Source organism: Camelus ferus, chromosome 15 (assembly GCF_009834535.1).
Source record: "Camelus ferus isolate YT-003-E chromosome 15, BCGSAC_Cfer_1.0, whole genome shotgun sequence".
Taxonomy (NCBI): Eukaryota; Metazoa; Chordata; class Mammalia; order Artiodactyla; family Camelidae; genus Camelus; species Camelus ferus.
In genome coordinates, this window is record NC_045710.1 from 29,220,117 (window position 1) to 29,364,295 (window position 144,179).

Consider the following 144,179-nt stretch of genomic DNA (forward strand, 5'->3'; position numbering starts at 1 on the left):
TTATAAATAAGCTCATTTGTCTTTTTTTTTTTTTTTTTTTGGTTCCACATTTGAATGATATCATATGGTATTTTTCTTTCTCTTTCTGGCTTACTTCACTTAGAATGGCATTCTCTAGGGCCATTCATGTTGCTGCAAATGGCATTGTTTTATTCTTTTTTATGGCTGAGTGGTATTCCATTGTGTACATATAGCACAACTTCTTTATCCAGTCCTCTGTTGATGGACATTTAGGTTGTTTCCATGTCTTGGCTATTGTAAATAGTGCTGCTGTGAACACTGGGGTGCTGGTGTCTTTTTGAATTAAGGTTCCCTCTGAATATATGCCCAGGAGTGAGATTGCTGGGTCATATGGTAAGTCTATTTTCAGTCTTTTGAAGAATCTCCATACTGTTTTCCACAATAGCTACACCAAACTGCATTCCCCCCAACAGTGTAGAAGGGTTCCCTTTTCTCCACACCCTCTCCAGCGTTTGTCATTTGTGGACTTTTAAATGATGGCCATTCTGACTGGTGTGAGGTGATACCTCATAGTAGTTTTGATTTGCATTTCTCTCATAATTAGTTATATTGAGCATTTTTTTCATGTGCCTATTGGCCATTTGTATGTCTTCATTGGAAAATTGCTTGTTTTGGTCTTCTGCCCATTTTTGGATTGGGTTGTTTGGTTTTTTTTTTTTCTTATTAAGTCATATCAGCTGTTCATATATTCTGGAACTCGAGCCCTTATCAGTCTCATCTTTTGCAAATATTTTCTCCCATTCTGTAGGTTGTCGTTTTGTTTTGCTTATGGTTTCCTTTGCTGTGCAAAAGCTTGTAAGTTTAATTAGGTCCCATTTGTTTATTTTTCTTTTATTTATATTGCTTGGGTAGACTGCCCTAGGAGAACATTGCTGAGATATATGTCAGATAATGTTCTGCCTATGTTTTCTTCTAGGAAATTTATTGTGCCTTGTTTTATGTTTAAGTCATTAAGCCATTTTGAGTTTATTTTTGTGTATGGTGTGAGGGAGTATTCTAACTTCATTGATTTACATGCAGCTGTCTACCAGTGATGTGTTAAAGCCAAAATATACCAAAACATGAGAGCCGACTGTTAAATGTTCATGAATTTTGACAGCTGACTGTTAGCCATTATTTAAAATTAAATTATATAAACAAAATTAAATAAACTATACTAAATATAAAGAAAATGAATACTTAAAACATCACTTAAGTATTTTACTACATTTTACTTTTATCTACTTTGAGAACATTTACATCAATTGTATCTGTGTTATATGTGAATAGTATCTTCATACTATCCTACATGTTTAATGTTTCGAAATCAACTATGATGAAGTATTTATACCCTGAATATAGGCAAGCTCTACAAATTTGGGCTTTCTCTCCCAGAATTTAGCTATTAAGCATCTATCAGCTTGCCACTGGTGAGGACTCTGTAAATTACATTTTTCTTTTGTCAATTAATCATCTTCATAGGCTCTGTCAATAGATGGCACCAGCAGAGGGAGACTGAAAGGCAGGAGGAGGAAAGAAGGAATTTCCTTCTGTTTGATCAGTATTTTGTTGTTGGCATAGTAGTAACAAAAGCTCTTGACCCTGGCAGCAGCATTTGGCTCCAGTGTTCAGTTTCTTTCATCATCCCCAGTACAGCTCTGGATTCCAAAGACTATAGTTTGAACTCTTAAGAGGTGGGATGAGAAAATATGCCCAACTCTCAATCAGTTTTTCACCTTTGATCCAACCATTCAAGAAGAGACCTAACCTACTTTTGACAGGTCTTACCTTAATTGGATTCTCTTTAATCATTGTAATATGATGTTTTATATATGCTACTGATGAAAGTTACATGCTAAATATACTCAAGCCATAAATTTCCCAATTCTTGGTCCTCTCATTCCCCTATCTTCTCTCCCTAAGACTACTTCCAAAACACACAGAATTATCCTTTCTGGAACTAATCACAAATAGTGTTCTCTCTTGACCTGTTTATTACTGTCCTCATATTTCAAATAGAGCCAAGGACACCTTCATTTACTTGAAACAATATTTAAAAAAGTAATTATAGCAGTTTCTCAACAGCAAGCGACTTAGGTAAATGTTTTAATAATTTTTTCCATTAGTGAATATTTTAAATTACTGATAATTGGATCATACACCCACACAGTGACATAATCACATCATTTTAATTGTGAAGTACAATACTGAAAGTTGAGCCAGGTAGTTCTGTTTTGTTTTCTTTTTAGCTAAAAATTATACCTAGTTAGGAAAGACTTTTATGAGACCTACACTATGACCTCATTTAGTTGTTGAACAACAATACAAAATTAAACAACATTCCATTTTTTGCCAAATGTAATGCCTTGGTCATAAAATACTGATTCAGAATTTTTCCTACTGTCATTTCATAATGTTATTCAGTAAAAATGTGTTTGGGTGCACACAGCCATTAAGTGTAGGTAGATTTTTTTCATACTGCTAACATTTATTACATTTATGATTAGCGATTCAGTTGGAAACACTAGTCATTCTTGCTAAATGTCCATATTTTAAAAAGGACTAATGTAAAAAAAAGATTAATTGTTAAATGTAATATAAATAAGAATTTCATGTTTTTCAAAAGACTACTGTTAAATATAATATAAATATTCTTTACAAATATAAAAAAATGCCAGCTTTCAGCAACACCTCGGACTTGTAAACACACAACATAATTCACTCTTGTTTTCCTCATACCCTATTTTGAAATTTTTTTTCACCTTCTTAAACATAGAACTTTGTTAATATAATTGAAGACTCATTAATATAAGGATAATTTAGCACCTCTTCCTCTGCTTCAAAAAGTATCTGAAACAAAATCACTCCATATCCTCAAAACACTAATGTAGCAAGGCACTGAGATTCTCTCAAATTAAAAATGGCTTGTTACCTGTTTGTGTAGATCAGGATAGAGCTGGTTGAGTGCCTATAACTGATTTAAGAGGAGACTAGATCAACAAGTTTTAATAATGTCTTCTCATGTATTATGTTAAGTGTTATGAGGAGTAGCTGGGAAATAGAATTAAACTGAACTAATTAAATAATCTCCTGACCCAGTCTATTTGTATTTAGTCAAGAAATCCAGAAACTCCCCAAGCATATCAAGTTAACCTAGTCATGCTTAATATTCATCAGTGAAATAATTTATTCCTAGGAGTTTTTTCTTAAATCTCAATGGAAAATCTAGGATACTGTGAAGTTACAGGTCTTTGTGGTTTTTCCTTAATGTTTTTAATATGAAAAACTATCCTAGAATTCATAAAGTAGTTTGATATATTATTATTGGCATTTAATCACTGACACTTTTTTTTACATGTTACATGAATTTTTAAAGGAAAATTATATTTTTAAGGTAAAGTATATCCTTTAAGATAAATTATATATTCTACACTATGAAAATTACTATTCAGCAAAATTCACCTCTTTTGGTGTACAGTTCTGAACTTTCAACAAACGTGTGGTTGGGTAACGTCACATTCAGGATGTCATGCTTCGTCATCCCCTAAATATGCCCTCGGGATTCTGCAAAGACAGTCTCTGACACACACACACACACACACACACACACACACACACACACACACACACACACACACACCTGCCCCTCACTGCCCAGTTGCAGGCAATGTTTAGTCGTCTGTCACCACAGTTTTTATTAGTTCAGAATGTCACATAAATGGGATAATGTGTTATGCAAGCATTTGAATCTGCCTTCTTTGACTTAATGTATTTACGACTGATTCATATTGTTGTATGCATCAGTATTTCATTTTCTTAAATTTATGAACAACAGTCTACCAGGCGGACAGACTTTAGTTTATCTACTCACTCACCAGCAGAAAGAAATGTGGATTCTTTCCAGTTTTTGACGAGGATGCATGAAGTATCTCTGAATATCTGTGCACAGAATTTCTTGTGTATACTTAAGCATTCATTTCAGTTGGGATAATATTTAGAAGTAGAATTGCTGGTTGTATGTTAACTATGTTTAAATTATAAGAAATTGTAAAGTACCTGTGGAATATTATGCAATCATTGAAATACTGACATATGTTGACATGAAAAAATTATCACAGAATGTTTACAATGAAACTTCGAGATAATTGTAGATCCATATGAAGTAATAATAGATCTCATAGAGAGAGCTCATGTACTCTTTATCTAATTTCTGTTAATGGTAACATCCTGCAAAACTGTAGTCCTATACATTATCCAGAATATTTACACTGACACAGTCAAGATACAGAATAGTTCCATCACCACAAGGATCCCTGATGTTGCCTTTTTATGGCCACAGCAGCCTCCTCCTCCCAATCCCAACTTCTGGCAACCACTAATTCATACTTTATTTCTATAATTTTGCCATTTCAAGAGTACTGTATAAAAGAAATCATACAGTACATAACATTTGGGTTTTTTTTTTACTCAGCATAATTCTTTGGGCATTCATCCAAGATGGTATGTATATTAATAGTAATTTTTTTAGTAAACTATCAGGTTACAGAATGATATGCATAAGTTAACCCCATTCTATAAAGTGTAGATTTTTCTACCCAAAAATATGTATTATAGAGTGAAATGATAATAGTTCATAGGAGTAAAGACAGCAAATAGGAGTGTCTGTATCTTTGTTATTATACTTCTCATATTTATGATTATGTGAATGACATTCAATATAAAAAGGCAGGCAAAGGGAGTTTCAAGAGAGATATTTAGCTCCATGTGGTTACTGAATGGTTAACACAGTGGGCTTCATGGTTTTCATTTTCAGATGAAAAGAAAATATATTAGTTCTTTTGAAGTGGAAAACATCACTACATTCTAAAAGGAGTGTGTCATAAGAATTCTTATTAAAGGGAAATTAAGCTATCAGTGCACAATGTGTTTAACAGAGATTTAGCAAAAGATGCAAAATGTTCCTGACATGCTCCTTTTTCAACTCTGATATCCAAGGAACTAATATTAAATTATAAATTGATGCAGTCTTACCTAGATTCTTACATTTATCCTCTCCCAACTACTGCTTGTCTTTTGGACATTTTCCTACTCTGACCCTTTATTTATAGGAAAGGACAAGAAAAAGTGAGTAGCCTAGTCCAAATCTGAAAAACAGGTCAACAGACCTGATCAAAGAGTCTGCAAAGTAGACTGATCAGCAGTATCAAATGCAAAGCAGATCTTTGACTTCTCCTCCTCCTAATTTGACTTGATACTTGAATTAAAATTTGTTTAATACTATTTTTCTATTTCTTAAATACAATATTAGAAAACAGTACTGTGACCGTACCCTACAGTAGACATCGTGACTGTGCTAGCTACGTTGTCAGCAGGCAGGAGAGCTCCCGTGCCCCTCGTGGCATCTGGGGATGGAGGTCTCAGCTCTCAGACAATTACTAAGGAATGAAGCAATGCTAGGGCTGGGTTCATAAAGACTGAATATCCTAAGTAGTTGCTATGATAATAACAGAAAGCTGTCTACTTACTAAGTTTTCAGATTAGCATTCCTAATAAGAGATTATATGGCAATGTTAGGGGAAAATGTTATATTTGAAAACATTATCAAAGAGAATTAAAAACATTTTCAGCAAATAACTGCTAAGTAGAGTTGGAGCTATGCGGGCTCAGGAGCACAGTATAATTAGCTAGCTTCATAAATCCAAAAGAATACATTGGCTACCAACACAACAGAATGCAAAGTTAGTGAATGCATCACATGGACAATTATAAAACTGGTTTTTACAAATGCCACACGTAGATGTAAAATTATTATTCCCCAACAAGTGCTTACACGGGATTATATGTCCTGCTCATTCCTAAACTCTGTGTTTAGAACAGCACTGCTACCCTATAGAAATCAGGAACCAGTGACTATGCCCAATGTAGAAGAACATTTTCTCAGATTTAAAACCACATCTATCCCAGATACAACATAAACTACTACCAACCAAAAATTATAAAGCAAATCAGGAGTTCTAAAAGAGAAATTTTAGTCACGGTAACTTTCATGCCCAATATAAAGATATTTCAAGCGTAACTCTTACTACACTGAGTTTGTACCCAACCCTCTACAGCAGGACATTTGCACACGCCTCCTCCTTTCATTTACTGAGGAAGCTGGACCTGTCTTATTCTAGTTCTAAGGTTTATTCACAAAGCACCTTTGAATTGTCTGCTGTGGGTGGTTCAACCTTCACCTAGACTTCCTCTCCCCATTCCAAGATCAGCAAAATAAAAAGGAAAAGGGAGAGAGAAGATATAGTAGTTTGAACAGTGTCCCCACAAAATACACGTCCATCCAGGGCTTTGGAATGTGCCTAAGAATGTGACTTTATTGGAAATAGGGTTTTTGCAAATGCAATTAGTTAAATTAAGATGAGGTTAAGTTAAGATGGATTAGGGTGAGTCCTAATCTAATGACTGGTGTACTTTTAAGAGGCGGAGAGGACACACAGGGAAGACGATGGGGGCAGGGATTAGAGGGACGCAGCTACGAGCTGGGGAGCACCAAGAACTGCCGGCAGCCGCAGGAAGCAAGGAGAAGAGCACGACACAGTTTCTCCCTCAGTGTCCCCAGAAGAAAGCAACCTTGCCCATATCTGGATTTTGGACTTTGGGCCTTCTGAACTGTGAGAGAATGACAGTTGTTTTAAACTACCCAGATTGTGGTAATGTGTTATGCCAGTGCTAGGAAATAATTCAGGAAGTAAAAGAATTGATTTGAGAACAAAACTGAGTTTGTTAAATAATGTCGTAACTTTCTTTGTTCACCGACCTCTCTTCTTCTGACACAGCCTAGCTCTACTTAAGGACCTCATCCTGTCCTCCTGTCTTTTATTTGTTCAAAGTTCCCCTCTACATCTCAGTGCACACTTTCCTTTTCCCTCAGTATATGAAAATTTCTATTCCTTCAGCACAGAACATGCATCTTCTCTTTAAATTATATTTATATTTTATCTACAACAAAAGAAAAATAGCATAACTTCCAGGGGATACACACACACCACTTTTTTTCTCTATAAAAAATTTGAATACTACATATGTAGTTTTATATTCTAGTTTTAAATTAAACCATATAAAATGAACATGAAAATGTCATTGGATAAATACTGAAAATATGGTTTGTAATGGCCAAATGACATTCATCCCATAGATGCACCAGAGTCTAACTATTCAGTTATTACGGGAATACTAGGTACATTTCTTTTTTTGCCCAACATAAATGATGATGTAATGCCCAACTTCACACATCAATCTTTGACCCCATATCTCATGTTTTCCTCCATATACAATCCTAAATGTTGCATTTCTGACACAAAGAATATGAACAATTTGAGGGCACTTGAGTTGTGCTGCCAAATTTTATGTGAGAAGGATTGCACCAAGTAGACTCCCCACCAACAGTTATCCGTGCTCAACAGCTTGAATGCAATTTAATAATATACATTAATATACGAATGATATTTTCCTGCTGTTGATGATTCAGTTTTTTTCTCTTTTCTTGATCCATCTGGCTAGAAGTTTGTCAATTTTAATAATCTTTTTAAGAACCAGCTTTGACTTTGTTGATATTCTTTTTCTTTTCCATTTTCTCTACCATGGGCTTCTAGTCTAATTTGTATTATTTCTTTTATCTCCTTACTTGGCTTTAACATGCTCTTCTTTTTTTATTTCTTAAGGTAAAAGTTTCTGTCACTGAAGTATAAAAATCATCCCTAAGATATGCATTTAAAGGTACATATTTTCCTCTAAGCGTTGTTTTAACCACATCCCACAAAATTTGGTATATATTATTTTCATATAATTGAGATTAAAATATTTTCTAAATCCTCTTGTAATTTCTTTTTGACCCAGGGATTATTTAGAAGTGTGCTGTCTAATTTCTAAAACATCTGAGGATTTTCTAGGCATCTCATTTTTATTTAGTCTAATTTAATTCTGCTGTGGCTAGAGAATAAACTTGTCATGATTCTGATCGTTTGAAACTTCTTGAGACGTATTTTGCTGCCCAGCATATATTCTATCTTGATAAATGTTCTGTATGCAATGATCTCCATTCTCCAAGGCTATGATAATAAGAAAGAAACCATTTATTTTTTGTAACTAGCATAGAACCTTCTGGTTCCCATCCTTAGTTTTGCTTAATTTGCAATTTACAACCAAACTCTGAAAATCTATCCAGTGATCTGCTATAAAGTCTTAACAGATTCAAAATATTTTCTGTATTCTAAATAGCATTTTGCATTGCATGAGAAGACTGAACAAAATATGATTGATGTTTAAAGTAGGAGTTTTTGTTTTTATTCTTGTTTTTCAAAAACAAATCTAGTTTGGCTAGTACACCTCATGGTAAGACCTTGTATCTTTGAGTTTTTTCCAAGATACATCTGAATCTTTCTTGGCTGAGTAGCATGCCATGCTATCTGCGACCACATGGATGGACTGGAGGATATTATTCTAGGTGAAATAATTCCAACAAAGAAAGACAAATACTATCTGATTTCACCCATATGTGAAACATAAAAACAAACAAACAAAATTAAATACACAAACAAACCAAACAAAGACAAACGCTAGATACTAACAAAGTAATGGTTACCAGCGGAAAAGGGGTAGGAGGTGGTGGGCAGAAAGGCAAAATGGGTAAAGGGGATCAACTGTTTGGTGTGGGATGGAAACTAAACTTTAGTGAGCAGTGCATACAGAAGTAAAAATATAATGTACACATGAAACTTACATACCGTTATAAGCCAATGTTACCTCAATAAAAATAATTTTTTAAAGTACATGCATATGAATTTTTTATTGCAAGTTTCTAATTGGCTTACTGCCCAAAGTAAAGTAGCTCAGAGTGATTTGGGATAATAAATATGAGACAGTTCTTTATGTTTAGATCAGGAAAAAGTGCTTGAGAATTACTTCCATACTAGCTCAATTTTTTTTGTTACTGTTACTATTTGGTATTTGGAACTGATACATTTTTACTGAAATTGATGGATGTCAAATTTGCCTTTTTTTTTCCTTTTACACATTCTGCCAATATGTAAAATACTTCTGTGGTAGGCTGCCTTTGCATAATCAGTCTTTTCTAAGAAGAAATACATATAATCTATGTATTCTTCCTCCTCCCTCTTCTCTCTCTCTCCATATATATATATATCTTCTATATATTCTCTATATATTAAATGCATATATATATATATATATTTGAGATAAAAAACTAGTTAATGGTAATAACAAACTATTCTTAGAATATCAAATTTTATAGATGGGTTGGTGAATAAGGCACCTAACTGCATCTTGAATGGCAGACAGACTGGATAGAAGTCTTTACAGCATATTTCCCAGATGATGACATACCTGAACAAAAAAGATTACCTGTGTCAATTTTACAGACTCTATCCTGTCTAGTAAAAAGAATTAAGAAATATAGTTCTACCAGGGGATTCTGGTTATGTGAATACTATGTCTATAAGCCACCAAACAAAACTCCAAGACAGCAACAAGTATAAATTATTCACACCATACAGAAGCGTTTCCTGCATACAATTTAAGGAAACAGCACCATTCTATTTTTTCCCACAAATCCTCCTTGTAGGGAATATACTTTGTTCTTAATTTCAAATTCATTTCTCCTAATGACCCATGAAGGAAATCAATGCCACTATTTTATTTTTATAGATGGTGGGGAAAAGAATCGACCAGATTAACTGACTCTAAAGAGTCGAACGATAGTTCCAATGAGGATGCTGAAGGAGAGGAAAAAGGAGCTGGCGTCCAGGGTACCAGCCTTTGGAAGTGCTAAATGGTCAGCATGAGGGAGGAGGAGAGCAAGAACCATGCAAAGGTTTTCAGTTCAGTCCCTGCAGAAGTTCATTTGCTTTGTTCCCTTCTATGCCACAGTCTGTACCTTAACTTCAGCTAGTGATTCCCATATCCATTTGGGAAGTCAAAGATGATTGAACAAAAAAATCCAGAAAAGTGACTCAGTGTATGTTCAGTACTTTGCCAGTAGCATATCTTCATGTAGAAGAGAGAGAAAGATAAAGAAGTTACTGAACTTTGAGATCAACTATTCTTCCAGCGACTCAAATCTTAGTTCTACTTATAGGTGGGTATTATAAACAGTATTTATTTTATCTGTATATCTAAAACATTACCTACTTCAAAGACTTTGTACAAAAAAATAATTTAAGTAAATCTTCTCACACATTTCATGGACAAGGATAAATATCAATAATCATTTATATTATTTTGGCTCTTAGAGCTGCCAGTCATCCCCTCATACACATAGGATGCCTCTTTTGTGTGTGTGTATTTATATATATTTTTATTGACATATAGTCAGCTCACAATGCTGTGTCAATTTCTGGTGTACAGCACAATGCTTCAGTCATATATGAATATACATACATTTGTTTTCATATTCTTTTTCACTGTAAGCTATTACAAGATATTGAATATAGTTCCCTGTGCTATACAGTGTGAACTTCTTGTTTATCTATTTTATATGTATTAGTACCTGCAAATCTCAAACTCCCAATTTGTCCCTTCTCACCCCCTTCACCCCTAGTAACCATAAGTTTGTTTTTTAAGTCTGTGAGTCTGTTTCTGATTTGTAAATAAGTTCATTTGTCTATTTTTTTAGATTCCATGTATAAGTGATATAGTATTTTTCTTTCTCTTTCTGGCTTACTTCACTTAGTATGACAATCTCCAAGTCCATCCATGTTGCTACAAATGGCATTATTTTATTCTTTTTATGGCTGAGTACTATTCCATTGTCTAAATATACTGCAACTTCCTTATCCAGTCCTTTGTTGATGGACATTTAGGTTGTTTCCATGTCATGGCTATTGTAAATAGTGCCGCTATGAATATTGGGGTGCACGTATCTTTCTAAATTAAGGTTCCCTCTGGATATTTGCCCAGGAGTGTGATTGCTGGATCATATGGTAAGTCTATTTTTAGTCTGTTGAAGAATCTCCATACTGTTTTCCATAATGGCTGTACCAAACTACATTCCCACCAACAGTGTAGGAGGGTTCCCTTTTCTCCACACCCTCTCCAGCATTTATTATTTGTGGACTTTTAAGTGATGGCCATTTTGACTGGTGTGAGGTGATACCTCATTGTAGTTTTGATTTGCATTTCTCTGATAATTAGCAATATTGAGCATTTTTTCCAACAACACACAAAAAAGATTCTACACCATGATCAATTTGGGTTCATCCCAGGGACAGAAGGATGGTTCAACATACACAAATTAATCAACATGCTACACCACATCAACAAGAGAATGGACAAAAATCATATGATCATCTCAAATAGATGCAGAAAAAGCATTTGATAAAATTCAACACCCATTTATGATAAAAAAAAAAAAAGACTCTAACCAAAGTGGGTATAGAGGGACATATCTCAACATAACAGAAGCTATTTATGACAAACCTACCAGCATAACACTCAAAGGTGAAAAGTTGAAAGCCTTCCTGCTCAGATCTGGAACAAGACAAGGATGCCCACTCTCACCATTTCTATTCAATATCATATTAGAAGTCCTACCATAGAAATTAGACAAGAAAAAGAAATAAAAGAGATCCAAATTGTAAGAGAAGAGATAAAACTGTCATTATATGTAGATGACATAATACTATATATAGAAAACTCTAAAGGCTCCACACAAAAACTACCAGAGCTGATAAAAGAATTTGGAACAGTAGCAGGATACAAGATTAACGTACAAAAATCAGCTGCATTTCTTTACACTAACAATGAAATATCAGAAAAGGGATAGTAAAGAAACTATCCCTTTTAAAATTGTATCCAAAAAAATAAAATACTTAGGAATAAATCTGACCTGAGGAAGTGAAAGACTTATATGCGGGGAACTATAAAACATTGACTAAGGAAATTAAAGATGACTTAAAGAAATGGAAAGATATCCCATGTTCTTGGATTGGAAGAATTAATATTGTTAAAATGGTCATACTACCCAAAGCAATACAGATTTAATGTGATCCCTATCAAATTACCGAGGTCATTTTTCACAGAACTAGAACAAATAATCCTAAAATTTACATAGAATCACAAAATACCCAGAATTGTCAAAGCAAAACTGAAGAAAAAGAACGAATCTGGAAGAATAACCCTCTCAGACTTCAAATGATACTACAGAGCTCCAGTAATCAAAACAGCGTGGTACTGGCATAAAAACAGACATATGGATCAATGGAACACAACAGAGAGCCCAGAAATAAACCCAAGAACTTTTGGTCAATTAATGTTCGACAAAGGCGGCAAGAATATACAATGGAGAAAAGACAGTCTCTTCAGCGAGTGGTATTGAGGAAACTAGATAGCAGCATGTAAATCAATGAAGCTAGAACAGTCCCTCACTCCATCCACAAAATAAATTCAAAATAGCTTAAATACTTAAACATAAGACAAGACACTGTAAACCTCTTAGAAGAAAACAGGCAAAACATTCTCTGACATACATCTCAGCAATGTTCTCCTAGGGTAGTCTACTCAGGCGATAGAAATAAAAGCAAAAATAAACAAATGGGATTAATTAAACTTATAAGCTTTTGCACAGCAAAGGAAACCATAAGCAAAACAAAAAGACAACCTACGGAATGGGAGAAAACCTTTGCAAAAGATGAGACTGACAAGGGCTTAATTTCCAGAATATATAAACAGCTCATACAACTTAATAAGAAAAAAAAATCCAAAAATGGACAGAAGACCTAAACAAGCAATTCTCCAATGAAGACATAAAAATGGCCAATAGGCACACGAAAAAATGCTCAATAGGATGCCTCTAACCTGAAACACTTACCTCCTGCTGTCGTCATCAGTGCACCAAACAGGGGGAAATGCAAGCTTCTGCATACCACTCTACTTTTCAATACTGTAACTTCTCCCAGGCCTTCAATGGTAACAGGAGTGATACTCAAGGAAAACAATCTGGCCCATTCAACTCTGCTCCCAACCATCCAGAAGCCTGTCTGAGCCTGGCTGTATGCTTTGGATCCCCTGTGACTTACAGAAAAGAGTAACCACAATATATGACTATCACTTTGCATGCAGTAATTCTGATAATTCATTCTCTGGGTGATGTCCCTTGTGTTCTTTGCATTTCTATAGCTGTTGTGTCCAACTCCACAGTGTTTCTAGTTAGTGGAGAATAGCAGCTCTAACTCAATCAAATTTGTACCCAAATACACCCGAAAGATTCAGTTTGTCAGTGGTGCTCTCAAAAATACATATAATTGCCACAGTATAAGGTTAGGATTTTCTTATTTGAGGAACATCTATGACAGTTTGGGCTTTTGATTCTTTCCCACACGCTGATTTCACTGTGAACGTTTGTGATGAATGACAAGAATGAAAAAGTGCCTATTTAGTGTCCTCATAATTGCCTCTCACATGCAGAACTGAATTACTAAATAATCAGTGACATCCTTTGACACACTGGGTTTTGTTTCATTCCATACACAGAATGAGAAACAGATGACATAAAATTTTTTTAAACCAAGATATGGGAACAGATGTCAGAAAATGGTCTTCAATACTGTGAAGTCTAAACCAGTCTCTCATTCAAATTTTACCTTCATTATAGACTTCACCATCTAGGAAAATGACCTGCAAGTGCCCGACTCAGCACGTTTCTCTCAGGAGAATCTCATTTACATCCTTTTAATTGGCTCTTGGGTACATTTTGGTAGTTCTGACAGTTTATTTCCTTGTTTTAATTATTTTTTATTAGACCACTGTGATGTAATGTGCTTTGGGATGTTTCTATGTTGCAAGATGTTCATTTGCAACATAATTGAGCTCATATTTTTCTCTGTCCCCTGAGCAAAGGTTAGACTTTGAAATTTTGAAAATTATAGCACTTCTATTGCATGTCTCACAAAGTGAATACATATGCAGTTGTGTATAATTCAAAATATGGCAATAAAAATTGTATAAATATTTCATGGGACACATTGTGAAGTGAAATCTGTACTTTCCTCCTCAACACACTCATATTGGATATCTACTGTGGTGAACCTCTCCCATTTCTAATGGAAGAGAACAGAAAAAAATCAAAAGGAATTAATTGGAAAGATGGGCCATGAAAAGCTAAGAATAAGTTCTTACTGTACAATTTACTAGCTTGGTTTGGGGCAAGTTCTTACTCTTTTAAGCCTAAATTACTTCAAATGTGTAATAAAAATGATAACACAGGATCATTTTGAGAATCAAAATAGTTTATGTATATGAAATTCTTTCATATTTTAAAACATCATTCACTTGTCATCATTTATTGGACGTCTTCCAAGACTATACCCAAATGTGAGATGTCAAGAAAGAAGATACAAAAATCTTTTGGTAGCTTTTGCCTGATGTTAAATTCCATTTGAAAATGTCCTCTATAGAAATACATCTCAAAATTTTATGCACATGCAGATCATCTCCATATTCTGTATCAGTGAATTGAGGATGGGTCCCATGATCCAATCAGGAGAACTGAAAAGTATGAGCCAGGATCTGTGCCTGTCTTTGGACCACTGTTCCCAGTCCATAGTAATGAGATAAGAAGCTTGTACCTGACTGTGAATCAACATAGTGGCTCCTTAGTAAAGAAAGTCTAGTTACGAAAAGATATCAGCTGTACAAGACAGAGTACTTGGTGATGCAGATAATTTCCATCTGGCCGAAACTCCTTATCCCAGTGGGAACTGGGAAACAAATCAGTTCCATCCGGCATTCTGAATAGCACTGTTTGAGACTGATATTAGGAAAAGCATTTAAAATGTCACTTTATTTTTCATTTGTTGTAAAATCAGTGTCAATCTGAAGTCTCTAAAGCAATGGTGTTTTGGGGAAAAATGCTATTATCTAATGATCAAGTAGCAAAATATTGGACTCTCATAGATCTGAGTCAAAATTCCTGTTCTGCCACTTACTAGCAGTGTGATTTTTAGGCAAATTTTTAAACTTCTCTAAACCTCAGTTTTCTCAACTGCAAATTAGAATACGTATTCTCATAGATATCTTTCTCATTAATTTACTCGTTCAACATACACGCATTCCATTCTAAATAATGGGATAGTAGACGTGAGCAAGACAAAGTTCCCAGTATAAGTAGAAACATGGTCATGGTCAAATGAGATAGTACACAAGAAATTGTCGGTAACTTTTCCTTTCCTATCTCCATTTTTCTCTTTCTCTAAACATACATCCAAACTCCCAATTAAATATGGACCTGGCAATATGCTTCATCTTTAATACTATTATGAAAACAAAATCTGAGATAATGAAACAACATCTGAGAGGCAGCATTATATTAAAGGCATATTCTTTGAGGGCAAGCTGAACAAAGTCTAAAGCCCAGGTTTAAAAGCCTCTAAACTGTGAAATACTGGGTAAGTTATTTAACCTCCCTAAGCTTTAATTTCCTTCTCTAAACACAAGGAAGGTAAGTTCTATTTCATAGTGCTGTTCAGAAAATTAACTGATATGTAAAGACCTTGGTATATGGAAAGCATGCAAAAAAAAAAAAAAAAAATGTAGCTCTTTCATTACTAAGGGCCCAATTCTAGATTAGACCATTTAGAGACAGTAGCATGGATGGTTCTAACCCTGACATTTTGCTCCTCAAAGAAAAGGACTGCACATGATTTCCAGTATATTTCTAAGGCACATTTTACATCATGACATGACAAGTTATTCAACAGTTGTTGAAAGAAAAGAGGAGAGGGATCAGAGAAGATGGAAAGAATGGGGAAAAAAGAAAAACAGGGTGACAGAGGCCTCAATTCATGGATGTCATCACAAAGTATCATGATGGGATCAGGCTGACATCAGGTCACTGTACTCAAGTTACCATAGTCAACAAAGTATGTACCTCTCTGTTCACTAGCCTAGCCTGACATGGGGAATGACTGACAGATCGGTAGTACATGTGTTTCTAGGTATACAGGTGGCTCTGACATTAGTATCATTTTTCTGTCATTCATCCTATAGGCAAATGAGGATTGAAGTTAAGATCACTTTAAGTCTCTGACCCACATACTGCCTAAATGATTAATGCCAGCACTTAACAGTGATTTCCTAAATACATAGCCTTCATATACATCCAAAAGAGAAATTCATTCTCCTAAGGTTATGACTTTGTTCTTCCTTGTAAAATTAGACATCTGAAAAAGAAATTTTAAAATTGTCCAGTGCTATCCTCTGTGCTAAGGAATTGTAAAGACATTAAACAATCCAGAGAATATTTTACGATTTCTTTCTCAAAGGCACATGAATGTAAAAAATCAGAACTTCTTCCATTGTCCCATTTTGATGCGCACTCACACAGAGAAGAGTTTTTCTTATGTCTAACCAACACAGCCGTGCCTTCAAGTAAGATAAGCCCATTTCCTATTATCTGGTCTGGTCTTCCGAAGACACAGAAAGCAAGTGAGCTTTCCCTTTATTAGGGCCAGTCAGAGCTGAACTGTAAAGCGTGATTAGAATGTCCTCCATGTCACTTCTACTTATGGGTCTATTGCTCATAGGACCTCTCAGGGTCCCCCTGGTGGTGGTGGTATCTTCCTACCTCAAGCTGTTTAAACATGGACACATTTTACACCTGCTCCTTCCTTCCCATGAAGAAGTGCCAAATAGGCTAGGATAACTTCTCCTTTAAATCCCATCTCCCCTTGCTTCACCTCTCAAAATAACAATAAATAAATCAGAAAGTGCCAAAGCTCTATGATATAAGACACTTATATTTTAAGCAAATTATTTTGAAATCTTCCAGAATCTTAAGAGATATGAGCTACTTTACTATGATGATCATTACTGGCAAATATACAATGAGCCCTAATTTCTAGTTGGTTTCAAAATTATACTAAAAGAGGGAATATGGTAAATTCCATAAAAGCAACCTAAACATAATGCTATAGAAGTTAAACAGGGAGAGGAAAAGGTGATTCCTGGCTATAAAACACCAGGGAAGAATTCTTAGAAGAGTTAGTATGTCCATAGGACATTAAAGAGTAATTAGGATTCCTGTAGATTGATACACAATCAAGAGGTTATTGTTTCACACACGTATGGTTAATTAATCTATGTCAAAGGAGGCAAGAATAAACAATGGAGAAGTGACAGTCTCTTCAATAAGTGGTGCTGGGAAAACTGAACAGTTACACGTGAAAGAATGAGATTTGACCATTTCCTCATGTCACATACAAAAATAAACTCAGACCTAAATATAAGAACTGAAACCATAAAACTACTAGAAGAGAACACAGGCAGAACACTCTTTCACACAAATTGTAGCAATATTGTATCAGTCACCCAAGGCAAAAGAAATAAAAGCAAAAATTTTTAAATGGGACCCAATTAAGCTTAAAAGCATTTGCACAGGAAGTCATCAACAAAATGAAAAGACAACTAATGGAATGGGGGAAAATATTTGCAAATGATATGACCAACATGGAGTTGGTATCAAAACATACAACAGCTCATATAACTCAATATCAAAAAACAACCCAATCAAAAAATGGGCAGAAGACATGAATAGTCTTTTCTCCAAAGAAGACATACAGATGGACAACAGGCACATGAAAAGATGCTCAACATCACTAATGATGAGAGAAATGTAAATCAAAACAACAAGATATCACCTCACACTTGTCAGAATGGCTATCATCAAAAAGTCTATGAATAACAAATGTATGCAAGGATGTGGAGAAAAAGGAACCCTCCTACACTGTTGGTAGGAATACAAACTGGTGCAGGCACTATGGAAAACAGTATGGAGGTTCCTGAAAAAACTAAAAACAGAATTACCATATGATCCAGCAATTCCACTGATCTGTATATATCTGGGAAAAATGAAAATTATTTTGAAAAGATACTTGTACCCCAATATTCATAACAGCATCATTTATAATAGCCAAGATATGGAAGCAACCCAAGTGTCCATTAACAGACAAATGGATAAAGAAGATGCGAGATATGTATATATATGTATCAATATATGAAATATTACTCAGCCATTAAAAGAACAAAATTCTGCTATTTGCAGCAATGTAGATAGACTTAGAGAATATATTATGCTTGGTGAAGTAAGTCAGAGAAAGACAAGCACTATATGGTATCATTTATATGTGGAGTCTAAAAATATAATTACAAATGACTGTATATAGCAAAACAGAAACAGATTCATATATAGAGAAAACAAACTAGTGATTACCAGATGGGAGAGGGAACGGGGAGGGGCAAGGTAGCAGTATGGGATTAAGGGATGCAAACTGCTATGTATAAGACAGATAACAACAGGGGTCTACTGTATAACACAGGGAATTACGGCCATTATCTTGTAATAACATTTAATAGAGTATAACCTGTAATAATCCTGAATCACTATGCTCTACACCTGAAACTAATATTATAAATCAACTATACTTTAATAAAAGGAGGTCACTGTTACATCGTTTTTATCAGTATAATGCAGTTTGCATTTAAGGTTTGTGCAGTTTGACTTTTGATGATTCAGAACCCATATAATCATATTTTGCCCCCAAAGAGCTCCTCAAAGTAGAAAGCGCAATATATTTTGTAAGTTCATTAGGAAAACAATCGAAATAAAATCTAGGCCTCTTAAGAAACTCAAGTTATTATACATACTAATCTCAGACAAGGGGAAAGGAAAAAAGCAGTGAGGAGGAAGATTAAAAATTACTCAAATCACTGAACACCAATGAAAAATTTGAGAAAGCATAGTTTAGCACATTCCTTATTTATAAAACCCTAGGATATATTTAGGAGAGGATGGGGGAGACACTGGATACGCTACTGCCGTGAGCACTGTGTCTGTCTCCTACCCACTGCAGGCAAAATTACAGCTCTTGGAAACCTGATTGTCCTCTGCTAAACACTGTAATTTCTAATATAATTGGCCAATAAATAACAACATAAATTAATTGTTGTATTTAAATACTAAAGCGATTCGTTTCTACTGAGCTTTGGCATATTTCACATAGGCATTAGTGTGCCTCAAATTAAGGAAATAAACTAAACCACAGCAACCTTATGGACATTTTTAGCTTGTAAAGAGCACATCTTTGTGGTGATATTTAAATAAGACTACTTTATATGGAAATTTGGGTGTGTTCAAACGACTGAGTATATTTTTCTTCAGTAAGGTTTTTTTTTTTTCAAATCGTTTGGTTGCTCATTAAGCTGTGATTAATGTCATGCTTATTTCTACATGCAGGTAGAAAACCAACATTTACGTAGAATAAGAAAAAGGAAAGCAGCAGTAAAGGAGATTTTATAAAGCTAACGTTGAAGTCGTCAGTACAGAATCACTTTAAGCTCCTCTATCAGGGAGGGGGACAGAAATTATTCAACAATCACATTTCTGACTGAGAAGGTAAAAACAGTCCTGCTAATCCCAAATATAGTCATTCTGATAAATCTTGGGGTTTGCATACAGAATGTGAGTATAATCTGGCTATGTTATGCTTACTTCTATTATAATTTTTGCAGACTCTTTCTTTAAAAAAAATCAGAAAATGAGAGACTCATCACCACATGGAATTTGATTCATAGCTCTATTTAAATAAGAACTGTCAGAAGACTACAGCCTACAAAATTTTCATACTTCTTTTTCAAAAGTAAGCCAAGGAGAGCACCTGGGATACAATAAGGTGGATTCAATTACAGTATAAGAAATCTTACTTTGGTCTAATAATGGACTTCCATGCCTTTTACTTCCCATTCAGCTATAATTGTGTTATAACCCAATTTTTATTATTATTAAGCATTTATATACTTGTTTTAGTTACAAAATGTTTGCAGGTATTTCCATTGACTGCAAATACAACAGTGCAACCAGAAGCCAAAAATGTATGTTTTCAAAGTAAACACTAAGTTAGGAGCTGGTAAGGTAAGATAAAATTTACTTTTATCTAAGTAACCTCCTGTAATATATTCACTGAGTTATTAGAAAGGCATTTATGATAATAGCCATGAAAGGCTCGAATCTTATATCTGAAGGAAATGTTGGTGTTCTCTAGTATTCCAAACTCTTCCATTATACAGTCCCTTTCTTTAGAAAAGCTGATAAATTTGAGTCAGACTTGACTTGAACACTCCCAACGAAAGGAAACTCAGCAAATTCATCAATCGCCAGAGAGCAAATTTCTACCTATTAATCCTTATTTTCCTTTAAGGGTAAAATCAATCAAACAAAAAGGAAAAGCATATTACTTCTAGATATTAAGTCTTCAATTATGTAAAGACCCCTTGCTAAGACCTTAAAAGAATGATATTTACAGATTCAACCTAACATTTGTTGACTTTATATATTCAGGTCTTATTAAAGTGTTTATTAAGATTGGCAATGAAAAAGGATGTTGTTAATGAGGTTGCTTCCAGGCCTTCTCACAATCAATCTATTTAATAAATGCTAGCCGTGTATCAAGTATTGCTTAAGACATGAGTGCCCAGAGAAAATGAGATGTGCTCTTTGCCCTCATGAAGCTTTTGGCAGGAAAAGCAGATCTTTAACAAATACTTAATTATGCATTAGATACGTACGCTCAAAAAATATTTTTGTCACCAGCTTTCTCAATGACTACAATAAAACCCAAACTCCTTCCCATGAGCAGCCTCATCTCATATCTTTCTTCACATTATAGCAGCAATGACCTTGTTTTATTGCTTGAGCATGCAAAACACTTTCCAATTTCTACTTGAGGAATTTTCTACAAGGTGCTTCTCCTTCTTAGAATGTGCTGTCCCATGATATTCATACAGCTCAGTCTTGCTCATGGTGCCAGTGTCAGCTTAAAAGAGGTTCTCTCCAACCATCTCTAAAAGTAGGCCACTTCTTCAGTTACTTTCTTATGGGGCATCCTCATTTCCTTCATAGACCTGCCTGGAATCTTTTAAAAATTTTATTAATTCTTATTTATTTACCCCAAACCAGGATTTATTACTTCATTCAAACATATTTATAAAGAGTCTACACAGTAGACAATAACTATACAATCAGGCATTGTTCTGTTCAGGCCTTGGGATATACAGTCATGGACAAAACAGACTTAAGTTTCCAGGACTCTTGGTATTTATATTTTAGAAGGGGAAGGTATCAAACAAATGGGAAAAATCAACCTATGATATGTTGAGAAAGTAGAGAAAAAGAAGTACACAGAAGTGGAATTCTATTCAGACAGGGTGGCCAGGGAAGAACTCTTTGGTGTAATGACATTTGTATCCGTGAAGTGATGAGGTTAGGAACTCTGTGTACTACAACCATTGCTGCCTGGCACAATGTCTAGTCTATAGAAGGTACTTAATACATATTTGATAACTGAGTGAATGAGTAAATTAATTTTTAAAAAATTATGTACTCCAGCACATAGTGGACTATATCCTTACATGAATCTCCCACCAGAGATAACTGGAGGAGACAAGACTGGAGACTTGACAAGACCAGAGGGAAATCCAAAAAGCAGCTGTTGCAGAACTACAGACAAGAAACGATTATACCGTATAATAGAATGGCAGTATGGTTGGGAGGTAAAAATGACAGAACACAATGAAAGAATAAATGCTGAGAGAGTGAGACAAAGGAGGAAAAATGATACCAGACTTATAACTTAAAACTTCCTGGATTGTAACACTTATTTGGGAAAGACAGAAGGAGTATATCTTGAGAAAGATGGTGACTTTGTTTTTAGACATGTTAACATTGGAATATCTGGAATTTCCAAGTAAACATATTTATTTGAGTAGGGTCCAAAGTTCAGATAAGAAATTCATACTTTTAAATCATCAGCATATAAAGGACAATGTAGTTATAAGAGCTGTATGAGATCACCAATCCAGCGAGAGAAGGATCAATAAAATAATTTTAAAGAATGCCAACATGTAAGTGCTGACGAGAGGAAGAACTAGCTGTCATGGCCTAAGAAAAGAGCTGTCAGAAGTAACAAGAGATTTGGAAGATTATCATATCAAGAAATGCAAAAGAAAAAACTTATTTCAAGGGAAGAGTGAATTACAATGTTCAATTTTGCTGAGAGGTTAGTTAAAATAAAGATTGTAAAGACTAAAATATTGAGAGTAGTCCAGTGTAGTGACATGCAAATGTTTGGTGCTCTGTTCAACAAAGTTTCAGTGTAGTGGTGAGGTCACAAATTAGCTTGTAACAGAAGAGTGAGAGGTAAGTAAGTGGAAACGACAACTATAATTGTATTTCAAGAAGTTTCACTGTGATGGAGAGGGAAAAAAGAGAGGGGTAGCTTTGAAACCATAGTAGGGGTTGGGGATGGGGAGAGTGATGGACAATTAAATTTTAAATACTAAAAAAAGTAGGTAAATGTAGCTTCAAAGACTTTCTCTAAACAGTAACTGATATATAAAATCAGTAGAACCTTTTAATTCCTTTAGGAATTTCCTTCCTTCCAATCCCATAATAATAAAAATTTCCTCCTAGACCTGCAGCTTCAATTCTAGGATATAGTGAGCTGGAAGGGGAGTCACTATACTTTAAAATGACAAAGAGAGAATATTTTTAAATTCATGATTTTTTTTCTAATTAACCATTTTATTTTGAGATCATTACAGATTAACATGTAGTTGAAGAGAGAGCCTATATATCATGTATATAGTTTTGCCCAATGATCACATCTTCCAAATACTGCCTACTGTACTTTTTTCTTCCCTCATGTGCCAAGTTTTGTTTTTTTTATCATTTATTTCCTGTTTAGAAAGCATCCTTTAGTCTTTTTCTTTAGGTTAAGTCTGCTGGAAATAAATTCTCTTAATTTTATCCCACCTAATAATGCCTTGACTTCCCCTTTTCACCTAACGATATTTTCACTGGGTATAGGATTCTGGGTTGGCAATTCCTTTACTTCATCACTGAACAAATTGTGTCAGTCCTTCTGACCTCCATGGTTTCTGATGAGAGATCCTCTGTCACTTGAATGATTTCCCCACTGTATGTAAGGTGTCCTTTTTATCTGAGTGCTTTCAAGATTTTTATTGTCTGCTTAATTCAAAAGTTAATTATGTTGTGTTTGCATGTGTATTTCTTTGGGTTTATCCTGTTTTAGGTTCACTCAGCTTCTTGAATATATAGATACATTGCTTATCAAATTTGTGGGGTAATCCTAGCCATTCTTAATTCCAGTATTTTCCATCTCTGCCCTTCTTCTCCTCTCTTTCAGCGGTCTGATGACATGCATGCTAGATATTCTATAACATCTCACGGACCCTAAAGCTCTACTTATATATTTCAACATATTCTCTATAATTATTCAGATTAGGTAAAAAAGCAGCAATACTAAAGTAAATTAAAAAGGATAAATATTAGTCATAAAAATACTCAACCCAAAACTAAGGAAAGAGGGGGAAAATGTACAAGGAGCAAATGAAAAACAGCCAACAAGGTGGCAGATCTGATTGAATCATATAAATATTTATATTAAATTTGAATTGACCAAACAGACCAATTAAAAGAGATTATTGGATTATGGATAAAAGCAAGATCAAACTATATACTGTTACAAGAATCCAGTTTTATATGTAAAAACACAAGTAAAATAATGGATAATAATATACCATGCAAATATTAATGTAAAGACAACTGGAGCAGCTGTATTAATAACAGACTTAGTAAATCTAAGAAGAAGATGTGTTATTAAGAGATCAGCAACTTAAAACAGTCCAATATATGCAGCTATATAAAATCCTCATGGTAACCACAAACCAAAACTATATAATAGATACACAAAAAAAGAAAAAAGAATCCAAACATAACACTAAAGACAGTCATGAAATCACAAGAGAAAAGAACAAAAGAAGAAAGGAATGAAAAAGACCTACAAAGACAACTCTAAAACAACAAAATGGCAATAAGAACATACATATCAATAATTATTTTAAATGTAAATGGATTAAATGCTCCAATCAAAAGACATATAGTGGCTGAATGGATACAAAAACAAAACCCATATATATGTTGCTTCCAAGAGACTGACTTCAGATCTAAAGATATACACAGACTGAAAGAGTCTGGAAAAAGGTATTCCATGCCAATGGAAATGAAGAGAAAGACAGAGTAGCAATATTTATATCAGACAAAATAGACCTTAAAGACTGCTATAAGAGACAAAAAAGGACATTCCCTAATGATCAAGGGATCAATTCAAGACGATTAACAACTGTGAATATATACACACCAAACATAGGAGCACCTAAATACATAAAGCAGATATTAACAGACATAAAGGGAGAAATCAACAGTAAGACAATAATAGTAAGGGACTTTATCACACCACTTACATCAACAGACAGATCACCCAGATGAAAAATCAAAAACAAAAACACTGGCCTTAAATGACACTTTAGACCAGATGGAATTAATAGATATATCTAGAACATTCCATCCAAAAGCAGCAGAATACGCATTCTATTCAAGTGCCTGTGGAATATTCTCTAGAATAGATCACATGCTAGGCCACAAAGCAAGCCTCAGTAAATTTAAGAAAATTAAAATCACATTAAGAATCTTTTGTGACCACAACACTATGAGACTAGAAATCAACTACAAGAAAGAAAAAAAAACCTACAAAAAGCACAAACATGGAAAGGCTAAACAATGTGCTAATAGACAACTAATGGATCACTAAAGAAATCAAAGAAGAAATTAAGAAAAAAAATACCTAGAGAGAAATGAAAACAAAAACATAATGATCCAAAAATCTATGTGATGCTGCAAAGGCAGTTCTAAGAGGGAAGTTTATAGCAACACAAGCTTACCGTCAGGAAACAAGAAACATCTCAAATAAACAACCTAACATTACACCGAAAGGAACTAGAAAAATAAGAACAAAGAAAACCCATATTTAGTGGGAGAAGAGAAATCATAAAAATCTGAGAAATAAATGACATAGAGTCTAAAAAACAGTGGGGTGGGAGAAGGTAATAGCTCAGTGGTAGAGCATGTGCATAGCATGCATGAGGTCCTGGGTTCAATCCCCAGTACCTCTATTTAAAAAAAAAAAAAAGAAAAAGAAAGATGCAAAGATATGGTGCGGTCTGTCATCTTTCATCTTCCCTTGTTTAATCTAGAGCATCTATTCATACTTTCAGTGCATTTCCTCCCAAAAACTAAGGAATGGTAAAAACAAAAGAAAAAACAGAAAAAAAGAAAACACTGAGACTAAAAGCTGGTTTTTTGAAGAGATAAACAAAATTGGCATACCTTTAGTAAGATTCATCAATTAAAAAAGAGAGAAAGTCTGAATCAATAAAATAATAAAATGAAAAAGGAGATTTTACAAACAATACCTGAGAAATTCAAATGATCATAAGAGACTACTATAAACAACTATATAAATTCTTAGAAATCTCCCAAGACTGAACCAGAAAAAAAATAGAACATATGAGCAGATCAGTTACCAGTAATGAAACTGAATCAGTAATTTTAAAGCTCCCAAGGTAGAAAAGTCCTGGACCACATGGCCTCCACCAAACATTTAGAGAAAAGTTACCCCCTATCCTTCTCAAATTATTCCAAAAACTCACAGAGTAAGAAACACTTCCAAACTCATCCTATGAGGCCAGCATCACCCTGATACCAAAACCAAAAATATCACAAAAAAAGAAAATTACAGGCCAGTATCACTGATGAACATAAGTGTAAAAATCCTCAACAAAATATTGGCAAACTGAATCCAACTAGACATATAAAGGATTATGCACATAATCAAGTGGGATTTATCCCAGGGATACAAGGATTTTTCAATATCCTCAAATCAATCAGTGTGACACACCACATTGACAAACTGAAGAATGAAAACCATATGATTATCTCAGTAGATCCAGAAAAATCTTTTTAGAAAATTCAGCATCCAGTTATGATAAAAACTCTCCAGAAAGTGAACATAAAGGGAATATACCTCAGCATAATAAAGGCCATGTGTGACAAACCCACAGCTAACATCATCATACTCAATGTTGAAAAGCACTTCCTGTAAGGTCAGGAGCAAGGCAAGGAGGCCCACTCATGCCACTTTTATTCAACATATTTTTGGAAGTCCTAGCCTCAGTAATGGGACAAGAAAAGAAAGAAAAGGAATCAAAATTAGAAAGGAAGAAGTAAAACTGCCACTATCTGCAGATGACATGATACTATACATGGAAAATCATAAAGCTGCCACCAGGAAACTCCAAAAGCTCATCAATAAATTTGGTAAAATGGCAGGGTACAAAATTATGATACAGAAATCTGTTACATTTCTATACATAAACAACAAACTATCAGAAAGAGAAAATAAGGAAAATATCATTTATCATCACATCAAAACTAATAAAATACTACGAAAAAACCTACATAAGGAGGTAAAAGACTTGTATTTGGAAAATTATAAGACGCTGATGAAAGAAATTGAAGACAACACAAACAGATGGAAAAATATACTGTGTTTTTGGATGGGAAAAAAATCAGTATTGTTAAAATGACCATAATACCCAAGGCTATCTACAGATTCAGTGCAATTCCTACCAAAATACCAAGGGCATTTTTCACAGAACAAGGACAAATAATTTTAAAGTTTGTGAGGACACACAAAAGATTCTGAACAGCCAAAACAATCTTGAGAAAGAAGAAAAGGGCTGTAGGTATCACATTCCTTGACTTCAGGCTATACTACAAAGCTATGTTAATCAAAACAGTATGACACTGGCATAAAAACAGACACATAGGTCAATGGAACAGAATAGAGAGCCCAGAAATAAATCCACACACTTATGGTCAATCAATCAACAACAAAAAAGGCAAGACTATATAATGGGAAAAAAGGCAGTCTCCTCAATAAGTGGTACTGGGAAAACTGGATAGATGCATGTGAAAGAATTATATTAGATCATTCTCTAACAATATATACAAAAATGAACTCAAAATGGATGAAAGACCTAAATGTAAGACAGGAAACTATAAAACTCCTAGAAGAAAACATGGGTGGAACACTCTTTGACATAAATTGCAGCAATATTTTTTGGATCTGTCTCCTAAAGGAAATAAAAGGAAAAATAAACAAACGGACCTAATTACACTTAAAAGCTTTTGCACTGAGAAAAAATAACAAAACAACCTGACGAATGGAAGGAAATATTTGCAAATGATATGACTGATAAGGAGTTAATATCCAACATATATAAACAGCTCATACACATCAATATCAAAAGAACAAAGAACCCAGTTTAAAAATGGGCAGAAGACTTGAACAGACATTTTTCCAGACAAGACATACAGATGGCCAACAGGCATTTGAAAAGATGCTCAATGGGTATACCTCAATTTAAAAAATAAATTTTAAAGAATACAGAGGACCTGAACATTACCAACAAATTAGACCTACTTGATATTTATAGAGCATTTTACCCAACAGCAGAATATTTTGTGCAGACCCCATAGCTATTAAAGACATAAGAAGGAAATAGTACAAACAACATTATGCCCAAATATTTCACAACTTGGAATAAAACAATTTTGACAAACACAAACCACCAAATGTCTACCAATGACTTAGAAATAGATAACTTGAATAGTCCTGTGTCTATCTACTAAAGAAATTAAATTCAAAGTTAAAAACTTTCCAAATAAACACACACACACATGCACACACAAAACTCCAGGTCAACATGATTTTACTACTAAATTCTCTCAAATATTTAAGAAAGAATGATCATTTCTACACAATTTATTCCATATAGTAGGAAGGTAGAAAATACTGTCTAACAATTTACAAAGACACATTTATCCTAAAATTAAAATCAGAAAAACATAGAAAAATTACAGACGAATATATTTCATGAATATAGACTCAAAAAACCCTCAACAATATATTGCTAAATTAGATCTAACAATATATACAAATGTTAATACTTCACTATCAACTAGGATTTATTCCAGGAATGCAAAGTTGGTTTAACATTTTTAAATCAGTTGATATAATTTATTACACTGACAGAATAAAGGAGAAAATACACATGACCATCTTGAAAGAAACAAACTAAAAAAATTGACAATGTTCAGCATCCATCCATGATAAAAAAAAAAAAAAAGTTCTTAAAACTAAAATCAAAAAGGAATTTCGTCAACCTTTAAAGGGTTTCTACGAAAATCCCAGAGCTAGAATCATATGTAATGGTGAAAGACTGAATGCTTTACTATTAATTTTAGACACAAGGCAAAGAAGCCTCTGTCATCACTTCTAATCAACTTCATATCATTACAACTTCATCACTGGCACAACAAAGCAAGAAAAAGTAATAGGAGGCATGCAGATTGAAATGAAGACATAAAACTGTCTCTGTTTGTAGACAACACGGTCGTCTATGTAGATAATTCCAAATAATTTAAAATATAGCTCTTGGCGCTGATAAATGAGTTTATTAATGAGCACAACTAACACTCTGATCTTGTATTGCCAAGTATTATAGGAGGGGTAGGAAAAGGGAGGGGAGAGGAGAGCCTTGAAGAAGAGAGAGAGAAGGTAGGGTTGAACAGAGTGCTAGCATGAAGCAACTCCTAATGGCCAAGGAATAAAATGAGTACCTATCGGGTTAATGGATGTAAATAAATAACCGAATGAATAAATTAATGTGGGGAAAGGGATCATTGTTTCTTACGGAAAAATGTCTAAATAAATAAATAAATACTGCCCTGAAGTTGTTTTTCTCCCTCCCTAGCAGAAAGTACCTAAACTCTCCTCTTCAATTCCTATACTTAAAGATTCTGTTGGTTGTGATGACACAATTATAATTTCATAATCTTATAAATGAAAACTTGACAATGCATTCTAAGTATTTTCAAAAGAAAGTGAAAATTGCCTCCCTCGCTTATAAAATTTTTATTTCTCACATTGTTCACATACCTGCTACCTCACAAAATCCCTTGAGAAGGGAAAAAGAATTCTTAATTTTTGGCTCTAGAAATCTGACAATGGAGCAAAGCAACTGAACTTCAAGATAACATAATCATCTCTCAATTTCTATTTGCTTGTCTGCTCTCATTACTCTCTCTGCAATTTCAGTGCCTACCCTAGAGTAGAATGATGGGAAGATCATTCAATAGGTATCATCTAAATGTATGTGTTCTCTCAAAGCACTTGAATTTGGTTAATTCTTCAACTGGTTTCTGAAATCACACAATTTTCCCTTTAAGGGACTATTTCTTATAAGCACTACTGTGTTAATATTGCTGTCTATAAAGTACATTATTAAGGCTATCTTTGGTTCAAGTAGACTTTTAACTTGTAGTAGTAATAATTAAACATCATATATAAACAAATGACAAAATGGTTCCAAAATCACTCATATGTCATATAGTCTGTTCCTGACTGAAGAAGAATGATAAAAGGGGCCCACGATCTTTCTGCTTATAGCTTGTAGTTCCATTCCATTGCATGGTGTTATCATTACTTCTGAACATACAACTTTAGGATGAGAATAAAACATCCTATGCTTGTAATCATTCAAAATCTTCACCATGTGTGTTCAATTGTCAATGAAATGGCACGATACTTTTATTTTGCCTTCTATAAATATTTTTTCAGGTAAATTCACTTTATCACTAGCTGTTTGAGACCAAGAACTCTCAGCAAGCCAGTCAAGTAGAAGCAAGATTTAATTTATCATTACCCACAGAGCTGTCAGATTTAAAGATGATTTCTTATTGTTCTGATCTGCTCAACTGCACAATGTACAAGAAGCACTTGTAATACCACTAATCTTCAGGTGTACAGCAGAATATAATTCAGAAAGATGTTTTTCAGTAATAAGATTCTAGATGGAACGCTGTATGTAGAATTGATACTGTGAGCAGATCTCAAAAATAGTTTGTTTATTAAAATTGGTAGGTATAAAAATTATTTCAACATGTCTTATTTAAATTTTAGTCACTATACATGTAATACTATAAGGAATTATCTTCAAAAGCATTCCTGTAAAATCAATTGTCTTGAAGTTTGACGAGAACAAAATTGTTTTTTTCAATACTTCATTTTCCTCCAATAACTATTTTTATTCACTCTTTAAATTATTTATTATTCTCAATCAAGATGACTAACCATAAAGTTTTTCATTACATGTTATTTTGGAGGGTTTTTTTTTCTTATGAAATTTTGAGCTAGATTATACTGCTTCGAAATTCATCTTTACATGATAAGATAATTCTAAAAGAATATTTTTCTTTTCCGAACACCAATGGTATAACTGGAAAAAGAATAAAAATTAAGTATAGAGTTTATACAGATTATTTTTAATATTATTAGTCATAAAACTGAAACCAAGACCCTTATAACTGAGTCCCCCCGCCAAGTTTATGATTAACTTCTCCATCTAAAACCTCATTTCCTTTCTTGTTCATACTTGTTTCCCCTCATATCAAAGAAAAAGAGGGACTATAAGCAAGCAGGATGCTACGGGGTCTTCCTCAGATAGACCCCACCATGTCTTCTGCCTGCCTCTTGTTTGTAGAAAAGCTTTAGTCTACCAGGCCTTCCAAGTCTCAAAAGGCTGGCTCAAGAGTTAATGATTAGGGAATATGAAGCTGTAGAAACAAAGAATAGCCATTGGGCTGGGAAATTGGTAACAATTTAGACTATTAACTAGCCACATAGCAGATCACCAAACTCCCAGTCCCCTGAAAGATACAGATAAAGGTCTGACACACATTCCTAAGTTGTTTTTACAGGAAGCAGACCCCCACCAGATGAAAGCTGCTGACAGCAAGTAGGTAGACCCCAGACTAGTTGCAACCAGAAGACCAGTGATGCTTGAAATTTCACCTTGAAGCCAGTCAATCCAAGAATTGTGCGTGAGCTGATCACATAGTCCACAGCACTCACCCTCATCACTGCCTTTAAAACCTCTTAACCGGCAACTTGGAGATGATCTTAGGCCATTAGTCCACCATCTTCCCAGGTTGCTGGCCTCCTGAATAAAGCAATTTTTCCTTTTACACCAACACTTGTGTCTTGACTACTGGCCATTCAAGTAGCGAGCAGCTGAACTTGGGTTCAGTATCTGCCTCATCCAGTAACAAAACACCAGACAATTCTGTCAGATTAGAATTCGGATATAATGTCTCTAGGATTCTGCTTTGGATTTTATATTATTATCAACATTTTTTGTTTGAAAGCTATGTATGCTCTGAAATATTATCAAGCTAGCAATCTTTTACTGATTGATCGTGTAAGATCCCTAATAACTGTTTTTTTACACAATGGTTATAACACACGTGGAAGTATTTTTAATGCATAATACAAGTTACCTATGAATATTATTTAGGATTGAGGTTTCCTGTGATTACTCTGTTTAGTTCTTATTTTATTATCGTCATATTATTCTTAACTTGCAAATTTAGTGTATTTTCTTTATCTACAATCTTTATGAATCATGTTTCACAGCATGATCTTTGAAAGGCTACTTATAATAAAAATGTGCTATGCCATTTCATGATTTTTATGTACTTCGGAGAAATAAGGATTTAGTTAAAAGTTTAAAATCTTACGCTCTTGTGAAGTTATTTTCAACAAGAAAAACGAAGCTGCTGACTTGAAAGAGCAGATCTTGAAGAGTTTTAGTTCACAAGATGGCCTAATCTGGCCTTCTGATCACTAACTGCTGACAACCTAAGGAAGCTCCCCAAAGACAGTAAATCACGGGAATCTTGTAAATCACTTGCTTGGGCAAGTTTCGTATACCTCCTGACAGGCCTCAGGTAAATAACTGTGCATAAGGACGCTCACCAACCAAGGCTGCATCTTTAATTTAATTTGGCCAGCTCCCAAACAGAAAGGGCAAAAGTCTTTGAAGAAATAAAGATAATGGATTGAAGGAGAAAAGGATAGGGGGAGAAAAAGACCAGAGAAATCCAGTTTCTTAGTTAATGTGTATGTGGTTACATCTATACATTTACTAGTTTAACCTCTTTTAGAACTGCATTTTTGTAAAGGCAGGCAGCATGTCTGCCTGTAATAAGCATGGCTTTATTGGTCTTTGCAAAATAATAATTGGTAAGAGAAAGGGAGGCTTATTACAACTTTTTAGCAAAATACACTTTTCTGTAAACAATACTGATTTCAGTGTAATGGTCCATTATGAGTTGCCTTCAAGGAAACTCATTTTATATAGTGATTAAAAGATATACAAAGCCCCCTCTTCCTGTGGCTTTAATAACTTATACCAGTTGTTGGTAATTTAAGTGGATGCTTTGGTATTCAGCTGTGCTGAAACAGTTACATTGACAGCTAATGAATGAATGGACCATCCCTACAGAGTTGATGGGCGAGGTGCCTCTCCCTTTGCTGAATGAATGAATTTTACTGTTCCAGGTCTCCTGTGCCTACTCACTATCACCCCCCCAAAGCACTTTTTAAAGCAATTATGCTTCCATATAAAGCCAATACTGAAACAAATTTTGATGATAAAAATAATAATTTTCTTCAGTTCAGTATCCTGAGTTGTTTTAATGTTTAGCAAACAACTCTCCAGAGCAACTTTCTCTATAATTTGTTCTGTTTCATTCTTATTGGAAAGCACAGGACAAAGGCATGTTGAATGTTTGTTCTGAAGCTTCTGAGTCAAATCTTCTTTTGATAGGAGTGGTTTGGAAACCACTCCAACTCACTCGGGAGGCCTTTACTGCATTCACTTGGAACTGTTTCTAATATGACCTTAAAAATAATTCGCTAAATTTTCTACAGGAGGCAAACAAATATAACTTCCCCAATACCATTTTTTCCCATTTTTGGTAGAGAAAAACTGGCTTTCTATTCAACTCCTCCTTCTTGTTAGTTTTTATATTGTCAACAAAACCATAATTGCTATGTAAGTCTAATTTTCAAAGAAAATTAAAAAATCCACTTTGTATTGAAAGCTTCCAAAGAGGGAGGAAATGTTTCAAATTTGGAAAATAGCTAGCAGGATGTAGGTAAAATTTGAGAAAACACTTTAGGAAGATCTATTTTTTCAGAAAGTGTTATACTTGAAACATTGGAATCATAGCGCCTAATTAATGTTTAATGCTGGCAGACAAATACAAAGGGGAAAGCAGCCAAGTTTCAATGGCCACTTCCCTAAAAAGAAATAGAAACTTTCTAATCAATCAACAAGCAGCATGTCTATCATTAGTCTGTGTGTTGCAGGGAATACAAAAGGATGAGAAACCAGAACTTTGCCTCACAGTAAGACAACATCCAATCAGACAGCTAGCTTAAAAAATCCAGTGTCTACCGACCTCAAGTTGCTCTGAACCCAAGGTTTTATTAAGAGGTACATCAATGAAAGATAGAATTTAAGCTGACCCTTGTAGGATGACTAGGGTCTGAAGAGATGAGTGGGGACGTTAGGAGAGCATTCAAGGAGGGGAGAACCAGAAGCTGACTTGTAGGGCCATCATTTCAGCCTGAGCAGAGTTCTGCATGCCTATCATAGCATCATGGCAGGTTAGGCTGTGTCTGCTAGGCTGAATTCAGAAAACGTGTAGAAATGTTGGGCTAAGATTCAGAGAGTCACTAAGTTTTTTGAACAAGGAAGTGGAGCAATAAAATTGGCATTTATAACAATTGCAAGAAAGATGTATGTCAACAGAGAACAACTGAAACAGCCGTGTAACTGCCCAGGCACGAGGGGATGTGAGCCTAACTAGGGCTCAGGCTTCAAGAGCACAGAGAAACGGATAGACATGGATGGTGTTTTGAAGGAGATAACACTTGACCTACTGGACATGGGAGGTTAAATAAAAGAATTACTCCAAAGTGACTTATAGAATCCAGCTCAGATAACAGAGGAAAGGGGAGTTCTTTTGGCAGAATCAGAAAGGTCTAGATGAAAAGTTGTTTTAACAGAGGTGCGTACGTGTGTGCGCACGCACACTCGCACATGTGAGAAAGGGGGAGAGAGAGGGAAGGAAGGAGGGAGGGAGAGCGAAACGTAGCTGAGGTGGTAGGAGGGAGAGAATGGACAATACATTGGGTTTTCATTTTTAACACTGATTGTGGAATGATGGCAGGACATTCAAAGGGTGATTTCTAAGTGATGGCTGGAAAAGATACAGGATAAGAGCAAAAAAAAACCAATGGAATGCTCTAGGAAGCCTGAAGCCGGTCAGCTACCATTCAGTGGATCTTCTTCCTAAGAAGGAACAATATCCCTTCCCTGTCACCCACTTGATGTTTTGTTAATTATTCTTACTTCTATGATTTCTCCCATGCCTACCACATAGGGTTGGCAACTGGGTCATAATATAAATAAATTTACTTCGTAAGTTGTAAAGGGCTATGCAAATCTATATGCCACCATTACATCCTATCTTACCTTTATATTGCTTTTTAAAAGCCACTATATCCATATTTCTTAAGTGTCAGCTACACAGAAGTGACTTCCTTCCAAAGAATGCAGTTTTGTAAAGGAGAAGAGAGGTGTAACTCTTTAGCAGAGAAAGCTGACTGCAACTACCTTGGCCAAGTGAGCGACTTTAACATGAATATCATGTCACATGGACATTATGAAACCTTGATAGGATGTAATGAATATGGCACTTTACCTCTGTTGTCTTCCTCCAAAATCCCATAACCTCAGTCTAACGACAAGAAAAAAATATCAGGCAAATCCCAGTTGAGGAACATTCTGCAAAATACTTGAGCAGTATTCCTCAACAGTGTCAAGGTCATCAAAAATGAGAAAAGTGAGAAATTTTCACAGTTAAAAAAAAAAAATCCTAAGGGGCCATGAATGCTGAACTCCCTGTGATATCTTAGATAAAATCCAGGAATATTAAAGAAGGGGGACATTAAGTTAAAAGAAAGTAAATCTGACTACTAAAGTATGGAGTTTAGTTAAAAACAATGTTTCAAGATCAATTCATTACTTGCGACAAGTATGCCATACTAAGATATTAATAATAAGGGAAATTGGGAGTGGAGTGTATGGGAACTCCCTACTATTTTTGCAAGTTTTCTTAAATCGAAAGGTATTCTAAACTAAAAAGTTTAGCTAAAAAAAAGTTTCGGACATAAGGAAACAGCATAGGCAGGCAAAAGAAGTAGTAGAAGGAAAGAGGGTCTCACTAAGTCATGAAAGTTAACATTTTAAAAAACCTTCAATATAAATTTCCTGAGTCAAAAAAATCTATTCAAAAGTAAACCTCTTGGGCATAACTAAACGTTAAGATTCAAAGCCAAACAAGGTAGATATTCTGGAAATACACTCTGGAAAAATGAAACATAGTTTCTTAAATTAAATGATCTCAAGTAGTTGTTCCAGTGCAACATCTGCTCTAGAATTTGGTTGTTTGACTTTCTACATCTCTATTAAAATATGGTTTACACTTGAAATGCCATTATGAAATTATTCTCCTATAATGTTTATGAAATGGCATAGAAAAGGCATTTTTCAAACCTAATACTAAATACATAACTAAAGTTTTACTATTTTCCACCTTCCTATTGGATTCAAGAGAATCTACTTTGCTTAATGTTATTCAGAATAGCTATGATTTTTAGTTATTAAAAATCTAAAAACAATCTCTAGGATTTACCCCCAAATAGTTAAATCGTTCCCCTAGAACTTACTCTTCCTCCCCCAATTACTATTTTATTCTTTTGCTTCAACTTAGAATATATAAGACTCATCAACGCTAACTAATCTTTCACTTGAAATTTCCAGTCTGAATTTTAGAAACTGAAGTCTCAAGGTCTGGCTAAGAAAATGGAAATAACTGCAAATCTTGGGTGGGCAATATTTTTAGCCCGTTGAAGTCTGCAGCTAGGGCTGGGTGCCTGCAAATGAGGTGCCTGCGACTCCAAACCCAAACCACACTAAGTAGGAGGTTTCATTAAGTTTGAAATGAAAATTAAGCCATATGCAAAGTCTTCATAACAAACAGCACAGAGCTATGACTGTTTGTTGAATAAGAAGGTATCGACCATGGTAAATGAGACATCATTAGAGGAAAGCCCTCTACCCCACTTCTTCAGCAACACTGGATTTCCAAGTCCCATTTGGAAACCTCTCAAACTCTTCACATCTTAGATGAATAAAACTATAAAGATGTTCATGATTATTTATTCTGTTTTCTTAACTTTACAGATGATAAATTTGAAACATAAAGGGCACACAGAGGTAGAAAGAGTATTTTCTTTCAATACGGTTTCTACAATTGTGTTTGGAAGATGGTATCCCATGACAGACCGAACCAGAGATTCAGAATGCATGTTAGCATATAAAGATTTGGAAAAGTCTTTTAGTTAAAACAGTAACTGAGTTTAAAATGGAATTTTCCAAGATTATTGACATCAATGGAACATCTGTTTTTGAAGTGTTACCTTGTACCACTTTGAAGAACACCATTGGGGAAAATAATCTGTCCACTGTTAAAATCATGGGAAGGACCCAGCTAATGAATTTTGTTGCTACTATGACAGAAACACCCTATCTTGCCCTCTTTGGAAACATCTCTCATGCCTCTGACTTTCGATGGCTACAACATTTCAAATTGGCTAAGAGTTTTAATTTTTAAACATGAATGAATACCTGAAAAGGCACTGAGAGGGAAAGGGTATCAAACACTGTATTAGCGGGGAAAAAAAATCCATAGAAAATCTATGGTGTATAACATTTTTTACACTTTTTGCTTTTTGTTTGTACTTCCTTAAGTGAAGATCACTATGATTGAAACTTAATAATTAAGTCAGCAACTTATCCTGGAAGAAATTTCAGGAATGCCACATTTTTATGCAATTCAATAATCTAACATGTTTAATAAAACATAGAAGCCATAACCCATTAATGGGTAGCAACAAACATTATTTAAAAAATAATTTTAAAAAATGCTGAGGCAAATCCTACCCCATGGACTAAGAAAGGGAATTTGAAGACTAACATATATTGTGCCATTTTCCATCTGGCTAGGTTGTCCATTCTTTATATCACATATGACAAAAACAGGAACTGCAGGGATAGTAAGTAGAGCATGCTCAATAACGTGCAAAAGAAAGTAACAACCCAGAGAATGAGCCGGCAGTAGGGAGTATGTTGAACACCAAAATCTGCAGCTGGGGCTAGGGATAGCTAGAAGGAATATCTTAATGAAAACAGAAGTCAGACTAAAGCAGCGAATTCAGAAAGTGTCAGAAGAGGATCTTGTTTTCATTGTTTGGACAAGTTCAAGCACAAAAATCGGACTAATGACTAAGATCTGAACTTGAGAAATTCTGTGGGGACAGAGCTCTGAAGTAACAAGAAACAAAGAGAATCATGCACCATTGTCAATGTGATTCCAAATGTGAATAGATATTAGGGGAAGCCAAAATTGTAGGAACAATAGGAGGAGCTTTTAAAGGGAACTCAAACCAAAGCATGCAATTCAAGTGAATTAAACAACATACAAGGCTGGTGTCATTGAGCAACTAGAAGGCATGGGTCCAGAGGAAGTTAGGAAAAAAGTTATATCTGAAAGTAAACAGGGACAGCAGTAGCATTCATTCATCCCTTAATTCCATTCATATATTCATGTGTTCATTTGTTAATATACTGATTAAATCACCAACTTAAAAATATTTATTCAATCTCTAATGTGTGTCAGGCATAAATTCAAGATTCATAACATTTCTTACAGCAGGCATTATAAAATCAGTGTAGGTTTTAGGACACATTCTAGCACCATTGCGTACCAGATTAATAGCAAAAAAGAATGATATACTCCTTGATACAGGCACACTGACATCAAAGAAAGGATACACCAACAGCTTGAAGTCGAGGTAGAAAACAAAAGATGTAAGGAATAGATAAATAACTAAAATTAGGATAACACTTGGGGGGGGTCATTTACAGTAGAACCAAATAGTCCTGTACACCTCAACATGGCTCAGTTAAAAAAATGATATTCATAAAGATAACTCTAACTCATTAAATACATGTAGTATTACAAGAACAACTAGCAACTGTCAACCATGCATCATGCATCTTATATGCATTATCTTTAGTTCTTACTGTAAACTTACTATTTCCAATTTAAATTGTATCATCTCTTGTTTACAAAAAATAAAGTGACATTTAGAGATGTTAAGTAACTTACCCATGACGACATTATTGAATACGGGGAGTTGGTATTTGAACATAAGTTTGACCAAAGTTTGGTTGCTTAAATGCTTTTCTTATTTTAACATAATCAATGTTTAAGGCACAAAAGTTACATACTTTAGAAATATACATGGTACCTGCCCTCAGGGGGCTTTATAGTCCATCAAGAGGTTTGAATATACAAAACAGAAAATAGTCTTACAGTAATTAAAATTCAAGATTAGTGTTGCCACAGAAATGAAAGGGGGTAACCACTGGAAGCTGAAAAAATTGGAAGAAAAATACGGAAAATTTAGGACTTGAATCAGGTTTTGAGGGCATGTTTGAATGAATTGAGAGGAAGGAGAACACATTCAGATTGAGGGGAACGTGGAGGTTACGTGGAATCCTGTGGAGGGAAGAGCATGAAGAAGCAGCCTATCCAGTGTGAATAGATACTACCTGGGAAAGTGAGCCAGAAATTGGAAGAAGTGAAGAGGGTCAGATTATAGACCCCATGAAACTAGATCAAGAAGTTCAGACATCAGTTTACAGATAATGGGGGACTAATAAAATCTTAGAAAACGTCTTCATGCTTTTAAATAAACTATTTCTGAGCCTTCTCAAGTCTCCAAATTCAAACAATATGTTATTATTTCTCCTTGCTGTTATTAAGGGATATTAAATTTCACTTCTCATAGTTAAAAATAATCCCCTGGATAAAATGACACAAATGCAAATAAAATATACTCTCAGTTTTTCACAGAATCTGTTGTCAAGCAGTCTGATGGGCAATGCAGAAGTCATCCAGATCCAAAGTCTTTTTCCCTTTCCTAATGCAACTTCCCAGCAAAGTGAATTTTGGAATCCCATGAAAATTTTAGACCTGCTGATCTGAATTCATAACAGCTACTCAGTTTCCATGTATTTCCTTCAGTCCTAATCCAGCATTCTGATACAACTGATATGTTCTACTTTAATAGATAAAAGTTTTATGTAAACATTGATACCTCAGATATCTGAAATAATCTGTCAGCCTCTGAGGTCAACAATTATTAGCTAAACTGTTCAAAGATAATTTTAAGAGAGTTTAATGTCAGGATGGGCTGTAATTCTGCTATGGTTTCATTAAAAGAATATTCAGATTGGGAGTATTCCCTCTCTTTGAGGACCATTTACCCAGAGACAGTTGCTGGAATTAAAAGAAGAAAAAACCTAGTAACATTCACTTGTATTTTTATAATCTAATAATATTTTGTAGCAAACATTGATATAAGTGTAGGGGAAATTTCATTTATATCTGTGACCAAAGAAACAGCATTATATATCTCTTAATCAAGAGCTCTGTACTGGTATCACTATTCTTAAGTCAAAAGCTTAAGTATTTCATTTAATATTATTATCCCTGAAGTTGACAATGTAACTACATAGAGAGATCATTCATTCATTCACTTTATAAAAAATATTTAGAAGGCACCTATTATAAGCCTGACACTATGCTAGACCCTGGGGATACAATTATGATCCAAGAACAGACACAGAGAAAGATATTTATCAAACAATCTAACAAATATATGTCACTTCAAAAGTGTGTCAAATTAAATTTGATTTCTTTAAAAAGAGAAGAAACTTGATAAATTCCTGGCTGCATACTAAACAAAAATCAAGAAAAAAGACAAAACATAAATTACCACTATCAAGAATGAAAGGTATTAAAAATTTATAATGAAATATAATGAACAATTTTATGGCAATATATTCAACGATTTAGATGAAATGGACAAATTCTTTAAAAATACACCTAATCAGCTACCACACAATGAAATACAAAATATGAACAACCTTAGATCAGTTAAAGAAATTGTATTTGTGGAAGAATTGTCCCACAAACAACGATCTACTCTCATAAGATTTTGCTGGTGAATTCTATCACATCTTTAAGAAATAAATAACATTAAACTTGCTCAAACTTACTTACAGAAAATAGAAGAAAAGGAACACTTTGCAACATGACCCTTATACCAAAGCTAATAAAATAATTACAAAAATAAAACTATAGACCAATATATTTCATGAACATAGACATAAAAACCATTTTAAAATATAAACTTGACTCCAGTAATTTATAAGAAGGATAATACATCATAAATCAGTGGTCTTTTTTCCCCAGAAATTCAAGTTTTATTTAACATTCAAAAATCATTACAATTCATCATATTAGTAGATTAAAGGGGGAAAGCATGTAATCACCTCAATAGGTTCAGAAAATGCAGCTGATGAAACTTAACACCTGTTCATCAGTAATGCTCTATGTAAACTGGGAAAATCAATTTGATAAAGGGTACCTATGAAAAACTACAGCTATATCACATTTGATGTGAAATAAATACCAAAACACTCTCCCGCACTGGGAACAAGGAAAAGATGTTCAACCTTGCTCTGTTCATAATTATCCTGGAGGTCACAGTCATTGAAATAAGATAGGAAAAAGAAATTAAAAACAGATTTTTTAAATGAAAAACTATTTCTACTTGCAGAGGATATGAATGTTTATCTAGACAATACCAAGGAATCTACCAAAACACTACTAGAACTGTGGTAAACTGCGTTTCCAAAAATAGTCACTGCAAAACTTCTAGAACTATAGCCTCTTACAGAATCTTGTTACTCCCACAAAGTCTTTTCCCCTTTCCTTGAAACTAGGCAATTTTGTGACTAACTTGAAAAATAAAATGCAGAGGAAGTGATACTGTGTGACTTCCAAGACTGAGTCATAATAAGTAATGCATCTCCCACCTGGTGCGGTCTCTCTCTCTTCCTCTCCCCTGCCTTATTCTCTTTGGAGTTTCACCCTTAGAACCTCACTATGACGTGAGGAAGTCAGACAGCAATACGAAAAGGCCGTGTATAAATCCAAGTACCATCAGGCTTTTTTGTAGGAATTGATAATTGGATTCCAAAATTTATACAGAAATACAAATGACACAGAATAACAAAATCCATCTTTAAAAACAGAACCAAGTTGGAGGACTTACACTAACTAGTAACAAGACTTACTATAAAACTATAGTAATCAAGACCAGAGATTGATTCATGTGGTCACTTATTTTGACAACAGTGCTAACGCAATCCAGTGGGGAAGAAAGAGACTTTTTAACAAGTGATGTTGAACAACTGAATATCCATGTGGAAAAAAAATTAAAAAGTACCCCCAACCCCTGCCTCACAAGATACCAAAATATTAATTTGAGGTGGAATGGAGACCTAAACTAAACAACTTGTAGAAGAATAGTTATAAAGGAATAGATTCACTGGTTGGAGGAAGGCAAATGTTTCCTAGGCACAGCACAGAAAGCAACACCCAAAAGGGGAAAATATGATTAACTGGACGTCATCAAAATTAAAACTTCTCAAAACCCAGAAAGCACATGTCCACAAAAAAAAAAAAAAGCACTGTAAAAGAATGTTCATAGCTGTTGTATTCATAATATTCCCAGATAAAAACAGCCCAAGAGTCTGTCATCAGAAAATGGCTGAAGAAACTGCTATTCATTCACACAATGATCATTACTTAGCAGTTAAAGGGAACAAGCTACTCATATACATACCATGAATAAATCTCAAAATCAATTTGGTAAGTGAAAAAGGCTTACATGAAAGAGTTTATACTATATGAGTCAATTTATATACAGTTCTAAAATAGGTAAAATTAATCTATCCTGGAAAGAAATGAGAGCCATGTTTGCATTGGGAGTGTCGGAGACAGGGATAGCCTAGGAAGGGGTTTGGGGATACTTCTGTGGATAATTGTAATATATCATGATAGGAGTTTGGGTTTCATAGGTATATGCAGTTTTAAAGATTTACTAAATAGTGTAACTGTTTTTCATATTTTGTGTATGTGTATACTAGAAATATACAAATATTGATTTGTTTTTATATACCATACACATACACACTCGGACACATGCAAGTGTCAAATTCTAGTTAATGATGTACATGCTGAAATTGTTTAGGTTAGTGTACTGCTGTCTGCAACAATTTTGAATTGCTTAAAAACATAGATTGATGAATAAATAGAGGGATGGATAGATGAACTGTTATGTGAAAAAGCAAGTATCACAAAATGTTGATGGTAGACTCTTGTCTTTGAGCATATGTGTATTCACTGTGTAATCCTTTCAACTTTTCTGTATGTTTAAAATTTTTCATAATAAAATTTTGGATAAGATTACAATTAAGTAAAGACTTTAAAGGGAAGATACAATGAGCTACGAAGGCTTTTATAATGAGATTTGATGGAGTCAGGGAGTGAAGTTTCCCCTTTTTAAGCACATAGGACAGAAAAAAAACTATTTGCACTCTCTGTACCATAGTCACAGCATGGGGTTGAGAAAGACAATTGCAGGATGTCTTCCTTGGGAAACTCAAGAACAGAAATGCCTTGCAAAAAGGTGAGACAGTTGTTGCAAAACCAAATAAATTCTCTGCTGCAATAATCACAAGGAAAGATTGATGTTGGAAGCAGACATATGGCTCACAGGGGAGGAGTAATGAGATAAAGGCGCATGCTGCTGAAGCAGGTGATCTGCTAATTAGATTTCAGTGATGTGCTTCATATGATATTGAGATGGAAATTATCTTAAAATATACAAAAGAAACAAAACAGAGAAGCGGGGGAAATGATTTAAAGCCATGGTCATAATGAAATCAGAATGATGGCGCTGAAATAAGGGTTTTAATAAGATTTTTGTTGGCAAATAAAAGCAATTTGTCATATACTATCAGAATCTTAATAGGAAGAAGTGTGTAGAGCAATTAAAGAGCTGGAAATACAGATGATATGATTGTCGCTTCGCGTTTTCATATACTTCCATAAAGGTAGAATAATCATTCATACATATATATGATCTACTTTATTCTTCACCATAATTAACTGAGATAACTGTATCCTAGGAAATAGGGTTCAGACAGGCTAAATGACTTGCTCAAGGAAACAAATCTACAACTGAGGTTCAAAGTTAGGGTGTCTAATTATAAAGAAGTGTCCATCATGCCATGCAATGTGCTTCATCTTGCTCCATATGCAAAGTCATAGATACGCAACTTAGAACGTGCTTTATAAGGAAATGAAATCAATGCATCTAAGTGTGCTATAAAATGTGCGTACTTCTCCACGTCACACAGACCTTTTGGTGACGGTCTGGGCCATCAAAATGCACTTGTTCTGGGCTAGTTACTTGGGATGAGACCTCATACTGCACTTTGAGTTTTAAAAATATTACACTTAAGGAGCCTTGTCTCCTCTTAGCCATTTTTTGATGTCCTCATGATGGAATGCTATATAATCACTATAGTTTTTATAAATTTAAATTGAACCACTGATACTGGCTTTTGTAGCACTGAGATACAATTGGAATGTTTGAGGTTTGAAAAAGGAAATGGTAAAACTATCCAATTATTTCTGGGTAACCCTTCAAACTTTTAAATGTCAAAGCGTTTGGGAAGCATATGGACAAACATCATTTCTAGGGAATTGCTTTAGAATAATGTGGGTGGCTGAAATACATTTATAACTAACTGAAATACTTCACTCAGTTTCTGTCTGTTGTGATATAAATAAAAGGCTACAATCAAGTGTTCTGAATTACACTGACTATTTCATGTGTTCTGGCTGGCCAATGGATCTGAAATTTTACTTCCACCTAAGAGTAAGCATTTATTATGCAAAGTAAAATTAATAAATTTTTAGCAATACATTTTTAAAAAGCACTTCTTCGATTTAAGAATTAATTTCTACAACATCAAGGATTAGTGAAAGAAAAGCATTTCATTGGCAGTTTGTTTACATATGTAACTTTGACCAAAGGGTTTTGATAAAAGTCATTAACTTTAAGTGTGGTAGCAACACTCCTAACTCAAAAACACGTGGCAAAGTGAAGAGTAGCTTTGCCTGCTAACCTGCTAGCTCCTAAACAGGACAAACATTTGTGATGCTAATAGTTTATTACTAGCTAATAATAGTACCAACTATGTGCCAAAAGCAATCTCACCTTTCACGTGGCATTTCATTTCAAAAATTAAAGAGACACTACAGTTGGATCCAGGATGAATTAAATGGGAAAAGGTCTCTGAAGGCAGAAGGATGCCTAACAGAGAGTTCAATCTTCAAGCCATCTGTCTGAGCAGCTAGAGGAAGCCTGGGGGTGGAGAAAATGGAGAAAGAACTCCCGGAGGGTAGGCTCCAGTACAGTTGAGGGAAAGAGCTCTGGTCCCTGTTGGGCAGGGAAGTCATGAAGTCAAGTACTTCTTGTTACAAGGTGAACTTGAGACCCAAGGGTAACGAACACACTAAAAATCAGGTTTGTTTAGAAACAAGTTCTCTACTCAGGTCAATATTGAGAAGAGCTTGTTGGTTGACTTGAAAGATGCTTTAAACAAACTTGAATTTTGTAAGAATCGATGAACTCAAGTGACATCAAGGTGGAACAATAATTAATGAATGGAAACAACCCAGAAAACGTTATCTGGGCTTTAAATGTGTGATGGGGTTGATCTTTCCTTTCCTAGGGATCTGGAAATTTATTTCTACCCTTATTCTAATTTCAAAAGGAATTTACCATCTCCACAAATCCTATGGGCCCAACACTTAAAAATCACTTTCCCTTTTGACTGAATTAAAACAAACACCCCTAGCCTTTGAGCTCTGAGAGTGTCTTCCTTCTTTTCTGGATCCCATTATGAACAATATTTACCTTGCTAACCATATTCATCTAATAAGAATTTCTTAAAGACCTACAGGCACCATACGAGAGGCTGGGAAAATAAGTTTGCTTGACAGTCAGTTTCTAAATAAGGTTATTCCAGCTCTTTTCCTATTTTCTGTGACATTAAATATTGGTCCACATCAGTAAAAGCAATCCTAAATGGAAAAGATAAATCCTTTTTAAAAGCCCCAAACATGTAGGCATTTAGTAAGCTAAATGCCTTTTACATGAGACTGCTTCAAATCAAGGTCAAACCATTTGTCCTTGAGCTAAGGAATGCAGTTGCCCAAATTGGCACTTTGACTTTGAGAAAATGTGTTTCCATTCACATATTTATTTTTTGGCAACCATTTATAGAGAAGCTACTATGTTCAAGGCACCAAGGAAAAGTGCTGAGATTAGAGGTGAAGATACAGATAGGATACGGACCCTCTCTCAAGGATACAGGATACAACTGTCAATGATTATGATACACGTAGAAAGTGGAAAGTGTCTTGAGAGACAAGAATTTGCAGGATGAACCTGATGTATATACACAAAATTTCAGTGTACCTTTTTCTATGTGAGTATGCTTCCTCTTTTGTTTGTAACTATGTTAAGTCAGCATTCCTCTGTAAATTAGTGTTCTCATTTCAGTAATGAGTTGTAATTCAATCTGACACCTAGAAGGTGATGTGGAGACAGTAGAAGGTAAATGTATATGCTGAGTAGGCACAGATGGAATATGATGAGGGATTTTGGCATGGTTTGAGATGAAGCTGCTGATGGGAGACAGAGAAGAGACACTTTGGTTCAGTGAACAGAGCATCCTTCAGGAGAACTGAGGTCTGACTGAGTGGTCTTACTATGGAGGCAATCTGCCATTCAAAATCTCTGCTGTAAATCAGGGTAGGATGGTTTTGACTATAAGATATCTAAGCTCCTACTCAGTTCTAGGCTCTCAAATTGCACTGGAGAACTGGACATTATACACCATGAGGCTTAGTCACCACTGTGCACCACTGGCACAAGGCTTAGGCTCATAGCAGATGCTCAGTGAATCATGCTTGATTCAGTACGTGAATAAGTAATTCCTTGTGGGTGGAATTCTAATAATGTCCACCACCTTCTCTCCCTTCTTCTCACTTCTTCCTCTAGGGTGACCAACCATCCTGATTTGCCTACGCCTTCCCCAGTTTCAGCCTTCAAGCCCCACTTCCTGTGAAAACCTTCAGTCTCAGGCAAACCAGGATGGTTGGTCAAATTTCCTTCTCCCTGCTTTACCTGTTTATGCTTCAGACATGTCCATGGCATCTGTGAACCTTACTTAAACCCACTGGAGATACTTAGGACTAAAGACAATGCTTTAAAGGGCACCTAAAAGTTTAGGAATTTGTTCCTTTGTCTTATTTATTTCTTCCTGGAATACATGAGCCAGTGTTAAAATAGACTTTTTTAAATGTCGTCCTCTATTCATATGGCAAATGAGTGGATGATCTGCAAATAAAAAAGGCCTTCTATTTGCCAAAAGCCATCATCTGCCTGAGTACATCATGAAGTGATAAAAACACAGAGCATTAGGATTAAGTAATTCTTGGAATATATCTCTTGGATACCAAGCCAAACAGGTGTGATACACAAAATCTAAATTGACAGTGAAGTGGGACCATCTGGTCACTGCCAGAGCAAAGATACCAGGACAGCAGAGAAAGCTGACCTGGCAATAGACGAACAAAGCCACAAGAGAAATCCAAACATTCACAGAAATCTGAGGACCGTTCTTTTTTTTTTTTTTTTTTTTTTTTTTAATTCTCACATGTATCCTGAGCTTTAGCTGAACTGGGAATTATTCGAGCAGTGCCTTTCCCCAGTGACCACACAATAAATGTGGTGCCACTGCCACCCTTCCAACTCTGCAAGATCCAAGATGGCGCTGCCATCAACTCCCAGACTTAGAGCTGCAGATGTTCGGGTGGAACAGGAAGTGGTGCTCTAGATGGAAAGTTAGACTTTAAGATAGCCTAGATTCATGCCTAGGCTAGCAAGGATCTTCAGTCTGTTTCACTCTCTTAGAGGCAGAGGAATTTCACCTCTTGGTATTGATGTCTGGCTGGGTTAGGAGGGAGCATTTCTCCTTATAATACTAGCGGCGCATTGCATTTATTTGTGTTCAACTAGAGTTCTTTGATTATTGTGATTCCAGCTTTAAAAGATGAACATTTTCAGTACAGTATGGTAACTACACTTTTAGCAAAGCAAGTCCAATGAAAGAAATATACAGCTGTTTTGGTGCTTGAGGGAAAAATACTTGTTGGATTCAATAAGAGACAATATGTCTCTCTGCATATGTACTGTACTTTAAAAGATTTTCTACCTTAATTTCCCATGAAATGCAGCTCCACCATATTTTACTTTTCTGTCTGTTTGAGGCATTTACCTACTTATTCATTCAAAAATACACACTGGGAGCCAAGCACTTAGACACCAGGAGAATAGGACAAGAAACCAAAACAGATAAAATCCCTGTTGTCATGTAATTTACATACTGGAGTCAGGAGAGAGACAATAAGCAAATAAGATAAATAAGTGGCCAGTCAGAAAGTCATAAATGCTTTGGAAAAAAAATTAAACAGGCAAGTATGGATAGGGAAGCAGTGGGGAGTTTCCTAGGGCTGGTTTTGAGCCACGCTTGAAAGGAAGCCTTTCATCTTTCAGAAGCTCCATACTTCTACTCCTTTATAAGCTACAGAAGACTTCAAGTGACTAGGTTTTGGGTTTATTTAGATATGGCACAAAGCCAAGAGATACTATCAGAAGGATTTTAAACCAAGAGAAGCAAGGTTAATTACCAAAGCAGTAGATATGCTTTCAAAATCCCAACCAGGGAGGGAGTTCATTGTCCAGCCACAGCGTAGCAGAAAGGGTATGGAATTTGGAATCAAGCTAATGGGTCTTGAATTTTGATTCAGCTGCATTAGTTCTATGTGACCTTAGGAGCATTATTTTAATTACCTTCAGCTTTACTTTCTTTCTCTGTGCTATGGATATAACAGTTTATTGCACATTTAAAGGGCCTGTTACTGTGAAGATTGAACGTGATAATTAATGAAAAGCTTCTGGCACTCCACGGATGCTCGTCATGCTACAGTCACTGTAATGCATCGACCTCCCCTTCCATCTTCTGAAATGGATTGACCAAGACTGAGATGTGAAAAGGACTAATTACCGAGGTTAATAATTGGCTCAACTAATAGTAATAGAAGAACTGAAGGTCTCAGAAAATTGGGATGCCTCCACATATTTCTGGATATAGGACAGAATCAGAGGTGACAGCCTAGAACCGTGTCCTCTATGCATTCCTGCAGAGTAAAGGGAACACAAGTGAGTTTTGGTGCTACTGAGGCTAAGCCCTTCATAGCTTATCTCATACTCTGTAGTCTGCGTGGTACTGAGAAACCCCAACCGCGAAGTAAACGGCCATTAATAACCCAGATCTGCCGTGGGCCCTGACAGGATCTGTTGCAACCTTAAAGATATGAAGAGACACTGCCAGTAAGTCGTTATTTCTAAAGCAGAAGCATACAAGAAACAAGAAAATTGAGTTTCAGTGACTATAAAAAGAAGAATTTTGATCATTTTAACAAAAAAAACTAATATGTTTCTTATTATCTTTTTAGGCAACATTATTTTTCAATTGGTTAGTTAAATGCATGCAAATATACAAACAGTGTAGGGACTCCAGGCCAGAGCTGTGATGAAAAGAATCATGGCTTCAGTTAAATTACTAAACTAAGGGGCATGAGGCCAAGTGCTCACAAGGGTCCTGCCTCCTTCTTCCAAAAGGTAAGTGGTGGGAAGGGGCAGTATATTTGCAAAAGAGAAAATGCAAATGCTTTTGGAAACACAGAAAACATGCAAGCCCTACTTAGAAACGGAGTGCCTGTTGACAAGCAGGATGACTAATGGTCCAGGTTTGCCCAGGACTGAGAGATCTCCTGGGATGTAGGACTTTCTCAGGCAAACCGCGGTGACTGGGCACACTATGACTGGCTTCGCTGACCACGTTTGGAGGATGGGGACATGACAGTGCCGGAGCAGCAGAACAAGCAGATACTGAAAAAGAGACAGGCCTTTGTTTGGGTTTCATTGGGTGGGAATCTTTTGCATGTTTTCTTGGCTGTAGTGTTTTTGTTTTTATTGAGATATAATTGACATACCATAAAATTCACAATTTAAAGCACACAACTGAGTGCTTTTCAGTAACTCACAGATTATTCAACCACTGCCACTGTCTAATTCTGAAAATTTTTCATCACTCCCCAAAATGAACTCTGTAGCCATTATCAATCACCTCCCATTCCCCTTCCCCTTATCCCCTAGCATTTTAGAAAAAGGTGATTTGAATTTTCTCATTTAGGAGGAAAGAGTAAGTGATAAGACACATGGAGAACCCAGAGTATACTGGGGCTTAAGTAGCCTTTTAGTGTGTCTGACGTGGCCACAGAGTGAAAACGAGAAAATGAACCCAAATAGTTTAAGGAGCAATTTCTTTACCCTCAGATTCCCAAAACCCACTGCTGGCTAGGAAGTAACCTAATGCTGACGTTCTGAAAATCTTGGGAAAACTAAACTCCAGGATTATGTAATCAATTTTATTAAGTCTTCTTTAGAAGATCTCAATATTTTCCACGAGTTTACCATCATTCTCTATCTCTTCCCATTTCCTTAGAAATAACTTGAAATTAGAAATTAGAATGATTAGGCTGGGAAGAGCCTTATTTTATGTGGCCTCTTTTTTAATTAATTCAGGAGTATGCATTTTATTCACCTTTCTCATCACAAGTGATTGCTCATTATTTTCAAAAATAAATGAAAATGTTTTACTCTAAAGAAATGCTATCAGGAAGCTTTCCAGTTGATTGTGTTTCCCCCCTTCCCCACGTTCATGTCTGGAATCATATTTGTTCATGGCTTGGAAAAGCAGAAGTTTACATTTGAATCTGCCTTAACTAGATTTTGCAAAATATTACCAAACTCATACCACTGGCCATGTCTGCTTGCTGTTCCACAGTGACACATGGAAAGTTCCTAAACTTCTAGACTCTGGTAGTCATATAGAAACATCAACAGTAGAAATTTATCAAGGAACATTGGAAAATTTAACTTTTATCATCAACTGTTGGCTTCAAAAGCAAGACACCATGGTCCAGACCTTAAGTTTGTTACCTTGAATACAAGATGGTACCATCAACCATCATTGGCAGGGATTTCAATTGTTAATTACGGCCAGGGGAATAAATTTTCAGTCATTCTTATGTTCTCACTAGATACTGCTTGTAACTCACAGCATACATGTGAAAGATATTTGACCTGTGCTGGTTGGAAAAGCTAAGGCATTTGGACTATTCATGGGTTGAATATGTGATCTCATGCATAATGGAACCGAGTTCTAAAAAAATGAGCTAACCATGCACAGATCAAACTGGCAAGAAATAAAAGGTGTGCTTTGGTCTGGGAGAGGAATTTTCACTCAAGGATTCACAAACACCTCAATGATTTTGGTCTACTGACAGGCTTCAGGAGATCTGTGAACATTCTGAAGTGGTATACAAAACACTGTACTGTTTTTTTTGGTTTTTTGGGGGTTTTTTTGAGAAAGGAGCCACAGCTTCTTATCAGATTCCCAAAATGGTCTGTTACCCAAAATGGGTTAATACATGATTACTCTTGAAGAATATAACTAACATATTTGATTCTATTTTCTACTAAATGATCTGCCTCCATAAACAAGGCTTTATATTTTGCCTGCTCAAAATTATGTCATCTGATTCAGTGATAAGTACATTTCTGTGTTTATATATTTGCATATTAGTGTATACATCCATCTTATTGGACATAAACTGTATCAGCCAGAATTTGGTCAGAGACGCAGAAAACCTGTGAGTGAACTGTAGTTGGAGATTCACCATGGGGATTAGATTTTTATGTAATTGTGTAAACAGAGGGGAAGTCTATGTAAAGCTATTGCTTTTGTCTCTGGTGTTGAGTCCAAAATTGCCTAGATTGCAGATGTGGAGAAAATCTAAATGTAAAAGGATAACAGAGCTATAAGCAACTGGAACCCCCATCTGTCTCAAGTTGCCTTCACGCTTGATAATACAGCAGGTGACGCTGGCATCCTTCACTTCACAATTATTCACAGATGACATATAATTTGAAGGAGGAAATTAATCAGTAGATCCAGCATTTTGGAGAAGATGAAGAATATTCTGTGGGAGCTGGAGGACTTGGAGGCACAAATATTGCTCCAAATCAACAAAGTGAGCCAACAGATCAGCCACAATCATCCAACCCATGGCAGTTTCTGGCACTCACCCTATACTGATGTCTAGAACGTAGAAATAACTGCTGTTTCACATCCACCTGCCAAACCTCATGAATTTTTTTTTCCTATGGACAATCCTAATCCAAAGAGAAGGAAATTCTGGAAAAGCTAGTTCCAACTTGGTTTACTTAACACAATCCAAAGCCACCAGGCACACAGTACTTGACAGCCACAGAATGAAGGTGATAGTTTATTCATAAATTTTATTCATAATCTATTCCCTTCAGATACTGTAACCCATATTGGGTTGCTCGAATTGGTGGATGTATTTATTTGAAATTTTAAAAACTGTTACCCATGTCCCATGAGGCAAAGGCCACTGTGGAACACCCAAGTGCAGCACATGAATAGGGAAGAATGAGGCAGAGGCAGTATCTAAGATTAATAAGTGATTAATATCTATGCGAAACAAAGCTATCCAGGAAATCAACAAAAGAGAGCATTAAAAACAAGAGACAAACAAGTAGAAAATGTTACATGGCAATTCACAGAAAGAAAAAGCATAATGGTTAATATCTGAGTTTGATAATCAGAGGAATGCAAATTAAAACAGTAAGATACTACTTTAATCTTACGGATTAGCAACATTAGAATGCCATAAGTGATAAGGACATCAGGCAGGAGCTCGCACGTACTACTGGTAGGGGGCAGACAGGTGCAGAAGTACTGAATAGCTCCCTAGTGCTTACTTGAGTCAAGACTGGTATCTAGCAATGTTACTCTGGAGTTCAGTAAGGAAGAAACTCTTGGAAAAATCCATGATCACTAGATTATCAAGGGTATTCACTGTTGTGTTTACTCAAGTAGACAGTTGAAGGCAATATACCTGTACCTAGGTAAACAAATCAGAAAAGTACAGTGGGCACACACTGTAGACTACTACCTGGTATTCGGAAGCAAAACACAAGATGTATTGTCTGTAATATGGGTAGATATTAAAAAGCTAGTGATAAATGGAAAAGAAAAGTAAAAATACAGTATTTTCATGTATGTAATTTTATAAGCAAAAACATAATAAAATACAATGATAAATTTTAAAAGGACACATAAAAAGTCAAAAGTACAAATCAAGCAAATTAGAGTCAAATTAGGCCGTAGGGGGAGGAAAATGGGAGTGAGGAATGAAAATAAAAGGAATCAATCCATAAATCAGGGATGGGCTTTACAGAGAAAGGTAATAATACTGTGTTGTGGAATAACGTAACACTATCCCTTCATGGATTGTGAAATAAAGAAACAAATACTCTCATAAGAAACAAAATTTGGCATAAGCACTTTTTAGAGTAGCTAGGAATATAGAGAATTTTTTCTGCTACAGCGATTTCTCTGAGCTCCCGGAAGTCCATTACCACACCAAGGAGCTCATGAGGTTTTCTGGTTTGGTGCTTACTCGGCCTCAAAGACAAACTGAGTCTTCAGGTAACAGGGAGACTCTGGTTCAATTCCAAAATAGGCATGCTGGAAAATGAAGCATCTATTTTCAATTTTAAAAACAAAAGACAAGATGGAGAAGGTAGCACTGGAATAGAAAATACTAATGATTTATAATCATAATTTTAATATATTGTGGTTTATCATTTTTAAATTATGATATAAAACTACAGGTAAGAAATCCCTAGGAAAGAGAAAATAGGGCAGACGGCAAAGGGGAAAACATCCTTGGGGGAACACCCTTGGCACAATTCCTTTAAAACAGAAAGAGCTCTTAGGTTGAATGGACTGAATATGATGACATTTTTTTCATTTCCCTACAAGATAACTCCATTCTGAGGTACCTGAGTTCCTTCACAGAGTGGAGTTACCACTCTCCCCAACTCCCTCACTCCTACCTCCCATTCCCTTGCCAAAGATGTCCACATCCCAAAACCTGGACTCCATCAATTTTACCTCACCTGGCAAAGAGACATTGCAGATGTAATTAAGGCTTTTTAAAAGAGGAAATTATCCTGGATTATCTAGGGGGTTCCAATGTAGTAACAGGGCACTTATAAAGGGAGAATGAGGCAGAATAGTCAAAGTCAGAGAAAGAAATGTGAACAAATGCAGAGGTCAATGTGATAGGAAAATCTGAAGATGCTACTTGACTTTGAAGTTTCAGGAAGGGACCATGAGCAAAGAGTTTAGGCAGCCTGTAAGAATCTGGAAAATCCAACGAATGACTTCTCCCCTCAAGCCTCCAAAAGCAATGCCACAGAGCTAATACCTTGATTTTTAGCCAATGAGATCCATTTCTGAATTCTCACCTCCAAAATTCTAAGATAATAAATGCCTTTTTGTTTTAAGCCATTAAATCTTTGGCAATTTGTTATAGTAGTGACAAGACATTAATGCCACTCTTCAACTGGAGAAATTTTGACCTATTGAGAGAAATTAGCAAGTAAACACTCAGAATGCCCAGTATGAAGTTCACTGGTAGTTACACATCAGATACTATAAAACTATTTACCTCTAAGTGGACATTTTTAGAAAGCGCCTCTAAGAAGACACACAGGCTGAGAAGTGAAGCAGAGTTAGCATTGGCTGATTGAAAGAAAAGAAGAAAAGAAGAGAGGGAGGGGGTCAGGACTAGTGCATTCAAGTCAGCAGCCCAACAAAAATATGACACTTCTGCAACAGTAAAAATCTAGAGATGTTGGACCCTTCACGATTCTATCTTCCATCATAACTCTTCCCTCTCCCTCCAAGGAGTGCAGTTACTTTTTTTCCCGGATGTGAGCAGTGCTGATAACCCTGACCATTCTGGAATAGGAACAGTGACAGACAGTCACCATCAAATTAGTAAGGAAGAGGCATTCCTTCATTGAAGGTGACACAAAGTATCATACATGTTACTGTGAAGTCTCAAACAGGAGATAACTTAAATAGGTGGAAGATTTTGCTGACCTGCAATTTTAAATATATTTTGAAATGCAGTGTTACTTTTTATTATGGTTCATCTAAAAACCATGTAATCTGCCTTTTGTCATAGCTCTGTCACTTTTGAGTGAACCTATGCAGAAATATGACTGAATAATTTCTTGCTGCCCTCATGCCTGCTGGGAACAAAGGCAGCCCCATCATATAGATTCCTAAAGGGAAAAACTCTGTCAATTAAAACTATATTGTATGAGCTTTCTCCCCAGAGAATGGTGAAATTAGGTTAAAGAGCCTATTTTGATAGGATTTCAAAGGAAAATCACACTGTACTTTGTAGCAATCAAACGCATAGTTTAAAAAATTCATTTAAAGGGTTTCTTACTATTCAACACAGTACAGACAGTGTCTTTGGGATGATTAAGAGCTTTATCACTACATCTTTGGAACTATCACAATATTTCCCACTATTTCAGAATTCAGCAGTGAATTTTCTTCTAATGACATTCTAAACATAGCTTATGTATGTCTCCAGAGTTTAACATCCCCCTCTCCTGACCAGGGTATTGAATCACAGGTAATTGTACCAGCCCTTAAGTGGATATATTATTCGAAGATCAATGACAAAGTTTATTGAAATTAAAATACCCTGTTCCTAATATATTCTATAATACCCTAAATTGTCCTGGACCATACTAAATCCATAATGATGAACAGATTTGTAATTATCTCAGTTGTCTCAAAGATAACTTTGAAAGTATTAAAGTAAAATACTGAATGATATAATATAATAATAATAAAATATTGCATGGTAACGTAAGCTTATCCAACAATAGGCTTAATTAGGTAAACTTCACTTCATACTGTTTGTGTATTTATTCTATTCTTCTAGCTTAAATGAAGCAAATCATTTTCTTTTTAAGAATTCTAGTATTTCTGGTATATTTCCCATCTACTTAAAAAAGACACAACCACAATTAACTTGTAATAATATCCCCTCACACCATACACAAAAATAAACTTAAAATGTCTTAAAGACTTAAATATAAGACAAGACACAATAAATCTCCTAGAAGAAAACACAGGTAAAACATTATCTGACATACATCTCAGCAGTGTTCTCCTCTGGCAGTCTACCAAAGCAGCAGAAGTAAGAGCAAAAACACACAAATGTGACCTAATTAAACTTATAAACTTTTGTACAGCAAAGGAAACCATAAGCAAAACAAAAAGACAACCTATGGAATGGCAGAAAATATTTGCAGCTGATGCAACTGACAAAGGCTTAGTTTCCAAAATATATAAACAGCTTATACAACTTAGTAAGAAAAATAACCCAATCCAAAAATGGGCAGAAGAATCAAACAAGCAGTTCTCTAATGAAGACATCCAAATGGCCAATAGGCACATGAAAAATGCTCAATATTGCTAACTATAAGAAAAATGCAAATCAGAACTACTATGAGGTATCATATCACACCAGTCAGAATGGCCATCATTCAAAAGTCCACAAACAATAAATGCTAGAGAGGCTGTGGAGAAAAGGGAACCCTCATACACTGTTGGTGGGAATGTAGTTTGATACAGCCATTATGGGAAACAGTATGGAGTTTCCTCAAAAGACTAAAAATAGATTTACCATATGATCCAGCAATCCAACTCCTGGGGATATTTCCAGAGGGAATTCCAATGAGAAAAGATACATGCACCCCAATGTTCACAGCAGCATTATCTACAATAGCCAATACATGGAAGCAACCTAAATGTCCATCAACAGATGACTGGATAAAGAAGCGATGTTATATCTATACAATGGAATACTACTCAGCCATAAAAAAGAACAAAACAATGCCATTTGCGGCGACATGGATGGATCCAGCGATCATAATTCTAAGTGAAGTAAGCCAGAAAGAGAAAGAAAAATATATGATAACACTCATATGTGGAATCAAAAAAAAAAAAAAAAAGGACAGTATGAACTCATCTACAAAACAGAAACAGATTCACAGACATAGTAAACAATCCTATGGTTACCAGGGGAAAGATGATGGGAAAGGATAAATTCAGAAGTTTGAGATTTGCAAATGTTAGCCACTATGTATAAAAATAGATTTTTAAAACAGTTCCTTCTGTATAGCACAGAGAACTATATTCAATATCTTATAATAACCTTTAATGGAAAAGAATATGAAGATATATGTGTATGTACATATATATATGCATGACTGGGACATTGTGCTATACACCAGAAATTGAGAGATTATAACTGACGGTACTTCAATAATTACAAAAAAAAATAATATCACTTAGTTGTAATACATTGACTGTTTGGTAATCAAATGTTCATTAAATACAATATGATCCTTTAAAGATTCCCAAAGGACTAAAAACACAAAGCAAAAAAAAATTTTTTTTCAGTTAAAAAAAAATATTTCCCTTTTATCTTATAGTTCTCCAAGAAAGCTTTTTCAGTTGAAAATTGAATGATATAATAACAGAATATTAGAAAGAACATTGCCACAGTGGGCTATTGATATCTGTTGAAAGGCTTCTTAAGATGTCTTCCCAGAAAAACTTGTCTTGCACATCTGTATAATTTCAGTCCCCTGTATATCCTTTCACTAGGGACAGTAATGGCCCTTATGGTTTTATTGATACTCTGGTGATTATTTTCCCTTGAAGATTTTTATTCACCTGAGTATTAAGAGGATTAAAGATTTGGACAGCAGTTCAGAGGACCAGTTTTGTTTCAGGTTTTTTTTTAAGTTTTGCATTGATTGGAATTATTTGCATTAGTTAGAATTTCCAATTTTAATGTAGAGGAATATCTTTATGCTGCTGTACTTGGATGTCTTTAATTTTCAAAGTCAACAGATAAAGCATCTCTCTCCTGGCCTGAAAATTAAGTACCAGTAACATCAGACATAAAGATGCCCTTTGTGTGCAGCTAGCTGGCATCACTTACTAACAAGAAAGAGTAGAGTATTACACTGTAGATGACTTTGGGGAGAGATGTTTTACTGTAAAGGTTAACATTCATATAAATGAGACAAAATAAGGAGAAATATTTTACATAAATCTTAAAAGTAAACTTTTAGAACAACTGAAACCACTCAGTCTTAACCTCTGCTCCATATGATGATCCTCAAAGACATCTGATGCTTTATAAATAATAAATACTGCAGTTATCAAATAACATCCAGGAGTTTCTGAAGTTGAATAAATTTCCCACTTGTCACACCCCATCAGTTAAGGTCTTTGAACTCTCATGTGTTCATGCATTCATTGCATTCCACTGTGTTAATGTTTTTTACAGTAATTTTATAGCTATGTTGTATTTGGCTTAGAAGTTTCCAGGATTTTACAGGAATAATAAACACTTCAAAATTCAAAAATCAGCTTCTATATTTCTAAAAGATTTTAAATCTTGACATACAGTATCTATTTCTCATCTCAAAATCTTGCTTATAACATTCCAGATTAACACAGGGTATTCCTTCATAGAAATCCCTTAGTGGATTACCTAATGTCAATGTCACTTAAATGAACACCATTCTTCAGGTAGTTTTCTCATTATTGATTTTCCCTCAATGTCAGTGTTAATATTAACGTCTCCCCTTTAGAATTTCCAAAAGTTTAAAGCTTAAAAAGTAGGCATGAATCCAACATGGAGAAAGAAGTGACAGGACATCTCTACCATGACACTAGTTCTCAAATGAGGGTGTCATGCCATCATGGTTCTGGCATATATTGTAAGGAATTTTATTAGCAATAAAGTACTGAAACGATGTAGGTCCTTCTGGCTGACACAGTTTCTTCATTTACAGTGGCTTTCTACTCTGTGACCTTTAAAGAAATCCTGATAATTGCTCAGGAATTGTACCATCGTGTGGAATATCGGTGTATAGAGTCACCTAGGTATAGGTCCTGAACTCAGCTCCACAGGTGAAAATCACACACGGTCAGAATGAGCCTTGACAACCAAGCATCTTATGGGAGATACATCTTTCTAATTAAGTCTGACCCAGCCATGTTCACTCCTGTATTGGATCAGAGCTTTTTTTTTTCTCTTTTTTCTACAAATGAACAGTAGATGAGCTAGTTGGCTTGCATTTAGAATCCATGACATAAAAATTATGTATTTTGAAGAACTGGAGCCACTCTCAGCCTGATAAGATGATTGCACTGACAGAGGCAGAATTGAGACCAACAGAAGGAAGGCTGGACTTTCCATCCCATAGTCATTCCCAGAGCATACTTGTTATAAACATTATTGCTGGCTGAATCTACCATGGTATATAACTTATTATTCTTCCCTTTGCATTTTTGTCCCTTAAGTTAATTTCACTTAAGTAAATCCCCTGTAGTGCAACTGCATTTCTGACTGTCAATATATATCATTTTATGCCCCGTATTCAAGACATAAGTGGCAACTCCTCTTTTGTTTGTGCCAAGGTCTCCTTTGAAAACAGTATGTATAAGGCATTTGCCTGAGGTCTGAGTGTATTCTTCAGAGATCTTCAGAAGGTGAACATTGCTAAAGGAGAGCTGTGTATACACCTTGAACTAGAGTGGGACCACGCATTTTATATCACTGCTGATGAGGCAAGTTCAATTTGCATTTACAAATAACACATTTCACTTTTCACTGCACAAAGTAATCTTTCTGTGAAAATTATGGCTGTAGCTCTGTCTTTTCTAGCTCTATTTCTAATCACCTCTTCAGTCGGAAAAGAAAGGAAAAGTACAGAATTAGCTTTAGGAGGCATTTCCCAGATATAGCTGTCACAGAAATGTCACAGCGACTTTGCGATATTGGTAAGACTCATTGCTCAGTATTTCAACAAATTATTTTTCGTATTTTATTTTTTAAGCTTCTCACTTTCTAAAGTTCTAAGGCCAAGGCCACTGGCCTTGCCTCTATATTATAATTGAATGCACTACCCATTGCCTTTGCCAATCAAGGGGGTACCTTTCTTTCTAAACAACACCCTACAATTGTTTGTATTAACTTCCAGAGATAAAGAATACTGTCTAAATTAGAGGTCCATAATGATTAAAAAGTTAAATAGAGTGAATGAGTTTCTTTCCTTATGCGATATATTAAGAACATCAGCAAGAGTGAAGAACTTACGTGCCTGGCAGCCCCAAAACAGGTATTAAGATATAGGACACAACTTAAGGTAGAAATAGGGTAGACACATACTTCTTTCATGAAGTGAAGTAAGTTCTACACAGAAATCATTTTTGCCTCCTGAACACTGTGTTTCTGGAAAGGTTCATTTAAAAGTTGTTTTTACCAGAAACTGGCACACTAGGACCTGCTACATGACTATTATAGTGGAATATATTTGTCATTGGCAAACATAATGTCCTTACGAAAGTAATGACTAATTTGAATGGACAGGTAAGCAGTTTTCTTTTCCATTAAAATTAACTTTTATTTATACAGTGGTTAAAGCCTGTATTTTCTTTATATTTTTCCTGTATTTAGAAACAGGATGAAATTGTAAAGCTCTTAGTAATTAGGGTAAAGAGCAAGTAAATGTAATCAAAGGCATCTAGGACTTTCAATAAATTAGAATTTTTTACAGAAAAAAATATTGTGCCTTTTGACAGTGCACACACCGTAAATCAGAAGACAGCATTGACTCTGTGAGAACTGTAGTACATTTACAGCCACAAAGATTAAATTCTGTCCTTTACAGACTTTCATGCTGATTTCCATGTTCTGCATACTGATTTCCATGTATAGCAAAGAAACGTGCATGTTAGTGATAACTAAGAAAGACAAACGCTGAGCTTAAGCTTATGAAATAAGTGCTGTTCTTGCTATTGCTTGGAAATATTAAGATACAAAGCTCTATTTTTAGTGTTGTGAAAACCGCTATCCACATGCCTACAGATTAAAATCTCCAATCTCCTTCTGTTTAAGATACATATATATACTTCAAAGGACTACCATGGAGCTTAAACTTTTGTCCCTCTACAGACTTCAGAACTGAAATCACAGAGGAGTCAGTGAAAGCGGATTTCTGAATCAGTTCACCAAACACCGTTTCTTTATAGAAGTAATGCCATAAGCATGCAAAATGCTGGCGGAGAATTCTAAGGAAACCTCCAAATCAGATTAAGTTGGGACGTGATGCCAGTGAAAAGTAAACAGAATTCTTAAGCCCTAAAGTTAGGGGATCTTTTCTCTGGAGACCTAATAATTTAGGAATCTTTGAATCCAGAGTTGTGCAGACTGTGGAATTGTTTCCTGTCTGTTAAAAAAAAAATGTTTTTAGTCAAAGAATTTCTGATATTCAGTGTCATTTCTGTTCATTCAAAACACATGTTTTGTTTTGGGTTGGTTTGGTTTTGGGTTTGATTTTCCTGTGATCAGTTTCCAAACCCCTAGACTCTCGACTATTACCACACATTCTTTACAAAAGAAGAGGTAAAAAAAAATGCCCAGTGTCACAGTTACTAGAATCGTTGCTTTATTTCTGAAGTCAACAACTACATCCTTGCTCTCGATTGTGTCAATCTGTCCAGCTGGTGCAGTGAACAGCTCTCAGGGCCTCCCTCAGGCACATGGGTTCCTGAGTAGGCTTGATAATTCTGAGACTCTTAAAAGCTATTATTCTAAAGCATTCCATGAGGATCTCTAGTCACAGACACTGACAAGGTTGTGAGTAATATACAAGAATTATGTTGTATTTGTTAGTGTCATACAAGATTCAAATCAGTTGAGTATATTGCTTTGAGTCATTTTACATAAAACTTTAGACTTGACAGCTCAACTTTCATATCCCTTTTCAGGAAATTTGCTGTCTGAATTTTCTCATCTATGATCAAGGATTTTTTTAAATCAGTATAAGTTAAATGTACTCACATCTCAATCCTCAACATATGTTGACAATCCTAGGCAAAGTTTTATTACCTTTCTTCGTGCATGTTCATCTGAATAAAAATTAGAATACAATTTGGTTGTAAACAAAAATCCATTTAAAGTTTGGTAATTCATACAAGGACACTGACACTAAACATAATAAATAGAACTGTATGTGCTTTTAACAAATACTCATGTTATAATTATGTTCTTTTCTGTTCAATGTTTCCCCTCTTATTCCACAATTATAAAAACAATGTTCTGGATGGATTTGCTTTTGTTTGTAATAATTTTAAAATAATTTATTGGTGTCTGGTGAAAAGAGTAGTTTCTGCTATATTATTTACAAAAAAAAAAAAAAAGGGAATCCTCAAGGTCGGCTTTAGTAGTATGAATGCAATATTTGAGGGGAAAAAAAAACTAATGACCCAAATGCTTTGAATGAGCTTTTAATGTGAACTAAGATGGATAATTAGTGTAAATGATAAGGTATGCCACTTCTATTAGGAAAAAGACACCTTCCTTTTGGAGAATGAGATATTTCTTTTATTCTGTTTTTATTCAAATACCAAAAAGGGACAACATTTTTATCACAGGTGTATGTGAATCTGCATAAACGGTGGGACGAAATACCAAAATCATTCTGATAGAGTGAAAAGTAGGACATACTAGAATTAATGTTGAGTATATAATTATCATGTTTATCATATTTTTGATGACATGAAGTAAACAACTATGTTTAGACTTACATCTGTTTCCAATAACACAAAACAGTGCTGTTGCTAAAATTATTCTTGAGGAGCATACTGAATTCTGAAGAACATAGCTGTTTCTTAGATTTCTCAACGAAGCCATCTATCTCAGGTGTTAGGATCTGCCACTCCAATTTTTAAAAAAAAAACCTTTAAACTCCAACATATCTTTGTCTTTCTGAAGACTGACCTACTCCCACTAAGGAAAAGGAGAAACCTTTTTGTTCCCATGCTTTCCCAAGCATGATAACTAATGATGTGAGTAGTTACTATTGTTATTACTACTATCATTATTGCTTCATCTTCCAGGAAAAGAAAATTCATTAAGAAAAGACAAATGAACTTACTTGAAAAAACAGAAACAGACTCACAGACATGGAAACTCACATTATGGTTACCAGTGGGGGCAGGGGGCGGGAAGGGATAAAATGGGAGTTCGAGATATGCAAATCCTAACTACTATATTTAAAATAGATAAACAACATGTTCATACTGTACAGCATAGGGAACTACGTTCAATATCTTATAGTAACCTATAAAGAAAAGGAATATGAAAATAAATATATGTATGTACTATGACTGAACTATTATGCTGTACACGAGAAACTGACACAACATTGTAAATTGACTATACTTCAATTAAAAAAAACTTTCTTTTATATTGTGTATGTTTCATCTGATATACATTTTCTATTCTTTTTCATTCAACCTCTCTTTACCCTAATGTTTTAGGTATGGTACTTATAAATATTGATCATCTGAAATTTGTTTTTTAACACAATTTGACATTTTTGTCTTTACCACATCTGGTCCATTTATACTCATTTTAGTTTCTGATATACTTTCAGTTTTCTACTATATTATTTTGTTTTCTCAAGGTTCCTCTTAGCTTTGTGAAGCAGGATTTCCTCCTAGACTCCCTACTCCTGATTCCACATCCCTTAATTCATACAAATTGAATCTCAAATCCACAGGGTTTCACAGATGCTCTTCAGAGAAAGCAGGTCTTAGTGCTCAGATCATCTCTGTTACCTTTTTCATTCAATTATTTAGCCTCTGATTATTTGTACATGTTTGCCTACTCCTGATCCATTTTAAAATGTGTTAACCCAACATTTTCTTGTTTTCATTGGGAGGATCAGTCTGGGTATCTGTCTCGCCTTACTGTCAAGCAAGAGGCATCACTATGAATTTTTCATAAATGTAAACCTACAGATCGGCAATGTGGAAATAAAATACTATCATTATTATATCTAAGTAAACTTAATATCTGCCCCTTAAAAAATTGGACGACTTTGCCATCCTGTCCACCATTGTCAATATCACTACTCTGGTATAAATGAAGCTATTGTTTCTTGGAAAGAATTTCTTCCAAGAACCATAGAAGGTCAAAATCTGTGAACTCCTCAAAATTGCAAACTTTCTCACTTAACACAGAAAACATTTCCTGTAATAATTCATGGCATGTTGTAGGAGTACAACAGATGTTTTTCAAATAAATGAATGAATGATTACATTATGCCCTTACTGATATAAAATGACTACTTTCTGTCAAGCCATTTTCCCATGTATTTTTCTAATTCCTTTTTAAATCTAGCCTTTCTTTATTTTCTAAATAATATTCAGTAAAAAATTGTTTTCTCCCTAAATGGTTATTTTTGCCTTAAAATTCACTGTTGGTATTTCAAAAATTACAGGTAAGCCTGTTAATTGGTGCTGGGTATTTGCAATGTAGTGTCTTAGAGCAGAGTGAAAAATTTCACTGAGCTTTACTTCTCAAACACCAACAAACACCTTTGTTTGTTTCATCCCTGGTAGTTCTTTTTGTCAGATCATTTCCACATGTGTCATTCATCATTACTCCCAGATGTAAAGCACTTTTCCTCTGTAGTGATCGGTTTGGTAATTTAAAGACTACAGACAGAAATAGGGTGACTTTAATTACTTTAAATAGTATTGCCACAGATTAAGTTTTGTGATGTCATCACCATATGTTGTACTATTTTACAAGATCTAAAATAAGCTATTTAGGTTAATGTTGACAGTATTATTCTATACTTAGCATAATCTGTCCTGAAACATTCTTTAGCTATACAATTTCTGGAGCAACATATTCTTCCAAAAAAAAAAAAAAAAAAAAGCCATGTCCTTGTATAAGGTTAGTAGAGACATTCTGACAGTTTATCAGGCAGGATCCTTTTCTTGCACAGTATTCCCAGTAGCCTCATTTTGCTTTGTGCAAAATGTAATAAGGAAAGATAGTCTTTAAGCACAACACTTGGTGATACTGCGGTCTTTAAAATTTCCTTCAGTGCCTAAACTGCATAAAATCTAAGAAGACTTACAGCTACCTCTATCTGTTCATCATTGTATTTCTTGGTTTGTATTATATTGATTTTCCTACTCTAAAATAAGATTAGGAAATTCTTAAGAACAGTTTATTTTCAAAGATAATTACTGACATTGTATGTCCTACCAGATGTAGAACTGCCATAGTTTAAGCCTGTATCTGTGTATAGGCCTTTCGTTGTGCCACTGAGCCATTTACCTCTGTCAACACCACCATACCTGCATGTTTACTAATAGCAATGTCGTGGACTGTGTACGTTTATTGAGTTTTTGCTTTTCAGGAGTTTCATGGAACACTCCCAAGTAACATTAGCCTTTTTTTTTCCCCATAGCTAAACAAAAGAACCATGATTCAAAACCAATTTTCTTAGACTCCAGAGTCAGAGTTCCAAACTACAATACAACCAATCACTGTTATATAATATTAATTTTGGGTTTTAATAAGGGTATTACACAAATGATCAATTTTATCAATAGTGCCTACTTTTATCAGGATTCAAAAGGAGAGAATTGTCACCTAGACTTCAGAGAAAGATTAACAATAAAAGAAGGTCAAAATCACACAGGTGGGGGAATTGAAGTATAACCTAGTTTTGTCCAGATGTTGTGCTTTTAACCACCGTCCTCCATTTGCTGTAGGCTTTCTCAGTATCAATCTGGTTTAACGGATAGTAGCATAATGAGAATGCACCTGAGGGTCTAGCCTCTAATTTTCTTAAACTTCAGTTCTCTGAGAGCTGTGGGTGAACTAGAAGTATCTAAATACCATTCTAGCTATGTAATTTATGCTTCCAGGTTTTAGATCACTTCAATAAAAATTAAAATATGCCAAAAACTAAAAAATGCCATAAATAACTTTATGTGTTTTTTTCAACATTGTTGCCATTGCATTGTAGGAAACAGTGTGCTTCATTTTTCCTATGTTTCAATTACAAAGATCTTTTTACATCATGCCTATTGCTAAATTTTAAGTTTTTGACCATACTGAACTAATTAAACAATCAGATCTGGATTATAAAAGGCTAGACAGAAATTACAGTAAAAGAAGGCACTCCACTCTTACAAATACTTAATTTGCCCTTTAAAATGGATACAACTATTCAGTTCTGATTCTATTTCACTTTCTAGTTTGAATTTGTGCCTATAAAATTATATAATTCATATTACTTAAATCTTTAAAACATGAATTGAGGCTTTAGTGCCTTTCTAATCGAGACCGAAAGAATTTGGGATTGACATAAGAACCTATACTGTACTTCCCAATATTACATGTTAGCCATAACCAGATAAAAATTTGTCCTGTTTTAAGCCATCAAATTTATGGCAATTTGTCGCAGAATCCCCCAGAAAATTGATACAGCTTGATAAGGCATATTTTCTTTCCCCCATATTTGTAGTTGTATGTATTTCCCAAAATACAAACAAGTAAAACAAAAATAACAACTCTGCCCTAAATGCAACATAGCATAATGGATTGGATCCTGGAACAGAAAAGGGCATTACTGGGAAAACTGGAAAACAATCCAAATAAAATCTGTAGTTTAGTTAACAGTAGCATACCCGTGTTAATTTTTAGTTTGACAACTGCAGCATACTTATGTATGGTGCTTAATATTAGAGGAAGCTAGGTGAATAATACAGGAAATCTCTGTACAATCTTCACAACTTTTCTATAAATCTAAAATTGTTCTAAAATTTAAAAAATTATTTAACAATAACTTTGCTACACTTAGTACCAGGACAGAATGTTACCTACTTCAATGTCAATCAGACAAAAGAAATTTTTTTTTTTAGTTCTCCTATGCATCAATCATTCTAAGTTTGAGAAAAAAATCTTCAGGTTGTGCAGGATTTAGAAAATTTTGTCCAGAGTGGTTCTCCATAGTGACCCAAAAAGTGGCATCAGGTATGAACTTCACACTTAGCTAGACTATCTTTATTAGGAAACCAACCGACTTATTTTCATAGAGCAACCCATTTATTTAGGACTGAAATCAGGAAAACCATGACAGTAGTAATCTTACATTTTTGATAACATCTAACATTTATTGAGGATTTCTTAAACACCTTAATTTACTTGAATGGAGTGCTACATTTAATCCTCCCAATGCCACTTGCCACCATTTTTCCCTTAGAAACTGATACTCAGGTTTAATAAGATGATCTTCTAAGTGAGTGAGAGTCAGGTAATGAACTTGAAACTTTCTAATCCACCAAAACCTACCAATTTAGCTTCATAGAGTAAAAGTGGATTAAAGATGATCCAGTTATTTTGTCACATCTACAGACAGAATTTTCTTCCTCCTCTGGTTTGTGTGGCACGTTACCCTTTATACTTTGGCCATGGCGACTTCAACTTGTTAACACGCGAACTTTGGTTAACTGCAATGTGAAAAAGTCCCATGTACATTGACCTTGGCAAAAGAAAGTGACCCAAGTGTGCGAACCTCCTTCTGCCCCTCCAAATCCATTGTCTACTGTCTGTACTATTCTTTGCTCAAGAAGCTGACTTCAGCAGACTGCATCCCTGGGTTTGATTGGTTTCAGCCAATAGAATGTACAAGCAGAAGACAGAGATTGGATTATATTTCCCCTCTGCTCACTCTCTGTCCAGCTACTGTTCTGGTCTGACTAGTCTGAATAGTATCTTTGGTCATTGCCCCTTTAGGCTAGCCCCTCTCCTACAGTCAGAGCTTCTGTCAAGTTTTGGTAACAGCTTCTTGTTCTGCAAATAGATAAATAAAGGAATTTACTGAAGTAACTATCTATCTATCTATTTATTTATTTGGAGGGGGGGACATAGTTAGGTTTAATTATTTACTTGTTCTCTTAGAGAAGGTACTGGGGACCTCATGCATACTAAGCATGCGCTCTATCACTTGAGCTTTACCCTCCCTACTTACTAAATTTTTTCTAGTGTCCTTTGTTTATCATGTTATCTGCTTCATGAGGAGACCCTGATTAATACATCCAACATCGGATTAACGGACAATAGCCCTTTGTCTTCCTCCAGTGTAAAGCTCCGTGCATTTTTAACTCGCACCCTTGTTTAACAAGAGGGCTTCTTTGTATTGTCTTTGCAGTTAACCATCAAATTAAAATAAGTTCCTCTTCTTTCAATTTATGGGTTTTTTCCTCAGTTTTAAGCAAAATTTCAATAAACTTAATTTCATTCCTTTGGGATATCAAGGTATTTTCATAAAAAATACTCTTCAATATCCTTGTGTAACACTGCAAGAATTATTATCATATTTGACAACTGATGTTTATGTCCCCTTGACACTAATTATTGCCATTTCTGAGCTCAGCAAAAAGTTTCCCTAGATATGGATTGAATGTGTATTATTTTCAATCTTCTAGGTTCCCCCAAAGGTCCAGTTATATCAAGAAAATGCAGAATCCTAGACATATTGGGAAAAATATGTTGCCAAATCAAAGCTAATCAGGATAAACATCTGTCTTCCGGATACATGCAACACTGTATTAAATTGGTAACATTATATCTAGGCAGTGATGTGGTTTTCTATGGCTTTTAGAAGACTGGAACAAGCCTAAGGATTCTTTCACTAGACTATGTTTCATTGCTTTTTCAAAAATAAAGAAAAAGCATATCGTCAATTTAGGAAATAAAGAACCCTGTTGACCCTAATTTTTTAACTAGTTATGGAAGTTCATTTGACAATAAACTGTTTCTTTCTAGATGTTTCTTATTTCCAAGATAGTTAATGAAAGCACAGTCATGATTATCAAGAAAAGATGATATTGTTCTAAGCATTATAGTGAAACTACTCTATTTACCCTCTAACTAATGATAACATGAAGCCATCACAATTAGCAATATATTTAAAACATAAGCATTTAGGTTATAAAGAAAAATCACAACATTCTCCCCCATCAGTGTTCACTATAATGTGATCATTTAGAAATACTAAACAAAATATTTTTATGAAATTTCTGATTTAAACTAAAAAGATATATATCTATATAGCATTGAGGAAACATTTGTTCTTGATGCTATGTTAAAATTGGGTGAAATCATAAGTAGGAAAAATGATCAGAATTTAAATACCTTCTCTAGGTAAAAAATCTTAGAAGATTCAAGTAAATACTAAATAACGTAACAAGAAAATAATATTTGAAAAAAATTTATGCTATATGGGCATTTCCTTCCATAGTTAGCTGAAAGTACTGATAATGTTAACAAGGCCTAACACAGCTAGATTCTTTTTCAAAGACAAAATTCAGAAATAACTTGTTTCATAGAGAACTGAATAGCATATTCGTATGTATTGGGAAAAACCTATTTCTCATTGTAAATAACTCATTTAATGAGAACAATTTGGGGGGGGATTAAAACATGGAAAAACATGAAAGAGAAGTTGTTTAGACAGAGTTTAAAAGAAACTAATACATGGCCACAGATACAGCACTCAACATACAGTTCATTTATCAAATCATTTAGATCCCATTATTACAGTAAATAATTGACAAGAATGTGTAAAATTTTATAGGATATCACTAATGTGGATCATTCTATAAAGAACAAGATCTTTCAAATAAAGTAGAATCTTTATACTGCTGTGCAATATTATGGGAAAGATTATGAAAATCTTTCATATCACACAACTGTACACTGGTTATTCCATGGTAGAGTACTAAAAGATGTTAAACCTAAAGAGGTATTTAACATTCGATTTTCATAAGAGAAAAATGATTACAAGTTTGCTAATTTTTCTGTGCCTATGTTATGCTATCCAGTAGATAAACTGCATACAATAAATATGCTTCATCTGTTCCTTTAGCACAACAAAAATATTTTAACAATTACTTTAGAAAAAAACTATTGATATCTACTTCAGATAAGAATGGAGTAATATCCTATCAAAATAAGTCTTCATAAAACAACTATAAAATGTGAGCATAAAGCCAAAATCAGCAACCTGAAAAAATTGTTTTGGGGAGGAGCATTGTATGAAGTGAACTCCCATTTTCATGACTTTTAACCTGAGGCCAATTTCAGTAGGTGCAACATGCAAGTTGGCAAAGTGTGCTGATGAGAAAACTGCACTTGGAGAAATTACAGTCACAGAGAAGAATGGAGGAATCAAAGAAAAGTAAGAGAAATAGAAGAAATTCTAAAATTCTGTATACCTACTTTCTCACTGGCCTTGGAACCACTTATGTGAGAAACAGATTCAAAGCAACTCAGCTAAAGACCAAAAAGTTAAATTTAGATTGAACTTCCTGCCCCCTAAAAAGTTCATGTCCAAACAAGTTAATTGCCTGCTAAACAAAACAAATAATACTCACTCAAGATAAAAACAGAATTTGTATTCTCTACAAATTAATTTTCTCAATGTCCAGAATATAATACAAAATTACCCAATGTACAAATGACAAGGGAAATAAAACATATTCAAAAGAGTAAATACCTGAGAATATGGTATGAGACTGACCTGAAGATGAATTAGATGTTGGAACCAGGAAGACAAGGATTTTAAACTGGCTATGATAATTATCATAAAATTTTTTTTAGAAAGAGGAAATATATACTTTCCAAGAATGGAAAGACAAAATCTCAACAGAAAAAAATAATTTTTGACAAAAAGAATTAATGGAACTCAAGAATGAAAAATGTATTATCTGCAATTAAAAATTCCTTAGATGGACTGAACACTTTAATATAAATTACAAAGGAAAGAGTGAGTTAGTTCTTATAGAACAGAAATCATTCAATATGAAAAAAAACAGAAAAAAAGATATAAAACTGTGAACAGAACCTCAGGGCTTAGTAGATAGTATCAAACAGTCCAACATATGTGTAATTGATGCCCACAAAGCAAAAAAAAAAAAAAAAAAAGAGAATGGGACAAATATATATTTATTTCACTAAATAATACCAATAATTTCCTAAATTTGTCAAAAGACAAAATTTTAGATATGAATTATCAACAAGCATCAAGTAAGTAAATAAATAAACCATATTGAGCCATATTGTGGTCCAACTACTGAACATGAAAGATAAAGAACAAAGTCTAAAAGTAGCAAGAAACACACACACATTACATACTGGCAAAAAAGGGGTTTCATTGAAGGCCAAATACTCATCGGAAACTTGGAGGACAGCAGAGAGTGTGAAACATCTTTAAAATTCTAAAAGAATGTTTCAAAATTCAGTGTTGGGTATTGCTGTTTGGCTTTGTAACTTCTTTGAAGTCCTAAAAGGATTTTTTAAAAATCAATACTGGATGTTGCTGTGTGACTTTCGATATGAAACACATTCTCTGCATGTCAGCTCTATTTCTCTATGTATAAAAAAGTATGTCTATAATACACTGGGACATCTTAGTAAAAGACTAAATTACTAATGCATTAAGAAATTTAGTCAATATTCTTCATGCATACTTTGTTAGATGACAGACGTATAACAGTTGTGGGTAAGGTTGCATAATCATAGGAGTTTTTCCATTATTTTCTGCTGATTCTTGCGTTCTCCCAGCCTCAAGAAAAGTCAAAAGATTGATATTTACATTTTGATCTGAATGGATATAAGAAGTTACATAGCTGCTCCTAGAGTGATTGTCTTTAAAACTTGTGTCTCTGTATATGGAATACCTTATTTTACTCCCAGGATAGGAATTTCCGTTATCAGTACCAGAGGGAAGAAGTTTGAGAATAAAAAATGCTCTTTTCTTGAACCACTGAAATCACTGCAATAGACCACTGCATTTTCCACATATATGAAAAAACAATGTGTTCAAAGCAGCAAAAGAATGATGCAATATTGAAATATTAGAATGTGTTTTTAAAGAGCACATTCAACTACTAGTATTGTCTATCATTAACTAATCCAGTGAACTAATAGTTTGGTGTCTCACATACATTTACACACACATGCACACACACCCTTATATAAACACATATGTCCCAGGAGTATCAGCAGCTGAGTATCATGCAAATCAAACAAATATATATTCTGGAGGAAAAATTATGTTTCAACCTCAGGTGAGTGCTGCCAGTATTTATAAAGCAATTGCATAATGGCTTTTAACTTACGGTAGACATAATGCTATATAGCCATTTGAATGCTTAAGCTCTTTCTGATTTATCTGTTTCCAAACACCCACAAGGCCAGAACTGTGAAGCAGCCAAGGAGAGCGAATGTCTGTGTCTAAAGGAGACAGAGTGTTTTCCATGGAGATAAATTTGAAGACAAAATAGATCAGTATAGAACATTCCCTTCTGATAGTGCTTTTTATTTTCTTTCTGCTGATTTGCAAAGGCTCTCTATTTTATGGTTAGAATTATTTCTCCAATCTCTTTAGCTACCAAGTAAAACAAAAATCAAAGGAGTCTTTTCTCTGTTCCTTAAAGATGTTCTGTTGTTAAACATAATGCAGGCTACATGTAATCATCAGTTTCCAGACTTTCTTTGGAAATCCTTGGGTTGTTGCTGGTTATTCTCATTTTCTTAATGTTGCAGAAATGTCATTTTGACACCATTTAGAATGGCTAAGGAATTTCCTCCTTCGGTGAGAGGATTCTAAAAAGCCATTTCCTAAAAGAACCAATTACACTGAATAGTAAGAACTAAAGAGAAGTGTACATTTATATTGGCCAAAGGCTCAGGCCAACGTTTTCAGCCCCTGATATTACTATGTGACTTTTGGGACAGAGCCACACTGCCTGGATTTCATCTCTCTTCACCTTAAACTCATCCTTAGATGTGGCTATACATATCTCATGTCAGTCCTTACCCAACAGAAAATAACTACATAAAACAGCATGGAAATTTCCACAAGAGTTGAATATTCAGGAATATCAGACCGGAAGGTAGGACCTAGAAAATCAGTGATCACATTTCAAATTGCCAGCATCTAAAAATCAATTCTGGAAACACACTTTTCTTTTCTTCTTAGAGTTTATAGCCTATATACAACATAACCTCATTTTATATCATTTGCTGTGTTGTCTTTTGTGGTGAACTTACCAAAAGTGTAGCTTTAGAAAAAATGTAGTATTATTATATTTTTGGATATTATTTATGATGACAACATATGCTGATACAGTTTTAAAATGAAAATTATTACAGCTTATGAATAAAAGATCTTTACATCTTCTGCTCATTCAATCTTTGTAAAAGCCCTATGATACATAAAAGGCAGGAACAATCATCCCATTTCATGGATGAAAAAGCTAAGACTCAAACAAATGCTCACTGGCTCAACGTCTCTAATCTAACAGGAACTGTAGCAAAAAGGAAAACTCATCCAGTTCTTCTGATTCAAATTCCAGGGCACATTAGGAAAAATTGGACCCAAAAGTTAGACAGATTTTGCTGGAAACCTAAATCTACTATGTACCATTTGAAAATAAATCTATTATTCAATATTTGAGGGAAATTTATGTGATTTCCTTCTGAAGCTCAGACTTATTATCTCTAAAACAAGGATGAAAAATATTTTCCTTACAGAATTGTTGAGAGAAGTCAATGAGAATTCAATATACAAATCACCTGACACAAAATATTTACTCAATTACCATAGCTACATCATTATCCCCATTGCTATGTCATCAGTCATCATCACGATCACTATCATCATCAAAATACACTGACCTAAATAACAACCATGCTTTCCACTCTTTTAATTCAACACATTCCAAAATCATTTCTGATCACTCATAATATTCTAAAAAAAAAAGTGTGATAGACACTGAGAACTGAGAGGTAAATAAGATCAAAGGCTGTCCATCAAGAAGCTGATTGTACTGAGAAATCAGAAAGTTAATAAATAACAATCCAAGCTTTTAAAGGTTGAAGGAAAGAGAAAGAACAGTTAGTTCATCCAAAGACATGGGGGCAAGAATCAACGTAGCCCAGGAGAAGAGAACATAAGGGAAATCTTTCCAGAAGCAATGTCTTGGCTTAGTAAGCCTTAGTATAAATTAAGACCACGCCTTTCAAAGAAAGAGGAAAAGGATCTAACAAAGGGATTAACAGGCACTGAGGCCCAAAAGCAAGGGAGGGCTGATGCCATCTAAGGAGTACTTCACAGTAACTGAAAAAATTTCAAGGAGAGGAAAGGATCTGTGTTAAGGTCTTTTGTGGGTCCATACAAATTTTAGAATTATTTGTTCTATTTCTGTGAAAAATGCATTTGGAATTTTAACAGAGATTGTACTAAATATGTAGATGCCTCTGAGTAATATGGACATTTTAACAGTATTAATTCTTCCAATCCATGAACATGAGATATCTTTCCATTTGTTTGAGTCTTCATCAATTTCTTTCATCAAAGTCTTGTAGTTTTCAATGTAGAGAACTTTCATCACATTGCTTAGAATTTATTCCTAAGTATTTTATTGCTTTTGATGCTATTGTGAATGGGACTGTTTTCTTTGGTTCTTTTTCGCACATTTCACTGTTAGTGTGTAGAAACACAACTGATTTCTGTATGTTGATTTTGTATTCTGCAACTTTACTGAATTCAGTTATTAGTTCTAACAGTTTTTTTGGTGGAGTGTTTAGGATTTTATACATATAAGATCATCTGCAAACAAAGATGATTTTACTCCTTCCTTTCTAATTTTGATGCTTTTCATTTCTTTTTCTTGTCTGATTGCCCTGGCTAGGATTTCTAGTATTATGCTGAAAAGGAGTGATGAGCGTGGATACCCCTGTCTTGTTCCTGATCTTAAAGTAAAAGCTTTTAAGATCTCAGCATTGAGTATAATGTTAGCTATAGGTTTGTCATACATGGCTTTTATATTTTGTTGAAGTGTGCTCCCTTTATACCCAATTTGTTGAACATTTTTGAAATGAAAAAAAAAAGTTGTCAAATGCTTTTTCTGTATTTATTAAGATGATCGTACGATTTTCATCTTTCATATCATTAATGAGGAATATTACATTTGTGGATTTTCACATGTTGTACAGTCCTTGCATCCCAACAATAAATCCAACTTGGCTGTGGTGTATGATCCTTTTAATGTCCTGTTGAATTCAGTTTGCTAAAATTTTATTGCAAATTTCCCCATCTATATTCATCAGGAGTATTGGTTTGCAGTTTTCTTTTCTTGCAGTGTTCTTATCTCACTTTAGCATCAGGGTAATACTGGCCTCACAAAATAGTTTTGAGAGGGTTCCCTCTTCTTCAGTTTTTGGAATAGCTTGAGGAGGAATGGCATTAATTCTTTGTGAGTCTGGCAGAATTCACCAATAAAACATCTGTTCCTGTGCTTTCTTTTGTTGGTAGGTTTTCAATTACTGATTCTATTCCCTTATTTGTTACCGGTCTGTTCAGAATTTCCTATTTCTTCTTGGTTTTAGTCTCGGTAGGCTGCATGTTTCTAGGAATTTGTCCATTTATTCTGGGTTATCCAGTTTATTGGTGTGTAACTGTTCACAGGAATCTTTTATAATCCTTTGTATCTTTGTGGTATCAGTTGCAATCTCTCTTTCATTTCTGACTCTTTTCACGTCAGTCTTCCCTTCTGGTTAGTCAAGTAAAGGTTTGTCAATTTTATGTTTTCAAAAAATGCAGCTTTTGCTTCTTGTTTTGATCTTTTCTATTGTTTTTCTGGTCTCTATTCCATTTATTTCTGCTCTGATCTTTGTTGTTTCTATCCTTCTGCTAACTTTGGGCTTAGTTTGTTCTTCCTTTTCTAGTTCTTGAGGTACAAATTTAGGTTGTTTATTTGAGATCATTCTTATTTCTTAATATAGGCTATTTATCACTACAAACTCCCCTCTTACAACTCTGCTTTTACAGAATCCTGTAGTTTTGGTATGTTGTGTTTCTATTTCCATTTGTTTCAAGACTTTTTTAAGTTCTCATTTGATTTCTTCTTTGACCTATTTGTTGTTCAAAAACTCTACCCTTTTCCTCCCCCCTTTTATATTTTTGATTTCACAGTTATAATTCTCTTTGTAGTGTATGTTCATTAACAAATTATTATAATAGCTCTGGTTTTAATACCCTTGTTCTTTAACCTTTTTACTAAAGTGATTAACAATACACTATACTGTAGTATTAGAGTATTCTGAATTTAACTATATACTTATCTTTAATAGTATATTGTATATTTTATATGTTTTCATGTTATTAATTGGTATACTTTCATCTCAGCCTGAAGAAGTCATTTAATACTTCTTGGAAGGCAAGTCTAGTGGTGATTAATTTCTTTGGGTTTTGTTGGTCTGGGAAAGTCCTTACCTTTATTTCTGAAGGACAGCTTTGCCAGATACAGTAGTCTTGGTTGGCAGGGTTGGTTTTTTTTTTTTTTTTTTTTTTCTTTTTCTTTTTTTCCCTTTCTTTCAGCACTTTGAATATATCATATCACTCTCTTTTGGCCTGTAAGACTTCTGCTGAGAAATCTGCTGATAGCCGTATGGGGGCTGCCTTGTAATTTACAAGTTTCTATTCTCTTGCTGCTAAGATTCTCTCTTTTTTTAAATTTTTCTAAATAGTCTCTTGTAATGTGTCACAGAGAGTATCTCTTTAAGTTGATTTTGTTTGATGATCTATGAGCTCCATGAAATTTGATATCCAAATCTCTTCCCAATTTGGGAAGTTCTCAGTCATTATTTATTTAAAAGTGTTCTCTGACCCCTTCTCTCCCCCTTCTGCTTCTGGAACTTAAATAATTAGCAAATTCATCCTTTTGATGGTACCCCAAGACCATGTAGGCTTTCTTCACTCTTCTTCATTTTTTTCCTTTGTTCTCCTCTGACCAGATACTTTAAAGTTCCTATCTTTAATCTCACCGAATCTTTCTTTTGCTTGATCAAATCTGATGCTAATGTTATTTATTGCTTTTATTCATTTCATTCATTGTATTCTTCAGCTCCAGAATTTGCTTGGTTCTTTTTGATTATTTCTATCTCTTTGTTAAACTTCTCGTTTTGGTCATATATTTTTTATCCTGATTTAATTTTCTTTCTGTGTTTTCTTGTAGCTTATTGAGTTTCCTCAAAACAGCTTCTTTTTAATCCTTTATCTAGTAAATCAGAGATCTCCATGTGTTTGTGCTCAGTTACCAGAGATTATTATGATCTTTTAATATTGGCATGTGCCCATCATTTTTCATGATTTTTGGGATTTTGTGTCACTGTCTTTGCATTCAAAGTGACAGCTCCTACAGTCTCTATTAACTGCCTACCCCAGTGCATCCAAACTCGTAATTTCTGCTGAGTACCAGAACTTCTCTTGAAACCTGGATGACCACAAAGGCTGTCTCTCTCATCTGTGGGTGGTTTGCTAGGTTATTGTTCTCCAGTGGCTCTCAGACCTTAGCCAAGAGGGGCTGAAGCAGTTCATGGGCCCCTTGCAGTGTCCACAGCCAGGACTGGGATCTATCTGCCTATTAACCAATGCACAGATGAGCAAGACTCCTCCAGGGTCCCTTGGGGGGATGGTTCTGGATCCCACAGCTCCCTCAAAAGTGTTTCCCATACATGGATGCCAAATTTCTGTTACTGAGTGTAGGCACAAAAGTAAGGGCTGTCTTACACTGCTATAATGCTGATATTACTTCACTAACAGTCTTCATTAACTAAATCAAAATAGTTACAGGGACCTCCTTAGTATATGCAGAATGACTCAGGATTCATATGATAGCAGTGGTTCTCAAAGTGCAGTCCCTACCCTAGAACTACTCAGTCAGAAACTTTGGGAGTGGAGCCCACCATTCTGTTTTCACAAACCCTCCACATGATTCCAGACATGGCTTGTCTGATTAAAAGAAACGTGGGTTCTCTAGGCAGTAATATTGAAAAAGGACAAGTTATGGGCACAGGCAATTGGACAACTAAGATGGTAGATCCTGAGTGTCTTGGGTGGAAATTGAGGAACAAAAAGATTATAATAGTGGGAGATATTAAACGAGAGTAGAATTCAGCATGAGATAAAAACACAGGTCTACTGGGAATAAAGGAGTGAGACACTACTCTCCAATCTCCATGTTTTGAAGTCCAAGTCCATGTCTCTTGGTAACTAAGTCTCAGCATCAAGGCTTTAGTTAGAAAGAAGTGTTGAGATTATTTTGTGAGCAACATCAGATTCGCATGACTGGGACTAACAGCAGAGATCACCCATAATTGCATTCTGCCCATGCGTCACTTTGTTTCAACCAGATATAAACTGAGGTGAACACTGGATTTCAACCACAGTAGGTTTACTTGTTAAAGATAACTATAATTTCATTTTTATCCAAGTTCGAACCATTGTTTACAATTAACCAACAGCTGTTTGCTAAGTAATTTTTAATAAGAATATTTACAATAGTCATCATGATGAACTAAGCTTCCCATGGTATTAAATCAAATGAAGGACTGGTCCACATCAAATGATGATTAAACAGGTCAAAGGAGACTACATCATTATTTTGTTTTCTCAGCTCTACTCAAAAATACATAAATTTCAATGTCATTATTTCATACAGTTTGTCTCATTAGAAGATATCCATAAGCAGGACTGAGCAGTCATTTGATCTGTAACCAATTTAAAGCAGAAATTATTGTTTGATCCAGAGACCCCAACAAGTCACTCTTCAGGCTGAAGGATAAAGGAAACAATAAGATCTTTTTAACCTAATCCCACCTGAGAAAAAAATAATTTAAAATAATTTTGTAACAATGTTGACAACTTACATGAAGGTACTAGAATAGTATGCCATTGTGGTTAAATTTATTTTTAAATTATTTTTCACAAACAGGTAACGTTAAAGACACTAGACATTTTAGTGGCTAGACAAATTTTGTTCTATTCAAATGTTTTTCACACTTCAAGGTCCATGGTAATATAAGCCCCAAGTCAGAAACTGGGTCATCTACTATTTCTGAAAAGACCTAGTCAAAGTAAAAGAAATGTTATCTGGAGTCCAATGAGGAAAAGTAAGCCATTTAACTAAACTCTGGTCAGTAAAAATAGAATTCAAAATGTCAAAATATATCCACTAGGCAAGACATTTTTAAAGTGTAATAGTGGCCAAATATTGGGGGGTTTGCACTTTATCTACATACCAATCCTGGAAGGAAATACTTCTCATCAGGGAATGGGTAGTAGTAATTATGGGAGATTTCAGGTTAGGTGACTGACTTGATTGAGTCTGGTATAACCTGGCACAAAGGCTTCCTTGGGCGTTAGCAGTGCAGAAATACCATCCCATATATCATAGACATTTATTTTGGAGAAGAGCAGATTTGTCACATTGCAGGAAATGCAGCCCTAATCTCTGATTTATTTCATCATCACTTTGTAATCTTAAATCTCTGCTGTGTTTCTGCTAATCACACTTGAACTCAGTGAGGTTAAAAACTGCTTTTTCCTCCTTTCATTACTTTCAAGCAAGATCTGACTCTTCATTCCTTATTCTTAAAAACATTGCCAGAAAAATTATCCAAAACTTGACAATAAGGCAAAAAGATAGACAGCATATCCTTTCAATGTTGTACAGAGGTAAAGGCCACCTAAGTCTTACGCAGGAGTCTGATCTTTGTTCATGTCACTGTTCATGGCTGATTAACGTTCTAAGACACAGTGAAATTATATTTTTACATAAGAGCAATGTAAATAATTCCTCTCTAATGAAACACATAATCTAAATGTTGAAATCAAATACTGAAATACTGAAATAAGCATGGCACCCCACTTACTCTATTTTCCGTTGCTCAGATAGGTGCAGGGTAGGCTTGACCCATTAAGTATATCTGAAACCAGGGTAGGGGTGCCAGTCTCACCTTTCACAGACTCTCAGTCTTGAAAAGTGTTTCTCATAGAAGTCTCTTCTTTTGATCTGTGTAGTAGGTAGAATTTGGCCTTCCCCCAAAATGTCCACATCTTAATCCCAAGAACCTTTAAATACGTTGCATTAAATGGCAAAGGGGAATTAAGGTTGCAGATGCAATTAAGGTTACTAATCAGCTGACCTTAAAACCTTGAAATAAGGAGATTATTCTGGATTACCCAGAAAACTAATATAATCACAAGATTCCATGAAAGTAGAAGACAGAGGCACAAGAGTCAGAGTGCTAGGATAAGAGAAGATCTCAACCCACATTATTGTCTTTGAAGATAAGGAAGGGGACCATGAACAGTGGAACGTGGGCAGCCTCTAGCAACTAGAAAAGGCAAAGGAATGGATTCTCTCCTAGAACATCCAGAAAGGAATGCAGCCCTGCTGACACCTTAATCTTAGCCAAGGAGACCTACCCTAGATTTCTGAACTCTAAATTTGTGTTGTTTTAGGTCACTAAGTTCGTGATAACTTGTTATGGCAGTGGTAAAAAATAAATACAGCATAAGTAGATTTGAAGAACTCTCTCCTCATTCTCCCTCGCTGTTCCCAGAGTCTGACTATCCAGACTCTCAAATTCCAAGTCTTCTGCTTACATAATCAGTGAGAGAGAGGGAACTGATGCTTGTAGGATTCCCCAACCTCTAGAAAGTGTGACAGAGATCTGTCAACATTCTTAATCTTTCTACTTAGAGAGAATACAGTACCCACTGTTTCAGCTTTGCAAATTTAGTTGCAATCCTAGGATAATAGGAATGGATTTATGTAGCTAGACTAAATATGAGAGAAAGAAGAATTTGGTCTGAAAAAAGAAAAAAAAACCTGTTGTGAACATGTCACTTAGGTATCACTTGCTCATCTTGGGTACTTGCTTAAAATACTGAGCAATGAATCTTGTTCTAAACCTACCTAACCAATATCCCTGGGGATGGAGGCCCATAGTGTTACACCTTCTGACACACACTAAAACTTGATAAACCCAGTCATACAGAATACATGTTTTTCTTCATTTCTCTCTACTATACAAGCCTTAGAACCAACAAGAAAAGCAAAGTTTTTGTTTTCAGAGGTAGAATGTATCTGCTACCTCACTTGACAGGTGGAAGACCTGAGACCCAGAGAAGATAAATGATTTGAGGAAAGAGATGGCATCTTGATGACAAAGTAGGGGCTGGACAATAGAGACTGTGCCCTCTACTCCCTGGCCTTTCACTCTTATTTAAAGTCACCTCTCTTGAACACAAGAGGTAACAGTGCCTTTTAGAAGCAAACACATTCATTGTAGGTTTGTTTCCTCTCCACAGTAGCTCCATTTTTATTGTTAATTATTGCTATTTCAACAAATGACTGCAAACCATTTTGTGCCATTACATTCCCACACCAACTGTGAGATGTGTAAGTGCTTTGTTCCCCAGCGTTTTCTAGTCATACAATCACATGTGTTGTCTTCTCCGCTGGGTTCTGATGCTTTGGGAAGTATACGGAATTGTTCTCCATCCAGGAGACTTGGTAATATTCAACTAATCTCAGATTTCTGTTTCTGCCTGGAGAGTGTTTTAGATGTCAATAGTCAATACCGAGTTTACTGTTAAAAGAAGTTAAATGGTTTGCTTTGATCCTAGAAGCCTGTCCTTAAAACTCCTGCCAACTGGCAAAAACTTGAAAGGTTTGCTTTTCAGCATCAAGCACTAGGAAAGTTTAGTCAGTTGGACTTGGCTTGATTTTTTTTTTCCCCTCAAGATGAGTTTCCTTCTTTGAAAGACTCCCCAGAAGAATAAATTAATAAGATGTCAAGAAAAGGAAAATTCAGATCTGAAGTGAAAATGGAAAGGTATCATTATACATTAAAGGGGCATAAGGCCCCTGCCTTAGCTTCGCAGAGCAGCGATCAGACACCAAGTCTGATTTTTCCAAGAAGAGCAACGTCCTTGGCACTTCAACAGACCTAACTGCTAAAACCACCTCAACCCGCTTCCTTTCTCTTTGTCCTGTCTCCTTGCACAAGCCAAAGGTGGGTCTTATTTCTATTAATTTTAATATTCACTGGGAAGAACACCACCCCAGCATCCCAGCATGCCTCCCTGTGGTACTAGCCTCAAAAATCAAACGCCCATTTCAGCTGCCAGTGGCTCTTGTGACTATTAATTCCGAGCAGGACTGAGATTTGCAGGAAACATCTAACCTTGGTTTACGGTTCTTTATGTTTTCATAGTTCCTCTTCCCTGGCACTTTGAATAAATCTCTTTTTATGATTTTCTGTTGCAGAAACTGGAAGCCTTTCTCACTTGTATAAAATAAACAAAAAAAATCAGTGAATTGGAAAACGGAATGATTAATGGCACATATTATATGTTTTATATATGTTTATGTGTATATGTTAAAGTAAACGTTATACTATATACTATATATAAATAAACGTTATATTATAAACATAAATATAATACATTATATAAATAAATTGAATATGTTATGATAATATTGTGACTGGATCTGAATATGGTTCTTTTTTTTCTCCCCCCTAGTTTACTCTGACATGGTTATTTTGGTGAATTCTCAAATTAAGCTAAGGAGGCATATTCAAAATATAATGCCTTCTCCCCAAAATGTCTCATGGGCACATTAGTTAAATCACTCTTCTTCAGCCACTATATCTAATCAGTCACCAAATCCTCCTGTTTCAACCTTTTAAGATGTCTCAAATCTGCTCCTTTTCTCTTAGGTTTGGTTACATACCCACACACTAACAAATAAATCCGGATTGCAGCAACTGTCTCCTAGTTTTGAATCTCTGCCTTTATCTCCGTATCACTGCCACATGAATATTGTTATGATACTGGATAAAAACAAGTGTCCCTCCTCTGTTGAAGCCACATCACAATGCTTCAAGATCTGACAGTATCTGACCCCACAGTAGCTAGAAGTTTCTTCTGTCTCAACCTACTGGTGCTCAGATCTTGCCTTGGTTCAAGTTCTCTGCTGAAAGCCGTAAAGGTTCCCACCTACTAAACAAGCCACCATTAGCCTTGAAGTTCAAGAGATTCTAGGAAAGTTTTAAAAAAAACACTTCTCATCTACGTGGGTCTTTTCTGAAATCCACTTTTAGCTCTAATAAATAAGCCCAGTAACATTATATTCCCTTATATTTGTTGTCTCATTTATATCTGTTGAATTCTAATTATGAAGATTCTTGAGATATTTAAGTACAAGAACCTTACTTGAGAACTTCATGCATTCAGTCATTGGATTTATCCTTCCATTTTAAACAACTGAAAAGACAAGGGAAAGTATTGGAAACAATAATTTTCAGGCATTGGACGATAAACAGCACAAAATCATGGTCCCTGAGAAAAGGGAAGAAATGAAGTGTGCCCTAAGTATGCCCCAACTTACTACCTAGAGAAAGTCTGTAGGCTGCAGGATAGAGAAGGGAAGCCAAACAGAACTCAGCAGTCTCCCTGAGTTGAGGGAACAGAGCAGAGAATTCAGGGAGGCCAAGGCAGCTAGGATCAGTAGAATAAAGTATCAGACAGAAATGACATGCATAGAAAAGCTCTGGAGATCTTCAGAAAGTTCTTTTCAAGTCTTCAGCTGAGTACTGTCCAGTCCAAGCTTACGAGGAAACTACTCAAAACCAGAAAAACCACCACCACATAGAAAGAGGCAGAACACAGCCCAGGCAAGTAATTCAAAATGCATCACAGACCTGCATGTAAGAGCTAAGCCTGTACAATGTCCAGAAGAAAACTTTAGTAGAAGACTTAAGTGATCTTGGGGCAGGGAAAGACTTCTTAAATAAAACACAGAAACTACAAACTAGAAGTGGGGGAAGATCAACCAACTGGACTTCATCAAATTAATCGATCTTTACACTTCAAAAGACACTGTCACAAAATGAAAATACAAGTCCCATGCTGGAAGAACATGGTTGGAAAATGAATACTTGATGAAAAGTTTTTATCCAAAATATAGAAAGAATTCTTTAACTCAGTAACCAATAAAACAGCCAAACTTATTTTTAAATGGCAAAAAGATTTGAAAAGACACTTTATTAAGGAAAATACATGAATGGGAAATTAGCACACAGAATTATTCTGACATAATTTGTGATTAAGGAAATACAAATGAAAACCACAATGAGATACCACTAAACAAGCACTAGAATGACTAAAAAAAATTTTTTTAAACTGACGATGCCAACCAAATACAGATGAGAATATGAAGCTACTCCAACTCTCATACATTGTGTGGGATGTATAATGATAAAAACGACTTTGAAAATTTGTTTTGCATTTTCTTAAAATTATAAACATGCACCTAAATTTGATCCAGCCATTCTATTCCTAGATATTTAATAAAGGGAAATAAAATCCCATCTGCTCCCCCTACCTCCAAATATCCTCTAAATGTTTATAGCAGCTAGATACACAAATGTCAGAAACTTGAAATGACCCAAATGTTTACTGATTGGTGATTGGTTAAACAAATTGGGATCCTCCTTACAACAGAATACCATAAGCAATAAAAGGGAAGGACTGCCTGACACATGCAGAACATGCAAAGCAAACAACAAAGGCTGCCGACTCCTTACTAGTTTGTTTTTTTTTAATTGAAGTACAGTCAGTTACAATGTGTCAATTTCTGGTGTACAGCATAATGTTCCAATCATGCATATATATGCATACTCATTTTCATTATCTTTTTCATTAAAAGTTATTACAAGATACTGAATATAGTCCTCTGTGCTATGCAGAAGAAAAATTTTTTTTATCTGTTTTTATATGTAGTGGTTAACCTTTGCAAATCTCAAACTCCCAAATTTTGTCTCTTCCCACCCTCTTTCCCATGGTAACCATAAAATTGTTTACTAAGTCTGCAAGTCTGTTTCTTCACTTTACATGTTTTCCTCTTCTTATGTATGTTGGTAATTTCGATGTTGTTCCATGTATCTCTGAGGCTCTTTTCATCTATATTCAAGTTGTTTTATCCATCTTCTTCACAGTATACAATTTCTACTGATAAATCCTCAAGTTCATTGATTCATTCTCCTACCATTTCATATCTGCTATTGACTACATACAGCGATCTTTTTCATTTGGTGATTACACTTTACAACACTAGAATTTCCTTTTTTTAGTTTCTATTTATTAATATTCACTCTTTGTTGAGTCATTCTCATTATGTGTTCTTTCAAGTCTATAAACAAGGTTTCCTTTAATTCTTTGACCATATTTGAGTTGCTCTGAAATTTTTCTATTATAAATTCAACATCTGTGCCCACTTAAAGTTAGTTTCTATTGTCTGATTATTTTCCTAATTATGTCACACTTTTCTGTCTCTTTACATGTTTTATATTTGCTTTTGTTCTTGTTGTTATTAAAGTGAAACATTTTAGACAATATATTCTAACCACCCTGGATTTTAATTTTTCCCCTGAGGGGTTTTGTTGCTGTTGTTTTTTATAAACTTGTTTATTTAACATCCCTGGACATAATCTACAGAATCTGTCACCCTTTTGATATGTGGCTGCTGATGACTGTCACCACTTTTTTTAATTCTTGTTTTTATTTTTTCAGCTTAACTACATCCTAAGGGTCACCCCTGTGTCTTTATAACTTTGTGGTCTGTCAGTGATTGGTATGAGGTTGTGCTCAAAACCTTTGATCTAGTAAGGCTTCCGTGCTTGACTGGTGAACTTGTGTGTGGGGCGAGAAATAGGTTCAAAGTTGAGGTAGTTTTCAGGTTGGACCCAGCTTTCACTTTCTGATGGCTTACTTGGATCTCCCCAGCATGTGCTGGCTTTCTGTCATGTGAAGAACTTGGACTTTCCCGGGCCTCCACTGTGTGTGCACCATCCAGGTGAGGGGCATGTGGAGAACTTGTCTAGCCCCTCCACGTCTCTCCCATTTTCAGGATTTCTTTTGTTAGACTTCTGGCTACTCTGGCGGGCTTAGGCTTATCACGAAGGACAGCAATTTAAGGCTGGCAGGAGGGCAGTCTTCTCTATTCATTTTCCCAGTTTGCTACTTTTGCTGACTGTCACTATGCTTGCTAGTGTGCTCAGTGGGCAAAAAATGGGAGATATGCCTTATAAGTCCAAAGAAAGTGTTAAAGCACCTGGATCAAAATGGCTGAAACCTGTACAAACCAGTCACCACAGCAATAGCTAGAGTAAGAGGGAGAATCTGGAAGATTTAAAACGCAGACCGAGAGGCTTTTGATACAAAGACATCATGAAAATGTGAATAGAGTAATTTACCTTATTCTTGGGTATAAATAAAATTCTTGGCCAAGTGAATCCATAATTCAAATAAAAATTTCACAGGAACTATATTAAATATCTTGTAATAATCTATAATGGAAAAGAATCTAAAAAAGAATGTGTGTGTGTGTGTGTGTGTATATATATATATATATATATATATATATATATATATATATAACTGAATCACTTTGTTGTACACCTGAAATTAGCACAACATTGTAAATTAACTATACTTCAATTTAAAAAAAAAGAGTAAAGATATTTGGAAAGGGGAAAAAGAATAAATAAAATTTCATAAAACCTCACAGAATGTTTTGCTGAATTGACAAGCTATTTCTTTTTAATGTGTAAGAAAAAAATCACCAAAGGGAATCAGAATTCTCCTGAAGGAAAACAAGTTGAGGGATATTATTTTATAGGCATAAAAATTTTAAATAGCAATTGAGGAACTGGTACAAAGACAGATGAATAATGGAACAAAATAAAGAACCCCAAAGCAATGCCATACATATAAAAGTTATAATATAATTTATTTACAACAGAATTGGCATTGCAGATCATTGGGAAAACATGGTGTTTTCAATAAATGGTCGCGGGGATAACAGGCTTTCCGTACATTACATTCCTAATGTAATGAGATCATATATCACAGCATAAACAAATTCCAACTGGATCAGAAAGTCAAATATTAAAGAAAAACTAAAATTCAGTTATGAGTCATTACAAGAAAATATATAGTTGGCAGTGACATAAGGACTGATTGTTTAAACTGGATTTAAAAGCAACAATAATGACATTCACCATGAAGGAAAAATATATACACACACCCACACTCAATTACATTAAAATTAAGGAGCTCTGTTCATTAAAAGAATCGACAAAAAAGTGAATATTCAAGCAACTAACTGGATGAATCTTAAAAAGCACATCAACTACCAAAGGAGTAGTATACTGAATTCTTAAGTACTTCCCACAAATCATAAGAAGAGGCCAACCTACCCAACAGGAAAACTGTCAAAAGAGAAAAAGGATGCAGAAATGGTCCACCATATTGATTTAATCCACTAACAGATTTTGATTTAGAGTTTGGAAAATACTACTCTAGGCCAAATGACTGAGCAATTGGAAGAATGACTGTCAACGGAACTATACTGTCTCTTTATACTGAGTCTTGTTCACTTGCGATGCCAGAACCCAGACATTTCAAAAACAAATTCATTTTTTTCTTTTAAGTTTCAAAAGTCACAGAATTGATTACTGCGTAAATTTAAAAGCAAACAAAGTAAAATATGTAACAAAGTATTCAACCCTTGCTTTGTTCTTCCCTGCCTCCACCACCTCCCCAGAAACAGCTTTTGCACACGTCTTGGTGTGTGTGTGTGTTTGTGTGTGTGTGTGTTTCTTAAACCTTTTTCTATGCATTTGCCAACACATATATGTAGAATGTTATAAAAATTGTTATTATACCATGCTTATTACCTCATTTTTTCATTTAATGACATATAGATATCTTTCAACATTAGTAATTTACTATCTAAGGTGTTTCAAGAGTCTTGGTTTTATATGTTACGAGAAAGTGTCAGCCCAAGGTTTACCCAATTGCATCACTTTTTAAGAAGAGAGTTTTTATTTGTAGTTACATTTCAAATCTTTAGGCAAATCTGTCTAGCATCTTTCTCAGGAATAATTTGTTACGCACGTCCATTCAATTCTACAATACCCTAAAAAGCAAGTTTTCCAAAGCTGGAAAATTCTCAAATGGTACTTTCAGACAAGAAGGGCATATCTAGAGGCATATTTAATTTTATTTTCAATAGCTATTCAAATTAAGTTCACAGATACACAATTCCTCATACAGTTGATAAAAGAAAATATTTTGCCTAGAGTTAGGATATGTGAATCAGGAGCTACAGCAATGTGTGGAAACACATTACAGAGGCGGCTTGGCAGATACCTGAATTACTGACAACCACACTGAGCTATTAGCTTGAAATATACACTTACTCAATTTTGCCTTCAGATGAATAAAGAAGTATGTGTGTGTGCACGTGTGTGTGACAACAAACTAAACTGCGCTTATTTCCATAACTGACTTTCTCTTGAGAAGAAAAATAATAAAAGAATAAAGCTACCCTCTCACCAGGACCCAATAAGAGCATGGCTATTGTTGCTGGGCTTAGAGTAAATGCATGGCCCACCTTTTCCCATAAATACCTCACTTTTTGCAAGTTTCTTTAAAAAAAAAATGGCAATCTAATCTATCTATGCTGACTGTAACACCGCCTCTTGATGATACTTCTGCAGTGTAAAAACTCAGCTGATATATAATGAAAGGAATTTAGACCTGGATAGGGGTAAAGGATTCCAAATACCTGGCATGAGAGCTGCAACTGCCTCTGCTCTTCCTTTCCCTGGGCAGCTGAGCGCAGACATAGCTTCCAGTTCCTCCTCAATGCAGCATTTCGGGAGGCCCCTATTAATCCAACAGAGCTGACATGCAAGATAAACTCTACTGGCTATCCCTGAAGCTCTGCTGTCAAGTGACATTGTGACTTTGGACAAGTACCTCTTTCATGCCTTATTCTTTCAGAGAACAATGTAGCCAATTATATCAATCTCCTTGGATTATTATGAAGTTGATGTGAAATAAACATCAAGAAACAGCCCAATTTTTTATGCAAGTTGATCTATGTTTGCTAAATGAATTCATAGAAACATGGATGAATGGTACTCAAGGTTTTTTTTTTTAACTTTTTAAATTTTAACTTAAAACTTGAGAATATAGTAAATGTAGGAAATTTAGGATTTCTCCCTTACTTTATTTTACTTTTAATTGTGGTAAAATACATGTAACATCCAATTTACCACCTTCACCACTTTTAAGTGTACAGCTCAGTAAAGTATATGAATACACACTGCTGTGTAATCTATACATACAACAGAATATTATTCAGCCTTGAAAAAGAAGGTAATCTTAACACATGTTACAACATGGGTGAACCTTGAGAACATTATGTGAAGAAAAAGAAGCCAGTCACAAAAAGACATAAGGTGAAGATGAATTCAGGGCTTTCTCATCTTGCAAAACTGAAACTCTGTACTTTTTAAACCATAAATCCCCATAAATTGGCCCCTTCTCCCAGCTCCTGGCCACTGCCCTTCTACTTTGTTTTCATGAACTTGACTGTACTACGTATCTCATATAATTGGAATCATACAGCTTTTGTCTTTCTGTGACCGGCTTCTTTTACTTAACATGTCTTCAAGGTTCACCATTGTTGTAGCATGTGTCACAACTCCCTTTTTAAGGCTGAATCATATTCTATGTATATAGCATATTTTGCTTATTCTTTCATCAGTTGATGGACACTGCATTGCTTCCACCTCTTGGCTGCTGTGAGTAATGCTATGAAAATACATTAACAAATATCTGCTTGAGACCCTGTTTTCAGTTCTTCTGGATATATACCCAGACATGGAATTACTGAATCATATGAAAATTCATTTTTTAACTTTTGAGGAACTGTCATACCGTTTTCTGGACTATTTTATATTCCCACCAACAAGGCACAAGGGTTTCAATTTTTCCACATCTTCACCAACATTTGTTCTTATTTTTGTTTTTAATCGTAGCTATCCTAACCATAATGGGTGTGAGATAATACTGCATTATGGTTTTGATTTGCATTTTGCTACTGATTAGTAATATTGAGCATCTTTTTATATGCATGTGGGCCATTCATAAGTATATCCTTTTCAGAGAAATGTCTGTTCATGTCCTTTGCCCATTTAAACATTTTTCAACTTTCCTAAATTTTTAATGTTAAAATCTATTTTAAAATGTTTTAAAGACTTTTTAAAGCAGTTTTAGGTCACGGCAAAATTAAGAGTTTTTCCATATATCCTTCTGCCCCGACACAAGCATAGCTTTCCCAGTTATCAATATTCCCCACAAAAGTGGCACATTTGTTACAATGATGAATCTACGCTGACATATTATTATCACTCAAAGTCCGTAATTTACCTTAGGGTACACTTGTGCTGTTATAGATTCAGTGAGTTTGGGAAAATACTCACATGTATTATCATTATGGTATCATATGGAGTATTTTCACTACCCTAACGTCATCTATGCTCTGCCTATTCATCCCTCTACGAGATCCCCAATCCTTGGCAATTACTGATCTTTTTACTTTCTCCATAGTTTTTCCTGTCCCAGAATGTCATATAGTTGGAATCATACAGTATGTGGCCTTTTCAGATTGGCTTCGTTCATTTAGTAATAGGCATTTAAGGTTCCCCTACTCTATGTCTTTTCAAGATATGATAGGTCATTTCTTTTAGCACTGAGTAGTATCTCATTGTCTGGATATACCAGAGTTTATTTTCCAAGTTTTGGCAATTATGAATAAAGTTACAGGAAACAACCATGTGCAAATTTTGTATGGATACAGTTTTCAACTCCTTTAGGTAAATACCATATGATCTAACAATCATATTCTTTGGTAAGAGTACATTCACTTTTACAGGAAACTTCCAAAGTATCCTCCAAAGTGGCTGTACCATTTTGCATCCCCACCAGCAATGAATAGGAGTTCCTGTTGCTCCACATCCTTGCCAGCACTTGGTGTTGACACTGTTCTGGATTTGGGCCCTTCTAACAGGTGCATAGTGGTATCTCACTGTTTTAATTTGCATTTCCCAGATGACAAATGATGTGGAACAACTTTTCATTTGCTCATTTGCCATCTGTATATGTTCTATGGTAAAAAGTCCATTATGTTCATTGGTCCATTTTTCAATCAGGTTGATTCCTTAATGTTGAGTTTAAGAGTTCTTTGTATATTTCAGACAACAGCCCTTTATCAGATGCATTTTTACAAATATTTTTTCCCAGTTTGTGGCTTGTCTTCTCAATCTCGTGATACTGTCTTTCATGGAACAGAATTTAATTTTAATGAAGTCCAGTTATCCATTGCTTCTTTCATAGATCATGCCTTTGGTGTTGTGCCTAAAAAGCTAGCCCCACCCCCAAGGTCATCTAGATTTTCTCCTATATGTTATCTTCTAGGATTTTTATAGTTTTGCATTTTACATTTAGGTCTGTGATTTAGGATTTCACTCTGTATCACACATTTCAAAAGCAAAAACAAAATTAAAGCAAAAGATAGTTATTTCTCATCTTAGCCAAGAAATTGGCTGAGTTTTTCTAAAACTCTAAAGGTAAAAAAATATGCATTTGAATTTTGTATGACCTTTTTCAAAACTTCAGATATCATATATTATGTATAGCTATTAAGAAGACTTTCACTCTCTCCTCAGGACTTTCATTTTTTTTCTTATTCCTGTATCTCAGGGCTCTCCAATGTGACACACTAATATAACCGAAAGCTAGCTGCAGCTTTTCATAAAAGGAAAGCAGAGAAATGTACATGTTCTAGAGATGTTGTCAATTCAGAAAAACCACTTAGCCTTGGAAGAAGAATGATGTGAAAATACTTAAATCTTAAAACAGAAGGAAAACAAGGTCATCTCTTTAATGATGAAAATCTAAAAAGCCAAACTTCCTTGATGAAGAACATAGTTAAAGTAAAATGTTTATGTGTGTTATTATGATGAATTATCATTTGCTACTAAATGTTGGATTTGATTTCCCTTTGTGCTTTTTCATTATATTTTTATGCATCATTTATGGCCAGGACCTATCTTTGTATCACATGGGTGATCAATTAAGGTATTAAGGAGGAAGGACCTGAGAGATCATGGCAATTTAACATTATGCTTAAGTATCAGGTTACAAGAAAGTTACAAGAAAGGAGGGACAAAAAATAGGCCTATACTTAGCTTTAGGTCTTTCATCTGCCAGACAAACCTAATTATTTTATTTTCACACAAAAACATACATGAAGAGCTTCTGTTGAATGCTACCACTGCCAACAGCATCTGCTCCTTAACAGACATCAGGGGCAAGGACCACAAGAAGGACTGAGTTTTATCACTAGAACCGGAAAGGGGCAAAATACAGCTCTGGAAGGACAAAGGCCTTCACAACCTGAGATCACACATACAGTATGAATCCCTCACACCTAACTTCATCCAGGAAACAAAAAGGAATACATAATGAAACAAGCTAAGTTTCCTCTTAGCCTGAAAATGTTAGCAATCAGAGTAGAATACTAATAAATGCTAAGGTTTTTGGCATTTTTCTGGAAATCCAGTCCCCCAGGGCTCCCAACTATTGTGGTTTGCATGACCCTAAGGCATTAGCACAAGAAGAGACAGGACATTGGGACTGGGGAAGAAGACAGAACAATGTCCTCAGAGAAACATTCTCTGGAAGACATCCCAAGAGGCAAGAAGCCAGTGGAATTCGTGAGGGTCATTGGATGCCCCAATTTCGTCATTTGATTTTCAATGGGGATCATAAATCAGAACGATTAAATAAGATGCAGGCTAGTTAGGCATCTCATGGATGGGAGGAGGGGCACTGATAACACTGCCATTTTTTAAATGATCTGAGTTGATTCTGTTAATCTATTCTATCCCCTGACCCTCACAGGAAATGCTGGTCCCATCTGATTCTTCCTCCTCTTTCCAATTCCATACTAAGGATGGGTAAAGAGAGCTCTTGCTAAGCCAAGTATCAGCTTCAGTAGAAAGTGAGCCCTGGGGGAGAAGTGGGAGATGCTACAGCAGGGAGAGAAATGGCGGAGAGACTGGGGAAAGGGAATGGGAGAAAGACTGGAAAGGGTTAGGGTGTTGGAAGAAATCTTTTAAAGCCTGTTTTCAAAAAGTCTTCTACCCACAGTTGACCTCTAACTGGATAAAAGGAAATACAACATGTTTGTTCTTTTTTTTTTTTTTTTTGTATTCTGTTAACTGTTTTGTAGTTTTGTACGTACTTCAATTAACAGGTCGGGGGTATGTAGAATCAGGGTGCAGAAGATTAACAATGTCATTATTCCAAGGCTCAGCCCCCTCCGTCTAGACTGATGGAACTTTAGCCCCCATCTGAGTTTCTCCTTCAGTTTTAAGTAGGCATTTCAGAACCAGCTGCCGTTCTTTCATGCTGCAGGGGTACCAACTCCTCATCCCACCCATCACTCAGGCTGCTCAGAGCCTCTGGGGATGGCACTGCTTGGCAAGTTCCTGGCTGAATACTGAAACTGAGCAGCCAGAAGTCGCCTGCCTGTCCCTGCAGTCCAAGTCTGAGAACGTGCCCTTTCTTCTTTCCTCACCTGACAGAGGAAATGCTTTCCAGGGTTCCAGCATGGCTGTCAGCCACAGCATGGTCGGTGCCTCTTTTCAACCCCTGGCATCACACTGCACTCAGGAGAGTGCTCAGACATGCTCCTGCCTGTCTCTGACACAGAGCCCGAGAGCCTCAGGGGGCCACTCCTGGGAGCCTTGCTCGCTCCTAAAAACTGATCTTCTTCCTTTACCTCCCGGTCTTTCGGTGTTCTTTGAGTTCCACTAACAATCTCAACTTAATTTTTCTGAAATTGCTGTTGCTTTGATTATGTGACATTAGTGTCATCCCTTGGGTAGGCCCGTAGAACTTCATCTGACCTTAGGACGTTTCTGGTATAACTGAGCTATAGCATGAATATCTTTTCATAGATTTGAAAACTGAAGCATCAAAAGACCAAGTGACTTAGACAAAGCACATGAAATGGTTTACAAAATGAGACAGCAGATGAATGGATGAGTAAATGAATGACTGACGCGTTCAAGTGACAGAGACATTAACAAGATTCTCCAATTTCCTAGCACTTAGCCTAATCACCTCTGTTTGATAAACTGGATTAAAATCTCCTTTTGACCATATGTGAGCCACATATAACATTTCAAGGTTCTGTGCAAGTGAGAAAGAAAAAAAGAATTGTATAGCTCTATTAAATTAATGAGATGTTTTATCAGTATATCACCTATATCATTTTACTATTATATAGCACCTGCTGGGCAGGTGTTAGCTCCATTTTAGGATACAAGAAACTGAAGCTCAGAGAGGGTAAGTAGCTTGCCTCAGGGAACACAGCAAATTAACAGCAGAGCTGAGATTTGAACACAGATCTGATTTCAGTAAATGAAATCAAGGCTCAGGCCTCCTCGACTTGTTCACTTCCAAAACAGAGCACTCATTTGTGGCTAACAGAGACTTGAAATGCTTCAAATGACTTTGAATCCCTGGGAAAGTTAGACATACTTACTTTTACCATAATAGTCACTTGGACCCCCCTGTGGTCTCTATGCGCCCACTGTACAGGCACTGTTGCTGGATAAGCCAGTTCAAAGAAGTCATTATCAAAATGTAAAATCAAACAGCTAGCAAGACTCCAAACCTCCCTGGGATATAGATTCAGTCACATTATCGAAGTCTGCTGGAAACGTGACACTAATAACAAATAGGGACTTTATAGCTTCCATTTCCCTTTGCTGACATTACAAATGTCAAATCTCTCATTTCCCCCAAAGTGCATCTACTTGATCTATGCTGCTGAGGCTCCATATATAGTATCCGTCTGGCAGCAGGAAGGATCCTGGCAGAGAAAGTGAGCCCGTTAGTCTTACACAGGGAGAACTTATTCCAGGATAGAGACACCACCCCTAGCCTCCCCACCCTCTTTCCACTCCCATGCCCTACCCAGCATGCACTGGCCTGCAAAGTCCAAGGACACTGGCTGCAAATGGACCACTAACCAGATCATCCAGAATCTAAGAGGATGAGCAGGCCTCCCAAGAAACAAGGAGACTGGACTGGAATACAGTACTGCAGCGTGCTGAAACCGAGATACCCAAGGTGCTGGAAATAAATGACATCATGGGAAGAAGTTACCACAACTCGCTAAAACACAGCTAACCAAGAATTCAACTGTCAAGGAAAACTAAGTCAGTGTACGTACCCAACCATCATCGTAAACACTGTTGAGAACATAGCTACAGGGGATGAGAGGTGGAACCAAAAAAACAAAAACAAAAACAAAAAGAAAACCAAAACCAAAAACAGACCTCTGTACTTTGTTCCTGTTTTCCTGCCCTCTGCTGTCCCAGTGCATCTATTTAAGCTTGAAGACCCAGTTCAACCCTCATCTCCTGCATGAAGGCTTCTCATTCTATCAGGAAAATTTGTTTGCTAACATTCTCCCCCAACGAGGATGGGATGGTGTGTATCTTTTTTACTGCGTTATCCTCTATACTTGGTAAAGTGCCAGGCATAGAGCGGGAGCTGAATAATTGTAACTGAATTAATTAAATCATCCATTAGTCTTCCTTTAGGTTCCCATTATACTTCATTCAGATCAGACAGGCCCTTTCTCCTATTTTGACTCTGGGTTTTGCTCTTTCCCCCTCACTGGACTGTCAGTTTTCTGAGATGTGAGAGGAATCAGGAGCTACGCATTTTGGTAACCCAATATTTATCACAACCCTTCTATGGAAAACCAACTCTACCCATGTTTCTTGGATAGAACAGAAAGATAGAACCTCCCAAGTAATTCAACTCTAACATTCTATTATATTAAGAAAACAAGTTCTTATAAAACATGGTGCTTGAGAAATGTCTAATCTTTTCTAATCTGAAAAGCAAGAAGAATACCGATTAAATGATCAGAGACATTACGCAAGGTTGGCCGTTGAAACTGTAATTAGGCACTCGTTATTTTGTACCCTGCTATATTTAAACAAGTTCTGTGGGAAATAAGACTCAGGCAGGTAACTATTTTAAATAAATTGAACACAGTATGTGTCCCTAAGAAGGAAAGTTCTGATACTGAGTCTATTTCTTTATATCCCATTCATTGTACTCCCCAATCTCTGGTCTGATTAAAAGTCCAAGTACACTTTTATTTTAAATTAGCTCTGCAGTCAACAAAAAAAATTTTTTTTTTTTACTAATGCAGAGGTCACCTGGCAAGCGGTCATCCAAATGAAGAAGTGTGAGCTGTAATGCATAGCTAACAGTAGCTAGCTCTGATAATGGAGCCTGATGATCAGCAAAATTTAAAGGAGTGGAAGGTTTCAAGCCATCAGCAATTCACATGCCTCCCTATACCCAGCTTGCTGGGGTGCTGTATTTCTACCTGTTGTAAGAAATATACTATTAAGCCAGGTCCCCCAGTGTGATAAATCTTTCCAAATAACTTGGGGTGTCAGAACACTGGAAGAAAAGTGATACATTTAATTTAAAAGAGGTTTACCGTGGCAAACAGTCCCAAGGATTGATGTGGTACCTGTTCTCAGAAGACAGGTGCTATAGGGTACTGAGGTGGGCACACAGACTCAGATTCACAGGTGAACCTCATACAACTGAGACACACATGACGTCTGTGGAATGTGCAGTCTGCCAAGGACAGGGATAGGAACAGCTCCACGAGTATGTGGCCTGCGTTTGTACAGAGTCGCAAGCTTGGTTTAAAGCTCTATTATCGCTGTCCTGCAGATCTTGATACATTTTGAACAAGGGGCCCTGACATTTTTTATTTTGCACTGGGCTCCACAAATTATGTTGCTGATCCTAGCCAGGGAAAAGGGTAAGCCGTTATTGACTTTCTGGACGACTGTGCAAGCCCCTTATTGTCTGGTCAGGGGGTTAAAGTGCCAGATAGCTAATAATTCAGACATCAGAACATTGTGCTGAACTTAGAAAGAAAATTAATCACACTTAGGACCTGGATCAGCTGCAGGGGACTTTCACACACTCTCATTCTGCACTCTGCCCCTGCACCCTCCTCCTAAGAACACTGCTTTATCAGGATGGCTACTGCTGCAAACTTGAGATGGCTGCTTTTGGCTACCATGGATGCTAAGTTCATTATTACCCTCTAAACAGTTACCCTCTAAGCAAAACTGTAACATGGACACTATATGTTTGGATGCATCCCCACTCCTCTCCCTATGCCTTGTTCTCCCACCAGTGCCACTAAATCCCTATTCTCCCTCCTTGTCCACTTGCCCCAGGTGTGCACTGCTCCCATCTTTCTCCGTCTAACCACTAAACCCAAAATGTGCTTTCAGTAAAGTGTCTGATAAGTTATTTCACACAGAATTGATAAATGAGTTTAGACATCCCAAGTACAAAGAACAGCATCTGACATACAGTCGGCATTTAATAAGTATTAGCTATTATTTTTATTATCATTGGTATTATTGTGGCTATTAGCACGTTAATCCTCGAGGGGTACACGTATTTCTTAAAGTGAGGTGAGTGTGGGATACTTGAAGATGTTAGAAGTCCGGAGGCCTTGGTTTAGACCATGTATCAACGAATTCAAATTTAAGCCTCATTCCTCAACTATACAAAAGAGGGTAATACCTTCCTTGTAAAATTTTCAAAAAGTTTAAATGAAGAATATAACGAAACCAAATAGCACAATGTCTGACTCATGAGAGGTACTCAACTAAGGTGAGTTTCCATACAGAATTACTACAGTCTACAGGGGCATGAGCATTTCTCCAAGGGTCAGAATTTAAAACTCGATTGTAGCAGAAAGATATTATCCAGGCAGTAAACAAACCGCTGAAACATTTTCCCCTTCCATTCCAACTTAAACTTCTTACTGTACTCATCTTCTAGATCTCAGTTTGGCTGTCACTTCCTCCAGGAAGTGTTCAGTGTTGGGTTTCCATAGAGCCCTGTCCTCCCTGTCCTATGATGACACAGTATCATGGGCAATTGCTCACCTGTCTGAAGCCCCTGCTTGAGGCTGGGAAATGTGTCCTCCTCTGGCTACAGCAATGTCTTCCATCCCATGTGCTCGCTGAGATCTTTATCACCCCCTCATCAAGAAGAGGAATCCTTGTCCCCTTAAACCAGAGTGGACATTTGTGACTGCCTCAACTGATGGAGTAGAGTGGAAAATAATTCTGTATGACTTCCGAGGTTAGGTCGTTAAAGGTGGTACAGCTTCCACCAGACTGACTCTATGAAAATAACTCCTCTAGAAGCTTGCCCACCACGGAGGGAAGGAGACTAAGCCCCACGGAGAGGTGCTCAAGGAGGGGAGCTGGGGTCCCAGCCTGGCAACGATCAGCATCAACTTCCCAGTCATGTGAGTAAGCCATCTTGAAAGCACATACTCACGCCCCGACTCAAGCCACCCCAGATGATGGACTGTGAACGGGTGTGCCTTTTCTAGTGATTCCAGTCCAAACTGCAGACTCATGAACAATATAAATGATGTTATTTTAACCCACTAATTTTTGTGTGGTTTGTTAAACAGCAATAGATAATTAGAACAAATGCTACTCATAGTCTGTTGAATAGTTAAATTGTCCCTACCTAACCTAATAGAGGCAGGAAATAGATGAGAGATGAGAGGAAAGAAGTGGGGGAGAGAGGGAATAAAGGCAAGAGGAAGAAAGGTAGGGAAGGGACGGGAAGGGAGAAAGGAAGAAAGGTATGAAGGGAGAGAGAGAGGGAGGAAGAAGGAATGTTTTCCATAACCTTTTTTCATTTAATATATTCATTATGTTATATTCTTGATAGGTCAAGAACAATAGACATAGATTTTTATTCAATAGCTAAGAGTTTAGTATATAACGTGGTCTAAGTTGTAAAGGAAGAAAGCCAGCACTGTTGAAGGAGCTAACTTCCAAATCAAAGACATCCAAGGGAAAGAGAAACTCTGAGTCACCATGTCAGTAGCCGATGGAACACTTCCTATCTGGAGTTCCTCTTCCCACTGCATCAGTCTCTAAGCAGGTGTGGTTTTTTTGTTTGATCTTGGTCTACACATCATAAGTGTTCAAAATACCACTCCAATAGCAGGAGTGAGGATCGAAGGCAAAAGCAGCAGAGAGTTTCGGGAAAGAGCAAAGACAGTAACAGACAATTCCATTGCATCTGTAGGTGGATTCTAGACCCCAGCTACCCAGTCAACCCCAGAAATATCAAACATCAGGTAGGAGCAAATAGGATCCTCATCATACTCTGCACATCCCTGCTCCCTCTCCCGCATTTCTGATGATATCAGAGACACTAGGTTGAATAAGAAAGTATTCACTGTCAAGCAACCATGAATTTCTGGGAGGGGTTTGATACACTTGTTAACGGGATCTTTTCCCAACGGATGAGTTTAGAGTTCCCACCTGCTTCTATTAAATCCCTTATATGTTGTCCTCCTTATAGGCAAAGATAAAGAACCCACTATGATTTTTATGTTGTTTTTGTTTTTCTCAAAGTTCTGATTTTTTTTAGATACTGTGTGGTGATATTTAGCACTCATGCACCTCCACCCTTTAGGTACCTGAGAAATTTCATTAGAAATGGGTGGACTGAATGCCCTGCCTTCTAAACTGTGAGCTCTGCATGTTCCTGCAGGTCCTGGAACATTCTTATTCAGCTTTAGATCTCTGTAGGCCCTGTACTGTGTAGATATTTCCTAAGTCTTTCTTGAATTATTGGGGAAAAAGGACACCCTAAATGATGGCATCAGCTCTTCTCATAGACAAAAAGCATTAATTTCAAAAAAAAATTCTGTAAAGTTTGTCCACATGGAGTGAGGCATTATCTACTTCTCTAAAATTTTACTGTTTAATCAAAGACCGTATTTTCCAGAGAGAACTCAGTTTCCCCCCTGTCAGGGCTAATGCTGCCTAGTAGTCAGCGAAGGTTTGGTGGGTCTAGCACAAATTTAAGTACAGAAATTCATCCCCTTTTTTGGCCCATTCAAGCCTTAACATTGTAGTAGCAGCCGCAGGAAATCAAAGAGCAATGATTTTTGCCTTTTGCAGTCCTTTAATCAGTTTTAAAATATCTAAGTATTTTAGCCTGTATTTTCACACTTACAATATAAGAAAAATATTCTGATAATTTTACTTACTTTTTTGAATTTTCAGAGACCTATCTGTAAATATAGATATGAATATAAAAGTTAAATATAAATAGATGTTTTGTTAATATATAATTATATGTATATAATATATGCTTATGAACACTGGATGGAAGGAAACAAAAAATATAATTGCTCACTGAAACAGTGACAAACCTATGCTTCTAGATTAGTCAGTTCTAGAACACACCGCTACTTCTCCTTGGAACTATTCCAACCTCTTGGCTAGATATATATTTACAAGACATTTTCAGACTTACCCTTGTTTCAAAAGGTGATAAAATTTCAGACTGAGTTTCATGATAAACACAATGACTATCAAAACATGCCACTCTGCTTACCTACTAAGCAAGTAAACATTTGTTCACTCTATGTTCAAGCCCATCTCCATAACCTGCTTAGCATGGCTATTTGTATAAACATTTTGGCAGCTTTTTTTTTTCTTAATAAGAAGTTTCATTTCATAGAGGCTCTAATACAGCATATTTAGGAAATATAAAATTAGCAATCACTAAAAGGCTATGCATTTAAGTATAGACTATTAAGTCAAAATACAGGATGTTAAGCCAGGGAAAGTCAGTTTGCCACAGAGAAAGATTAAGTAGAAGGAAATTTAAACAATTCCGTGGGGCTTTTTGCTTGTTTTTGATTTGGGGAGAGAGACAATAAGGAATTATTCAACTGTGCAAAGACTATTTGGAGGACCTGACACAAGAGAAATGTTCCTGAAGTGCCCCTTGAAGATTATTCCATCAACAGCAATGATGTTCTTAGACCATTCTTCAGGAGCCTCATAGAATTGCCCTTAGTGTTCACCCTTATGACAGTTTAACTGCCCCCACCCTGGTCAAATCTCAGATACTACTTAGATAAGGAATAAATTTAAATGACAGTCTATAGATTGTGGTTAAAAGAAATCAGATACATGGTTCTTCCTTGAATTTATTAGCATTATCACATGCATGAGTTAATTAAATAATTCTGGGAAACCTTTTATATCCTGACCCTTCCCCAGCACTATAGATCAATGCCATTGGATCATCTCCAGTAGTGGACCATCACAGTGTGGTGGACCAGGACCAAGGAACTGTCTCCAAGAGGCCCTCCACAGCTATGGGTTTGCATCTTTTATAGCAAGAATTGCATTAGTATTTCACCAAAACCACCCTCTTCTCGCCTTGGGCAATAAAAAATATTGGGACAAATAAGATAAAGGGTCAAGTTGTGTGATGTTTTAACACAAATGTAGTTTTATTTATTAAAGATTTATGCTAGTAACTGAGCTAAGAATATGTATATTCAGGTAAAATAAGATAAAGGTGGGGGGAATCAAAATTGTAAAATTTATATATTCAAGGAATTTTATACCAAATAATGACTCCAATTAATATTCCCAAATTTAACTCTAACAGATGCTAAATTATATACCTTGTCAGTAAAAACTAAGATTACTGAGGCTACACTTTGGAATGCTGCTACCTCTGTTGTACTAGGTACTTTATTCATTGTGATACAATTGTAAATGGGACTGCTTTCTTAATTTCTTTTCCTGATACTTCATTATTAGTGTATAGAAATGCAACAGATTTCTACGTATTGATTTTGTATCCCGTGACTTCACTGAATTTGTTGATGAGGTCTAACAGTTTTTCAGTGGTGTATTTTCTATACATAGTATTAGATCATCTGCAAACAATGGCACTTGTACTCCTTCCCTTACGATTTGCATTCTTTTTATTTCTTTTTCTCCTCTGATTGTTGTGGCTAGAACTTCCAGTACTATGTTGAATAAAAGTGGTGAGTGTGTGCATCCTTGTCTTGTTCCTGAACTTAGAGGACATGTTTTCAGTTTTTCACCAGTGAGTATGATGTTGGCTGTAGGTCTGCCATTTATACCCTTTATTATGTTGAGGCACATTCCCTCTATACCCCCTTTCTTGAGAGTTTTTATCATAAAGAATTTTAAATTTTGTCAAAAGCTTTTTTTGCATCTATTGAGATGATTGTATGATTTTTATTCTTCAACTTGTTTATGTGGTGCTCTGCACTGATTGATTTGTATAGTGATTGACTAAATCATTCCTGTGTCCCTGGAAATTGTTCTACTTGTTCATGGTGTATGATGCTTTTAATATATAGTTGAACTCTGTTTTCTAATATTTTGTTGAGGATTTTTGCATCTATGTTCATCAAGGATATTGGCTTGTAATTTTATTTTTCTGTGGTGTCTGTCTAGTTTTGGCATTAGGGTAGAGCTGGTCTTATTAGACTCATTCTATGGAATGAGTTCAGAAAGCATTCCTTTGACTTCATTATTTGGAATAGTTTCAGAAGGATAGGCGTTAAATCTTTTCTAAATGTTTGGCAGATAGCATCTGTAAAGCTGTATCATCCTGGACTTTCCTTTGTTGGGAGTTTTATTTTTATTATTGATTCAATTTCATTACTGCTAATTTGTCCATTGATATTTTCTATTTCTTTTTGATTCAGTCTTGGGAATTTTTACATTTCCAGGAATTTATCCATTTCTTCTAGGTTGTCCATTTATTGGTGTATAATTGTTTGCAGTAATTTCTTATGATTGTTTGTATTTCTGTGGTGTTGGTTGTAACTTCTCCTTTTTATCTCTGACTTTATTTATTTGGCCCTCTGTCTTTTTCATGATGAGTCTGGCTAAAGGTTTATCAACTTTGTTTATCTTTTCAAAGAACCAGATCATTGATCTTTTCTATTGATTTTTTAGTCTCTGTTTCATTTATTTCTGCTCTAATTTTTATTGTTTCATTCCTTTTACTAATGTTGGGTTTTGTTTGTTCTTTTTCTAGTTCCTTTAGGTGTAGGTTAGATTGAGATTTTTTATTCTTGAGGTAGGCTTGTATTGCTATAAGCTTCCCTCTTAAAATTGCTTTTGCTGCATCCTACAGATATTGGATCATTGTTTTTTTACCTTCATTTGTCTCCAGTTATTTTTTAATGTCATCTTTGATTTCTTCAGAGACTCATTAGTTGTTTAGTAGCCAGTGTTCCCTTATTGATTTCCTATCTTGATGTAAGTGAAGTATTACCGCTCCCTGCCATTATCATTACGATCGATTTCTCCATTTATGTCTGTTAATGTTTGCTTCATGTATTTAAGAGCTCCAATGGTGGGTGCATATATATTTACAATTATAGTATCTTCTTGTTAGATTGATTCCTTTATCATTATATAAAGTTGTTATTATATTCCTCAGCTCTGTTTGATTATTCTTTAATTTTCTAACTCTTTTTTAAACTTTTCTCATTTTTTGCCTTGTCTGTCTTGACACCAATGCCACACTATCTTGATGACTATAGTTCATAAGTCTCGAAGTCAAGTATTGTTAAGTCCTATGACTTTGATGTTCTTATTCAAAGTTGTTTCAGTGATTCTATTGTTTTTGCATTTTCATATGAATTTTAGAACTAGCTTGTTAATTTCTATAGTTAAGCCTGTTGGGATTTTGTTTGGAATTAAATTGAATCTACTAATTAATCAATTTGGGGAGAATCCACATCTTAACATTAAGTCTTAATATTAAATCTCTAACTCACAAATAAGGCATCTCTCTCAATTTATTTAGTCTTTAATTTCTCTCATCTAAAATAAGTTATTTCATCATTTTTGATTCTACTATAAGCAGCTTTTTCTCATTTTTGATTATTTTTGCTATCAAAGAGAAATACAATTGATATTTATATATTAATCTCATATCTAGCAACCATGCTAACTCACTTATTACTTCTAATCGTTTTGTAGTAGATTCCTTAGGTTCTATTTCTCCAGAAAAACCCTGACTAATATAGCTACAGAAGCTGACATTCAGACGTCAAACAACAAAATACGCAGATAGGCCAAATGACCAGGTTCCTACTTAATCACCCCATAGCGATGCTTCTCAGTTGTGACGGATGTTGTTCCCTCAAAGACATTTGGAAATATACGCAGACATTTCTGGTTGTTACAACCAGAAGGAGGGCTACTGACACCTAGTGGGCAGAAAATAAGGATGATACTGAGCTTCCTACAATGCACAGAGCAGCCTCTTCCCCAGCCTTCTGACTAAGAACTGTCCAGCTCAGGATGGTTAATAACACTGAGATTTAGAAACTCTGCCCTAAATTGAAGTCCACAACTTGACAATTTCTGATCATACATGGAGCATTTAATCATTTATTAATGCCTCAGTCTTAACTATGAATAAGCCACCAAGGACACTAGTCATTTGAGGAAAATTTTCAACATCAAAGAGGTTTAAAGCATCAAATAAAAACAGTACACAAATCAAGCAAGACTTCAAAAAGTAGAATTAATATGCTAAGGGTCATAATGTATGACACTGTATGTAATAAAAATAGTATTATATCTAAAAGAGGTTCATCAGAACTGTAAAGACATCTTGGGAGCTAAGAGTGGGGAAAAGTCAACCAAAGAGGACAAATATGAGAAGAACCAAAAACTCCTAGAAAGCAAACTAAAAGACAAAAAGATATACAACAAAAGAAAATACACAAGAATATTAGAATGTTTCAGGGAGTCACAAAGAATAAAAAAGATTTCATGTAAAGGATCAGAAATGCAGGAAACCAGGGTGAAGGGTCAAAAGAGGTTACCTTTTAATGTATAAAGGCTTCTCAACAGCAGACCTAACCACTCAAAGTCTATGAAAATGCTTCAAATTTGAGTAAAACACTCTTTATTCAACTTGTAATTAAATACAGGCAACCATCAACTGGTGTGATATTAGGATAAAGATATTTTCAGCTAAGTAAACTTTTCCGTACCCTTTCTCAGTAAGCTACTGAAGGATGTGCTTCACCAAAGCAAAGGAGAACAACACGTGGGACCCACAGGCAGAGGCCAGCAGGTACACAGTTCAGACTGAGGCAGGAATATGAAGTCTTCCTGAAGGATGTCTCCAGGAAAAAAATAACAAAACTTGAACTGATTGCTTACTTACACAACTGTGTACAAAATAACATTCTGTTGGAGACATTAGGAAGAATTATTGATAAGGAAATAGAATAAGAAGGAACCAATTATACAAAGCAATTATTATTTCAGGAAAAAAAAACAGAAAATTATTTTAAAAATAAACACTGTCATAGTATATCATTTGGCCCAGCACTGAATAAGGACTGCTATTATTCTTTAAATCATGTGTTTAAGTACTGAAAATTGATGTAAACAAATAGTTTGATATCAAAACACTGGAAAAAATGAAATAAACTGATGTAGTGTGACATGATAGAAAAACAGCTTCAAATCTGCCATACTAGTATCTAAGTAAGCAATGTCTAAGTTTGATAAGTCAAGACATAATAGGATAAATATGTTACCTAGAAATGATTAAACAGATTTAGAAATAGATTTAATTATCTATTAATTGATTTGAGATATAATTCTGCAATTACCAGGGGCTTAAACAAGTGGGGTTTGGGGTTTTGCTCACATAACAAGAAATCCAGAGGCAGCCAGTCCAGCCCTGGACAGTGGCTCAAAAATGTCAGGGCCAAGATTTCTGTGATCCTCTAGCCCTTCTCTGAGGTCAGTCATGCAGTGGTTACTGCAGCTTTAGCCATCATACCTGCATCCCAAAAGGCAAAAAGCAAAAGGCAGGCAAAACAAATTTTGAAACTAATTGTTCTGACAATGAAATGGCCATTCTTTTCTGCAAGAAACGGCCACAATTTTTAAGCTGAATATATTGTCAACTTTAATAAAACTGAGATTTCATTAGTTAAAAAAAAAAAAGTGAAGGAGAATGGACATTGTGTGGGCAGCTTGCAGTCTCTGCCATAGGAGGTAAAGAGCAAGATTAAAAACAGCTAAAATACAGTTGAAAGTGATTTGGAACTGGGTCTCAGGAGTGGGAAGAGGGTAACAGCAGTTGCATTTTTGTTGTAATCTTTATAATCCATCTGTCCTTTTAAACTATAAACATGTATTGTTATAAAAAAAATTAAAAATAGAATGTGCTTCATACACCAAAGAATGCATTGATGACAAGTGAAGGATGAGTAACATCACAGCATGATGTAGGAAGTAAAAGCTCACAAACCTCCAAATGGAAAAAAGGGATGAGAGAACTGAGTCAATATAAAATATGTGGGTCTGAACATAAAAGAACATGAGACTGGGTAGTTGATATCATATCCTCATTTCAAATAGCAATGTGATTTCCACAAAACACATTATATAATGTTTCTAAATTGGGTGTTACTGGTTTATAACTTAAGTTTAACGTCGTTAGTACTTAAGTTATACATTTGCATTTTTGGTTTTAAGTGGAATGAGAACTATAAACGTCAGGAACTTACACCTAGTTTTGTCTTGTGCATTTGCAACATTATCCAAATAATTTAAGTCAATGCTGGAGTTCCCTAAGTTAAATTTTCCTTAAAAAGACATCTGCATATCATTTTGGTTTGAGATTTATTGTCCTATTATTTTTGGCTTTATGGAAGGAGTTTCTTCTCACTTCATTCAATGTAGCATTTCCACCCCTGTTGTTTTATATTCTAACCATTGTTTCTTATATTTAAAGATAAGTATGATGGGAGAAGCACAGCCCAAGATAGATCTGGGTACATAAACTGTGTAGACGTCTTGCACAAAGTGCTAACCTGCATTTTGATCTCCCCATCTAGAACCTAACAGGCATAAGTATGCTCATCTTAAATATTTGTACAGATTAAAACACCAAGCTCATTACCCTGTACAAAGCAGGGGCTTGATAAGTAAGGTTTTGCTCCCAAAAGACAAAATTATTAACATTACCTATAATTACACATGTAAAGTCTAACATGAAATCCATTTATGAGGTTCATAACCTTTCATCAACATGAAAATGGGTTGTTCTCAAATACATTTACATGTCTTCTTTTCATCTCAGTGGGAATCAAGGTCAGTGTGAACTAGCTACTTACCGTTTTCCTCGTCCACAGTGTTTGGATCTATTAAATTATTACTCTCATTTTGCTCTGTCCTTTAAAAATCAATATAAACATATTTCCAATATTATTTTGGAAGCTTACTAGATATGATATATCAAAGCTGACCCAGAAACCAGCTGTTCTGAAATCATACTAACTTCTGTCTCATGTAGGTCCCATGAAAATGCCATGTATGACATACCACAAAAAAAGATAGCAGGCAGTAGGAGAGAACAGCTAAGATGAAGTCAGAACTATTCTTCCTAGGAAGCAGAAAGTAAGTTTAATGCAGATTTCTCTAGATGCTTCTGACCAGCAGTGTCATCACAGAATCACCACTGTCACCCTCAATATTATCAACCTTGCATTGCATTTTTACAATTTAACTTCCACAATGTGTGCAAAGCTTTTTCACACCCATTTTTCAATCCAAATTTCAATTTACAGAAAACTGTACAATAGGGTACAGGCCAAGAGTTCAAACCCACTCTTCCACTTCACAGCAACCTAGGGTAGCCATCGCAGTGAAAGAGGGTGGGAAGTCACTGCACCTACCAGGCTGATAAGGTCCAACTGTGTAGGGAGTGACTCCCAGACATGGACAAAAGCAAAGGAAAGTGAGCCCAGCAAAGAATAAAAAGCTGCCAGCATCTCCCATCAGATGGTTTCCTGGGCTATGGGCATCCCTTATACCTTTAACAGGAAGAAAAAACTAAAAACCAAACTTTACCGATTGAGCATGGCATGTTTTGATGAGCACTGGATGTATATAAATCTGTAAGACACCTTGCTCAGACAGCAACAGAGAAAATCAGAGTCAGGCTAAGAAAAAGGACCAGATGCTGTCTCCAAAGCATAGAAGAAATAAGAGCACGTGCCTTAAAGGAGTAGAAATCTGAGGCCATGGGGAAGTGTGGAAATACTGCAGCCTAGTGTGGGAGCACGTTGGCTCACTGACAAAGGAGTAACAGTATTATAAAGAGATGAACAGACAACAACAATAATAAATTACAGTTTTCAAAAACTAAGGACCCACAGAAAGACTATCTGGATGTTTCAGATGTATCCTCGATGTCAAACCTTGCCAAGTACTGTTTCACTCTTCTCATATGCCAATACACAAAATGGTACAAAACACTTCTAAAATATAATTCCATACAGGAAACTTGCACTTGTATTCAAACATTGACTCAGCTATTACAAAGTGAAGCAACACCTGCGGTATTCCAGGTTAATCTTTTGGAAACCCCACTCCCCACAAGGAAAACTGTCACTTCTTCAGACAAAATATGATGGGAAAAAATGACATCTTAATAAGACATCGCTAACTCTATTATAATACTATAATGTGTCAGTTATCAACGTATTGCTTCTCAGCTTCAAATGCACATTTCACTACATGCTCTGTGATAAATAAGAGAATTGCTGGAAGCATTTTCCTTTAAAGCAAGCACAAAGACAAGCCTTCTCAATAGAGGGCAGTGAAGAGACATCACCAGAGGAAGAGGCTTTCTGAAATTTCCTGCAAGGGCCACGTGGGCGTGAAAACATCCTAAGGAGACTGTCCCAGCCACTGGCCGAGAGCATGGTCCCTCCATGACTTTGAATCCTATGAACAACAATAACCTTTCCTCAGTCCTATAGACACAGAAACCACAACCCTCCCCACCACCCTGATCCACACACATACACACACTCATGAAAGCCTTTGCTCTGAAGGCCTCCTGCATTCCCGGCACTGGGACTCCCCAGTGTAGTCTGCCTGCAACCATGTATGTCCCGGAGGGTCCACACACCAAGCAGTCCATCAGGCCCCCACACCCATGCAAGCCTGCATGCTCCAAAAGCCTTCTCCTCTAGCTGGCATCAAACTTGCTGCATAACCACATCACCAGTTGCAGATCACCTGCCCGCCGGCCTGCTTTCCAGGCCCATTGCCGGCCCAGGAACTCCAGACCAGCCCAGGCCTGGCCAAACCAATCAACACCTCTGCTATCAGCTGGGCTGAACTCCACCTTCCCCGACAAGATCTAACTTCTTCCAAGTTTGTCCTTCCCTGGTTACTCTCCTTCAACTTCAGAGTATCATAGAGAGTTTCTTTGTATCATATAGTTTCTTTTATCATAGTTAATAATTCCTCATATTAACTACACGTTTTATTTATTGTGTGGTCTCTGCCTCCTGATTGGACCCAGACTACTGCACTTTGAAAAACAGAAAAAGAAAACACAACCTAAAATAAGGAAATATGCATGAATTTATTAAGCACTAAATGCCAGACGTTAGACTTAAATATTAAAATTAAATTAAATATTTAAAAATTAAATATAAAACTTAAATATTTTATATTGTTTAATCCTCAGAAAAACTTAACAGGGCGAAATATTTGAAGTTCAGGGAGATCAAGTAACTTGTCCAGATTTATATAGCTTAGTAAAAGGCAAAAACATTTCAAATTTGTGTCCCCATTTGAATACAAATAGCTTTCACTTATGAACTTAAATATTTATGAAGTTGTTTATCTATCTATCTGAATAACATCTGCACTGCAGAGAATGAATTGTGTTGAGAGAAGAGAAATTCTGGGAGTAAAATTAGCAAGTCTTGGTGTTTGATTAGGTAGAGCAGTGAGACACTGACAGAGTATGGGAAGTGGAATTGATTATAAATACTCCTTAAAACTTGGATGACTTCGAACTGTCACTGGAATCACTGCAGGACTCCTCAGCAAACGCATGCATAATAGAAAAAAGTAGGATTTGGAGTCAATCAGTCCCATGTAATGATGGGGGTGGAGCATGGATTTGCAGTGCTAGAGTCAGAATAAGGGGATATTTCTGGGTGTTTGTTGCAGAAATCCAGATAGGAAGTGCGGGAAGTCCAACAATGAGCAGCAGCAGCAATGGAGATCTAGGGAATCCCACAGGACAGACTCATCCCTAAGTGGACATCACTAAGACTGGGCATCAGACTGGGAGAGAGGGATGAACAAAAGACAAATCTGAATGTCAGGAACATTTTACAAAAGAATCTCTGGGAAGTCCTTGACAAAGGACACAGGAGGCCTAGAAAGACCATGCAACAATCATTTCCCTGTCATGGGAAGCATAAATGGTTAACAATAAGATAAAGTCTTACTAAGTGTTCATAAGGCAGGTCCACCAAGATAAAAGACAACTGTTATTGATATACTGATGATTGTATCTCTGTGGGTCCAGTGTTTTCTCCATGAGCAAGACAGTAAAAAGGCTGAGGTTTTCCTCAGCCTTAGCACAGTTGCAGATGAGTGGTCTGTACACAGACCTGCCTGCCAGGCTCCAGCCTCCCTCTGGTAACACTCCCCCATTCCTGGAGATGGATGTTAGCTCTAGAACACAGAGCTGGTCAGACCACTGAAGAATTCTACGTAGTACTCCTGTGTTACTTGGCGCTGCACTTTACTGAGAGCTGAGAGGGAGGACGACCCTTTGATCTGCCTCTTCTCTTGGTATTCTTTCATGTTTATTTGATTGCCGTCATAAACATCAAAGTATTACCGTGCCCAGAGGGAAGACGCAACCTCAGATCTGGTCATTCCTACAAGAACCTAGTGCCATAGAAAATAACAGAAGAAAGGAGATGACTTTGCTGACAGTCATGCTTAATTTGGGATGTGCTAAGCATGGTAGGATTTGGGGGGAAATAACCAGTGATCAGGGAGCAAAATAGAACTTGGGCTCAAGTGGAAGACTGGAGGAACATCTGCAGAGAAATTACTGTATTACACAGAAGTCTACACCTGCAAGGCAATATGTAGTTGTTCTAGCGTTAAGTCCCTATTTTATAAAGACAATTTAACTGTTCAGAGGCAGTTGTTATCTCTGTTACTTTGGTACTTTTCCAAAGTGTATTGGGATGCTCCAGAGAAACAGAACCAACAGGAAATATATTTTACACATACACACACAAGATCTCCATTAGATTATATAATATTATATGTATTAGTAACAGATGTATTATAAGAAATTGGCTCACAGGTTATGGAAGCTGACAAGTCTCAAGCTGCAGACAGTAAGGTAACTGATGGTATAGCTCCAGGTCGAGTCCAAAGGCCTGAGAGCCAATGGAATAGTTTTATTCCTAAGGCCAACAGGCTTAAGACGCAGGAAGAGTCTATTTTTCAGTAAGACAACAAAAGCAGGAAAGAAATTGATGTTCTAGATTAAGGCAGTTGGGTAGGAGGAGTTCCCTTTTATTGTCAGAAGAGTCAACCCTTTTGCGCTATTTAGGACTTCAACTGATTGGACGAGGCCCACCCACACTAGGGAGGACAAAATGCTCTACTCAGTCTACCAATTCAAGTGTTAATTTCACCCAGAAGCACACTCACAGACACTCTCAGAATAATGCTTGGCCACACATCTGGGCATCCTGTGGCCCAGTCAAGTTAATACATAAAATTAACCATCACACAAAAATCACAGAGATAATTAGTGGTAGATCTGAGAACAGGATTTAAGCCTTCAGGTTCAGTTTTGAAATGTACATCTGCTCTTCTCTTCAGAATATGAAGTGGTAGGTCATCTGTTCCATTGGTTTTTGGTAAAAAATGTTATTTGGCTTTGAATAGGTTATACATGGACGTGGTAGAAAATTCAAAAGGTACAGAACAGTACACAGTGAGAAACAAGCCTCCATTCACCTTTGACCCCAGTCATAAGTTCCTTCTGCAGACACAATCACTGTTAAGTTTCTTGTGTTTCCTACAGGAAAGAACTTAAGCATATTAAATAGCATATAAAATATTTATTTTTGTAGAAACAGTAGCATATCTTACATGTCATTCTGCACTATGTTTTTGTTTTTGGCTTTTTTTAAAACTTAACAAAATATCCTGGAGATTTTCCCTTAATGGTACATATAAAGTTTTTAGTATTCACAGTATGCTGATGGAACTATTTATTTAACTAATCACTTGCTGCAAAGAATATTACTACATGTAAATAATTTTCACATGCTAGCATATCTACAATTTTTATTATATAAATAGGATACATATTAAAGATATAATATAGAAGTGAAATTACTGGGTCAAAAATATATACTTCTTTTTGTAAGACATAATGTCTAATTGCTCTCAGTAGTAGTTATACCAATTTACTTTCCCATAAACAGAATCATCTGTTTCCCCAAACCTTTGCCAACATAGTTTGTAATCAAGCATTCTTTGCTACTAAAATCTAATCATTTCTTAATGTTATCATTGTCATTTTGATTTATATCTTTCTTATTCATAACTTGAATGCTATTTCAAATGTTGAAAAGACATTTTTATTTCCTTTGCTATGAATTATCTAAACATATCACTTGCACATTTTTTGTCAAATATTTATAGTAGTTCTCTGTAAGTTAAGGAAATTAACTTCTGGCTGTGCAAAAAATAAATACATCATCAAATTCTAGTTACTATCTCTTAACTCAGTATTTCTAGACTTCAAAGTGTTAATGTGAGAAGCAGATTTGGACAGTTTTCATTTTGGAGAGAATGAACCAAAGTGCAGTTCTGGGCACAGGGAGAATTGGGTGGGAGTCAAGAATCAATCCGTTGGCCACATTTCCAGGAAACCAATACTGTATAGAAAGTCAGCCCATATAGAAAGAGTGCCACCAGAACTCTTATCTAGGAAATTCTACCAAGAAAATTCAGCTCGTTCAGTGCCTACCCATCACCTAGTGAGAGAACACCTCCCCCCCAAGTGAGGACTTAGGGGGCCCACACTGCAGTGAGGCTACTAAGGGCACAGGCTCTGTAGCCAGTCTGTCTGAGAAACCCACAGCGACACTACCTTAACCCAGCAATCACGGTGGCCATCTCAGGGAGAAGGCAAGTTGCTATCAAGTACTTTCTGACAGGCTGAGATGAAAATGGCACTTAACCTCTGTGGCGTTCTTTCCCAAAATCCACAACCCCAGCCTAACAGAAAAGTTCCAGTTGAGAGATATTCTACACAACACCCAGCCACTACCCTTCAAAAGTGTCAAGGTCATGAGAAACAGGAAAGACCAAGAAACTATCACAGATTGGAGGGGCTTCAGGAGACAGGACAACTAAACGCAATGTGGTATCCTGGACTGCATTCTGGAAAAGACACTAGCAGAAAATCTGGTGAAATCAGAATAAAATCTATAGTTTACTTTTTAAAAAGGTACGGTGTGGCCAATGGATTCATTCTTGACTCCCACCCAATTCCCCCTGTGCCCAGAACTGCACTATGGTTCATTCTCTGCAAAATGAAAACTGTCCAAATCTGCTTCTCACATTAACACTTTGAAGTCTAGGGTATTCTTCTAGACCTTTTTATTGATTCATACTGCTTTTTAACCTGCTTTTTCATTAATATCATATGAATATCTTTCTATGTCAATAAATAATCACCTTCAAAAAAAAAAGGACACAAATGAATGTACTTACAAAACAAAGATAGAATCACAGACATAAAAACAAACTTAAGATTAGCAGGGGAAAAGGGGGGTAAAAGGGGCTAAATTGGGAATTCAGGATTTCTAGATACTACTATATGGAAAATAGATAAACAGCGAGGTCCTACTGTATAGCACAGAGAACTATATCTAATACCTTGTAATGGCCTATAATGAAAAAGAATATGGAAAGGAACACATGTATAACTGAATCACTATGCTGTACACCAGAAATTAACACAACATTGTAAATCAACTATAATTCAATTAAAAAGTAGAACATTTCTAAATGGCAGAAAAGACCTCCAATTTTAATATTTGAGTAGAACTTCATTTTGTGTAATGCATATATTATATCAGGATTTATTTAGTCAGTCTCTACGAGAAGACAAGCTGGTTTATTCGTATTTGTCAATAATACAAAGAACACTATAATGAAAATCCTCGGGATGAGATCTTATTGCAAGCATTTATTCCTTTAGGATAAATTCCTAAATTCCTCTAAGAGGCTTTCTGAGTCTAAGGTTAGGTGCATTTCTGAGGCTTTTGGCAGGTACTGCCAAATTACCATTTAGAGTGTTTTTGAGGGTACCCATTTCTCTCAACAGCAGTGAGTAGCATTTTTGGTTTTGCCTTCAGCAAAATAGTAGGCTAAAAAATGCCTTTAATTTTTCTTTATGTGATTATTAATGAGACAATAAGTTGCCTTTTGATGATGCCAGTGACTTCCCTAAAACTTGTTTTTTTCTTATTCAGCTATCTTCTCTTCTGAACATTTTCCATTTCTTGCTTTCAAAGCTATTGGAACTTTAGTGTCAGTGTCTATGAAAGGTCCCCTCAAAGAAATCCCTGCTATGTCTCTAAAAATAACAAGAGGCACACTCCTAGGTTTCCTTAAATAATGATGTCAGATATTCTATAGAAAACTCTGACAAGAAGCTTCCAACTTAGCAAAGAATACACATCTGCAATCCAACCTCATTTATCACTGAGCACTTGGAAGCACAGGGCACTTATTTTTAAAGATAAATCAAGACTCTTTTGTGAAGGAAAAAAAAAGTGTTTTACAGATGGAATTGTAAATGTTTGGGGGAAAAGATATATTTAGGCTGGGAGGTCACCTCTGGCGGGCATATTTGCCCTCTCAAATAGCTCCTCATGGTGGTGTAGGTGTGAGTTGCTTATTAACAGAATGTAACAGTTCTTAAAGGCATGAATGTTAGCTAAACTTTTTTTTAATTTATTTTTGGACCCTAGTAGGCTGGCTCTGAGCCTCATACCATCTATTTTGCCAAGCCCAAGAATGCTGGAGAACAAAGTAAGCTTCCTTCAGCCCCTAATTTGGACTCACTTCTATTCCCGTCATTGGTAAAAAGCCCGATGGTAGGTGGTTAGACATATAGGTGATCTGGCCCAAACAATGTGCAAAGGCTGTATTTGAGGCTTTGATCCAGTGCTTTTAAAATACTCATTCAGCTGTATATCACATCTCCCTTTCTTACTGTTCTGCTAAAACTTCCTATTAAAAGTAACTTGTACGCCCAGCTATCCTGTAAAGAGCAACCTTATATTGATGGGATGCCATTAAGAAATTTGGCTTCTCATTTCTCTGGATTCAAACAAAAGTGAAACACTTTCTAAAGAACACAGTGAAAACAAACTACTTTATATATGTAATCATAAAAGCTGATTCAATGATGGTTTACAGTCAACTTTGCAAAGAGGTGTGGTCATATCATTGTGTATAAACAGAATGCAAATGAACTTTATTCCTAAAGCAATGCTGCAGCTACTGCTTAGACTAAAATCCAGAAGGACCCCTGGGTTCAATGCCCAGTGAGACTTCAACTGAAGCCAACATTTACTGCCGCAGAGCCAGTAGGAAGTGGTGGCTCGGGAGGAAACTGATTCCTTAGGTAATCTTCATCAGCTCTTTCAATGCCATCTCAACTCAGCATAAAATCTAAATTAATGATAACAGTTTAAGAGGGTGTTCCCTAAACACTTTCAACCAGATTGTCACTCTGAAGTCCCTCCTATTTAGAAGGAGAGCTTCCTGTGATCACAGCCAAAGGCAATCTGGTGGGCATCCACTAGGGACTCTGAGAAGCCAGGAACACCTTGACAACTGTTACTTATACATCATGTTTAAACAACATAGGCAATTTGCATGTTCCCCATCCCTCACCAGATCAGGACTCTGACTGCCATGATCACAGTTCTCCAGAAAGCCTCTAAAATTAATGGGGACTTACCAGCTGTTCTCAAGGACCAAAAAAAAAAAAAAAAAAAGCCTACAGTTAGAATGATTAAAAGGCATCATCTGATGCATATGACACCCCCCCCCATTCAACTAGAGATTTCTCAGAACATTTCCAGAATTTTCTATTTTCTAGGGTTCTTTAGCATAAGATGTAAAGTCAGAATACTTTATTTGGTGTCTTGGCCCCAACACTAGCTCAGTGATCTGAAGACAATCAGTTCTGAAGACACAATTGTCCTCTGCTAGGACAACTGCCAAGTGTGAAGACCGATTTCCCCACCAAAGAAAACAGAGCTTACACAACCCCAGCACTTACACAATAAAGGGGGTTAACTTTCTTCAAAGAATGAGAAAGTTTATTTCCAAAGGTTCCCCAATTTCCAGTGGACCTGCCAAGTAAAATACTGTTGTTGTTTTTCTTTAATTGCTCTACATGGCATGTCAGGGTAATCACACATAGAATGATCATAACGTCACCAAACAGAAATTTGCTTCAGCATTTCAGGCTATCATGAGTCAAGATACTTGAACAACAGTGGATTGAAATAATCCAAAAGACAGTCTCTTTTGTTATCGCAAATAAATACTTATAGAAGGACGTTTTTTCTTGACGAAGAAAGATGCCATATCAGATTATTCATTTCATCAGTACTGTTTTACCACTGAGTCCTCAAAGATTCAGTGTCTCCACAGTCATTTTTCTTCATCCACATCTCAAAGTTTCTTTTTTTATTTTTTTGTATTTTTTAACATTTTTTATTGAGTTATAGTCATTTTACAATGTTGTGTCAAATTCTAGTGTAGAGCACAATTTTTCAGTTATACATGAACATACATATATTCATTGTCACATTTTTTTTCACTGTGAGCTACCACAAGATCTTGTATATATTCCCATTTCATACAGTACAATCTTATTTATCTATTCTACATTTTGAAATCCCAGTCTGTCCCTTCCTACCTCCTGCCCCCTTGGCAACCACAAGTTTGTATTCTATGTCTATGAGTCTGTTTCTGTTTTGTATTTATGTTTGTTTTGTTTTTTTAGATTCCACATATGAGCAATCTCATATAGTATTTTTCTTTCTCTTTCTGGCTTACTTCACTTAGAATGACATTCTCCAGGAACATCCATGTTGCTGCAAATGGCATTATGTTGTCGGTTTTTATGGCTGAATAGTATTCCATTGTATAAGTATATCACATTTTCTTTATCCAGTCATCTGTTGTTGGACATTTAGGCAGTTTCCATGTCTTGGCTATTGTAAATAGTGCTGCCATGGACATAGGGGTGCAGGTGTCTTTTTGAAGTAGGGCTCCTTCTGGATATATGCCCAGGAGCGGGATTCCTGGGTCATATAGTAAGTCTATTCCTAGTCTTTTGAGGAATCTCCATACTGTTTTCCACAGTGGCTGCACCAAACTGCATTGCCACCAGCAGTGTAGGAGGGTTCCCCTTTCTCCACAGCCTCTCCAGCATTTGTCATTTGTGGACTTTTGAATGATGGCCATTCTGACTGGCCATACCTCACTGTAGTTTTGATTTGCATTTCTCTGATGATTAGTGATATTGAGCTCAAAGTTTCTTTTTAATTAAAGCAATTCTATCAAGAAATAAAAATGTGTATGTCTTTGCAATGCAATTATTCATTGACAGTGTTTGATATTGAGAAAAATGACAACTAATAAGCCAGCTTTGTGAGCCTCTCAGTCACCGAGCTGAGGAGGGAACACCAAGCTTGTACAGCGCTTCCTAAACATTAGGTTAAATCATGTGAAATTGTCAATATCTACCCGTTTTTGAAAAATAAATCTTTATCTGTTATCATGATTGTTTTCTTCTCCATGAAGAAAAATATCAGTCAACTGTGAAATTTTTGAACAGAACATGCACACAGCTGAGCTAGCATATAACTGAGTAAACATGCAGAATGAGAACGTTATAATCCCATTATAAATTTATTTCTTAAACAAAAAACAAAAATTACCTTTATAAGACCACCAGAGCCAAACTAAGGAGAATAAGTGGCGAATAGTTTAAGACAAGAAGGTACCACAGAGTTGTGCAAGGGCTGTTGATGTGTTCAGGGTGTGCAACAGCCTTTATAAAGGCTTCCACTTCCATAATTTCACACACAATAGGATTGGACAAAAATATGTTCATCCCCAAATATCTTTTTTCCTAATCAATCACATTCGTGCTGAAAATTCACATATATCATTGGACAATTCTTTGCAAATTATATCATCACCAAGCTGGTGGCATAATAATATGCTTTGCATATATAAATCCGATACCAGCAAAACAGTAATGCAACCACACTATTACTAAACACTTTAAAACTGGTTTAAACCAAATCTCTCAACCAGTTAGATATTCAAGTATGACTATTCAACACATTATAATGCAGTGATTAATAACTTCATTCTATGTGGACCCCTTTTGCTTCTTAGTCGACTATTTCTAACAAAATGAATTTCCCAGATACACTAAATCCTGTACGTTATGAAATTATTTTCTGTTACAAGAGACTTACTTTCTGATAAAGACTTACTTTTTAATAATGACCTTAAAAGAACTGTAAATATTTTGTTTATTTTTTTTTACTGTAATTTTTTGGATTTTATTGTTTTACTGTTCCAAGTGAACCATTTCCTTTTTTTATTGCAATTTCTGTTGAATTTACTTCAAAGTGTGCATGCTTGGAATTTAAATGTCACTAAGAGAATTACAATAGTACCTAGCATTTATGAATAGTTTTCTCCACACCAGAACAGTGTTAATGACAAAAATATATTATTGCAATTAAACAAATGATGCATTCATGCTTTGTATTTTCTCATATAAGTAACAGCAAAGTTTAATTTAAATTCATTTGACTGGAGAATCAAATAAAACTCATATTATAATAAAATTCGAAGTAGAAGTATACCCTACCCTTCTTAGAGTCATTTAAGGTTTTTATTAAAATTGTACTAAACCTGTATATTCCTTTGGAAATAACACTTCTGTAATATGAGCTTTCTCCAAGCAAGCTCACGTAATTGATTTACTTATTCATACAAAGTTTTATAACTTTCTTTTCACACATTTCTTATAATGTTTACCCAGGTATCTTATACCTACTGCTATTGCTGAATATAATGTATTCACCCATCATATTTTCTAAGTTATTATTAATAAAACTTTATAGCTTTTGGAACTCCACACACTGTAATAAGGACCTTGAAATAATTACCTTACTTTGCCTCACAAAAACCAAATGTGGGATGTATTATTATTAGCCTCTTTTTACAACTAAAGAAACCAAGACTCAGAAAATTCAAATCACTTTAAAAGGTCATACAACTAAGACTACCGGTCTCTAGACGCTCTTAATTTTAGCTTAAATCTTCTTAAATTTATCAAGTTTTCTTCAGTTTAGCTTAGCAATTTCAAAAGATAATCATTTAAGAAGCAAGTTTGTGAAAGCCAATCATTTGAAGAGCCTTAAATCTCTGCCAAAATTGTAGGTATTTCCTACCTTTGAGGAGGAGATACAGTTCATTTTCACATTGCTCATTTTACTTCAGCCACATGGGCAAAGCAGATGCTTCACAGACATAAAGTTAATGGTCTAAAGAAGCCAAAACGTCTTAAACTATTATTTATATAATTAAAAACTAGGATTTTCTTCTGAAACTGTCTTCTTTTTTTAAAAACGTAAGATTTATTAGGGGAAAGCCATGACTGCACTCACAGTTGGTAACACACAATAGATGCTCAATGGATATCTGTGGACGGTATCTCCGTATTTAACAAATTTAATTAAAAAAAACAAAACACTAACCATATGAGGTATTTTTGTGATTTAGTTAAGATTGAATTAGAGAGGAATATGCTTTTCCAAAATGTATTTTGGCTTCCTTTGGCCACTTGGAAGACGGAGATGAAATACATGAGCTGTGAGGAGGAGATGGAAATGAACCAGGGTAAGAGGCCAAGGGAGCAGCAGGTATGTTTAAATATAATAAACAAGATTCCAGGGCAGGATGATGGGGCCAGGAAAGAAAGGTGGTTGGGGAGAGGAGGCAGGAGGTTCTTAAGAAGTTAGAAAAAGAACACAATAAACTAAAATAAACTAGCAAGAGACAATGAAATAGTTGCCCCATTTATATCTCTGGGTGTTTACAGCTAGAACACAGAAAAATATTCAGTTTGCATATTTATCTTCTATCCAGCCATCTCACCAAATCTCAATTTTTGAAACAGACTTTTTAAAGAGCAATTCACAGCAAAATTGAGTGGATGGTAGACAGATTTCTTATATATCCTCTTCTCCCATACACACATAGCCTCTCCCACTATCACATTTCTTCACCAGAGTGATACATTTGTTACAACTGATGAACCCACACTGAGACATTATTACTACACATATTCCATAATTTATTTTAGGATTCACTCTTGATATCATACATTCTATGTGTTTGGACAAGTATATCCACGAGTATAGTATCATACAGAGTATTTTCACCGCCCTAAAAATCCTCTGTGCTCTACCTATTCATCCTTCCCTTCTTCCAACCTCTGACAACTACTGATACTTTCACTGTCTCCATACTTTTGTCACCACAAAATGTCATATTATTGGAATCCCACAGTATGTAGCCCCTCTGATTGATCCTTTCACTTAATAACATGCATTTAAATTTCCTCCAAGTCTCTTCATGGCTTGGTAGCTCATTTCTGTAAGTGCTGAATAATATTCTATGGTCTAAACGTACCAAAATTTATGTATCCATCAACCTACTGAAGGACACTTTGGTTGTTCCAAACTTTTGGCCATTACAAATAAGGCTACTATTAAAATCCACGTGCAGGTTTTTGTGTGGACATAAGATTTTGATTCATTTGGGTAAATACCAAGAAATACAATTGCTGGATCACATGGTAAGAGTATGAATTTTATATTGAATTTTGAATTTTATTTAAAAAAAATTTTAACAGCCCTGAAAATTGGCATTCACCCTCAGCAATGAATAAGAGTTCCTACTATTCCACATCCTAGCCAGCATTTGGTGTCAGTTTTCCAGATTTTGGCCACTCTCATAGGTGTGTAGTGATACCTCATGGTTGTTTTAATTTGCAATTCTGTAATGACACAAAGTCCAGCATTTGATCACATGTCATCTACGCATCTTCTTTGACAAGGAGTCCATTCAGGTTGGGTGTGTGACTTTATGTTCAAAGAAAAACTCTGTAGTTCATCAAACTCTGTGACTCCATTGGACTTAGAGCATTTGACTGTAAAGAAAGCAGTCTTCATTGCCATTGGTTTAACTCCTGTCTGTTTGGACTTCGAATTTCTGCACATTCTGGAATTCAACATTCTAGATTTTTGTTGTGATCATCAGTTTAGTAAGTACACACGCCTTATCAGAGTAGTGTGCAAGCATCGTCTTGCAAATAACAGGAAATCTAATGATTTTAGTGTCCCAGGATCTTATCATTCCAGTATCTTGAATTAAAGAAAGCATCTCAGCAAACAGTTACCCTCTTGTTATATATGCACTATTTCCAATTAAGCTAACCTCCACACTTTGATTAAACTTGCGCCAAATAATCCATAAACTGACCACCACTGAAAAATAAGTAGATAAGTAAATAGGAAGAAGAGGAAAAGCACTCACAACTGTCACCATTGTTTCTGTTGCATTTTACAAAAACCATATTTCACAACAAGACTTTTTCACATGAATAATACAGCCAAAGCAGAGCCCACCAGCCTTCCCATTCTAGCTTGAATAAACACTTGGAATACTTTTATCCTTCTTTATCTGTTGGTTTTGTTTTGTATTGCTACCATACGATAGATTATAGTTAAACAATAGATTTTTTAAGTACCAAGAATTTTCTATATGTAAATTGTCCACGATTACCACACTGAGTCTACATAATTCCCATTTCTCCCTTGTTGGTATCTTTTAATAATGAACCACACACACACACACACACACACACACACATACACACACACAAAATGGGCTGCAGAACAATCATTAGATAAATAATCATCCCACACATTGGTGGGTGGCCCATGCCTTCAGCAGCAATATATGTATTTTGTAGGTCTGAAGCCTACACGCTTTTCCTTTCTGTCCATTGTATGTAACACAAAGGAGCTTATTTTCGTCATTCAGAAGAATCATGTTCTTCTCCCTTGGAAGCTTTGTTCTGATTTATAGCATAACCTAGCCTTTTTCAGAATAAAATAACTGCTTCTTTAAATGGTACTTCTTAAAAATTCTTTCTCTCAGCAGGTCCCTAAAAGTGGGAAAATATCCCTCCATTCATACCAGGCTTTGACAAAAACAAAGTTGTTTGAAAGTTTCTCTTAAATCTCTTTTTCACCCAAGAACGGCATATAGAGAAACAACACTCCACACAGTTCCCACTGCTTATACAGTCAAGACACCATGGATTTGTATTAGTTTAAGGGTCAGGATATGAGAAATGCCAACAAACATAATAATGAGATAATGGGGAGTTAAAATTGGAGCAAGGATAAACTATTCAGTAGTGGTAACTACACAAGAGAAAAGGAAATGGGTGAAGTAAAATGAGTGAAAGGGTGATGAGATTATGAAACCTCAAGTTTATAGCAAGTTTGGGAGACCTTTTTTTAAGTATTACACTACTTCGCCACAAAGGAATGAGAAGGAAAACATTATTTTTTTCTACCTATAACTTTTATAGTTTTAAAACCTTTATTTCCTGCTCTACCGCAGTGAATCTTTAGTTGAACTGAATCCTATGAATATAAGATATCTTTGCATGATTGATCATCTAATAAGTAAGAAACCTCTGAAGAATGTTTTTGCCTATAGGTCATTATCTTAAAAATAAAAAGAATGTCAAGATACTCTTCTTTAAATTTCTGATTAGCCACAAAGAAACTGGAAAAAGATAGAACTGAGAATAGGAAACTCTGCAAACAGAAACTCTTTCCCTGTTATTTGTAAGCTGGATATTGCCCTGTGTTATCAAAGAACTTTAAAGAGTTGATGTCAATCTGCCCTTCAGTTCTCAAGAATGAGAACCAGAATCTCAGTCTACAGAAAAGCTTTTGACTGGTTCATGATAGACTGCTTCTGCTCAAGACAATTTACATTAGCACCCTCCCTTCAAAAACTAACATAGGAAGGTACAAGTCTAACAAAATATGAACAACATCTCCATGAGGAAGACCACAAAACTCTGATGAACAAAATCAAACAAGAACTAAATGAGAGGAGAGAAAGTTTATGTTCATGGATTAGAAGACTCAATATTGTCACGGTATTAGTTCTTTCCAAGCGGATGACAATCAAAACCCCAACTAGTTATTTGCTGATATGAAAAAACTAACTCTAAAGTTTATATGGAGATGCAAAAAAACCTAGAACAGCCAAAAAATATTGAAGGCAAAAAAATAAAGCTGGAGGACTGATGCTACCCAATTTCAATACTTACTCTAAAGCTACAGTCATTAAGACAGTGTGCTACTGGCAAAGGACAAAGAGGTCAGTAGAACCAAATAGAGAACACAGTGATAGACCCCCACAAATACAGTCAACTGATCTTTGACAAAGGGGCAAATTCTTGAACAAATGGTATGGAAACAATTTGATATCCACATGCAAAAAAAAGAAAAAGGTATAAGATCTGTGTCTAGATTTTAACAAAAATTAACTCAAAATGGATCACAGACCTAAATATAAAATGCAAAACTATAAAATTCCCAGAGGACAACAAAGGAGAAATGTAGAGGATCTTGGGTATTGTGATCACTTTTTAGGTATAACACCAAAGGCACAATCTATGAAAGAAATAATGGATAAGTAGGACTTCATTAAAATTTAAAACTTCTTCTCTGTGAAAAACAGTATCAAGAGAATTAGAAGACAAGCCACAGACTGGTAAGAAAATATTTGTAAAAGACACATCTGATAAAGAACTGTTATCCAAACTACACAAAGAACTTTTAAAACTCAGCGTTAAGAAAACAAACAGCCTGATTTTGAAATGGACCAAAGACCTTAACAGAAACCCCACCAAGGAAGATACACAGATGGAAAATAAACATATGAGAAAGTGCTCTACATCAGATGTCATTAGGGAATTGCAAATTAAAGTAACAGTGAGCTACCACTACACAACTTATTAGAATGGCTAAAGCCCAGAACAATGACAACACCAAATGCTGGTGAGAATGTGAAGCAACTCTAATACCTTGCTGGTGGGCATACAAAGTGGTGCAGCCACTTTGGAAGATACTTTGGCAGTTTGTCGCAAAACTAAACATACTCTTAATACATGGACCAATAATCAAGCTCCTTGGAATTTAACCTAAAGAGTTGAAGAGTTATTTCCACACAAACACCTGCACAAGGATGCTTACAGTAACTTTATTCATAACTGCTAAAACTTGGAAACAAGCAAGATACCATTCAGCAGGTGAAAAGATAAATAAACTGCGGTAGTCCAGACAACAGAATATTACTCCATGTGAAAATACATGAGCTATCAAGCAATGAAAAGACATGGAGAAATCTTAAATGCATATTACTAAGTGAAAGGAGCCAATCTGAGAAAGTTACACACTGTAGGATTCCAACTATATGACATCCTGGGAAAGACAAAACTATGGAAACAGTAAAAAGATCAGTGGTTGCCAAGGATTGGGGGATGTGTGGAGGGATGAGCAGGCAGAGTGCGGAGGATATTCAGGGCAGTGAATATACTCTATATGAGATTATAATGATGGACACATGTCATTATACATTTGTCATAACCCAATGAGTGGTACAAAACCAAGAGCGAACCCTTAGGTAAACTATGGACTTTGGGTAATTATATCGTCAAGATGGGATTATCCTTGGTTAAAAACAACAACAAAAAAAACTAGAATGTACCTTTCTGATAAGTTATGTTGATATTGGGAGAGGCTATGCACGTATAGGGAATTGAGTTAGACCAGAAATCATTATGTCCCCTCAACTTTCTTGTAGACCTAAAACTTCTTTTAAAAAAAAAAAAAATTTAAAAATAAACCTGGAAAAAACACAGAAGAATTAAGAAACAGGAGCACAGAATTTTAGAGACGGTATAAGACTAGCATCCAGAGGAAACTGGAAGAGGCATTGTGTATACTCACATAACACAAGAACAGGTTTGCACCCAGAGCATGAGAAAGTCAGCGTGGAAGGCACTTTTGACAAGGAAATGAGGGGCTGTGCTGTTTTCATCTCTAACAATGGGGTAGATCTGCATTACAGTTCCAATAGTGTTCCACCACTGTTCCTGGGATCTAGGTGGTTGCCTTTAGGCATCCTTCTTGATGTTGGTGGATAAGGGCTAGTAGCTGTGTTCTGAGAAAGTGTGGAAGCCAAAAACTACATATTCTTTTTGCTCTATTTAAATCTGTCCATGGGCACTCTGAACATTTGAACCACACAGGGAAGATAGGGCTCAATATGACTAAGTTAAGCACCAGTTCCTTTAACTGCTTGATAGTATTTAAAACACCTTCATCACCTTGATCATCCTCTCTTTTTTAATCATAATTTGACAGCCTTTCTCCCAGCTGTAACTTCTTCAAGGCCTTCTGGTTGTAGAGAGGACCTGGAAGACGGTCATTGGGGATGGGAAAGGGAGCCAACAACTCAGAGACTGACCTGTTTTGCCCTGGGGTGGCTCTGCCCTTCACCCAGGTGTCCCTGGGGTGGCTCTGCCCTTCACCCAGGTGTCCCTGGGGTGGCTCTGCCCTTCACCCAGGTGTCCCTGGGGTGGCTCTGCCCTTCACCCAGGTGTCCCTGGGGTGGCTCTGTTCTTCACCCAGGTGTCCCTGGGGTGGCTCTGTCCTTTAGGCCTTGAAGGCCAAGTCTGTGATACTAGGTTCTACCTTTGTTGTTACTCCTCTTCCTGTAATATTCTCCCCTTCTAACATTTTCCTGTCTTTTCTAGCCTCACAGATACACAAGATCTGCAATGACGTCAACCACACTACAGAAGATGCCCCCGGTTTTCTTGGGCTGGTTTTTAGTTTAATCATGGCTTTAATGCAGTAATTGCTGCTTGTCTCCTCCCTGCATTCTGATATTGATTCCGTGGGATTTGTAAATGGATTCTCAAAGGAAGTTCATTTTAATGACCTGAAAAACATTTAAGGAGATTCAAACTAGTATCTATCAAAATTAAGATGACATATCATCTTCTCCGGAAATTTCACTCCTGAGAAATTATCCTTGAAATATTTCAGCACATGTGTGAAGTATAAAACACAAAGACACCCACTGAAGCTTCAGTTTCAATAATGAAAGAAAATGCAGCAATCTAATTGCTGACCAGCAGTGGGCAGGTGAAATAAGTATGGTTTGACCACAAAGTAAAATCTGGCACAGCCATTAAAACAATGAAGCGGTATTATTTGTACTGATATAAAAAGGTATCTAAGATATTTTAAATGAACTCAACATTGAGTATATACTTCTATTTTCAGAGAATGTCTATGGAATGATACAAATCACAGTGGTAACAGTGGTTGTTCCTGGAGAGGAAAACAGGTAGCTAGACACAGGGCTGGGAAGATTTCTTTCACACACATTCTTTATACCTACTGGATATTGTACTATGTCTATACACTACTTCTTCCAAGACAGTTTATTTTTAAATAATTATAAAAGAATTATCCCCCTTTGTGTTCTATTAATTTTATTTTTAAAAAATCATACAGTTGGAAAATGAAGTAAACAAACTTTGAAAAATATATGAATAGTTTTACCACAAAGTAAATTTTAATAAAACAAGTATCTGGAATTTTGGATTGCAACCTAGATTCAGTTCTTAGCCGAATTTGCTGACAAATACAATAGCTCCTCTGCTCCTCGACGTGTGTGTATGTGTGTCTGCACACACACACACACACGCACACGCAAGTGCTCACGTGTATCAGGGGATGTATAAGCAGAAACCTTGTAGAGCTATGATGATCAAATAAAATAGTTCATGCCAGTCACACGATACAGCATAGCTGGGTCAGAGCAAGTGTTCAATAAATTATATGACTATTATCGTTTAAAGTCTAGCTCTTCAGATTTAGAATCACTTAATGTATCAGTCTTGCTAAAGAATGTTCCTAAAGTTATGTAATATAGGTAAGTCTGGTAGTAAAAATTATACCAGCTTAAAAAACATAGCTATTGGCAGTCTACCCAGGTGTTCAGTTCACCCGCAAGGCTGCGTTACAAGCTTGATGAACGGTGTCTGTCGTCCATTGAGCTTTCACACCACAGTCACACAGAATGCTGTTAATCAGCTCGTTGAATCAGGCTGAAACTTCAATGTCTTATCTTTCAGATTTGCACTGATAATGTTGATAATAATTTTGTACTACTTCTAGTAGTCCAGTACGTACTTTATCACACTTAGATGTATAGTCTGGAGCAGTTCCTTTTCCCTACTTATCCTGAGCATTCTTAAAGGAAATTGGAGACTCAAGAAGGGAGCAGAGGGACTTACCCGTGATCATTGTTAAAAGTGTTGTTTATTTTCCTCTCCTTGTTTCTGATGATGGTGGCAGCAATGAATAAAGTCCAGAGTTTATCTGTGATGCATTTAGTGATCCAACGGGTATCATTTAACACTCATTAGGTCTAAAAATTGTGCTGGATATATTATGGGGTTATAAATACAAAACCAGCAAGGACTCTGTCCTCAAGGAGCTTATAATTCACTACAAAAGATAGATTATGAACATAAATATAATGCAGAATGCATGGCTACAATGAGAGGAAGAAAATAAACTACTCAGATTTCACAGCAGTCCACAATAGCCCAGAGGTGGAAACAACCCAAATGTCCATCAACAGATGAATAAATCAACAAAGTTCAACACGGTGTGGTACATAAACAACAGAACAGTATTCAGCCTTAAAAAGGAGTTCTGACACATGCTACAACATGGATGAGCTGTGAAGACATGTGAAGTGAAATAAGCCAGTCACAAAAGATCAAACATTTTATGATGCACTTATATGAGGCACCTAGAGCAGTCAAATTCATAGAGACAGAAAGTAGAATGGTAATTTCCAGGGGTCAGGGAAGGGGAACATGGAGAGCTCTTGTCTGATGGGTACAGAGCTCAATGTGGGATGATGAGAAGTTTCTGGGGATAGATGGTGAAGATGACTGTACAGCATTGTCAATGTCCTCAATGCCACTGAACTGTAAGCATTAAAATGGTTAAAGTGTTGGATTTTATGCTATATATATTTTACCATAAGAAAAAAGAAAAAAGTACAGGCAGTTTGATATAAATTTAAATGTTGGTATAGTCAAGACATTTTCTAGAAAAAGAGGGATAATCCTGACCTTAACGCAGGTGCTTTGCATCCTGAGTCATCCAAAAATGCACAGAAAAAGACTAACTGTATCTGTATGCTACAGACCGGAACTCTTAAGTTTTAAAAGGATAAAAGTGGTGTGATAATAAAACTCTATGTCATCTTTGCATGTACATAAAGAAGAGTATCAAAAAGTGATTACTAGAAACAAAAAACTTTCAGACTTTCTTATATGATAGAAGTTCTGTTCCAGGGAGACAATTCTCTCTCGACTCCACCAAGTGCATTCATATTGTTTGCTTCCTGAAATGTCCTAAGTGCAGTTAAGTCTTTACCTTAACTCTTTTAACAAGACTTTATATTTGAAAGCTATGTTCTTCATGTCAAATGATACAAGAATCTAGTCATTTCCTTCAACGCTATGTGTGAACTTAATCATTGGTGCCTTTTAAATATAACTTAAATAGAACGTTTGACTCGCTCAGGGAACTGAGCTTCCGGAAGGGAGCACTGTCTTTCCTTAAGTTAGTCACAGGGTATTTTTAGTTGTTTGAAAGCTGGTACTGTTTCCAGTGAAGTGAATGAAGTTTGGTAAATGGCAGGCTATTGGTTTCTCACTCTGGATGCCCTGGCTATTTGTACATGAGGCAGTGAATCATCCTGCTTAAAAAAGCTAACAGTGTATTTATGCTTAGGAATACATCTAAGATTCTGCTTATATACTGACAGTCTTGTGTTGATGGTTTTAAAGCCTACTATTATCCTGCCAGAGTAGCTGATGCTGGAGAGTCCTTTTGGTTTGAGAAAGAGACTTTAAAAAAAGTACTAACTGCTCTTAAGCAGTATTTAGTACAACCTGTGAGAGGCTGTCAGAATTTCTGATCCATTTCTAACTGCCAGGAATATAATGGTGTCCCTTGAAATTGAATCCAGAATGCTCAACATGCTGGTGAAATTTATCAGTGCAACAATTATTTAAGAAGACTTCTATGATGTATGGAGCTCTGACAATATGCTTATCACTCCATGTCCAGCTAAGCACAAGAATTTGTTTCTTCCTTTAGAAGCTCAAAAAACCTTATGTTCAAGGGTATTATTAAGTAACTATAGGCATATGCAAATTAAAATATATTTACCATTCTTTCTGCTACCACTTCCCTTTCCCACAATCTCCCCTGGATTATGCAGATTAAATTTACTTTTGGAATATAGTTAATATCTTAAAATGCATAAAGTAAGCCCCCTCCTTATCCACGGCAAATATGTTCCAAGACCCCCAGCAGGTGCCTGAAACCGTGGACGGTAGTAAACCCTATATACACCATGCTTTTCCTATACTAACAGGCAGGAGGGATACAACACGAATACGCCAGACAAAGGGATGATTCGCATCCCACGTGGGATGGAATGGGGCAGTGCGAGACTTCATCATGCTACTCAGAATGGCAAGCAATTTAAAACCTGCTAATTGTCTATTTCTGGTATTTTCCATTCAATATGTTCACACTGCAGTTGATTACAGGTAACTGAAACTGGGAAAGGAGAAGCTGTGGATAGGGAGGGACTACTCTATTGTGTATGTAAGACTTTCTACCTGAAAAGAGAAAAAAACAGGTCATATGTTCCTACAGCCCTGAGGAAACAAACAATGCTGACAGTCAACAACACTTCCTTGAATTTGTCTCTGGGTTTATTAGACACGCCTCCTGATTTATGATCATGGGCAATGAGTGAAGTTAAAATAAAGTATCCAGAGATCTATTTCCATATATCTCTGACAACTAAACTCAATTACAATGTATGACTAAAAGGAGGGATTCAAACAAGATTTTCTTTCTATCAAATGAGATGATCTATGAATCTATGCATGCTGTGCATTCATCACGAAAAGAAACAACTTAATATACTGAGGGTGGAAGAGGCATTCAGCAATTTTATATGTATTTAAGTGTGTTCAAATCCAGTCCTAGAAATAGCCTTATACAGCATTCACTAGCAGAACAATAATTCATAGTTTAGGAGGACAATTTTCTGCAGTGAGTTATTAGCTTCTGCATATTACATTCATATATTGCCTTAGTGACGTATTCCACTTCATTCCCTTAAGTGATATCAAGAGGTTATCATACCCAAAGAGCTATCCTGACTGTGTTTATTTATTCAGTTAGCCACATTTCCTCGCCGTTTTTACATGTATCCTTAAAAATTCCTTGCAACTTGCCTTACTCTGATTGTCACCAAATGTCTTAGATGTTAATCCAGAAAAACCATTAAAGATGATCATATTATAATTCATAGACTGAATAAAAATGTATCCCAATTGTGTGAATAAAATTCATCACTTGTCTTTCTGTTTGTTTCCAGGAAGAGTCTCCTTGACTGAAGAATACTTGGGTATCTTAGGAACGTGAGCTGGCTGGCAGAAACAGAAAATGCAGGTAGGTTTGATTTCTCTCAGGACATTAGAAAACCTCTCTTCAATGAAGGAGAATAAAGCTATAAAGATTCTTCACAGGGAACCCTGATGATGAGTAAGGACATGAGCCACTTTTCATGGCAGTTAATGATTTGGGTAGACATGAAAAAAGAAGACTGTACTGGTCTCTTGCTCCTGTGATTCAAACAAGCAAACAAAAAAACACAACACAGCAGCGAAGCATATTGTTTATCTGAATTTTAGAGGGAACCCTGAAGATGTTTTCCAAAGTAAGTAAGTTAATCAGTGTTCCAAACCCAATCATCAGTCCTATTCTTTAATTTTGTTTCCTGGTTCACCTTCCTTATACAGTAGCTATATGTAGCCCAGAATGGTTGGTTGATTTACATATACACACGTATATAATGTATTTTTATAGTAATCATACAGTATCTGCACGAAAGAGATTGAATTGACTCACATGGAAAACTAGGGGAAAGGTATAGCTCAAGTGGTGGAGCACAGACTTAGCATGCACAACGTCCTGGGTTCAATTCCCAGTACCTTCTCTAAAAATAAATATATAAATAAACCTAATTACCTACTCTGCAAAAAAGAAAGTGAGTTGACATACATGAAAAACTAATGGGATCCTGTGACATCCTCACCCTCTGTCATTAATCTAGAACACTGCATAATGAACATTATTATCACAGCTACGCAATATACAAGGATTAATCATGACCAAATAAATGACAGGATCCCCTTTAGCATACTGTTATTTGTAACTGTCCATGACAATAGTTACAATAAACTTTGGTAATAATAGTACATACAAAATTTGGAAATGTACTACTGTTTTTAACGAGTAATAAAGAGAGTCTTCTATGAAGGTGATGAGAATGGTAAACATACCCTTTTCCCCTCTAAACTGTGTTTGCTTAGAAAGGCCAGGTCTAATGGAACCAGGTAAGCCTTCATTTGTTGAAAATAGGAATGTGAACTCTGGCCTCCAAAAACTATGAGACATCAGCAATACATCTAGTAGAATAAACAAATGTAGCAGAAACCCATGACAATGAATTTATGTACATATTCCTTTATCTGAAATTTAGGGTTTTTTTATTTTAAAGGAAGATATGGGGATAATTTTTCCAGACAGAAAAAAATTATGGTAATGTCTACCTGCTATCTTAAAGAATCCTGCTAATTTTCATGTTAAGGTCATTATTAATTAAAAATGATGGTAGACTCCAACTAAACTTCTGAATACTCTTTCAGTCCCTGACATTGCATGACTCGGGATTTTTTATGCACCACTGCCTGCTTCAGATATTCTTAACACGCCACTCAAGAAAGATAAAAAGCCATAGGTTTTATATAAAATACAGGACTGTCACCATAAAGTACTTCACCTCTTACAGGCTCATTGACTTTGCAAGTCATCTGTGAATGAAAAAATTCTTAACTTTCCCAGTCATAAAGCTGTGATTATCTCAACTGTTCTGCTATAAAAGAACCAAAATGACCCCATTAATGGATGGCATGAATAAGAAGCTCAGGGCTTTATACTTTTCCTTACTGCTTACCTTGGGTTCTAAAACCATTAATTATAGACAGAAAATCAAGTTTCATACAGTGATAAGGTATAAAATAAAATGTGTGAGTTTAATTTTTACGTTTAACCAAAGGAAAATAATATCGAATAATCAATATTTTAAAGTAGACTATAACTAACTACATAAAAAATAAAGACGAAGAAAGTTCTTAATAAACACACCGTAAGGTTAAGCAGTCTAGGACATTCACAGTCCTATCTGTAAGCATGCATTTCAGTGAGGCAGTCCAATCTGCTCTTTCCATTGGTGTTTGAGTCTAGATGGCTCCCACTCCCCCCCTACCCCACCTCTGTGTCACAGAAGAAAAATGGGGTACCAGATGAAGTTCTATTATTGTATCATTTCTTGCCTCCAGTCGCTGTTGTCATGACTTTTATTCCTTTTACTTATTAATCTCACAGAAAAACCCCATAGAATAATTTAAGAAATCTCATTTTTTTTAATTATCAAAATTATGAAAATAGACCCACTGGAGTCTCTGGTCATGATGACTTAGTTGTTAGGTAATCTTATGTGATTTAAAGGATCTTAATCAATGAATTGATAATTCACTTTATTTTTCACTCTCATTTCTCCTTCTTAGAGGAGAGATATTTCAATGCTCTCCCAATATTTATCAGCCACCTACTTGGAATGACCAGGATGATTTTTTTCTTTTAGGAACACAAAAACAGATCCTTGAAAATTCTAAATTTAAATAGGTGATTTATCTGACCTGATATTACCTGCATTATACTGTTGCTGTGTCCATGTAATACAGAAAACCTCTAGCCATTCTAAAATTAAGGCTCATGAACCTTTCCAAAATTTGTGGCAAGTCTTCTAGGAGGCACTGACTGCACACACCCAGAAAGCTTCACCCCCTTTATGATGGCAAGAGAATTTTTAAGAAAAACTGATACATCCACCATGTCGGATATCACTTGTATTTCAAGTCAAATAATATTATCAAAAGGACTCCATTTGTGGGGGAAAGAGTTTAGTCTTACTTATCCAGCAATATGATGGGCTGAAAATTAAATATACATGAAAACAGATCACCAGGAATAACAGTCACAAGAAACTACCAACAAGAGATTTAGATTTCCAAAGCACTCAGAGGTTTCAATTATCAGATATAGAATATAAGATAAAAACAGATAAAAACAGTTAAAGGAATAAAATGTAGAATAATAAACAGGCCACTAAAAACATCTGAAATACCAAATATATATGAAAAATAGAATTTTAGAACTAAGAGGTGTAATTCTTGAAAAACCTGAATGAACTGGCTATACAGCAGATTAGACAGCTCCAGAGGGACTTACAAAACATTGTGCTAAACCTGAATTATTACACAGAATTATCAAAGAGGAAATATGAGACACAGAGGAAAAAATAAGAAGATATAACATATGTTTAATCCTAGTCCCATCAGAAAAAAATAGAATAAAGGACAGAAGATATTCAAAGATATGATAGCTGACAATTGTCTAGAATTGATAAAAGCTGGATTCACCAATAAAGGAAGTACAATGTATAAGACAGGTAAAAAGCAGAAAAAAAAACCCTACACCTAGATACATTGTGATAAAATTATAAATCACCAAAGAAAATGACAATCTTAAAAGATAATAGAGAGTACAGTTGTCCTTAAGTATTCATGGAGAATTGGTGTCAGAACACCCCTCCTACCCCATGGATATCAAAATCTATGGAGGGATGACCCAGCTCATACAGAGAGCAAATGCACTTTCCCTTCACTTTTTTGTTCTATTCAGGCCCTTAATGGACTGAACGATGCCCACCTGCATTGGTGAGAGTGTTCTTCTTCACTCAATCCACCCATTCAAATGGTCATCTCTTCTGGAAACATCTTTACAAACACGTGCAGAAATGTTTTATCAACTATCTGGACATCCCTTAGAACAGGGTCAAACTGACACACAAATTAACCATCACAAAGTGAAGGCCTGTGATGGCAAGGCAAGCTTCCACAGCAAGCCTGAATGGGAGCCGGTTAACTATCTCCTGCCCCAGGAGAGGAGTAGTGCTGGGAACTGAACCGTGCCTGTCGACGGCAACCAGACAGCCTCCCTCGTGCAGCAGAGGAGACAGAAGAGTGTTTGGGTTCAGGCTGGGCTCATCAGTCTTCTCAGTACTGACCTGCAGATAACACTGAAGGCCCAGAATACCTCATTCCCCTTGGAGTCTCAGTGTTTACTTTCAAAAATAAATCTAAACCTAGTATCATTAATTATTTCAATCTCATTATCTAGAAGAACCATTAGGTCAATTTATCTGTCGTGAGAAGTTTCCTCTCATTGTCAAAGGAAGTTCCTGTAAGGAAAAGCTTTCTTTCAAGACATATGGCTAAACGTGTGTGGCACAAAAGTGATCCTTCTTCACTGACTGGAGTGGCAAACCAAATAGAATTATCGGACCAAATGACGGATGTTTTCCAGCTCAGGATCAATACCCAGCATCCATCAGCTCACAGTGGTTGACATGAACTGACAAATTGTTTACGCTCCTGGAGGAACACGGATGTGATCACTTACTTTTAAATGTGCATGTGTTTAAAAATATAAAAAAAAAATAGAATCTGAAGTCCACCCTCTTCAGTTTTTAGTGTACAATACAGTACTGTTAAGTATATGCACATTATTTCACAAAGGATCTCTAGAGCTTTTTCACCTTGCATGACAAACTCTGTACCTGTTGAACAGCACCTCTCCACATCCGCTCCTTCCCTCCCTGTAGCTCCCGGCAACCACCATCCTACTTTCTGCTTTTGCTTAATCAACTTTGCTGCTGCTAAACTCCTCCAGCAAATATTTCAATTTGTGTATTGTATTCTTCAGCTCCAAGATTTCTGTTTTATTCTGTTTCTATGTTCCATCTCTGTAACATTCTCGTTTTGTTCATGCATTGTATTCCTGAGCTCAGGGATCACCTTTATGATGGCTACTTTATTCTTTGTCAGTTACTCCACATAATCCCTTTCTTTAAGGGTCAGTTTCTGGAGATTTTGCTTCCTTTGATTGAGCCATGTTTCCCTGTTGTTTGGGGGTTTTGCTGTTGTGGTTGTTGTTGTTGTTTGTATGCCTTGTAGCTTTTTGTTGCAATACCTGCATTTGAAAAAATAGCCACCTCTCCTAGTCTTTAAAGTCTGACTTCATACAAGGAAAACCTTCACCAATTAGCTCAGCTAGAGATTCTTACGGGGGCCCCTTCAAATCTTTCCTGGGCTGCATCTTCTCTGGACGTGTGCTTATAAATTCCAGAGAGGATTTGCTGGTTTTATCTTCAGTAGCTCATCATGTCTTGCTCCCTCTGGTATGAGTCTGCAGTGCTGCAACTTTCTGGAGCTGCCACCAGTCAGCCAGGTCTCTTCTGTCTTCAGCAGCCCCCAGACTTCCAGAGTAGGACTGATTTCATCAGCATTCTGGGTCAGAAGAGACAGACACCAGTCCCTCAAACAGCTCCCCCAAAGTCATCGGACAAAGGCTCCAGCTCTTCCCCTCCCCACGGAGAAGCCAGGAGGTCGGTGTTTTCTCCCACTCATGCTGTGCTTGGCTGGGGGCAGGGAGTATAGCTAGGTAGCCAGGTCTCCCAACCATCACCCTCGTTCTCAGTAGTTCCCAACCTGACACCCTTTCCTGTCTGTCAGCACTTAGATTCATGCAAGACAGAAGCCATTCCCCCAGGCAGCGCCCCTAAAGAGTGTGAATGTTGAGAGTACGGTCCAGCTGTCTCTTTCTCTCCCAAGGGAGAACCAAGGGGCTTGGTATTTTCCCCCAAGAGTGCTGCCTGAGCCAATGAGAAGAATTATGGGGCGTGAGTGAAGCTGTTTTTGTGCTCACTTGGGGTGCATGAATCTCTTAACTGTTTTTCGGGATTTCTCACAAAGGAAAGTAGTCTATGCAATTCTTTTTTTTTTTTTTTTTTTTTGAGTCAGTGTCTCCATGGGTGGGGGAAGGAGGCTCTCGGGCTTCCTATTCCACCATCTTGCTGACGTCACTCCCTGGGTTCACTTTTTAACTTTCAAAAAAGATAAGGCTCATACTCTCCCCTACAAGCCTGTAAACACATTTAGATCAACTCCCATCAACCAGCTCAGAGCCCAGCAGACAGTGCATGCACATTAAATATTAATTTCACTGAAGTAAAAGGTTGCACGAGACATTGGTAGAAGCAGGAGTGGAACTGACGGGCTTGGGCACTGTCACCCTTTCATAAATGGCTTTCCTGTGGTTCTCTACTCAAGCCTACAGGAATGCCTAGGAATTTAACTGCTAACTATCACAGAGAATTTCACTTTCAGGGAAGCAATGGAGTCTGTAAGAAGAGTATAAAAGACTTAGTGTCAAAAATCTGAAATTGAATCAAAGTCCTTCAAGTCTTCCTAGCTATTTTCAACCCTAGGTGCTCTTCAGAGTCACCTGGAGAGCCTTGGAAGCAGAGATGCTCAGGATTCACCTACGGAATCAAAGCTTACAGGGGTAGAGCATGAGCAGATACCATTTAAACAGATTCATAAAGTTAAAAAATGCTATTCTAGCTATTTCTTAAAAGGCCTGCCACAGTCCTTCAGAACCATAGTGAGCTCAACTGTCTGTAAAATGGGCTGTTACTGTCTCCATCCCTGACTTCACAGGGATATAGTGAGGGTCTCGTCACAGTGGGAATACATGTGAAAGCAACATAACCTGTAAACCATGGTAATAATGTAAGATGACCTTGTATTATCAGGTAATCTGAATGTGAAACAAGGATTTAGAGTAAGAAAAACACATCCATCCCCTATAGACATGTTCTATATAAAGAATCATATTATTCTCTTTTTAAAGTTATAATTATACTCTGTTGTTATAGCTGTGTTTCAGTGAAGTGGTTTATAAATTAAATTTTATTTTAAGCACATTAAGGGAACCAGCTATTTCAAGTAACTCCCTGTTGAACTCTTTATGAAGAATACTTCTCAAATGCAAATAGACAATCACAAACTAATCTTTATTTAAAGCCTGGGTTTTGTATATGATGTTATCTGGAAGTGGGGCACAGCTGTACCGCTGTCAGCCACATCTGGTGGCTTCCCTGTGACAATGCTCGTGCCTTTCTTGGCTCAGCTTCCCAACTCCAGCGCCACTGGCCTCATAGGAAGGATGAGACACCTGGGCCTTTCGCTCAACCACCAAATGCTGAGACACAAACACAGGTGTTACCGCTTAGACTCCAACCACAGCTAGAATCCCCTATTTTCCACAATAAAGCCCTAAATCAAGCAGAGGACTCCCCTAAAAAAGCCCTCTTCATGAAATATATCCTGTATCCTTGATGCTCAGAGGCTGATTTATCATCCACCTAGGGACCACACCTCCTTTCAGAGAGTTCAAAACTCTCACATAGGATTTGTTTTTGTTTTTGTTTTTGTTTTACAAAATCCCCCACCATTTCTTAGCTTCAACCAGGTTGATCATATTTCCAGTGTTCAAGAGAAAACCATACAGTCTGGTTTCTCAGAAACTCAGGGAGAAAAAAGTAAGTTTCTTCACAGTGAGTTTCCTTTCAAAAGAATAAAGTTATGGTAGTTCAAGATCAACATGCAAGTCACTTCCCATCAGAATCAAATCTGTTTCAGAATTCAGTTTTGCTAAGGCCTCACCTCCAAATATGCTGACTGGCTGTCAGTGCACCTGTTAGCCATTAAAGGGGTTGGAAAGGTAAAGGAGAGTGGATTGGAGTTCTTTGAGCATGGAATTTCTTGAGCTTTTCACTTAACAGATGAAAACTGCCCAAAGAGAATTTTATGAATGGTGTTGAATGTTCTTGACTTGGAATTCACAAGGCTAACCAAGGGATTGGGTAAAATCTTTCATCATTAATCCAGATGTATCTTGTGATTAACCTGGTAGCAGCAAACCTTGAAGCACCAGTAAGTAAGGAAAAGAAAGACCTCCCAAACCACAAATTAAGAAACTGGGAGCTGTAAAGACTGAGGCAAGGGTAGTAATTCATAATGAAGAACACTGTGTTCGAGAGCATGGATTCTGGAGCCAGACTGAGTTCCCAGGGAAGCTCAAACACTTACCGGCTGTGTAAGTTTAAACAGGTCAGTTCGCCTTTGTAGACCTCCGTTTCCTTATCCATAAACAGAGGTGACAACTGTATTTACCTATAATAGGGGTTGTTACAAAGGTAGATAAAAGTATGTGTAAAGTCCTTAGGACAGTGCCTTGAATGTACTAAATACTATATAAAGTTTTTAAAGCAAAATTTAAACTAATGTATAGTAGGATTTTTTAAAAATCTGATATTGTAAAGAATCTTAGACATGAGAAAGTAAGGTGTAGAGAAGTTACAGGAAGCAGACTATGTGGTCCATCAGTGATACACACTGAATAGCTCTGACCTACCTCCTTTTTGCTACTAGCTTTCGGATGACTCTGAGATAGTCACTGAAATGGTTACTGCCAAACTAGAGTAACAACACTGAGATTCTTTGTATTAGAGGTGTGAGGGAAAAATGAACAGGAAGAAACACTCTTAGCTGTTTTGCAAGTGGAAAAGCACCAAAACATGGAGTTCTGGAGCACCATTTCCCAGAAGTACATTTCAGATTTTAATCACACTTCCTGAGACTGGTGTCTATAGAGAAATGTAGACTACAGCCAGAGGGCTTGTTGAAATGGAGGTTTTAATAACAGAGAAAATGAAGTACTCTGAAAATCGCATTAGGCTTAGAAATGTGTGCTTGCTAGTTCATTAAATAGTGCTGTAAACAAGAAGCGAACACTCAAGCACTTGATCGCTACTCATATTACATGCAACCCTGAGAAATTTATAGAATCTCTATAAATGTCACGTTCCTCACAGATGAGATAGAAAAATTTTATTGTATTCGTAATGATGACTATGTTGATAATGATTGATCAAAGGGTAAAAGCCTTTCTCAATTAAGAAAAAAATCAGATGAAAGACAAGCCACTTTACAATTGATACGATCAGATTTCTCTCCGTTAGCCCACAAACTGTTCCACGTGGATAAAAATCGGGATGAAAACATCAGTTCTACAACTTAATGTTAGCGTGTGAATGATTTAGAAATCTGATGAGCCCCAGCTTAGCAAAGGACCAGAATGAAAATCTACCTGCTCTCCCAGGGCAACACATCAAGGGTAGGCTTAGATCTCCTTGCGAAACCCTGAGATTCTTAGAGTTTATCTGCACCAATAAGGAAAACATGGTTCAAGAAGAAACTTACAGAATGGGTCAAAATTTGACACTCTTTTTCGGTCCATTAGTGATTGACTTAGCTCTTTTGTCATTTCTACAGACCCCAAGCATAGACAAAGAGAAAAGCAATGATCCTGTAACAGGTGTCAGTCGACTCCAAGTGTTGAGGAAATATACTTTTCACAACATGGATTTAAATAATAATTTTTTATTTAAAGGTATTCTGTGCTATAAGTTTTCCAGTAGGTCAATCTATTAAAGACCGTTCAAGCCCATGGCTCCCACTGGTGGAAATACTGAAGAGCAAAGTCAAGTCAAAGGGCTTGTGAGACCAAACAATGGAAAGAATTGCTGCCTACCCAGCTGAAGTCCATCCACACCCGAAGGCTTCGGGACATTGCAAGGAACAGAGAAAGGACAAGGATACAAAAGGATACGAGTGAGTGAGAGATCCTCTTGTTTAGGATGAGAGCTATCAGAGGGATGCTTGGGAAGCACGGTGGGAAATTCCAATCAAGAGAGGGAAGTTAATGCTGGGCAGAAGTGTCCACTTTCCTTGTGAAGGTGCAGTCATTAAGTACCTCTCTACAGCTATTCAAGGAGCTATTACAATTTAGCTAGAACTTTTAACCTTCTCCCTTCCAGTTGTCACTTTTTTTCTGAAAGTACCCCAACCCTCTAATGAAGATCCTTCATCAGTTCTGTGTGCTAGTTAAGAGGAAATTGAAGGTACAGCATGACAAAGAGGAAAGAGAACAATGCACTACCTTGTATTTTCCCAGAATCAGTGGAGACAAAATGACAACCTTTTTGAATGAACTTAGATTCATGTTTCTAGGTGATCATCAGCAGACTGAGGAGGGACATTCTCATAGTGACTTAGGGACTTGCAAAACCAGAATGTTAGAGACAGAACAAATGCTATTGGACTTGAATTATCTTCAGAGGTTACAGAAGGTGATATCCTGCAGGAAGAGAGAAAGAGAATGGAGAATTTCTGGTTTGCAGTGACAATCTGCTCAGCTGACTTGGAGAAGGTCACCTTACTTGGGAGTCAACAAGTGGTCTGGTATTTTTTATTTTAAAAATGTTCATGATAACCCAAGCAAAAGTATGTAGAGACTTTGATAAAAAGGTTCTGAAAGAAGGAGGAGGAATCTGAGACCCAGCAGGAAGAAGTCTGAGGAGGGAGCATTCTGGGTAAAAAGCCTGGCTACTCAAAGTGTGGACCCTGGACCGGCAGCATCAACAGAACCACAGGCCTCACCCTAGACCAGAATTTGCACTGTAACAAGATCCCCACGTTTCATGTGCATATTTGGGTTTGAGAGGCATCAGTGTCGAGGGCAGTCCTGAGAGAGCCAGGAAAACTCACGTGGGGACCAGAACCTCTAATGATATTCTGGGTGGGTTAGAGAGTCAGCCAAAGGGGGAGTTACTGCAGCGGACAGTCAGTATCAAATCTGATTGGCAATGACATCCTGGCAGCAAGGATTGATTCACAGCAGAGGTGGAAGATGGGAGAATTACTCCCTCCTCAGGGTCCAGCCCTCTACCAGAGTTGGTCAGAGTTACTCCTAAGAACCAGGCATGGAGACTGGGGTTAAAGAAAAGGCTTTAGTTCCATCAAGGAACAGAAGTGCTCTCAAAGGAAACCAAGACAGGAAACTGGCTCTAGAGTTTCTATCAACACGGTAGAGATAAGGAAGTGGCATGACTTGGAGACTAGATGGGAAGGCAGGCTCATCATTAGCGTATCAATAGCTCAGTCTCCTAGCAGCGGTACCACCGCCAATCCCACCCGCCCCAGAACGAGGTGCATGTGAAGACGGAGAGACGTTTAGGCAGTGGAATTTGAGTTTTCATGCTAATGTGTTTTCATTTCTCCCTATAGTCTGGTGGGGCTTTGGGTTATTTTATGACAAAGTCCCAAGTTTGCTGAAGGTAAACTGTTTTTGCCTGGAACCCAATTCCAAGAGGAGTATTTTTTAACAAAGTTTCTAAAGACTAGGCCTATAAACACTTTAATTAAATCTGTAAATTCAATTCCATAGTATTTTCACAAAATGCATTTTATGTTAAGAAGATATTTATCTCTCAAATAACCCAGATTGACTGGTTTTCATCAAATTTGTACAAGTCATGTTGTTAGAGCAGGCAGACAGCTAGATATGAGCAGAGAAAGGGGGACATGGGCTAAGTGGCAGGAAATCATACATCCTGTGAATGATGGGGGCCCTTGGGCAGACAGAGAAAAGCAGGAGCCTCCTGACTTATAAGAAATCACACATTTCGGGGTGACAAGTGTCCTGGAGGCAGACAAAGAAAGGTGGGGAAAGGCAGGAATCTCTAGCATCCAAAAGTAACCTTTTGCTCATTATGCCCTCATTACAATAAATTAGCCTTGCTAAGAACTACCCATCATGTACTGACGCCATGATACTCTCAATCCAGACTAAATAAGGACAAAAACCCCTCCTCCTCTCAGGAAGGTGGAACTGGGGTGAAAATCAGGGACCACAACCCCAAACCCCTCTCTGCCAATGGTAACAATATCAGCTCCCTGAAGTCCTCAGTCCCAACAGGCTGAAACATTGCTTTAGTTCATGAGGCCACCCAACCAGGACTGTCTCGTTTGGGGAGCCTCTTAGAGAACATTCCTGCACAGCCCAGCCAGTGCCAGGATCTGTCTCATACAGCCCCACAGGGTCTGCGCTCACCAGGCACTGCCGGTCACCCAGCAGGCCTCAGCATGGCACCCGTGTGTGTGTGGTGGGCATCTGCCCTGCCCCGCCAGGAATCAAGCTCTCCCCTATGTTCTGCATTGTTCATCAGGGGGTTATCACTTTGCCCAGGGTGTTGTATTCAAGGATGCCCAATCAGAAAACTCACATGATCCTGTCTGGCTGATCTTTTTGTCTTGATTGCGCCAAACAAGGATGTATCTGAAGCAGAACTAGAGAGAAAGAGATGCCGACTTAGCCCAGTGCAATCCTTGGGGAACTAGAGGCTGCTCCCTCTAGTGTTCTCACTCTTACCTTAGCTACCCATGCACAAACTCCATCCTCATAGACTCTCTTCCCCAATCAAATTATTTACACAAATATATATTGGCAGGTGCATGTGTGTGCACAGATGGGGCTGGGGTGGTCTCTTAGCCCTAAGAGGTAAATTTTCACTTAGACCTAGCAAAGACCAGTCTGTTACTTTTGTACTAAAGGCCAAAATATTGGCATCCATCATCTAAAAACAAAGTAGTGATTTTTCTCTCCCAGATTATTTAATAGACATCTGGCTCCAAAGAAGATTAAACATGTTAGATATCAGATCAAAATACAGGTCTCCACTTTTAAAGGTGAAAAAAGACTTTAAAGGCATTAGTCTTTTAAGAAGATTCTCCTCCTAATCTCACCAACTAGGAGGAGCTTTCTTTCTTAAACGGTACTTGCCTTGGCACCCAAAATGGTATGTGACTTACCACGCTTGACTGTCAGTCAAAGTGCCCAAGGGAAAGACTTCAGCTTCCTCCCCACATAGCTCACTGCTTTGCTGTCAGCCAACCAAGAAAGAAATTCTTATCCCGCTTGATTTAAGTGACAAGACAGGGCAGCCACCTTGTGTGATGTATGTATGTTAACCCTATTCATCTTTAGTCTTTTTTTTTTTTCATCTAAGATCTGTGTTCTTAAAGATGGAAAGTAATACATATCTGCAGGTAGAAAGGTAAATCAATGATGTGGTTTGGGAATAAATGGTAAAAACTCAGGACTTCCTTCAGTGAAGAAGTCCACGTTTTTAGCAAGGGTGAATTAAAAGCATTATTTACTGAGAGTTGGATTTTGGAGGATTTTTTTTAACATCAGGTGAGCTGCAGGCTAAGAGATAATTAAGTGATTTTAGAATTAAGAGGTTGTTTTCTTTTTCCTTCAGGGAACATTCTGGTGCTCTCTTTGATTTAACAAAAAAAGTCCCAAATTCTGCGACAGAGAATGATTTTCCCTCGGCAGAGAAGACAGATTCCATATGTCACACATATTACAGAATACTTGGAGCTGTTGAAAGGTTCAAGGGGAGTGGTGGAGGTGGGAAAGGGAAGGGGCACTGGAATCTAGGAGAGAGAAAGGTTGAAGATAGATTCTTCAAGCATTTGAAAGAAATGAAGCCAATCCTAAGCACATACAAAACACAAAGATTTAAATTATAAGATCATATGCTACGAAGTGCTGATGTTATATGTCTTCAGAAGTTTTATGGAGACTCAAGAGTCATGGGAATGTTGGCTTGGCACATAGCGGGTACCAAAATTATAACTGTCCAAAGGATGAATGGAGGTGAAAATTCACTAGGTCAATAGATCCTCTTTCCCCTCTGAGAGCCATAAGACAAGGTTCTTGAAAGACTAGGTTAATAGCTGTGCTCTTTCCTTTCTGTTATTTTGCTATTGAATAGAAGTAAACATTTTTCATTTAAAGCCCAGACTGTATTAAACCAATTGATCTATTTGCGGATAGTTACATTATACAACTAATTATAGGGGTCTGAACAACAAAGGCATTAGATCTCTCTAAGTGCCTTGTCCTCTCCTTCCTTCTGGCCATCTTTTAGATTCTGAACCACATTTAAAAATCAGCCACATGAAAATTAGCACAATTGCCACTGGATACAAAGGAGTCAGAGAATGGGTCTGATATATACATGTATGAAATATACCTGGAAAAATAAGTAGCATGAGCCACGTGTCCTGCCCATGCGATGTGGTTTTGTGTTGTAGGGGACTCGGCTGAAAAGGACACTGAGTGTTTTTGACTAGTCAGGTATAGTTTTTTCTTACCTCGGTGAGCTAAGCTAGCTGACCTGTGGGTAGAAATGAGTGTAGCCGTGTGAAACCGCACCTCACTCAGCTACGTCATGCACGGGCTCCTTATGAGTCCAAGTAGTTAAAACACTGGAAAGCTGAATTAAGCATTCTAGAGAGAAAAACATGTGTGCTTCCTCTTTCTTCCTCATCACATACCCAGGAAAAGAAATTCTGCAGCCCCCATTGTGAATCTATTACCATAAATTATAATAGAATTATCGCCAGTGTGTTCACAGATTCAGCAAATGAAAATCTGCCAGCTTGCTGTTCACCCTTGTCACAAACATGTTTCCCTAAATAAAGCAGACATCTAATCACCAAGGGCGGCTTCCACTCCCAGCAGAGTATTGAATTCTGTGGATGCCGATGATAGCTCATCTAGAAAACCTCTGATTCCTATACAGTTACAGAAACAAAGCCTCCCCCAGGCTAATGTGGCCTAAGTCAGTAAAACAAGTTTTCAGTGTGACTTACTAGGCAGTCATTGCCACAGGAGGTTACGTTAAATATAAGACAATAGCATTAAAGCCAACCCCAAGCCCCGCTCCCCCGTCCTCCTCTTTGCTACCAATGAAGACCGACTCTGTTCAGCGTGATAAATGTACTCTGCACCCTTCCCTTAACTTCAGGAGTTACCTGTTCCCATCCCCCCACCAATTTTCTTCCCAGGGCTGAGATTTCTCATTGCTTCCTACGGTGGGGGCCACCCTCTCCATGCTCCCGAAAATCCCACTCTCCTCTAGAAAACTCCTCTGGCATTCTAGCCATCGTGGCTATTTGTAGAAGTAAATGAAAGATGTTTCTATCTATATTGAACTATATCTATATAGCTATATTATATACTACGTATTACATAGCTATAGATGAAATTATGTTTTGACTTTTTATCTCTTGGCTTTTCTGTTTATCTTTCTCTTTATCTACCATCCATCTTTATACTCTAAGTGTAAAACCCCTGCTAAGGGTCTGTACATCTCTGAACCCAGCTCTTTAAACACAGCGACT